The sequence below is a fragment of the Ambystoma mexicanum genome, chromosome 6p (genome assembly GCF_040938575.1).
Source record: "Ambystoma mexicanum isolate Mex_15411 chromosome 6p, UKY_AmexF1_1, whole genome shotgun sequence".
NCBI lineage: Eukaryota > Metazoa > Chordata > Amphibia > Caudata > Ambystomatidae > Ambystoma > Ambystoma mexicanum.
Genome location: NC_090935.1, coordinates 1,415,705,291 through 1,415,849,469, shown reverse-complemented (window position 1 = coordinate 1,415,849,469; position 144,179 = coordinate 1,415,705,291).

Below are 144,179 nucleotides of genomic sequence, written 5' to 3'. Positions count from 1 at the left end.
TGGGGATAAGTCATCTGTGGGTGGGAATAAGAGTAGTGGTCCACCTGCTGCAAAGCAGGCTCCCGGTGGTTCCAGTACCGTACCCCACACTCCCGGCACTTGTTGGGACTGTGGGGCTCTGGATCACAAAAGGGGGGACTCCAATTGTAAAGGTAAGGCACTCGAAGTACAAGCTGTCAGCCTGACCTACCCTTACCCCATGTCTGAGGTGGAGGCCACTGTCCTCCCCTCCTCTACAGGGATCACCTTTGGTGCTCCCGTAGAGATTTCCTTTGTGTCCCTTGGGGCCTGGTACCAGTACGCGGAAGTACTGGCGACTATCCCACAGAACACAAGTAGATTTTTGAGAAGTGTCCTCCTAAATGGCCAGCCTTCTACTGGTTTGAGAGACACTGGGGCAAGCATGACAGTGGTGGACAGGACCCTGCTCAAGCCAGAGGACTATGTAGGTGCTCCTCTGAGAACCACCACGTTAGCTGGTGGGCCTCCCAAATTATCGCCTGTAGCCCGAGTCACACTCGTAATTGGAGACAAGACAGCAAAGCTTCCTGTCCTGGTTCAGGACAATGTCCCTGCTAACATTCTATTAGGTAACGATCTAGTCGAGTTGGGATTGATCGCGGATGGTCTTCCCATGACTGCTGCTGCGGTCACTAGGTCACAGGTGACACCGGGTCTGGCTGTGAGTCAGGTACCCGAGCCAAAGGAGCGGCCTAAGGCACGACGAAGGAAGAGCAAGAAGGCTACCTCTGTAGAGGGAGCCCCTTCTCTTCCTGCTGTTCCTACAGCACCCATTGGGATCCATGCCCCGGACGGGCTGGGTCCGGTGGCAAACCCCGTCTCAACTCCTGTGGGAGAAGAGCCAGAAGACTCTCCTGTAGGAGAGGTTCTCAACCCAGACGATCATCCCAAGCTTCAATGCTTGTTAGCTGAAGGGGGACCCTCCCGGGCAGACTCCTGCAAAGGACTGAGAGAGTGTCCCTCTCTCGAGGGTCTGAGGAAACAGGCCCTGTCCCAGGCACACGGAGAAGTACCTAGGACTTTCCGGATTTATTGGGAGGGTGAGCTCCTTGTTAGTGAGCCCACTAAGCCTGAACCTGGTGCCCTCAAGAGGTTGGTGGTACCCCAGGTTTACAGGCCCTTCCTACTGCAGTTGGTGCATGAGGTGCCCTTGGCTGGTCATCTTGGTACCAAGAAGACTAAGCAGAGGCTCTCTGCCCATTTCTACTGGCCCCGGATGGGAGTAGAAGTGCAGTCCCACTGCAGGACCTGCCCAACTTGTCAGTTGTCTGGCAAGACTGGAGGCAGTGTCCTTGCCCCACTGCAGCCATTGCCAGTGGTTGGCACACCATTTGAGAGGGTGGGCATCGACATCGTCGGTCCCCTTGACCCTCCCATGTCAGGTGGACATCGGTTCATCCTGGTTTTGGTAGATCATGCCACCAGGTACCCTGAGGTTATACCCCTTCGGACTGTTACTGCCAAGGTGGTTGCCCGGGCCCTCATGGGCATTTTTACCCGAGTTGGATTCCCCAAGGAGGTTGTCTCTGACCGAGGATCCAACTTCATGTCTAGTTACATGAAAACCATGTGGAAAGAGTGCGGGGTAACCTATAAGTTCTCCACTTCTTACCATCCCAGACCAATGGTCTGGTTGAGAGGTTTAATAAAACTCTCAAGGGCATGCTAGGTGCTTTGGAAGAGCCCCTAAGGAGGAAATGGGTGTAACGCTCACCTGGTTCCCACGGAGGCGCGGCGTCGAAGGCGCAGAACTCTGAAGATGGACAGGAAGGGCCCCTCTATTCTGGCTTCCCTGGCTCGTTGGATACCCTCCTGTGCGTGAAAAGGGAGTATTACCAACTGTGGAACAATGCTCAAGCCTCCCACTCCCTTCCAACCCTCCACGATACCTCCTCCACGATTCCCCGTGAAGCCTCACCTTAGGGTTTGGAAGGATGAGCTCTCCATCCTGCTTCTGATGCAGGGGCGCGTTGAAACCCAGTTACTTCACTGGATTGAGGATTGATGGGAGTTCAGGTAAGCTTGACTGTTCAGGTGAGGCGCTGTAAAAGTTCTGTTCAAAAGTTCAAGCTTAATAATAATGTTCGTTGTCTAATTGCAGCAAGCGCTAATGCTTATGTCTTTTTCCCCTTAGGGGCCGGGGTTCGGAGTGCCGGAGATATGGCGCCGACCCGAAGTGAAACAGTTCTGGATGAGCGCTCAGGTAATGTCTTTGCATTCGCTCATTCAATGTCTTTGTCTTTTTTCCCCATAGGGGCCGGGGTCCGGAGATGCCAGGAAGCGGCAGGACCCGAAATGCAGTGGGAATAATCCAACAGGTAAGACTTAAAAGGAAACTGAGCTTTCCTTATTCCTTTTCTCCCTCTCACCTTTGTTCTTGTCTTTTTCCTCTAGGCGCCGGGGCGTAGCTGAATCCGGAAGATCGCTGCTGAAGATGGAAGCGCCTTGCAAAGGTGAGTAAAATGCAGCGCTGCAGCGATCGAAACGAAATGCCTTTAAAATGATGTCTTCCTTTTCAGGGCCGTTGGAGAAATGACTCCGGGATGCAGATTTAGCAGGTAAGGGCTTTTCTTCTCCTATTCTCTTCCTTTCTCCCCTTGCAGGTGTTCCAGGGTGCTGGCAGGCGTGGCTGAAGTCAGGATGCAGGAGCTGACACGGTGAGCGTCCAGCTGCTAGGTGCAGAACAACGCGAAGCATGTGTGGCTGTTCGGGTGGGGTTTAAATAGCCTTGGAAGAAGTTCCTGGTATGTATCCTTCCACCAATCAGGTATGTATCCTTCCCCGACCACACCCGGGTGGTGAAGTAGTCCTACAGGTTAAGTAGTCCCATTCAGGCCTCAAGAGGGCCTGGATGAAGCAGCAAGTTCTGCATCAGGTAAGTGTGCACCCAAGCACTTAAACACATATCCTCTTCTATGAGCCTGGCGCCTAAAGCGCCAGGACTGGGGTCCGCTATGAGCCTGGCGCCTAAGGCGCCAGGACTGAGTCCAAAGGGCCCCGACTTGGGCCCGCTGAGACTTCCCTGGGGAAAATGATGTCTGCCTCTGGGGTTGCTGGGCCCGGCCTGGCTCCTTAGAGGTAGGCATCATGACAGTACCCCCCCTCAAGGCCCCTCCCAAGGTCTTTTCCTCCGGGGGTTTTGGTTTGTGCGGGAATCTTCGATGGAATCTTTGAATTAATCGTGGTGCGTGAACATAGTTACTGGGTTCCCAAGATCTTTCCTGAGGTCCATATCCTTTCCAATCAACAAGATAGAAGAGTTACGACTTAACTATCTTGGAATCTAAAATGTCTTTCACTTCGAATTCTAATTCTCCATCAATTTGGACAGGGCCTGGGGGCTCAGACAGTCTGGTTCCAGGTTGTACTGGTTTTAGAAGAGATGCGTGAAAAACGGGATGAATCCGCATGTTGGATGGTAAATCGAGTTTAAAGGCCACTGGGTTGATAATAGCTTTGATGGGGTAAGGCCCAATGAATCTGGGATTAAAAGTTCGCTGACCCTTGAGGGGTAGATGTTTAGTTGCTAGCCATACCTGATCTCCTACTTGGTAAGGAGGAGTTTTACTTCGGTGCAAATCAGCGTTTTCTTTATACTTTTTCTTGGCTTGCTGTAAGTGGGTTGTAGCTTCTTTGAAGGCTTGGGTTATTGTGGAATGTAGGTGATTTACTGCAGGCATCTCCAGGGTCAGAGGTGGATCTAGGTCAGAGGTCCGAGGATGGTGACCATACAGGGTATAAAAAGGAGTCTGTCCGGTTCCAGAATGCACTGAATTGTTGTATGCATATTCTGCAATCCAAAGGATGTCCTTCCAATTCAACTCGGATTGGTGTAACATGCACCGCAGATATTGCTCGAGAGTCTGATTGGTTCTCTCGGTTTGTCCGTCGGTCTGGGGGTGGTGGCTGGTGGATAACCGCACGTCTATTTGTGCTAGTTGGCAACATTTCTTCCAAAAGTGGGAGATAAATTGACTTCCACGGTCTGAGACTAATATGGAAGGGTAACCATGTAACCGCACTATATTTTCCATAAATTCCTTGGCCAAGGTGGAAGCTGACGGCAATCCTTTTAAAGGGATAAAATGGGCCATTTTGGAGAATAGATCCACTATTACGAGAATCGTGTTGTAACCACCACAAGGAGGCAGGTCAGTTATAAAGTCCATTGACAAGGTGTGCCAAGGTGCTGGTGGAATGTCCAAAGGTTGAAGTAGGCCGGCTGGCCTTTTCTTTTCACTCTTATTTTGGGCACAGATTCCGCAAGACAACACAAATGACTTTATGTCTTTTCTCCAAGAAGGCCACCAGAATTGGCGTTTGATCTTTTCTTCTGTTTTCGCGATACCGGGGTGTCCTTCCATTAATGATTCATGATGACGGGTAATGACAAGTTCCTGCAATTCTTTACTTGGCAGAAATAACCGATCTTGGAAGTAGGGTAAATCATCCTTAACAGTGTAGTGAGGACCCTTTTGACTCCATTCCAGTAAGGCAGAAGAGTCAAAAAGCTGTTTTACCTGAGCTTGGATGTCCTCAATGGTTTGCAATGAAGTCAAGCCCAGAATTCTTTGTTCCGGTATGATTGGCACAGGTTCTAAACTCGAATTGGGTTCTTCCATGCCTATCCGGGATAAGGCATCTGCCTTACCATTCTTGCAGCCAGGGCGATAGGTAATTACAAAATCAAATTCCGCAAAGAATAAAGCCCATCGGAGTTGTCGCGAAGATTGAGCTTTGGCCGTCTTTAAATACTGCAAATTTCTGTGGTCCGTAATTACGGTGATGGTGTGTCTTGCACCGAGAAGATAGTGACGCCAAGCCTTGAAAGCTGATTTAATAGCCAGTAGTTCTTTGTCGGTATTTGCGTAATTGAGTTCAGGTGGAGAGAATTTTCTGGACCAAAAGGCTACAGGGTGTAGTTGGTTAGTTTCTGGGTCTCTTTGCGACAGGACAGCTCCCATGGCCGAACTGGATGCATCGGTTTCCACGATGTAAGGGAGATCTGGGCGCGGGTGCTTCAATACAGGTGCAGAGGTGAATTTGGTTTTCAGGTCCTGAAAGGCTTGTTCAGCCTCAAGAGTCCATTCAAAGCGTTTATTTTTCTTTAGGAGAGCTGTGATGGGTTGAACAGTTCGAGAAAATTCCGGGATGAACCTTCGATAGAAATTGGCAAAGCCAAGCATGCTTTGCACTCCCTTCACAGAGCTAGGAGATGGCCATTTGAGAATGGCGTCCACTTTCCGCGAGTCCATTCGGATTCCTTGAGGTGTCAGGATGAATCCGAGAAACTCCACTTCTGTGGTATGAAAAACGCATTTTTCGAGCTTGGCAAATAATTTGTGCTGGCGCAATTTCTCAAGAACTGCCCTAACATGGTTTCTGTGATCAGATTCTGAGGAGGAATACACCAGGATGTCGTCAATATAAACGATGACACAAACATCGATACGTTCCCGAAGAACATCATTCATGAAGTACTGAAAGGCGGCAGGTGCGTTGCACAAACCGAAGGGCATTACTTGATATTCGAAGAGCCCAAATTTGGTGCGGAATGCAGTTTTCCACTCGTCGCCCTCTTTTATACGTACCAGGTGGTAAGCTCCTCGGAGATCTAGCTTGGTGTACACACGAGCATCTTTTACTTGGTCGATAAGCTCAGGTATCAGGGGCAAAGGGTAACGATTCTTAATCGTTATCTGATTTAGGGCGCGGTAGTCAATACAGGCCCTAAGGTCTCCTTCCTTTTTAGGTACGAAGAACAAAGCGGAAGAGACTGGTGACTTTGATGGGCGAATGAAACCATTGGCCAGGTATTGATCCAAATACTGGCGCAAATGCAGGTTCCTCAGGTTCAGTAAGAGCATAAATCCTACTACAAGGTAGTTGTGCATTGGGTACCAAGTCGATTTGGCAATCGTAAGATCGATGGGGAGGTAAGGTGTTAGCCTGCTCTTTCTGAAAAACGTCTTGGAATTCTTGGTATTCAGATGGTAGCTGTACAGGGGTGGAAGTTACAGAGGCTAGACCCATAGCTGGATTCCTTGGGTAACAGGTTGGTTCACAATCAGGAAAAGTTATCTTCTTTGCTCGCCAGTCTATTCTTGGATTATGTGTTTCTAACCAAGGGATTCCAAGAAGTACTTGAAATTGTGGGGCCTTGATCACATCAAACACGATTGCTTCCCGATGTCCGTCCTGACCCACCAGAGTGATTTCAACTGTGGAATGCGTTACAGGCCCTGAGGCTATTTCAGTTCCATCAACTGTAGTAATTACATCTTGGGTTACTTTCGGGCGGAGAGGAAGCTTAATCCTGGAAGCCAATTCACGGTCTATGTAATTTCCAATAGCTCCACTGTCTATGTATGCTTTTATAGCATGCAACTGCTGAGGCTGTTTTGGGTTCACAAGCACCATTGGCATGCCAAAATGCGAGGTCAAAGAGTTTGTTTTCAAGCTCGGCAAGCGGACCCCTACGCTTGTCGGGCTAGGTCGTTTCCCGGACCAGGTGTCAATAACTCGTTATCAGTGGCTCCAACCACCTTCTTGGGTGGTTTAACTGGACAACTTTGAAGAAAGTGACCGGAAGTTCCGCAATACAGACAAAGTTGCATTTGTCGCCTTCTCTCTCGTTCTTTCTGCGTTAATGGTCCTTTAACACTGCCAATTTGCGTAGGTTCGGAAACGTCAGTACTCTTGGAGTTAACGTGGGTCTTGATAGGTACTCTGGTTTCATACTTGAGCCGATCTGCTTTTCTATTTTGAAGTCTGTGATCAAGTTGAACCACTAAGTCTATGTAGTCTGCGCAGGCCTGGGGTGGATCTACTATCTGAGCTATAACATCTTTAAGCTCTCCGCGCAGGCCTCGATGAAACAATGTGATCCTTTTATTTTCAGGCCATCCGGTTTCCACAACTAGTCTATTAAAGGTGGCGATATAGGACAAAAGATCCTGATTACCTTGTCGTAAGGATAGCAGTTCGTTGTCAAGGGCCTGTCCCTGCGAGTGTCGAGCGAACAATCTTTCCATGCTGGCCTGGAAGCCCTGGAAATCCCGGAGAATGGGATCATCCTGATTTACCAATGGAATAGACCAATCGGCAGCACAGCCACTGAGGTAAGATAGTACAAAGGCTACTTTGGTCTGGTCGTTGGGGAAGGCCCCGGGCCTGCATAAAAAGTGTAAACGGCATTGGTTCATAAAAACGGCATATTTCTTGGGATCCCCCGCAAAACGTTCCGGCGGGGCCAAAGGCATGTGTCCAGGTAGATTGATTTGTACCGGGTTATTCGAACCCATTGTTGTAGAAATATCTCCGGAAACAGGTAAAGGAGTGTGCTCTGCCTGGCCCTGCAATAACCTTTTGGCCAGATCATCAGTTCTTTCCTTGGATAGGATTAGTTCCCTTCTGAGAGCATTAGTCTCCTGGCGGGCTGAGTGCACTTCTGCCCGTAATTCCCCTAAAAGATGGGCCATCTGATCTGTCTCGGAAGTCTCCATAGCGCCCAGGTGGGAAATTGTGGTATGGCTTCGCGTTCTGTAACGCTCACCTGGTTCCCACGGAGGCGCGGCGTCGAAGGCGCAGAACTCTGAAGATGGACAGGAAGGGCCCCTCTATTCTGGCTTCCCTGGCTCGTTGGATACCCTCCTGTGCGTGAAAAGGGAGTATTACCAACTGTGGAACAATGCTCAAGCCTCCCACTCCCTTCCAACCCTCCACGATACCTCCTCCACGATTCCCCGTGAAGCCTCACCTTAGGGTTTGGAAGGATGAGCTCTCCATCCTGCTTCTGATGCAGGGGCGCGTTGAAACCCAGTTACTTCACTGGATTGAGGATTGATGGGAGTTCAGGTAAGCTTGACTGTTCAGGTAAGGCGCTGTAAAAGTTCTGTTCAAAAGTTCAAGTTTAATAATAATGTTCGTTGTCTAATTGCAGCAAGCGCTAATGCTTATGTCTTTTTCCCCTTAGGGGCCGGGGTTCGGAGTGCCAGAGATATGGCGCCGACCCGAAGTGAAACAGTTCTGGATGAGCGCTCAGGTAATGTCTTTGCATTCGCTCATTCAATGTCTTTGTCTTTTTTCCCCATAGGGGCCGGGGTCCGGAGATGCCAGGAAGCGGCAGGACCCGAAATGCAGTGGGAATAATCCAACAGGTAAGACTTAAAAGGAAACTGAGCTTTCCTTATTCCTTTTCTCCCTCTCACCTTTGTTCTTGTCTTTTTCCTCTAGGCGCCGGGGCGTAGCTGAATCCGGAAGATCGCTGCTGAAGATGGAAGCGCCTTGCAAAGGTGAGTAAAATGCAGCGCTGCAGCGATCGAAACGAAATGCCTTTAAAATGATGTCTTCCTTTTCAGGGCCGTTGGAGAAATGACTCCGGGATGCAGATTTAGCAGGTAAGGGCTTTTCTTCTCCTATTCTCTTCCTTTCTCCCCTTGCAGGTGTTCCAGGGTGCTGGCAGGCGTGGCTGAAGTCAGGATGCAGGAGCTGACACGGTGAGCGTCCAGCTGCTAGGTGCAGAACAACGCGAAGCATGTGTGGCTGTTCGGGTGGGGTTTAAATAGCCTTTGAAGAAGTTCCTGGTATGTATCCTTCCACCAATCAGGTATGTATCCTTCCCCGACCACACCCGGGTGGTGAAGTAGTCCTACAGGTTAAGTAGTCCCATTCAGGCCTCAAGAGGGCCTGGATGAAGCAGCAAGGTCTGCATCAGGTAAGTGTGCACCCAAGCTCTTAAACACATATCCTCTTCTATGAGCCTGGCGCCTAAGGCGCCAGGACTGGGGTCCGCTATGAGCCTGGCGCCTAAGGTGCCAGGACTGAGTCCAAAGGGCCCCGACTTGGGCCCGCTGAGACTTCCCTGGGGAAAATGATGTCTGCCTCTGGGGTTGCTGGGCCCGGCCTGGCTCCTTAGAGGTAGGCATCATGACAATGGGATCTCCTCCTGCCATGCCTGCTGTTTACTTACATAGAGGTACCTCAAGAGGGTGTTGGTTTCAGCCCCTTTGAGTTGCTCTTTGGACATCCCGTGAGGAGGCCCCTCGCCTTGATCAGAGAAGGCTTGGAAGCCACCCCTCCCGGTCCCGCCAAGCTAGTGGGGGACTATGTGTTAGGCCTCAGCCAGAGGATGACACAGATTATGGGACAAGCAACGGCGAATCTCAAAGCCAGCCAGGAATTGAACAAATACTGGCATGACCTTAAAGCATTTCACGTAGAGTGGACTCCGGGACAGGAGGTCCTTGTGATGGAGCCTACCAAGCCTCTGGCATTGGCAGATAAATGGACTGGACCCTTCCGGATAGTCTCCAAGATGGGCGAGGTCAATTATCTGGTTGACATGGGAATTCCAGGGGTAGCCCCTCAGGTATTCCATGTTAACAGGCTCAAGCCGTTCCACAGGCGAGCAGAAGTCTCATGTCTCTTGCTGGCTTCAGAGCAAGAAGAGGATGAGAGTGAGCCCCTTCCTGATTTGCTGCATAGCAACCCTCAGGATGGCTCAGTGGAGGGGGTGCAGCTCTCTCCAGATTTGACAACCGAGCAGCAGAGGGCCTGCAGGACTTTGCTCCAGCAGTATGCCTCTCTGTTTTTGCTGACGCCAGGCCTTACACCGTGGTCTAAGAACGAGATTGACACTGGTGACAGCGTGCCTGTCAAGAGCAGGAGCTACCGAATGTCAGATACGGTTAAGAACCACATCCAGGCTGAGGTCGCCAAGATGTTGGATCTGGGTGTTATTGAACCCTCAACCAGTCCCTGGTCCAGTCCAGTGATCCTTGTCCCCAAGGCAAGTTCCCAGGACGGTACCAAGGATTGGAGGTTCTGTGTGGACATCGGTTCATCCTGGTTTTGGTAGATCATGCCACCAGGTACCCTGAGGCTATAGGCAAGGCAAGTTCCCAGGACGGTACCAAGGATTGGAGGTTCTGTGTGGACTACCGAGGAGTCAATGCCGTCACCAAAACTGACGCGCACCCATTGCCCAGGGCTGATGAGCTCGTGGACACCATAGGTGCTGCCAAATGTGTGAGCACCTTTGACCTCACCTCAGGCTATTGGCAAATAGCTCTGACGGACCATGCCAAGGAAAAGACGGCGTTCTCAACACCAGAGGGACTCTACCGGTTTAGGGTCATGCCTTTTGGGTTGAAGAATGCCCCTGCCACCTTCCAGAGGTTGGTCAATCATGCTCTCAGTGGGCTGGAAGCCTTTTGTGTGGCTTATTTAGACGACATTGCCGTCTACAGTTCCACTTGGGAAGAGCACTTGACACATCTGGGTAGAGTGTTGCAGGCCTTAAAAAGGGCTAACCTCACTATCAAGGCCACCAAGTGCCAGATAGCTCAGGGGAAAGTCACGTATCTTGGTCATGAGGTAGGAGGGGGTCAAATCCAACCTCACCCCAGTAAGGTACAGGATGTACATGACTGGGAGACTCCCATATTCAAACCCAGGTGAGAGCCTTTTTGGGTGTCACTGGGTACTATCGCAATTTCATGGCGGACTATGGAAGCATAGCTGCACCACTGACAGCTTTGACTTCACCCAAGCAGCCTAGGAAGGTCAATTGGACTGAAGACTGTCAGAGGGCCTTTAAAGGCTTGAAAGAAAGTCTGTGTCGGGCACCTTTGTTGTGTGCGCCTGACTACAGCCGACCCTTTATCTTCCAGACGGATGCCTGCGACACCGGAATTGGAGCTGTCTTGTCCCAGTTAGATGACAAAGGGAGAGAACATCCTATCATATTCATCAGTAGACAACTCAAGGGCAGATAACTTAGGTGGGCTACTATTGAAAAGGAGTGTTTTAGTATAGCTTGGAGCCTTAGGCGTTTTAGGCCCTACCTTACGGGGTCTACCTTCAAGGTCCAAACAGATCATAAGCACCTAAAGTGGCTTATGCAGATGAAGGGTGAGAACCTGAAACTGCTCAGGTGGGCCATTATCCTGCAAGGGCTAGACTTCACCATAGAGCACAGACCAGGGAAGTCACGATAATGCAGATGGCCTTTCCAGAAGGTATGTTGACCGTCTGGATGAGGGTGTCTATCCCGTGGGAGATTAGGCACCCTCCACCTCAGTCTGGGGGGGGGGCGACTGTGATGCTGGAAATGCATTGGAGGGACAGGGCCTCCGTATCCTTGTCCTTTACTGCTATGGATCGTGTGTTCTGTCGTGTTTTCCATGCAGGAGTCCATGTGAGACTCCTGGCGGTGCAGCTCTCTCTCTTTTGGTTTGGTGAACGGACCCGTGGGATACCCTTATGGCACCCATGGGTGGGGGTACAACCCTGTGCCCCAAGTGTATGTTTTTGTCGGTACTTGTCCCAATACACATAACTTGTTGTGAGTGTCTGGAGAGAAGTGAATGGCCTGAATACCTCGTGTGCCTGATTGGCTGCCTGCCTGCATGAATAGCCGTAGTCGTGATTGGATGCTTGAGTGTGACCCAGCGGAATGAATGGGAGATCAACAGTATATCTGGGGACCTCTCACTGCTAGGAATCGTGTTCAGAAGCTGAAGTCCACTACGACGAGTAACTGGATTAAATGACGCTTGACCTTGAAGCCCTGCTGGACGAGAATTGCTGTTGCTCTCCTTCACAATCTGAAAGCTGCTGTGCCTCCAAGGACTGACCCAGAGAGGACCTGGTAAGGCGCCCTCTTCCCAAGCTACGAGGGACCATCGTGCACAGCTGATCTTTGCCAACGCTCCCTGGTAGACAGACCTTTGACAGACTGCCGACCCGATATGGGGACTGCTGCGGAACTCCAAGGAGAAGCACTCGGACTGTTGTCTGCCACTGTCGACGACCGCCGTCGCCGACCGGAGCCGCCATGCTCCCGTTTGCCTAAGAACTTCATAGATCATCGGACGCTCTCGTCTGCATCGTCATCCGCTTGTCTCCCGCTGGAGAAGGCTCGACTGTCGACGCGCCGAGGAGCATCCACCGGTGGGTTTCACGCCACCTACAGACCGCAGAGAAGCCGATGACTCGACGCCCTTGCTGGACCACAGTTCTTCATCATCTCTTTGCGATCCAGAACTATTGTCACGAGGTGCCCTGCACGCCTCTTCCTTGCAGGACGCCAACGCTCTGTCGTCGACGAGCACTGCTAGGAACGAAGCTGCCACTTCCCTGCCATAGTTCACCCTGTTCACCGTCGGACGTTCGACGACCCGTGACTCCTCCCTTAAAGGGAGGGCACTCAAGAAGGGCTGTCGATTCCCCCGACACCGAACGCCAAGTTCCCTGACACCTCTCAACGATCCGTGGCTCCCGCCTGAAAGGGAGGCACTCAAGAAGGATCGGTCGTTGCATCGTCGGAGAACTCTACTCCACCAGGTACATTGGGGGGGTAAAACCTTAATAGGAAGAAGTAAGACTATCGAACAATATATGGACTGGGCGTGTGCTATATATCTTTATCTACAGGTTGCCCAGGTGGGGGGGATCTCCACACAGAACTGTGTCTAGGTAACGGGGCCAGTATTCTGCCCATTGTTTCAACCATCTTACGTTCCTGCCTATCTCTATTGCTGGTCTCCTCGTTATTAATCTGTGTGACATTTTAACCGTACCGTTGATGCACTTTAATGAGATTCGATAACATTAGTGGTACCACTTTAGAACTGTATATATTTATCATTATTGACTTCCAAGTACCAAGTGCGTTATTGTGATCGTGTACATACCCTTGAATATTAATTATATGAAGACTGTGTGTTCAGTAATACAGTGTGTGGACATTCCTTTGTGGGGGTTCGGGGACTACACTGTACTTAAGAACCAGCCTGCATTACCTCCTGAGAAGCTAGGCCTTGATTGCTCGACCACGTACCAATAACAGAGAATCTTGGCTGGGTCCTCTGTGCCTCTCCTCTACCATATAGAGAGCGGAAGTACAGACACCCCCTACCAGTCTTTTCAAAAGCCACCAAGGAAAACAAGGAACTCCATGCATTTCTGAAAATAAGAGACACCTGTGGGAATCCACAGAGATCTGACTTGCGCGAATTGCCCCAGAAAGAATTATCCAAAATCCCAGACAAAGTCCGGAATTTGGTGAAAAAAACCCACAATTTTCAGACATTTCCCTCCACCCACCAACCGAAACACGCCACCAACAACACATGTCCTACCTTCCCGTGTTCCCACAGGTGTCCCAAGGAAAGCACTACTCACATGTGTGGGTGCACCTACCTGGGCGCAAAGGGAAAAGGCTAACCCACTGGTAACCCCAAGACTTTCGGAAGAGCAGATTTTGCTCATGTGGACAACCTACAGATTTGGGCCTAGGGTGTCAAAGCCACGAAGGAAAACAGGGAACCCCATGCATTTCCGAAAATAAGAGACACCTGTGAAGATCCACAGAGGTCTAACTCGCGCGAATCGCCCTGGAATTTATTACCCACAACCCCTGGCAAATTCCAAAATTCGATGAAAAAAACACAATTTTCAGACATTTCCCTCCACCCACCCACCGAAACACGCCACCAACAACACATGTCCTACCATCCCGTGTTCCCACAGGTCTCCCAAGGAAAACACTACTCACATGTGTGGGTGCACCTACCTGGGCGCAAAGGGAAAAGGCTAACCCACTGGTAACCCCAAGGCTTTCGGCAGAGCAGATTTTGCTCATATGGACAACCTACAGATTTGGGCTTAGTGTGTCGAAGCCACCAAGGAAAAGAGGGAACCCCATGCATTTTCGAAAAGAAGACACCCGTGGGAATCTACAGAGGTCTGACTTGAGCGAATTGCCCGCAAATGTATTACCCACAATACCCGGCAATGTCCGAAGTTAGGCGAAAAAAACACAATTTTCAGACATCTCCCTCCACACGCCACAAACAACACATGTCCTACCTTCCCGTGTTCCCACAGGTGTCCCGATGAAAACACTACTCACATGTGTGGGTGCACCAACCTGGGCACAAAGGGAAAAGTCTAACCCACTGGTAACCCCAAGCCTTTCTGCAGAGCAGATTTTGCTCATGTGGACAACCTACAGATTGGGCTTAGTGTGTCGAAGCCAACAAGGAAAACAGGGAACCCGATGCATTTCTGAAAAGAAGACACCAGTGCAAATCTACAGAGGTCTGATTTGCACAAATTGCCCCCGAATGTATTATCCACAATCCCAGACAAAGTCTGAAATTTGGTGAAAAAAACACAATTTTCAGAAATGTTACTCTGGCCAAAAACCGAAACACGCCGCCAACAACACATGTCCCACCTTCGCGTGTTCCCACAGGTGTCCCGATGAAAATGGTACCTTACATGTGTGGGTGCACCCACCTGGGCGCATAGGGAAAAAGGCTACCCCACTGGTAACCCCAAGCCTTTCGGCAGAGCAGATTTTGCTCATGTGGACAACCTACAGATTTGGGCTTAGGGTGTCAAAGCCACCAAGGAAAACAGGGAACTCCATGCATTTCTGAAAATCAGAGACACCTGTGGGAATCCACGGAGATTTGACTTGCGCGAATTGCCCCAGAAAGCATTATCCACAATCCCAGGCAAAGTCCGAAATTTGGTGAAAAAAAACACAATTTTCAGACATTTCCCTCCACCCACCCACCGAAACACGCCACCAACAACACATGTCCTACCTTCCCGTGTTCCCACAGGTGTCCCAAGGAAAACACTACTCACATGTGTGGGTGCACCTACCTGGGCGCAAAGGGAAAAAGGCTAACCCACTGGTAACCCCATGCCTTTCGGCAGAGCAGATTTTCCTCATGTGGACAACTTACAGATTTGGGCCTAGGGTGTCAATGCCACCAAGGAAAACAGGGAACCCCATGCATTTCTGAAAAGAGAAAAGAAGTCACCCATGGAAATTACAGAGGTCAGACTTACACGAATTGCCACCAACTGTATTACCCACAACCCCAGACAAAGTCCGAAATTTGGTGAAAGAAACCAATATTTTGACATTTCACTCTGGCCACCCACCGAAACACGCTGCCAACAACAGATGTCCTACCATTGTGCGTTCCCACAGGTGTCGCGACAAAAACGGTACCTCACATGTGTGGGTGCACTGTGATGCTGGAAATGCATTGGAGGGACAGGGCCTCCGTATCCTTGTCCTTTACTGCTTTTTATCATGTGTTCTGTCGTGTTTTCCGTGCAGGAGTTCATGTGGGACTCCTGGCGGTGCAGCACTCCTTCTTTTGGTTTGGTGAACGGACCCGTGGGATACCCTTATAGCACCCATGGGTGGGGGTACAACCCTGTGCCCCTAGTGTATGTTTGTGGGTGGCCCACAGAGCAGGGTATGGGCTGGTGGCAGCTCCATGCTGAATTTGACAGGTGCGTGGAGTATCCTCCATTTTGGGATACCCCAGCCCTGTCATTGGGATCAGTTGATCCCTGACGGAAAACAAGATGGCCCCGGTGGCCTCATGCTTTCTATTACCCATTACCTTGTTTTCCCAAAGTCCTGGGAAGCCCTGACTCTGTCCCTTCCCCCTGACTGGCTATTGGATGGAAGTGCCATATATGGTGTTGTTGTGAAGGCCCAGTCAGACTAGCTGGAGCCTTCCCGGTGATGTATGTTGTGGGTACCTCTTGTGGGTGGGACCTGGGTGAATAGAGTGTGTGACGAATATGCATTCTGTGTTGTGGGTGTCTAGTATCTGGTGGTTGCCACAATGACTGAGACAACCCTGCCTGAAACCGGTATGAATGCAGCTTGGAGTGTTGAATGGCTCGGTACTTGTCCCAATACACATAACTTGTTGTGAGTGTCTGGAGAGAAGTGAATGGCCTGAATACCTCGTGTGCCTGATTGGCTTCCTGCCTGCATGAATGCCCGTAGTCGTGATTGGATGCTTGAGTGTGACCCAGCGGAATGAATGGGAGATCAACAGTATATCTGGGGACCTCTCACTGCTAGGAATCGTGTTCAGAAGCTGAAGTCCACTACGACGAGTAACTGGATTAACTGACGCTTGACCTGGAAGCCCTGCTGGACGAGAAGAATTGCTGTTGCTCTCCTTCACAATCCGAAAGCTGTTGTGCCTCCAAGGACTGACCCAGAGAGGACCTGGTAAGGCGCCCTCTTCCCGAGCTACGAGGGACCATCGTGCACAGCTGATCTTTGCCAACGCTCCCTGGTAGACAGACTTTCGACAGGCTGCCGACCCGATACGGGGACTGCTGCGGAACTCCAAGGAGAAGCACTCGGACTGTTGTCCGCCACTGTCGATGACCGCCGACGCCGACCGGAGTCGCCGTGCTTCCGTTTGTCTAAGAACTTCATTGATCATCTGACGCTCTCGTCTGCATCGTCATCCGCTTGTCTCCCGCTGGAGAAGGCTCGACCGTCGATGCGCTGAGGATCATCCACCGGTGGGTTTCCCACCACCTACAGACCGCAGAGACGCCGACGACTCGACGCCCTTGCTGGGCCACAGTTCTTCATCATCTCTTTGCGGTCCAGAACTATCGTCACCGAAGTGCCCCGCACGCCTCTTCCTTGCAGGACGCCAACGCTCTGTCGTCGACGAGCACCGCTAAGAACGAAGCTGTCACTTCCCTGCCGTAGTTCACCCTGTTCACCGTCGGACGTTCCACGACCCGTGACTCCCGCCTTAAAGGGAGGCACTCAAGAAGGGCTGTCGATTCCCCGACACCGAACGCCAAGTTCCCCGGCACCTCTCGAGGATCCGTGGCTCCCGCCTGAAAGGGAGGCACTCAAGAAGGATCGGTCGACGTATCGTCGGAGAACTCCACTCCACCAGGTACATTGGGGGGGTAAAACCTTAATAGGAAGAAGTAAGACTATTGAACATTATATGGACTGGGCTTGTGCTACATATCTTTATTTACAGGTTGCCCAGGTGGGGGGATCTCCACACAGAACTGTGCCTAGTGGTAGGGGTCAGCATTCTGCCTATTGTTTCAACCATCTTACGTTCCTGCCTATCTCTATTGCTGGTTTACTCGTTATTGATCTGTATGACATTTTAACCGTACAGTTGATGCACTTTAATGAGATTTGATAACATTAGTGGTACCACTCTAGACGTGTATATATTTATCATTATTGACTTCCAAGTACAAAGTGCGTTATTGTGATCGTGTACATACCTTTGAATATTAATTATATAAAGACTGTGTTTTCAGTAATACAGTGTGTGGACATTCCTTTGTGGGGGTTCGGGGACTACACTGTACTTAAGAACCAGCCTGCATCACCTCCTGAGAAGCTAGGCCTTGATTGCTTGTCCATTGCTACCGTAATAGAGAATCTTGGCTGGGGTCTGCTGTGCCTCTCCTCTAACATATAGAGAGCGGAAGTACAGACACCCCCTACCGGTCTTTACATACACCTACCTGGGTTCAAAGGGAAAAGGCTAACCCACTGGAAACCCCAAGCTTTTCGGAAGAGCATATTTTGCTCATGTGGACAACCTACAGATTTGTGCCTAGGGTGTCAAAGCCATCAAGGAAATCAGGGAACCCCATGCATTTCTGAAAAGAAGACACCCGTGGGAATCCACAGAGATCTGACTTGAGCGAATTGCCCCAGAAAGCATTATCCACAATCCCAGACAAAGTCCGAAATTTGATCAAAAAAACAACATTTTCAGACATTTCCCTCCACCCACCCCCGAAACACGCCACCAACAACACATGTCCTACCTTCCCGTGTTCCCACAGGTGTCCCAAGGAAAACACTACTCACATGTGTGGGTGCACCTACCTGGGCGCAAAGGGAAAAAGGCTAACCCACTGGTAACATCAAGCCTTTCGGCAGAGCAGATTTTGCTCATGTGGACAACTTACAGATTTGGGCCTAGGGTGTCAATGCCACCAAGGAAAAAAGGGAACCCCATGCATTTCTGAAAAGAAGTCACCCATGGAAATTACAGAGGTAAGACTTACACGAATTGCCCCCAACTGTATTACCCACAATCCCAGACAAAGTCCGAAATTTGGTGAAAAAAACCAATATTTTGACATTTCACTCTGGCCACCCACCGAAAAACGCTGCCAACAACAGATGTCCTACCATTGTGCGTTCCCACAGGTGTCGCAACAAAAACGGTACCTCACATGTGTGGGTGCACTGTGATGCTGGAAATGCATCGGATGGACAGGGCCTCCGTATCCTTGTCCTTTACTGCTTTTTATTGTGTGTTCTGTCGTGTTTTCCGCGCAGGAGTTCATGTGGGACTCCTGGCGGTGCAGCACTCCTTCTTTTGGTTTGGTGAACGGACCCGTGGGATACCCTTATAGCACCCATGGGTGGGGGTACAACCCTGTGCCCCTAGTGTATGTTTGTGGGTGGCCCACAGAGCAGGGTATGGGCTGGTGGCAGCTCCATGCTGAATTTGACAGGTGCGCGGAGTATCCTCCATTTTGGGATACCCCGGCCCTGCCATTGGGATCAGTTGATCCCTGATGGAAAACAAGATGGCCCTGGTGGCCTCTTGCTTTCTATTACCCATTACTTTGTTTTCCCAAAGTCCTGGGAAGCCATGACTCTGTCCCTTCACCCTGACTGGCTGTTGGATGGAAGTGCCATATATGGTGTTGTTGTGAAGGCCCAGTCAGACTAGCTGGAGCCTTCCCGGTGATGTATGTTGTGGGTACCTCTTGTGGGTGGGACCTGGGTGAATAGAGTGTGTGACTAATATGCATTCTGTGTTGTGGGTGTCTAGTATCTGGTGGTTGACACAATGACTGGGACAACCCTGCCCGAAAACGGTATGAATGCAGCTTGGAGTGTTGAATGGCTCGGTACTTGTCCCAATACACATAACTTGTTGTGAGTGTCTGGAGAGAAGTGAATGGCCTGAATACCTCGTGTGCCTGATTGGCTGCCTGCCTGCATGAATAGCCGTAGTCGTGATTGGATGCTTGAGTGTGACCCAGCGGAATGAATGGGAGATCAACAGTATATCTGGGGACCTCTCACTGCTAGGAATCGTGTTCAGAAGCTGAAGTCCACTACGAATAGTAACCGGATTAACTGACGCTTGACCTGGAAGCCCTGCTGGACGAGAAGAATTGCTGTTGCTCTCCTTCACAATCCGAAAGCTGCTGTGCCTCCAAGGACTGACCCAGAGAGGACCTGGTAAGGCGCCCTCTTCCCGAGCTACGAGGGACCATCGTGCACAGCTGATCTTTGCCAACGCTCCCTGGTAGACAGACCTTCGACAGGCTGCCGACCCGATACGGGGACTGCTGTGGAACTCCAAGGAGAAGCACTCGGACTGTTGTCTGCCACTGTCGATGACCGCCGACGCCGACGCCGACTGGAGCCGCCGTGCTCCCGTTTGCCTAAGAACTTCATTGATCATCTGACGCTCTCGTCTGCATCGTCATCCGCTTGTCTCCCGCTGGAGAAGGCTCGACCGTCGATGCGCTGAGGAGCATCCACCGGTGGGTTTCCCGCCACCTACAGACCGGAGAGACGCCGACGACTCGACGCCCTTGCTGGGCCACAGTTCTTCATCATCTCTTTGCGGTCCAAAACTATCGTCACCGAGGCGCCCCGCACGCCTCTTCCTTGCACGACGCCAACGCTCTGTCATCGACGAGCACCGCTAGGAACGAAGCTGTCACTTCCCTGCCGTAGTTCACCCTGTTCACCGTCGGACGTTCGACGACCCGTGACTCTCGCCTTAAAGGGAGGCACTCAAGAAGGGCCGTCGATTCCCCGACACCGAACGCCAAGTTCCCCGACACCTCTCGACGATCCGTGGCTCCCACCTGAAAGGGAGGCACTCAAGAAGGATCGGTCGACGTATCGTCGGAGAACTCCACTCCACCAGGTACATTGGGGGGGTAAAACCTTAATAGGAAGAAGTAAGACTATCGAACATTGTATGGACTGGGCTTGTGCTACATATCTTTATTTACAGGTTGCCCAGGTGGGGGGATCTGCACACAGAACTGTGCCTAGTGGTAGGGGTCAGCATTCTGCCTATTGTTTCAACCATCTTACGTTCCTGCCTATCTCTATTGCTGGTTTACTCGTTATTGATCTGTGTGACATTTTAACCGTACAGTTGATGCACTTTAATGAGATTTGATAACATTAGTGGTACCACTCTAGACGTGTATATATTTATCATTATTGACTTCCAAGTACAAAGTGCGTTATTGTGATCGTGTACATACCTTTGAATATTAATTATATAAAGACTGTGTTTTCAGTAATACAGTGTGTGGACATTCCTTTGTGGGGGTTCGGGGACTACACTGTACTTAAGAACCAGCCCGCATCACCTCCTGAGAAGCTAGCCCTTGATTGCTTGTCCATTGCTACCGTAATAGAGAATCTTGGCTGGGGTCTGCTGTGCCTCTCCTCTACCATATAGAGAGCGGAAGTACAGACACCCCCTACCGGTCTTTACATGCACCTACCTGGGTTCAAAGGGAAAAGGCTAACCCACTGGTAACCCCAAGCCTTTCGGCAGAGCAGATTTTGCTCATGTGGACAACCTACAGATTTGTGCCTAGGGTGTCAAAGCCATCAAGGAAATCAGGGAACCCCATGCATTTCTGAAAAGAAGACACCCGTGGGAATCCACAGAGATCTGACTTGAGCGAATTGCCCCAGAAAGCATTATCCACAATCCCAGACAAAGTCCGAAATTTGATGAAAAAAAATCAACATTTTCAGACATTTCAGTCTGGCCACCCACCGAAACACACCGCCAACAGCACATGTCCTACCATCCTGTGTTCCCACAGGTGTCCCTACAAAAACGGTAGCTCACATGTGTGGGTGCACCTACTTGGACGCAAAAGGAAAAGGCTAACCCTTTGGTAACCCCAAGCCTTTCTGCAGAGCAGATTTTGCTCATGTCGACAACCTACAGATTTGGGCATAGGGTGTCAAAGCCACCAAGGAAAACAGGGAACTCCATGCATTTCCGAAAAATAAGAGACACCGGGAATCCACAGAGGTCTGACTTGCGCAAATCGCCCCAGAAATTATTACCCACAATCCCCGGCAATTTCCAAAATTTGGTGAAAAAAACACAATTTTCATACATTTCCCTCCTCACACCCACCGAAACACGCCACCAACAAGACATGTCCTACCTTCCCGTGTTCCCACAGGTGTCCCAAGGAAAACACTACTCGCATGTGTGGGTGCACCTACCTGGGCACAAAGGGAAAAGGCTAGCCCACTGGTAACCCCAAGCCTTTCGGCAGAGCAGATTTTGCTCATGTGGAAAAGCTACAGATTTGGGCCTAGGGTGTCAAAGCCACCAAGGAAAACAGGGAACCCCATGCATTTCTGAAAATAAGAGAAAAGTGTGGGAATACACAGAGGTCTGACTTGCACGAATCCCCGCAGAATTTATTACCCACAATCCCCGGGAAATTCCAAAATTTGGTGAAAAAACAGTTTTCAGAGATTTCCCTCCACCCACCGACCCACTGAAACACGCCACCAACAAAACATGTCCTACCTTCCCGTGTTCCCACAGGTGTCCCAAGGAAAACACTACTCACATGTGTGGGTGCACCTACCTGGGCGCAAATGGAAAAGGCTAACCCACTGGAAACCCCAAGCCTTTCGGCACAGCAGATTTTGCTCATGTGCACAACCTACAGATTTGGGCATAGAGTGTCAAAGCCACCAAGTAAAACAGGGAACTCCATGCATTTCCGAAAATAAGAGACAGCTGTGGGAATCCACAGAGATCTGACTTGCGCGAATTGCCCCAGAAAGCATTATCCACAATCCCAGACAAAGTCCGAAATTTGGTGAAAAAAAACACAATTTTCAGACATTTCCCTCCACCCACCCACCGAAACACCCCCACCAACAACACATGTCCTACCTTCCCGTGTCCCAGAGGTGTCCCAAGGAAAACACTACTCACATGTGTGGGTGCACCTACCTGGGCGCAAAGGGAAAAGGCTAACCCACTGGTAACCCCAAGGCTTTCGCCAGAGCAGATTTTGCTCATGTGGACAACCTACAGATTTGGGCCTAGGGTGTCGAAGCCACCAAGGAAAACAGGAAACCCCATGCATTTTCGAAAAGAAGACACCTGTGGGATTCCACAGAGGTCTGATTTGCGGGAATCACCCTGGAATTTATTAACCACAGTCCCCGGCAAATTCCGAAATTTGGCAAAAGAACCACAATTTTTAGACATTTCACTCTGGCCACCCACCGAACCACGTCGACAACGACACATGTCCTATCATTGTACATTCCCACAGGTGTCCTCACACAAATGGTACTTCACATGTGCGGGTGCACCTACCTAGGCACAAAGGGAAAAGGCTAACCCACTGGTAAACCCAAGCCTTTCGGCAGAGCAGATTTTGCTCATGTGGACAGCCTACAGATTTGGGCCTAGGGTGTCAAAGCCACCAAGGAAAACAGGGAACCCCATGCATTTTCGAAAAGAAGACACCTGTGGGAATCCACAGAGGTCTGATTTGCGGGAATCGCCCCAGAATTTATTAACTACAGTCCCCAGCAAATTCCAAAATTTGGCAAAAGTACCACCATTTCTAGACATTTCACTCTGGCCACCCCCCGAAACATGCCACCAACAAGACATGTCCTATCATTGTGCTTTCCAACAGGTGCCCTGACAGAAACGGTACCTCACATGTGTGGGTGCACCTACCTGGGCACAAAGGGAAAAGGCTAGCCCACTGGTAACCCCAAGCCTTTCGGCAGAGCAGATTTTGTTCATGTGGACAACCTAGAGATTTGGGCCTAGGGTGTCAAAGCCACCAAGGAAAACAGGGAATCCCATGCATTTCTGAAAAGAAGACACTGGTGGGAATCTACAGAGGTCTGGCTTATGTGAATTGCCCCCAAATGTATTACCCACAATCCCAGACAAAGTCCGGAATTTGGTGAAAAAAAACTATATTTTGACATTTCACTCTGGCCACCCAAAGAAACACGCTGCCAACAACACATGTCCTATCATTTTGCATTCCCACAGGTGTCGCGACAAAAACAGTACCTCACATGTGTGAGTGCTCCTACCTCGGCGCAAAGGGAATGGGCTAACCCACTGGTAACCCCAAGCCATTCGGCAGAGCAGATTTTGCTCATGTGGACAACCTACAGATTTGTGCCTAGGGTGTCAAGGCCATCAAGAAAATCAGGGAACCCCATGCATTTCTGAAAAGACGACACCCGTGGGAATTCTTTGAGATCTGACTTGTGTGAATTGCCACAGAAAGCATTATCCACTATCCCAGACAAAGTCCGAAATTTGGGGGGGAAAAAACACACCTGTGGGAATGCACAGAGGTCTTATTTGCACAAATCAACCCAGAATTTATTAGCCACAGTCCTTGTCGAATTCCGCAATTTGGTGAAAAAAACAAAGGTTTCAGACATTTCCCTCCACCAACCCACCGAAACACGCCATGAACACCCCATGTCCTACCTTGTCGTGTTCCCACAGGTGTCCCGACGAAAACAGTACCTAACATGTGTGGGTGCACCTACCTGGGCGCAAAGGGAAAAGGCTAACCCACTGGAAACCCCAAGCTTTTCGGAAGAGCATATTTTGCTCATGTGGACAACCTACAGATTTGTGCCTAGGGTGTCAAAGCCATCAAGGAAATCAGGGAACCCCATGCATTTCCGAAAATAAGAGACATGTGTGGGAATCCACAGAGGTCTGACTCGCGCGAATCGCCCTGGAATTTATTACCCACAATCCACGGCAAATTCCAAAATTTGGTGAAAAAAACACAATTTTCAGACATTTCCCTCCACCCACCCACCCACTGAAACACGCCACCAACAACACATGTCCTACCTTCCCGTGTTCCCACAGGTGTCCCAAGGAAAACACTACTCACATGTGTGGGTGCACCTACCTGGGCGCAAAAGGAAAAGGCTAACCCACTGGTAACCCCAAGCCTTTCGGCAGATTAGATTTTGCTCATGTGGACAACCTACAGATTTGGGCCTAGGGTGTCGAAGCCACCAAGGAAAACAGGAAACCCCATGCATTTTCGAAAAGAAGACACCTGTGGGAATCCACAGAGGTCTGACTTGCGGGAATCACCCTGGAATTTATTAACCACAGTCCCCAGCAAATTCCGAAATTTGGCAAAAGAACCACAATTTTTAGACATTTCACTCTGGCCACCCACTGAAACACACCGCCAACAACACATATCCTATCATTGTGCGTTCCCACAGGTGTCCTAATAAAAACAGTACCTCACATGTGTGGGTGCACCTACCTGGGCAGAAAGGGAAAAGGCTAGCCCACTGGTAACCCCAAGCCTTTCGGCAGAGCAGATTTTGCTCATGTGGACAACCTACAGATTTGGGCCTAGGGTGTCAAAGCCACCAAGGAAAACAGGGAACCCCATGCATTTTTTGAAAAGAAGACACCCGTGGGAATCCACAGAGGTCTAACTTGCGCAAATCGCCCCAGAATTTATTAACCACAACCCTGGCAAATTCCAAAATTTGGCAAAAAACCTACAATTTTTAGACATTTCACTCTGGCCACCCACCGAACCACATCGACAACGACACATGTCCTATCACTGTGCATTCCCACAGGTGTCCTCACACAATGGTACTTCACATGTGCGGGTGCACCTACCTAGGCACAAAGGGAAAAAGCTAACCCACTGGTAAACCCAAGCCTTTCGGCAGAGCAGATTTTGCTCATGTGGACAGCCTACAGATTTGGGCCTAGGGTGTCAAAGCCACCAAGGAAAACAGGGAACCCCATGCATTTTCGAAAAGAAGACACCTCTGGGAATCCACAGAGGTCTGACTTGCGGGAATCGCCCCAGAATTTATTAACCACAGCCCCCAGAAAATTCCAAAATTTGGCAAAAGAACCACCATTTTTAGACATTTCACTCTGGCCACCCCCCGAAACACACCACCAACAAAACATGTCCTATCATTGTGCATTCCCACAGGTGCCCTGACATAAACGGTACCTCACATGTGTGGGTGCACCTACCTGGGCATAAAGGGAAAAGGCTAGCCCACTGGTAACCCCAAGCCTTTCGGCAGAGCAGATTTTGCTCATGTGGACAACCTAGAGATTTGGGCGAAGAGTGTCAAAGCCACCAAGGAAAACAGGGAATCCCATGCATTTCTGAAAAGAAGACACCGGTGGGAATGTACTGAGGTCTGACTTATGCAAATTGCCCCCAAATGTATTACCCACAATCCCAGACAAAGTCTGGAATTTGGTGAAAAAAAAAAACTATATTTTGACATTTCACTCTGGCCACCCACCGAAACACGCTGCCAATAACACATGTCCTACCATTTTGCATTCCCACAGGTGTTGCGACAAAAACGGTACCTCACATGTGTGTGTGTGCACCTACCTGGGCGCAATGGGAAAAGGCTAACCCACTGGTAACCCCAAACCTTGCGGCAGAGCAGATTTTGCTCATGCGAACAACCTACAGGTTTGTGTCTAGGGTGTCAAAGCCATCAAGGAAATCAGGGAACCCCATGCATTTCTGAAAAGAAGACACCCGTGGGAATGCACAGAGATCTGACTTGTGCGAATTGCCCCAGAAAGCATTAACCACAATCCCAGACAACGTCCGAAATTTGGTGAAAAAACATAACATTTTCAGACATTTCAGTCTGGCCACCCACAGAAACACGCCGCCAACAACACATGTCCTACCATCCTGCGTTCCCACAGGTGTCCCTAAAAAAACGGTACCTCACATGTGTGGGTGCACCTACCGGGCGCAATGTGAAAAGGCTAACCCTTTGGTAACCCCAAGCCTTTCTGCAGAACAGATTTTGCTCATGTGGACAACCTACAGATTTGGGCATGCGGTGTCAAAGCCACCAAGTAACACAGGGAACCCCATGAATTTCCAAAAAGAAGACACCTGTGGGAATGCACAGAGGTCTGACTTGCGCGAATCGACCCAGAATTTATTACCCAAAATCCCAGCAAATTTGGAAATTTAGTGAAAAAAACAAAATTTTCAAACATTTGCCTCCACCTACCCACTGAAATACGCCACCAACAACACATTTCCTACCTCCCCGTGTTCCCACAGGTGTCCCGATGAAAACGGTACCTTAAATGTGTGGGTGCACACAGAATTTATTAACCATAGACCCCGGCAAATTCCAAAATTTGGCAAAAAACCTACAATTTTTAGACATTTCACTCTGGCCATCCACCGAACCACGTCGACAACGACACATGTCCTATCATTGTGCATTCCCACAGGTGTCCTCACACAAATGGTACTTCACATGTGCGGGTGCACCTACCTAGGCACAAAGGGAAAAGGCTAACCCACTGGTAAACCCAAGCCTTTCGGCAGAGCAGATTTTGCTCATGTGGACAGCCTACAGATTTGGGCCTAGGGTGTCAAAGCCACCAAGGAAAACAGGGAACCCCATGCATTTTCGAAAAGAAGACACCTGTGGGAATCCACACAGGTCTGACTTGCGGGAATCGCCCCAGAATTTTTTAACCACAGTCCCCAGCAAATTCCAAAATTTGGCAAAAGAACCACCATTTTTAGACATTTCACTCTGGCCACCCCCGAAAACACGCCACCAACAAAACATGTCCTATCATTGTGCATTCCCACAGGTGCCCTGACAGAAACGGTACCTCACATGTGTGGGTGCACCTACCTGGGCACAAAGGGAAAAGGCTAGCCCACTGGTAACCCCAAGTCTTTCGGCAGAGCAGATTTTGCTCATGTGGACAACTTAGAGATTTGGGCCTAGGGTGTCAAAGCCACCAAGGAAAACAGGGAATCCCATGCATTTCTGAAAAGAAGACACCGGTGGGAATCTACAGAGGTCTGACTTATGCGAATTGCCCCCAAATGTATTACCCACAATCCCAGACAAAGTCCGGAATTTGGTGAAAAAAAACTATATTTTGACATTTCACTCTGGCCACCCACCGAAACACGCTGCCAACAACACATGTCCTACCATTTTGCATTCCCACAGGTGTCGCGACAAAAACAGAACCTCACATGAGTGAGTGCACCTACCTCGGCGCAAAGGGAAAAGGCTAACCCACTGGTAACATCAAGCCTTTCGGCAGAGCAGATTTTGCTCATGTGGACAACCTACAGATTTGGGCCTAGGGTGTCAATGTCACCAAGGAAAACAGGGAACCCCATGCATTTCTGAAAAGAAGTCACCCATGGAAATTACAGAGGTCAGACTTACACGAATTGCCCCCAACTGTATTACCCACAATCCCAGACAAAGTCCGAAATTTGGTGAAAAAACCCAATATTTTGACATTTCACTCTGGCCACCCACCGAAAAACGCTGCCAACAACAGATGTCCTACCATTGTGCGTTCCCACAGGTGTCGCAACAAAAACGGTACCTCACATGTGTGGGTGCACTGTGATGCTGGAAATGCATCGGATGGACAGGGCCTCCGTATCCTTGTCCTTTACTGCTTTTTATCGTGTGTTCTGTCGTGATTTCCGCGCAGGAGTTCATGTGGGACTCCTGGCGGTGCAGCACTCCTTCTTTTGGTTTGGTGAACGGACCCGTGGGATACCCTTATAGCACCCATGGGTGGGGGTACAACCCTGTGCCCCTAGTGTATGTTTGTGGGTGGCCCACAGAGCAGGGTATGGGCTGGTGGCAGCTCCATGCTGAATTTGACAGGTGCGCGGAGTATCCTCCATTTTGGGATACCCCGGCCCTGCCATTGGGATCAGTTGATCCCTGATGGAAAACAAGATGGCCCTGGTGGCCTCTTGCTTTCTATTACCCATTACTTTGTTTTCCCAAAGTCCTGGGAAGCCATGACTCTGTCCCTTCACCCTGACTGGCTGTTGGATGGAAGTGCCATATATGGTGTTGTTGTGAAGGCCCAGTCAGACTAGCTGGAGCCTTCCCGGTGATGTATGTTGTGGGTACCTCTTGTGGGTGGGACCTGGGTGAATAGAGTGTGTGACTAATATGCATTCTGTGTTGTGGGTGTCTAGTATCTGGTGGTTGACACAATGACTGGGACAACCCTGCCCGAAAACGGTATGAATGCAGCTTGGAGTGTTGAATGGCTCGGTACTTGTCCCAATACACATAACTTGTTGTGAGTGTCTGGAGAGAAGTGAATGGCCTGAATACCTCGTGTGCCTGATTGGCTGCCTGCCTGCATGAATAGCCGTAGTCGTGATTGGATGCTTGAGTGTGACCCAGCGGAATGAATGGGAGATCAACAGTATATCTGGGGACCTCTCACTGCTAGGAATCGTGTTCAGAAGCTGAAGTCCACTACGAATAGTAACCGGATTAACTGACGCTTGACCTGGAAGCCCTGCTGGACGAGAAGAATTGCTGTTGCTCTCCTTCACAATCCGAAAGCTGCTGTGCCTCCAAGGACTGACCCAGAGAGGACCTGGTAAGGCGCCCTCTTCCCGAGCTACGAGGGACCATCGTGCACAGCTGATCTTTGCCAACGCTCCCTGGTAGACAGACCTTCGACAGGCTGCCGACCCGATACGGGGACTGCTGTGGAACTCCAAGGAGAAGCACTCGGACTGTTGTCTGCCACTGTCGATGACCGCCGACGCCGACGCCGACTGGAGCCGCCGTGCTCCCGTTTGCCTAAGAACTTCATTGATCATCTGACGCTCTCGTCTGCATCGTCATCCGCTTGTCTCCCGCTGGAGAAGGCTCGACCGTCGATGCGCTGAGGAGCATCCACCGGTGGGTTTCCCGCCACCTACAGACCGGAGAGACGCCGACGACTCGACGCCCTTGCTGGGCCACAGTTCTTCATCATCTCTTTGCGGTCCAAAACTATCGTCACCGAGGCGCCCCGCACGCCTCTTCCTTGCACGACGCCAACGCTCTGTCATCGACGAGCACCGCTAGGAACGAAGCTGTCACTTCCCTGCCGTAGTTCACCCTGTTCACCGTCGGACGTTCGACGACCCGTGACTCTCGCCTTAAAGGGAGGCACTCAAGAAGGGCCGTCGATTCCCCGACACCGAACGCCAAGTTCCCCGACACCTCTCGACGATCCGTGGCTCCCACCTGAAAGGGAGGCACTCAAGAAGGATCGGTCGACGTATCGTCGGAGAACTCCACTCCACCAGGTACATTGGGGGGGTAAAACCTTAATAGGAAGAAGTAAGACTATCGAACATTGTATGGACTGGGCTTGTGCTACATATCTTTATTTACAGGTTGCCCAGGTGGGGGGATCTGCACACAGAACTGTGCCTAGTGGTAGGGGTCAGCATTCTGCCTATTGTTTCAACCATCTTACGTTCCTGCCTATCTCTATTGCTGGTTTACTCGTTATTGATCTGTGTGACATTTTAACCGTACAGTTGATGCACTTTAATGAGATTTGATAACATTAGTGGTACCACTCTAGACGTGTATATATTTATCATTATTGACTTCCAAGTACAAAGTGCGTTATTGTGATCGTGTACATACCTTTGAATATTAATTATATAAAGACTGTGTTTTCAGTAATACAGTGTGTGGACATTCCTTTGTGGGGGTTCGGGGACTACACTGTACTTAAGAACCAGCCCGCATCACCTCCTGAGAAGCTAGCCCTTGATTGCTTGTCCATTGCTACCGTAATAGAGAATCTTGGCTGGGGTCTGCTGTGCCTCTCCTCTACCATATAGAGAGCGGAAGTACAGACACCCCCTACCGGTCTTTACATGCACCTACCTGGGTTCAAAGGGAAAAGGCTAACCCACTGGTAACCCCAAGCCTTTCGGCAGAGCAGATTTTGCTCATGTGGACAACCTACAGATTTGTGCCTAGGGTGTCAAAGCCATCAAGGAAATCAGGGAACCCCATGCATTTCTGAAAAGAAGACACCCGTGGGAATCCACAGAGATCTGACTTGAGCGAATTGCCCCAGAAAGCATTATCCACAATCCCAGACAAAGTCCGAAACTTGATGAAAAAAAATCAACATTTTCAGACATTTCAGTCTGGCCACCCATCGAAACACACCGCCAACAGCACATGTCCTACCATCCTGTGTTCCCACAGGTGTCCCTACAAAAACGGTAGCTCACATGTGTGGGTGCACCTACTTGGACGCAAAAGGAAAAGGCTAACCCTTTGGTAACCCCAAGCCTTTCTGCAGAGCAGATTTTGCTCATGTCGACAACCTACAGATTTGGGCATAGGGTGTCAAAGCCACCAAGGAAAACAGGGAACTCCATGCATTTCCGAAAAATAAGAGACACCGGGAATCCACAGAGGTCTGACTTGCGCAAATCGCCCCAGAAATTATTACCCACAATCCCCGGCAATTTCCAAAATTTGGTGAAAAAAACACAATTTTCAGACATTTCCCTCCTCACACCCACCGAAACACGCCACCAACAAGACATGTCCTACCTTCCCGTGTTCCCACAGGTGTCCCAAGGAAAACACTACTCACATGTGTGGGTGCACCTACCTGGGCGCAAATGGAAAAGGCTAACCCACTGGAAACCCCAAGCCTTTCGGCACAGCAGATTTTGCTCATGTGCACAACCTACAGATTTGGGCATAGAGTGTCAAAGCCACCAAGTAAAACAGGGAACTCCATGCATTTCCGAAAATAAGAGACAGCTGTGGGAATCCACAGAGATCTGACTTGCGCGAATTGCCCCAGAAAGCATTATCCACAATCCCAGACAAAGTCCGAAATTTGGTGAAAAAAAACACAATTTTCAGACATTTCCCTCCACCCACCCACCGAAACACCCCCACCAACAACACATGTCCTACCTTCCCGTGTCCCAGAGGTGTCCCAAGGAAAACACTACTCACATGTGTGGGTGCACCTACCTGGGCGCAAAGGGAAAAGGCTAACCCACTGGTAACCCCAAGGCTTTCGCCAGAGCAGATTTTGCTCATGTGGACAACCTACAGATTTGGGCCTAGGGTGTCGAAGCCACCAAGGAAAACAGGAAACCCCATGCATTTTCGAAAAGAAGACACCTGTGGGATTCCACAGAGGTCTGATTTGCGGGAATCACCCTGGAATTTATTAACCACAGTCCCCGGCAAATTCCGAAATTTGGCAAAATACCACAATTTTTAGACATTTCACTCTGGCCACCCACTGAAACACACCGCCAACAACACATGTCCTATCATTGTGCGTTCCCACAGGTGTCCTAATAAAAAAAGTACCTCACATGTGTGGGTGCACCTACCTGGGCAGAAAGGGAAAAGGCTAGCCCACTGGTAACCCCAAGCCTTTCGGCAGAGCAGATTTTGCTCATGTGAACAACCTACAGATTTGGGCCTAGGGTGTCAAAGCCACCAAGGAAAATAGGGAACCCCATGCATTTTTTGAAAAGAAGACACCCGTGGGAATCCACAGAGGTCTAACTTGCGCAAATCGCCCCAGAATCTATTAACCACAACCCCGGCAAATTCCAAAATTTGGCAAAAAACCTACAATTGTTAGACATTTCACTCTGGCCACCCACCGAACCACGTCGACAACGACACATGTCCTATCATTGTACATTCCCACAGGTGTCCTCACACAAATGGTACTTCACATGTGCGGGTGCACCTACCTAGGCATAAAGGGAAAAGGCTAACCCACTGGTAAACCCAAGCCTTTCGGCAGAGCAGATTTTGCTCATGTGGACAGCCTACAGATTTGGGCCTAGGGTGTCAAAGCCACCAAGGAAAACAGGGAACCCCATGCATTTTCGAAAAGAAGACACCTGTGGGAATCCACAGAGGTCTGATTTGCGGGAATCGCCCCAGAATTTATTAACTACAGTCCCCAGCAAATTCCAAAATTTGGCAAAAGTACCACCATTTCTAGACATTTCACTCTGGCCACCCCCCGAAACATGCCACCAACAAGACATGTCCTTTCATTGTGCATTCCAACAGGTGCCCTGACAGAAACGGTACCTCACATGTGTGGGTGCACCTACCTGGGCACAAAGGGAAAAGGCTAGCCCACTGGTAACCCCAAGCCTTTCGGCAGAGCAGATTTTGTTCATGTGGACAACCTAGAGATTTGGGCCTAGGGTGTCAAAGCCACCAAGGAAAACAGGGAATCCCATGCATTTCTGAAAAGAAGACACCGGTGGGAATCTACAGAGGTCTGGCTTATGCGAATTGCCCCCAAATGTATTACCCACAATCCCAGACAAAGTCCGGAATTTGGTGAAAAAAAACTATATTTTGACATTTCACTCTGGCCACCCAACCGAACACTCTGCCAACAACACATGTCCTATCATTTTGCATTCCCACAGGTGTCGCGACAAAAACAGTACCTCACATGTGTGAGTGCTCCTACCTCGGCGCAAAGGGAATGGGCTAACCCACTGGTAACCCCAAGCCATTCGGCAGAGCAGATTTTGCTCATGTGGACAACCTACAGATTTGTGCCTAGGGTGTCAAGGCCATCAAGAAAATCAGGGAACCCCATGCATTTCTGAAAAGACGACACCCGTGGGAATTCTTTGAGATCTGACTTGTGTGAATTGCCACAGAAAGCATTATCCACTATCCCAGACAAAGTCCGAAATTTGGGGGGAAAAAAACCCACCTGTGGGAATGCACAGAGGTCTTATTTGCACAAATCAACCCAGAATTTATTAGCCACAGTCCTCGTCGAATTCCGCAATTTGGTGAAAAAAACAAAGGTTTCAGACATTTCCCTCCACCAACCCACCGAAACACGCCATGAACACCCCATGTCCTACCTTGTCGTGTTCCCACAGGTGTCCCGACGAAAACAGTACCTAACATGTGTGGGTGCACCTACCTGGGCGCAAAGGGAAAAGGCTAACCCACTGGAAACCCCAAGCCTTTCGGAAGAGCATATTTTGCTCATGTGGACAACCTACAGATTTGTGCCTAGGGTGTCAAAGCCATCAAGGAAATCAGGGAACCCCATGCATTTCCGAAAATAAGAGACATGTGTGGGAATCCACAGAGGTCTGACTCGCGCGAATCGCCCTGGAATTTATTACCCACAATCCACTGCAAATTCCAAAATTTGGTGAAAAAAACACAATTTTCAGACATTTCCCGACACCCACCCACCCACTGAAACACGCCACCAACAACACATGTCCTACCTTCCCGTGTTCCCACAGGTGTCCAAAGGAAAACACTACTCACATGTGTGGGTGCACCTACCTGGGCGCAAAAGGAAAAGGCTAACCCACTGGTAACCCCAAGCCTTTCGGCAGATTAGATTTTGCTCATGTGGACAACCTACAGATTTGGGCCTAGGGTGTCGAAGCCACCAAGGAAAACAGGAAACCCCATGCATTTTCGAAAAGAAGACACCTGTGGGAATCCACAGAGGTCTGACTTGCGGGAATCACCCTGGAATTTATTAACCACAGTCCCCAGCAAATTCTGAAATTTGGCAAAAGAACCACAATTTTTAGACATTTCACTCTGGACACCCACTGAAACACACCGCCAACAACACATATCCTATCATTGTGCGTTCCCACAGGTGTCCTAATAAAAACAGTACCTCACATGTGTGGGTGCACCTACCTGGGCAGAAAGGGAAAAGGCTAGCCCACTGGTAACCCCAAGCCTTTCGGCAGAGCAGATTTTGCTCATGTGGACAACCTACAGATTTGGGCCTAGGGTGTCAAAGCCACCAAGGAAAACAGGGAACCCCATGCATTTTTTGAAAAGAAGACACCCGTGGGAATCCACAGAGGTCTAACTTGCGCAAATCGCCCCAGAATTTATTAACCACAACCCTGGCAAATTCCAAAATTTGGCAAAAAACCTACAATTTTTAGACATTTCACTCTGGCCATCCACCGAACCACATCGACAACGACACATGTCCTATCATTGTGCATTCCCACAGGTGTCCTCACACAATGGTACTTCACATGTGCGGGTGCACCTACCTAGGCACAAAGGGAAAAAGCTAACCCACTGGTAAACCCAAGCCTTTCGGCAGAGCAGATTTTGCTCATGTGGACAGCCTACAGATTTGGGCCTAGGGTGTCAAAGCCACCAAGGAAAACAGGGAACCCCATGCATTTTCGAAAAGAAGACACCTGTGGGAATCCACACAGGTCTGACTTGCGGGAATCGCCCCAGAATTTATTAACCACAGCCCCCAGCAAATTCCAAAATTTGGCAAAAGAACCACCATTTTTAGACATTTCACTCTGGCCACCCCCCGAAACACACCACCAACAAAACATGTCCTATCATTGTGCATTCCCACAGGTGCCCTGACATAAACGGTACCTCACATGTGTGGGTGCACCTACCTGGGCATAAAGGGAAAAGGCTAGCCCACTGGTAACCCCAAGCCTTTCGGCAGAGCAGATTTTGCTCATGTGGACAACCTAGAGATTTGGGCGAAGAGTGTCAAAGCCACCAAGGAAAACAGGGAATCCCATGCATTTCTGAAAAGAAGACACCGGTGGGAATGTACTGAGGTCTGACTTATGCAAATTGCCCCCAAATGTATTACCCACAATCCCAGACAAAGTCTGGAATTTGGTGAAAAAAAAAACTATATTTTGACATTTCACTCTGGCCACCCACCGAAACACGCTGCCAATAACACATGTCCTACCATTTTGCATTCCCACAGGTGTTGCGACAAAAACGGTACCTCACATGTGTGTGTGTGTGCACCTACCTGGGCGCAATGGGAAAAGGCTAACCCACTGGTAACCCCAAACCTTGCGGCAGAGCAGATTTTGCTCATGCGAACAACCTACAGGTTTGTGTCTAGGGTGTCAAAGCCATCAAGGAAATCAGGGAACCCCATGCATTTCTGAAAAGAAGACACCCGTGGGAATGCACAGAGATCTGACTTGTGCGAATTGCCCCAGAAAGCATTAACCACAATCCCAGACAACGTCCGAAATTTGGTGAAAAAACATAACATTTTCAGACATTTCAGTCTGGCCACCCACAGAAACACGCCGCCAACAACACATGTCCTACCATCCTGCGTTCCCACAGGTGTCCCTAAAAAAACGGTACCTCACATGTGTGGGTGCACCTACCGGGCGCAATGTGAAAAGGCTAACCCTTTGGTAACCCCAAGCCTTTCTGCAGAACAGATTTTGCTCATGTGGACAACCTACAGATTTGGGCATGCGGTGTCAAAGCCACCAAGTAACACAGGGAACCCCATGAATTTCCAAAAAGAAGACACCTGTGGGAATGCACAGAGGTCTGACTTGCGCGAATCGACCCAGAATTTATTACCCAAAATCCCAGCAAATTTGGAAATTTAGTGAAAAAAACAAAATTTTCAAACATTTGCCTCCACCTACCCACTGAAATACGCCACCAACAACACATTTCCTACCTCCCCGTGTTCCCACAGGTGTCCCGATGAAAACGGTACCTTAAATGTGTGGGTGCACACAGAATTTATTAACCACAGACCCCGGCAAATTCCAAAATTTGGCAAAAAACCTACAATTTTTAGACATTTCACTCTGGCCATCCACCGAACCACGTCGACAACGACACATGTCCTATCATTGTGCATTCCCACAGGTGTCCTCACACAAATGGTACTTCACATGTGCGGGTGCACCTACCTAGGCACAAAGGGAAAAGGCTAACCCACTGGTAAACCCAAGCCTTTCGGCAGAGCAGATTTTGCTCATGTGGACAGCCTACAGATTTGGGCCTAGGGTGTCAAAGCCACCAAGGAAAAAAGGGAACCCCATGCATTTTCGAAAAGAAGACACCTGTGGGAATCCACACAGGTCTGACTTGCGGGAATCGCCCCAGAATTTTTTAACCACAGTCCCCAGCAAATTCCAAAATTTGGCAAAAAACCTACAATTTTTAGACATTTCACTCTGGCCACCCCCGAAAACACGCCACCAACAACACATGTCCTATCATTGTGCATTCCCACAGGTGCCCTGACAGAAACGGTACCTCACATGTGTGGGTGCACCTACCTGGGCACAAAGGGAAAAGGCTAGCCCACTGGTAACCCCAAGCCTTTCGGCAGAGCAGATTTTGCTCATGTGGACAACCTAGAGATTTGGGCCTAGGGTGTCAAAGCCACCAAGGAAAACAGGGAATCCCATGCATTTCTGAAAAGAAGACACCGGTGGGAATCTACAGAGGTCTGACTTATGCGAATTGCCCCCAAATGTATTACCCACAATCCCAGACAAAGTCCGGAATTTGGTGAAAAAAAACTATATTTTGACATTTCACTCTGGCCACCCACCGAAACACGCTGCCAACAACACATGTCCTACCATTTTGCATTCCCGCAGGTGTCGCGACAAAAACAGAACCTCACATGAGTGAGTGCACCTACCTCGGCGCAAAGGGAAAAGGCTAACCCACTGGTAACATCAAGTCTTTCGGCAGAGCAGATTTTGCTCATGTGGACAACCTACAGATTTGGGCCTAGGGTGTCGAAGCCACCAAGGAAAACAGTGAACCCCATGCATTTCTGAAAAGAAGACACCCGTGGGAAGGTACACAGGTCTGACTTACGCGAATTGCCCCCAATTGTATCACCCACAATCCCAGACAAAAACGGTACCTCACATGTGTGGGTGCACTGTGATGCTGGAAATGCATCGGAGGGACAGGGCCTCCGTATCCTTGTCCTTTACTGCTTTTTATCGTGTGTTCTGTCGTGTTTTCCGCACAGGAGTTCATGTGGGACTCCTGGCGGTGCAGCACTCTTTCTTTTGGTTTGGTGAACAGACCCGTGGGATACCCTTATAGCACCCATGGGTGGGGGTACAACCCTGTGCCCCTAGTGTATGTTTGTGGGTGGCCAACAGAGCAGGGTATGGGCTGGTGGCAGCTCCATGCTGAATTTGACAGGTGCGCGGAGTATCCTCCATTTTGGGATACCCCGGCCCTGCCATTGGGATCAGTTGATCCCTGATGGAAAACAAGATGGCCCCGGTGGCCTCTTGCTTTCTATTACCCATTACCTTGTTTTCCCAAAGTCCTGGGAAGCCCTGACTCTGTCCCTTCCCCCTGACTGGCTGTTGGATGGAAGTGCCATAAATGGTGTTGTTGTGAAGGCCCAGTCAGACTAGCTGGAGCCTTCCCGGTGATGTATGTTGTGGGTACCTCCTGTGGGTGGGACCTGGGTGAATAGACTGTGTGACGAATATGCATTCTGTGTTGTGGGTGTCTAGTATCTGGTGGTTGACACAATGACTGAGACAACCTTGCCCGAAACCGGTATGAATGCAGCTTGGAGTGTTGAATGGCTCGGTACTTGTCCCAATACACATAACTTGTTGTGAGTGTCTGGAGAGAAGTGAATGGCCTGAATACCTCGTGTGCCTGATTGGCTGCCTGCCTGCATGAATGCCCGTAGTCGTGATTGGATGCTTGAGTGTGATCCAACGGAATGAATGGGAGATCAACAGTATATCTGGGGACCTCTCACTGCTAGAAATCGTGTTCAGAAGCTGAAGTCCACTACGACGAGTAACTGGATTAACTGACGCTTGACCTTGAAGCCCTGCTGGACGAGAAGAATTGCTGTTGCTCTCCTTCACTATCCGAAAGCTGCTGTGCCTCCAAGGACTGACCCAGAGAGGACCTCGTCAGGCACCCTCTTCCCGAGCTACGAGGGACCATCGTGCACAGCTGATCTTTGCCAACGCTCCCTTGTAGACAGACTTTCGACAGGCTGCCGACCCGATACGGGGACTGCTGCGGAACTCCAAGGAGAAGCACTCGGACTGTTGTTCGCCACTGTCGATGACCGCCGACCGGAGCTGCCGTGCTCCTGTTTGCCTAAGAACTTCATTGATCATCTGACGCTCTTTCTGCATCGTCATCCGCTTGTCTCCCACTGGAGAAGGCTCGACCGTCGACGCGCTGAGGAGCATCCACCGGTGGGTTTCCCGCCACCTACAGACCGCAGAGACGCCGACCACTCGACGCCCTTGCTGGGCCACAGTTCTTCATCATCTCTTTGCGGTCCAGAACTATCGTCACCAAGGTGCCCCGCACGCCTCTTCCTTGCAGGACGCCAACGCTCTGTCGTCGACGAGCACCGCTAGGAACGAAGCTGTCACTTCCCTGCCGTAGTTCACCCTGTTCTACGTCGGACGTTCGACGACCCGTGACTCCTGCCTTAAAAGGAGGGCACTCAAGAAGGGCCGTCGATTCCCAGACACCGAACGCCAAGTTCCCCGACACCTCTCGAAGATCCGTGGCTCCCGCCTGAAAGGGAGGCACTCAAGAAGGATTGGTCGACGCATCGTCGGAGAACTCCACTCCACCAGGTACATTGGGGGGGTAAAACCTTAATAGGAAGAAGTAAGACTATCGAACATTATATGGACTGGGCTTGTGCTGTATATCTTTATTTACAGGTTGCCCAGGTGGGGGGATCTCCACACAGAACTGTGCCTAGTGGTAGGGGTCAGCATTCTGCCTATTGTTTCAACCATCTTACGTTCCTGCCTATCTCTATTGCTGGTTTACTCGTTATTGATCTGTGTGACATTTTAACCGTACAGTTGATGCACTTTAATGAGATTTGATAACATTAGTGGTACCACTCTAGACGTGTATATATTTATCATTATTGACTTCCAAGTACAAAGTGCGTTATTGTGATCGTGTTCATACCTTTGAATATTAATTATATAAAGACTGTGTTTTCAGTAATACAGTGTGTGGACATTCCTTTGTGGGGGTTCGGGGACTACACTGTACTTAAAAACCATCCCGCATCACCTCCTGAGAAGCTAGGCCTTGATTGCTCATCCATTGCTACCGTAATAGAGAATCTTGGCTGGGGTCTGCTGTGCCTCTCCTCTACCATATAGAGAGCGGAAGTACAGACACCCCCTACCGGTCTTTACATGCACCTACCTGGGTTCAAAGGGAAAAGGCTAACCCACTGGTAACACCAAGCCTTTTTCGGCAGAGCAGATTTTGCTCATGTGGACAACCTACAGATTTGTGCCTAGGGTGTCAAAGCCATCAAGGAAATCAGGGAACCCCATGCATTTCTGAAAAGAAGACACCCGTGGGAGTCCACAGAGATCTGACTTGAGCGAATTGCCCCAGAAAGCATTATCCACAATCCCAGACAAAGTCCGAAATTTGATGAAAAAAAAACAACATTTTCAGACATTTCAGTCTGGCCACCCACCGAAACACACCGCCAACAACACATGTCCTACCATCCTGTGTTCCCACAGGTGTCCCTACAAAAAAGGTAGCTCACATGTGTGGGTGCACCTACTTGGGCGCAAAGAGAAAAGGCTAACCCTTTGGTAACCCCAAGCCTTTCTGCAGAGCAGATTTTGCTCATGTGCACAACCTACAGATTTGGGTATAGGGTGTCAAAGCCACCAAGGAAAACAGGGAACTCCATGCATTTCTGAAAATAAGAAACACCTGTGGGAATCCACAGAGGTCTGACCTGCGCAAATCGCCCCAGAAATTATTACCCACAATCCCCGGAAATTTCCAAAATTTGGTGAAAAAAACACAATTTTCAGACATTTCCCTCCACACACCCACCGAAACACGCCACCAACAAGACATGTCCTACCTTCCCGTGCTCCAGAGGTGTCCCAAGGAAAACACTACTCACATGTGTGGGTGCACCTACCTGGGCGCAAATGGAAAAGGCTAACCCACTGGAAACCCCAAGCCTTTCGGCACAGCAGATTTTGCTCATGTGCACAACCTACAGATTTGGGCATAGAGTGTCAAAGCCACCAAGTAATACAGGGAACTCCATGCATTTCCGAAAATAAGAGACAAGTGTGGGAATCCACAGAGGTCTGACTCGCGCGAATCCCCCCGGAATTTATTACCCACAATCCCCGGCAAATTCCAAAATTTGGTGAAAAAAACACAGTTTTCAGAGATTTCCCTCCACCCACCGACCCACTGAAACACGCCACCAACAACACATGGCCTACCTTCCCGTGTTCCCACAGGTGTCCCAAGGAAAACACTACTTACATGTGTGGGTGCACCTACCTGGGCGCAAAGGGAAAAGGCTAACCCACTGGTAACCCCAAGGCTTTCGCCAGAGCAGATTTTGCTCATGTGGACAACCTACAGATTTGGGCCTAGGGTGTCGAAGCCACCAAGGAAAACAGGAAACCCCATGCATTTTCGAAAAGAAGACACCTGTGGGAATCCACAGAGGTCTGACTTGCGGGAATCACCCTAGAATTTATTAACCACAGTCCCCGGCAAATTCCGAAATTTGGCAAAAGAACCACAATTTTTAGACATTTCACTCTGGCCACCCACTGAAACACACTGCCAACAACACATGTCCTATCATTGTGCGTTCCCACAGGTGTCCTGATAAAAACAGTACCTCACATGTGTGGGTGCACCTACCTGGGCAGAAAGGGAAAAGGCTAGCCCACTGGTAACCCCAAGCCTTTCGGCAGAGCAGATTTTGCTCATGTGGACAACCTACAGATTTGGGCCTAGGGTGTCAAAGCCACCAAGGAAAACAGGGAACCCCATGCATTTTTTGAAAAGAAGACACGCGTGGGAATCCACAGAGGTCTAACTTGCGCAAATCGCCCCAGAATTTATTAACCACAGACCCCGGCAAATTCCAAAATTTGGCAAAAAACCTACAATTTTTAGACATTTCACTCTGGCCATCCACCGAACCACGTTGACAACGACACATGTCCTATCATTGTGCATTCCCACAGGTGTCCTCACACAAATGGTACTTCACATGTGCGGGTGCACCTACCTAGGCACAAAGGGAAAAGGCTAACCCACTGGTAAACCCAAGCCTTTCGGCAGAGCAGATTTTGCTCATGTGGACAGCCTACAGATTTGGGCCTAGGGTGTCAAAGCCACCAAGGAAAACAGGGAACCCCATGCATTTTCGAAAAGAAGACACCTGTGGGAATCCACACAGGTCTGACTTGCGGGAATCACCCCAGAATTTTTTAACCACAGTCCCCAGCAAATTCCAAAATTTGGCAAAAGAACCACCATTTTTAGACATTTCACTCTGGCCACCCCCGAAAACACGCCACCAACAACACATGTCCTATCATTGTGCATTCCCACAGGTGCCCTGACAGAAACGGTACCTCACATGTGTGGGTGCACCTACCTGGGCACAAAGGGAAAAGGCTAGCCCACTGGTAACCCCAAGCCTTTCGGCAGAGCAGATTTTGCTCATGTGGACAACCTAGAGATTTGGGCCTAGGGTGTCAAAGCCACCAAGGAAAACAGGGAATCCCATGCATTTCTGAAAAGAAGACACCGGTGGGAATCTACAGAGGTCTGACTTATGCGAATTGCCCCCAAATGTATTACCCACAATCCCAGACAAAGTCCGGAATTTGGTGAAAAAAATATATATTTTGACATTTCACTCTGGCCACCCACCGAAACACGCTGCCAACAACACATGTCCTACCATTTTGCATTCCCACAGGTGTTGCGACAAAAACAGAACCTCACATGAGTGAGTGCACCTACCTCGGCGCAAAGGGAAAAGGCTAACCCACTGGTAACCCCAAGCCTTTCGGCAGAGCAGAATTTGCTCATGTGGACAACCTACAGATTTGTGCCTAGGGTGTCAAAGCCATCAAGATAATCAGGGAACCCCATGCATTTCTGAAAAGAAGACACCTGTGGAAATTCTTTGAGATCTGACTTGTGTGAATTGCCCCAGAAAGCATTATCCACAATCCCAGACAAAGTCCGAAATTTGGGGAAAAAAACCACACCTGTGGGTATGCACAGAGGGCTTACTTGCACAAATCAACCCAGAATTTATTAGCCACAGTCCCCATCGAATTCCACAATTTGGTGAAAAAACAAAGTTTTCAGACATTTCCCTCCACCCACCCACAGAAACACGCCACCAACACCATATGTCCTACCTTCCCGTGTTCCCACAGGTGTCCCGACGAAAACAGTACGTCACATGTGTGGGTGCACCTACCAGGGCGCAAAGGGAAAAGGCTAACCCACTGGTAACCCCAAGCCTTTCGGCAGAGCAGATTTTGCTCATGTGGACAACCTACAGATTTGTGCCTAGGGTGTCAAAGCCATCAAGGAAATCAGGGAACCCCATGCATTTCTGAAAAGAAGATACCTGTGGGAATCCACAGAGATCTGACTTGCGTGAATTGCCCCGGAATTTATTACCCACAATCCCTGGCAAATTCCAAAAGTTGGTGAAAAAAACACAATTTTCAGACATTTCCCTCCACCCACCCACCCACCGAAACACCCCACCAACAACACATGTACTACCTTCCCGTGTCCCAGAGGTGTCCCAAGGAAAACACTACTCACGTGTGTGGGTGCACCTACCTGGGCGCAAAGGGAAAAGGCTAACCCACTGGAATTTTGCTCATGTGGACAACCTACAGGTTTGGGCCTAGGGTGTCGAAGCCACCAAGGAAAACAGGAAACCCCATGCATTTTCGAAAAGAAGACACCTGTGGGAATCCACAGAGGTCTGACTTGCGGGAATCACCCTAGAATTTGTTAACCACAGTCCCCGGCAAATTCCGAAATTTGGCAAAAGAACCACAATTTTTAGACATTTCACTCTGGCCACCCACTGAAACACACCGCCAACAACACATGTCCTATCATTGTGCGTTCCCACAGGTGTCCTGATAAAAACAGTACCTCACATGTGTGGGTGCACCTACCTGGGCAGAAAGGGAACAGGTTAGCCTACAGGTAATCCCAAGCCTTTCGGCAGAGCAGATTTTGCTCATGTGGACAACCTACAGATTTGGGCCTAGGGTGTCAAAGCCACCAAGGAAAACAGGGAACCTCGTGCATTTTTTGAAAAGAAGACACCCGTGGCAATCCACAGAGGTCTAACTTTCGCAAATCGCCCCAGAATTTATTAACCACAGACCCCGGCAAATTCCAAAATTTGGCAAAAGAACCACAATTTTTAGACATTTCACTCTGGCCACCCACCGAACCACGTCGACAACGACACATGTCCTATCATTGTGCATTCCCACAGGTGTCCTCACACAAATGGTACTTCACATGTGCGGGTGCACCTACCTAGGCACAAAGGGAAAAGGCTAAACCACTAGTAAACCCAAGCCTTTCGGCAGAGCAGATTTTGCTCATGTGGACAGCCTACAGATTTGGGCCTAGGGTGTCTAAGCCACCAAGGAAAACAGGGAACCCCATGCATTTTCGAAAAGAAGACACCTGTGGGAATCCACAGAGGTCTGACTTGCGGGAATCGTCTCAGAATTTATTAACCACAGTCCCCAGCAAATTCCAAAATTTGGCAAAAGAACCACCATTTTTAGACATTTCACTCTGGCCACCCCCCGAAATTTGGTGAACCTACCTGGGCGCAAAGGGAAAAGGCTAACCCTTTGGTAACCCCAAGCCTTTCTGCAGAGCAGATTTTGCTCATGTGGACATTCTACAGATTTGGGCATAGGGTGTCAAAGCCACCAAGGAAAACAGGGAACCCCATGCATTTTTGAAAAGAAGATACCTGTGGGAATCCACAGAGATCTGACTTGCGCGAATTGCCCCAGAAAGCATTATCCACAATCCCAGACAAAGTCCGAAATTTGGTGAAAAAAACACAATTTTCAGACATTTCCATCCACCCACCCACCGAAACACGCCACGAACAACACATGTCCTACCTTCCCGCGTTCCCACAGTTGTCCCGATGAAAACGGTACCTTAAATGTGTGGGTGCACCTACCTGGGCACAAAGGGGAAAAGGCTAACCCACTGGTAACCCCAAGCCTTTCGGCAGAGCAGATTTTGCTCATATGGACAACCTACACATTTGGTCATAGGGTTTCGAAGCCACCAAGGAAAACAGGGAACCCCATGCATTTCTGAAAAGAAGACACCATGGGAATCTACAGAGGTCTGATTTACCCGAATTGCCCGTAATTGAATACCCACAATCCCAAAGTCCGAAATTTGGTGAAAAAAAACAATATTTTGACATTTCACTCTGGCCACCCACCGAAACACGCCACCAGCAACACATGTCCTACCATTGTGCGATCCCACAGGTGTCCCTACAAAAACGGTACCTCACATGTGTGGGTGCACCTACCTGGCTGCAAAGGGAAAAGGCTAACCCTTTGGTAACCCCAAGCCTTTCGGCAGAGCAGATTTTGATAATGTGGACAACCTACAGATTTGGGCAGAGGGTGTCAAAGCCACCAAGTAAAACAGGGAACCCCATACATTTCCAAAAAGAAGACACCTGTGGGAATGCACAGAGGTCTGACTTGCGCGAATCAACCCAGAATTTTTCAGCCACAGTTCCCGGCGAATTCCGCAATTTGTTGAAAAAAACACCATTTTCAGACATTTCCCTCCACCCACCCAACGAAACATGCCAGCAACAACACATGTCCTAACTTCCCGTGTTCCCACAGGTGTCCCGAAAAAAACTGTACCTCACATGTGTGGGTGCACCTACCTGGGCACAAAGGGAAAAGGCTAGCCCACTGGTAACCCCAAGCCTTTCTGCAGAGCAGATTTTGATCATGTGGACAACCTAGAGATTTGGGCGTAGGGTGCAAAGCCACCAAGGAAAACAGGGAAACCCATGCATTTCTGAAAAGAAGACACCGGTGGGAATCTACAGAGGTCTGGCTTATGCGAATTGCCCCCAAATGTATTACCCACAATCCCAGACAAAGTCCGGAATTTGGTGAAAAAAAACTATATTTTGACATTTCACTCTGGCCACCCACCGAAACACGCTGCCAATAACACATGTCCTACCATTTTGCATTCCCACAGATGTTGCGACAAAAACAGTACCTCACATGTGTGAGTGCACCTACCTCAGCGCAAAGGGAAAAGGCTAACCCACTGGTAACCCCAAGCCTTTCGGCAGAGCAGATTTTGCTCATGTGGACAACTTACAGATTTCTGCCTAGGGTGTCAAAGCCATCAAGAAAATCAGGGAACCCCATGCATTTCTGAAAGGAAGACACCCGTGGGAATCCTTTGAGATCTGACTTGTGTAAATTGCCCCAGAAAGCATTATCCACTATCCCAGATAAAGTCCCAAATTTGGGGAAATAAAACCACACCTGTGGGAATGCACAGAGGTCTTACTTGCACAAATCAACCCAAAATTTATTAGCCACAGTCCCCGTCGAATTCCGCAATTTGGTGAAAAAAAAAAAAGTTTTCAGACATTTCCCTCCACCCACCCACCGAAACACGCCACCAACAACACATGTCCTACCTTCCCGTGTTCCCACAGGTGTCCCGACGAAAACAGTACCTCACATATGCGGGTGCACCTACCTAGGCGCAAAGCGAAAAGGCTAACCCACTGGTAACCCCAAGGCTTTCGGCAGAGCATATTTTGCTCATGTGGACAACCTACAGATTTGGGCCTAGGGTGTCGAAGCCACCAAGTAAAACAGGGAATCCCATGCATTTTCGAAAAGAAGACACCTGTGGGAATCCACAGAGGTCTGATTTGCGGGAATCGCCCCAGAATGTATTAACCACAGTCCCCGGCAAATTCCGAAATTTGGCAAAAGGACCACAAATTTTTAGACATTTTACTCTGGCCACCCACCGAAAGACACCACCAACAACACATGTCCTCTCATTGTGCGTTCCTACAGGTGTCCTGACAAAAACGGTACCTCAGATGTGTGGGTGCACCTACCTGGGCACAAAGGGAAAAGGCTAACCCACTGGTAATCCCAAGCCTTTCGGCAGAGCAGATTTTGCTCATGTGGACAACCTACAGATTTGGGCCTAGGGTGTCAAAGCCACCAAGGAAAACAGGGAACCCCATGCATTTCTGAAAAGAAGACACCAGTGGGAATCTACAGAGGTCTGACTTACGCGATTTGCCCCCAAATGTATTCACTCTAGCCACCCACCGAAACACACTGCCAACAACACATGTCCTACCATTGTGCATTCCCACAGGTGTCGCGAAAAAACAGTACCTCACATGTGTGAGTGCACCTACCTCAGCGCAAAGGGAAAATGCTAACCCACTGGTAACCCCAAGCCTTTCGGCAGAGCAGATCTTGCTCATGTGGACATTCTACAGATTTGGGCATAGGGTGTCAAAGCCACCAAGGAAAACAGGGAACTCCATGCATTTCCGAAAATAAGAGACAGCTGTGGGAATCCACAGAGATCTGACTTGCGCGAATTGCCCCAGAAAGCATTATCCACAATCCCAGACAAAGTCCGAAATTTGGTGAAAAAAAACACAATTTTCAGACATTTGTCTCCACCCACCCACCGAAACACCCCACCAACAACACATGTCCTACCTTCCCGTATCCCGCAGGTGTCCTAGGGAAAACACTACTCACATATGTGGGTGCACCTACCGCAAAGGGAAAAGGCTAACCCACTGGTAACCCCAAGCCTTTCGGCAGAGCAGATTTTGCTCATGTGGACAACCTACAGATTTGGGCCTAGGGTGTCGAAGCCACCAAGGAAAACAGGGAACCCCATGCATTTTCGAAAAGAAGACACCTGTGGGAATCCACAGAGGTCTGACTTACGGGAATCACCCTAGAATTTATTAACCACAGTCCCCGGCAAATTCCGAAATTTGGCAAAAGAAGCACAATTTTTAGACATTTCACTCTGACCACCCACTGAAACACGCCGCCAACAACACATGTCCTATCATTGTGCGTTCCCACAGATGTCCTGACACACAGGGAACCCCATGCATTTCTGAAAAGAAGACACCAGCGGGAATCTACAGAGGTCTGACTTACGCGATTTTCCCCCAAATGTATTCACTCTGGCCACCCACCGAAACACACTGCCAACAACACATGTCCTACCATTGTGCATTCCCACAGGTGTCGCGAAAAAACAGTACCTCACATGTGTTGGTGCACCTACCTAGGCACAAAGGGAAAATGCTAACCCATTGGTAACCCCAAGCCTTTTGGCAGAGCAGATTTTGCTCATGTGGACAGCCTACAGATTTAGGCCTAGGGTGTCGAAGCCACCAAGTAAAACGGGGAACCCCATGCATTTTCGAAAATAAGACACCTGTGGGAATCCACAGAGGTCTGACTTGCGGGAATCGCCCCAGAATCGCTCCTGAATTGATTCGTAAATTTGGCAAAAGAACCACCATTTTTAGACATTTCACTCTGGCCACCCACCGAAACACGCCACCAACAACACATGACCTACCGTCCTGCGTTCCCACAGGTGTCCCTACAAAAACAGTACCTCACATATGTGGGTGCACCTACCTGGGCGCAAAGGGAAAAGGCTAACCCTTTGGTAACCCCAAGCCTTTCTGCAGAGCAGATTTTGCTCATGTGGACATTCTACAGATTTGGGCATAGGGTGTCAAAGCCACCAAGGAAAACAGGGAACTCCATGCATTTCCGAAAATAAGAGACAGCTCTGGGAATCCACACAGATCTGACTTGCGCGAATTGCCCCAGAAAGCATTATCCAGAATCCCAGACAAAATCCGAAATTTGGTGAAAAAACCACAATTTTCAGACATTTCCCTCCACAGACCCACCGAAACACCCCACCAACAACACATGTCCTACCTTCCCGTGTCCCACTGGTGTCCCAAGGAAAACACTACCCAGATGTGTGGGTGCACCTACCTGGACGCAAAGGGAAAAGGCTAACCCACTGGTAACCCCAAGGCTTTCGGCAGAGCAGATTTTGCTCATGTGGATAACCTACAGATTTGGGCCTAAGGTATCGAAGCCACCAAGTAAAACAGGGAACTCCATGCATTTTCAAAAAGAAGACACCTGTGGGAATCCACAGAGGTCTGATTTGCGGGAATCGCCCCAGAATTTATTAACCACAGTCCCTGGCAAATTCCGAAATTTGGCAAAAGGACCACAATTTTTAGACATTTTCTCTGGCCACCCACCGAACCACACCACCAACAACACATGTCCTCTCATTGTGCGTTCCCACAGGTGTCCTGACAAAAACGGTACCTCACATGTGTGGGTGCACCTACCTGGGCACAAAGGGAAAAGGCTAGCCCACTGGTAACCCCAAGCCTTTCTGCAGATCAGATTTTGCTCATGTGGACAACCTACAGATTTGGGCCTAGGGTGTCAAAGCCACCAAGGAAAACAGGGAACCCCATGCATTTCTGAAAAGAAGACACCAGTGGGAATCTACAGAGGTCTGACTTATGCGAATTGCCCCCAAATGTATTACCCACAATCCCAGACAAAGTCCGGAATTTGGTGAAAAAAAACTATATTTTGACATTTCACTCTGGCCACCCACCGAAACACGCTGCCAACAACACATGCCCTACCATTTTGCATTCCCACAGGTGTCTCGACAAAAACAGTACCTCACATGTGTGAGTGCACCTACCTCTGCGCAAAGGGAAAAGGCTAACCCACTGGTAACCCCAAGCCTTTCGGCATAGCAGATTTTGCTCATGTGGACAACCTACAGATTTGTGCCTAGGGTGTCAAAGCCATCAAGAAAATCAGGGAACCCCATGCATTTCTGAAAAGAAGACACCCGTGGGAATCCTTTGAGATCTGACTTGTGTGAATTTCCCCAGAAAGCATTATCCACTATCCCAGACAAAGTCTGAAATTTGGGGGGAAAAAACAACACCTGTGGGAATGCACAGAGGTCTTACTTTCACAAATCAACCCAGAATTTATTAGCCACAGTCCCCGTCGAATTCCGCAATTTGGTGAAAAAAACAAAGTTTTCAGACATTTCCCTCCACCCACCCACCGAAACACACCACCAACAACACATGTCCTACCATCCTGCGTTCCCAAACGTGTCCCTACAAAAACGGTACCTCACATGTGTGGGTGCACCTACCTGGGCGCAAAGGGAAAAGGCTAACCCATTGGTAACCCCAAGCCTTTCAGCAGAGCAGATTTTGCTCATGTGGAAAACCTACAGATTTGGGCCTAGGGTGTCCAAGCCACCAAGGAAAACAGGGAACCCTATGCATTTCCGAAAATAGAAGACATCTGTGGAAATCCACAGAGGTCTGACTCGCGCGCATCGCCCCGGAATTTATTACCCACAATCCCTGGCAAATCCCAACATCTGGTGAAAAAAACACAATTTTCAGACATTTGTCTCCACCTACCCACCGAAATACGCCACCAACAACACATGTCCTACCTTCCCGTGTTCCCACAGGTGTCGCGACAAAAACAGTACCTCACATGTGTGAGTGCACCTACCTCTGCGCAAAAGGAAAAGGCTAACCCACTGGTAAACCCAAGCCTTTCGGCATAGCAGATTTTGCTCTTGTGGACAACCTACAGATTTGTGCCTAGGGTGTCAAAGCCATCAAGAAAATCAGGGAACCCCATGCATTTCTGAAAAGAAGACACACGTGGGAATCCACAGAGATCTGACTTGCGCGATTTGCCCAGAAAGCATTATCCACAATCCCAAAGTCCGAAATTTGGTGAAAAAACATAACATTTTCAGACATTTCAGTCTGGCCACCCACCGAAGCACGCCGCCAACAACACATGTCCTACCATCCTGTGTTCCCACAGGTGTCCCTACAAAAACGGTACCTCACATGTGTGGATGTACCTACCGGGCGCAACGTGAAAAGGCTAACCCTTTGGTAACCCCAAGCCTTTCTGCAGAGCAGATTTTGCTCATGTGGATAACCTACACATTTGGGCATAGGGTGTCAAAGCCACCAAGAAAAACAGGGAACTCCATGCATTTCCAAAAATAAGAGACACCTGTGGGAATCCACAGAGGTCTGACTCGCGCAAATCGCTCCAGAAATTATTACCCACAATCCCCGGCAAATTCCAAAATTTGGTGAAAAAAACACAATTTTCAGACATTTCCGTCCAGCCACCCACCGAAACACGCCACGAACAACACATGTCCTACCTTCCCGTGTTCCAACAGGTGTCCCAAGGAAAACACTACTCACATGTGTGGGTGCACCTTCCTGGGCGCAAAGGGAAAAGGCTAACCCACTGGTAACCCCAAGGTTTTCGGCAGAGCAGATTTTGCTCATGTGGACAACTAGAGATTTGGGCCTAGGGTGTCAAAGCCACCAAGGAAAACAGGGAACCCCATGCATTTTTGAAAAGAAGATACCTGTGGGAATCCACAGAGGTCTGACTTGCGGGAATCGCCCCAGAATTTATTAACCACAGTCCCCGGTAAATTCCTAAATTTGGCAAAAGAACCGCATTTTTTGGACATTTCACTCTGGCCACCCACCGAAACACGCCGCCAACAACACATGTCCTACCATCCTGCGTTCCCAAAGGTGTCGCTACAAAAATGGTACCTCACATGTGTGGGTGCACCTACCTGGCCGCAAAGGGAAAAGGCTAACCCTTTGGTAACCCCAAGCCTTTCGGCAGAGCAGGTTTTGATAATGTGGACAACCTACAGATTTGGGCATAGGGTGTCAAAGCCACCAAGTAAAACAGGGAACCCCATACATTTCCAAAAAGAAGACACCTGTGGGAATGCACAGAGGTCTGACTTGCGCGAATCAACATTTTTTAGCCACAGTTCCCAGCGAATTCCGCAATTTGTTGAAAAAAACACAATTTTCAGACATTTCCTTCCACCCACCCAACGAAACACGCCAGCAACAACACATGTCCTACCTTCCCGTGTTCCCTCAGGTGTCCCGACGAAAACAGCACCTCACATGTGTGTGTGCACCTACCTGGGCGCAAATGGAAAAAGCTAACCCACTTGTAACCCCAAGCCTTTCGGCAGAGCAGATTTTGCTCATGTGGACAACCTACAGATTTGGGCCTAGGGTGTCGAACACACCAAGGAAAACAGGGAACCCCATGCATTTTCGAAAAGAAGTTACCTGTGGGAATCCACAGAGGTCTGACTTGCGGGAATCTCCCCAGAATTTATTAACCACAGTCCCCGGCAAATTCCTAAACTTGGCAAAAGAACCACAATTTTCAGACATTTCCCTCCACCCACCGAAACACACCAGCAACAAACCATGTCCTACCTTCCCGTGTTCCCACTGGTGTCCCGACAAAAACAGTACCTTACATGTGTGGATGCACCTACCTGGGCGCAAAGGGAAAAGGCTAACCCAATGGTAACCCCAAGGCTTCCAGCAGAGCAGAGTTTGCTCATGTGGACAACCTACAGAGTTGGGCCTAGAATGTTTATTTGACCCGGGGAGGGGAAGAGAAAAAAAGAGGTGACAGACACGTGCCAAGGTAACACAAACGCCACTATGGGAGGGAGCATGCCATTAGCACATATTTGTCAGCACCTCCCTCTATATAGCGAGAAAATACAGAAGTATCATGATCAGTGGATGGCGGAAATAAAAGGGGATAGCGTACAGCCCATATGGCCGGTAGGAGGGTCCTTCGATAAGAGGGTATTGGATCTGGTATCGACACATCTACTAGCAAAATATAAAGGTAAGCAGTTGCAAAGCAGAAGGGAGGTACTAGATTTGTGCCGCATGTTCGAGGAGGTAACACCTAGCAGTGAGGTGAGTAAAGACACGGTAGTAAAAAAGGAAGAAATACAGGAGGGAGGAGACGGGTGTGTCGGGGGAGAGTGTTCAACACCACCAAAAGAGAGCGAGTCGACAAAAATGTACCCGTTGCTGGCAAGGCCTGCAGTGGGGTACAGTGAGCCCCTGTATGTTCCAGCCTGCACCACCGCAACACCAAGAGCAGCAGCATCTCCCACCGCCCCGCCCCCCTATGAGACAGGAGGGCTGTATGGACCAACTATCGTGCCCCCAGTGAGCATAACACGACCAACGGGAGACTTAGATAGACAGCTAGCACATGCACAGATGGAGATAACGAGGTTAAGAGCATTGTGTGACAGGAGCCAATTTTTGCAAGGGGGAGGGGAAGAGCCACCATTGACCACTGGTGAACTCACAACACCAGCGAGTGTTGCAGCATCCAGTATCGCTGGGGAAAGTGTTGTAGGGGGGACACCACCAACACTAGCACCTGTGCAGATACCAAGGGGACAAGAGCAAGAGTGGCAGTCTGGAGAGTTCCTATTTCATCTAAATGGCAAACCGGTTAGGATAATACGACCAGCAACACCAGGCAGCCAACACGGAGGAGGACAAGGGGAAAGGGAGGCAGAAGAAGAGGCAGAGGAAGTGTGGAGTGACTTAGATGAATACGAAGAAGGAGCAGCAGCAGCAGGAACAACATTGACGTTCCACTTTGATCAAGGAAACGTTAGATCACCACCAAGGTGGCAAGGGAGGTTGAGACAAAGAGTAGAAAACATGCTGGTAAGTAAAACAAAGAAGGGAACGGTAAGTAAGAGAGGGGAAAAGACAAAGCTACAGATGCCTCTAATACACAAAGGGGCAGGGAGGCCCAATTATATACCATGGGCACAAATGGACAAGAATAACTTGTTGAAGCTCCTCCTCCCACTCTTGGGTGGGGCAGGGAAGTGGATACAAACATTCGAAAAACATACGGCAGGGGTCCCTCTAGCGATAGGGGATGTAAAGAGTTTGTTGGTATCAGCGGTGGGCGATCAATCAGATGCAGTGTGTGCAAAAGCGGGGTTCCGAGGAGTGACTATGAGTTGTGACAGTCATTACGGATCAGCATTTAATAATGTCAGGGCAATGGTGTGGGATGCATTACGAAGGACGTTTCCTGATACTCCAGATTTACACTTAGTGATGCAATGCACCATGGGAGAGGAGGAGGAGCCTACGCAATTCATCCTCCGAGGCAAGACCTGTGGAGAAGTGAAACTGGTACACCCTGGGACCAATCAACAGCATTATTTTATTTCATAATAAAGAAAGGGCTCCCGAAGGAGGTTCAGAAGGCCTTGGATAAAATAGCTGGGTTAGAAGCCAAAGGTTGGCCAGAGATTCAAAGCATAATTGTACACCAGTGTAGGAGGATCAAAGAAAGAGAAAAAGAGATGCAGCGAAGGTTGGCAGAGGAAGCAAAATTGGTACAGAATAAATTAGTGAAGGTCGCAGCTATGAATGCTACAACATCAACAGCCAGACAGGAGGACGGCGAAGAAGAGGGAGGAAGCGGCCCATTAAAAATGGCAGCAACATGGACAGGAAAAGGGCAGGAACAATGGGATGGAGAGGAGCAATACGGAGGGCAACAGTGGCAAGGAAGGACACCAATAGGACGAGGTGGGTAGAGAGGGCCGAGACGGGGGTTCGGAGGAATGGGAAATAGAGGATTTGGAGGGCCTGGGGCCAGAGGAGGGCCACAAGGATCGTGTTGAAACTGTGGAAGGTGGGGGCATTACTCACAAGAATGCAGGATGAGACATATGGGATACTACCAAGGGCAGCCCCCCATGGGAAATGAGCAGCAACACGGCCACCCTCACCCAGGCAGTCCTTATGGATTACCTATGGGTGGTAATGGGCAACAAGAACAAGGGTATTGCGAACAGCAAATGCAACAGAGACAGCCGCCACAGCAGCATGTGCAGCAGAGAGGTATGCCACAGCAAATGGCATGACAAAACACTATGGCAAATGCAAACAATAACATTTTCGCAAAGTCTGCACACGGTGCACCAGCACCTTTCCAAGGTGTAACAGTAGTAGGGGATAATGTATTCTCCGTTCCAGGAACTGAGACATATGCAGATTAGGACACCCCACAGAAAACACTTCTGTGTCCAGTCCTATCCACCACCCTACGTGCAGAAGAGGAACCACTAGTGGGGGCGGAGATAGGCAACAAACAGTTCATCTTTATGGTGGACTCGGGAGCTGAAAAATCGGGCGTCATGGAAGGCCGGTTTCCGCCCTCGGGCTGAAATCTGGAAAGGCAGGGGTTCTCTGGGGCTATTTTAAATGTTCCTTACACAAAAGACCTTGACATAACAGTGGGGGGAAAAACTGTGGGAGCACCCCTATTGTATCATGAAGACTCGCCAATAAATTTGTTGGGAAGGGACCTTCTAAGCAAATTAAATATGACCATTTCCTTTACTGAGCAGGGAATAGTTTGCTCCACCCCAGGAGTATGCCTGATGTGGGTAATGTTAATGATCAGCACAGTGACAAATGAGGTGGTGGTCAGAGGGGTACCAATAGACATGGACATTTATGGTATCAGAGTGCTGGCACGGGTGGTGCCTGAGATAACAAGAAAAGAATGGAAGGTGTCTTCAGATTTTGTTTTCCGTTCAATTGTAAATACAGACACTGTACCTGGAACAATATTGTCTATTGATTTGGAAGCAGTACACGTATCAAGCAAATGTATTGCGGTGATAGGACTGGACATACATGGGTGTGAATGGCAAACAGTGTTATGCATAGACCCGAGCATTTTGCTGCGCAATCTAAATGATGAGGAGCAATTTACTGACAATGAATGTGATGGAGAAATAATAATGGAAATGAGTGTACACTGTGACACCATGATCCAACACAGATAGGTACACAACCTCCTCATGGTCAGTGTCAATATACCACCCACTGTATTTGAGAAAGACATGGAAAAGTTATCGCCAGAGATTTGGGCCACAGGCCCACACGATGTAGGATTTCTACAAGAACCAGGTGCCCATGGGTGGGGGTACAACCCTGTGTCCCTAGTGTATATTTTTGGGCACCTGTAGGTGGCCCGCAGAGCAGGGTATGGGCTGGTGGCAGCTCCATGCTGAATTTGACAGGTGCGCGGGGTATCCTCCATTTTGGGATACCCCGGCCCTGCCATTGGGATCAGTTGATTCTGGATGGAAAACAAAATGGCCCCTGCGGCCTCTTGCTTTCTATTACCTATTACCTTGTTTTCCCAAAGTCCTGGGAAGCCCTGACTCTGTCCATTCCCCCTGACTGGCTGTTGGGTGGAAGTGCTATATATGGTGTTGTTGTGAAGGCCCGGCCAGACTAGCTGGAGCCTTCCCAGTGACTGTATGTTGTGGGTACCTCCAGTGGGTGGGACCTGGGTGAATAGAGTGTGCGACGAATATTCATTCTGTGTTGTGGATGTCTAGTATCTGGTGGTTGACACAATGACTGAGACAGCCCTGCCCGAAACCGGTATGAATGCAGTTGGGAGTGTTGCATGGCTTGGTACTTGTCCCAATACACATAACTTGTTGTGAGTGTCTGGAGAGAAGTGAATGGCCTGAATACCTCGTGTGCCTGATTGGCTGCCTGCCCGCATGAATGCCCTTAGTCGTGATTGGATGCTTGAGTGTGACCCAGCGGAATGAATGGGAGATCAACAGTATATCTGGGGACCTCTCAACTGCTAGGAATCGTGTTCAGAAGCTGAAGTCCACTACGACAAGTAACTGGAGTAACTGAAGCTTGACCTTGAAGCCCTGCTGGACGAGAAGAATTGCTGTTGCTCTACTTCACAATCTGAAAGCTGCTGTGCCTCCAAGGACTGACCCAGAGAGGACCTGGTAAGGCGCCCTCTTCCCGAGCTACGAGGGACCATCTTGCACAGCTGATCTTTGCCAAAGCTCCCTGGTAGACAGACCTTCGACAGGCTGCCGACCCGAGACGGGGACTGCTGCGGAATCTCAAAGAGAAGCACTCAGACTGTTGTCCGCCACTGTCGACGACCGCCGTCGCGGACCAGAGCCGCCGTGCTCCCGTTTGCCTAAGAACTTCATTTGATCATCGGACGCTCTCGTCTGCATCATCGCCCGCTTTATCCCGCTGGAGAAGGCCCGACCGTCGACGCGCCGAGGAGCATCCGCCGGTGGGTTTCCCACCACCTAAAGACCACAGAGACGCCGACGACTCGACGCCCTTGCTGGGCCACAGCACTTCATCATGTCTTTGCGGTCCAGAACTATCGTCACCGAGGTGCCCCGCACGCCTCTTCCTTGCAGGACTCCAACGCTCTGTCGTCGACGAGCACCGCTAGGAACGAAGCTGCCACTACACTGCCGTAGTTCAACCTGTTCGCCGTCAGACGTTCGACGACCCGTGACTCCTGCCTTAAAGGGAGGGCACTCAAGAAGGGCCGTCGATTCCCCGACACCGAACGCCGAGTTCCTCGACGCCTCTCGACGATCCGTGGCTCCTGCTTTAAAGGGAGTCACTCAAGAAGGATCGGTCGACGCATCTTCGGAGAACTCTACTCCACCAGGTACATTTGGGGGGTAAAACCTTAATAGGAGGAAATAAGACTATTAAACAATATATGGGCTGAGCTTGTGCTATATATCTTTATTTACAGGTTGTCCAGGTGGGGGGATCTCCACCCAGAACTGTGCCTAGTGGTAGGGGTCAGCATTCTGCCTATTGTTTCAACCATCTTACGTTCCTGCCTATCTCTAATGCTGGTTTCCTCGTTATTGATCTGTGTGACATTTTAACCATACAGTTGATGCACTTTAAGGAGATTCGATAACATTGGTGGTACCACTTTAGAATTGTATATATTTATCATTGTTGACTTCCGAGTACAAAGTGCGTTATTGTGATTGTGTACATACCTTTGAATATTAATTATATAAAGACTGTGTTTTCAGTAATACAGTGTGTGGACATTCCTTTGTGGGGGTTCGGGGACTACACTGTACTTAAGAACCAGCCTGCATCACCTCCTGAGAAGCTAGGCCTTGATTGCTTGTCCATTGCTACCGTAATAGAGAATCTTGGCTGGGGTCTTCTGTGCCTCTCCTCTACCATATAGAGAGCAGAATTACAGACACCCCCTACCAGTCTTTACACTGGTGGCAGCGGTGGGATGCTTATGGTTTTAAGAATCAGTGTATAACCGTGCCACTTACAAAATGTTCTGCGCTTTATTAAATTAAGGTTTGGTTGTGTACAAAATAACTGAATTACAAGCAATCGAGACTATTGCAAATGGTATATTGACTCGGATGAGCTTAGAGGCTCTCCAGAGTGCTTGTGAATCCAGGGAGCTAGACTTTGTGGATAAGTCTAGGGCTGGGCTGATAGCTGCCCTGGTGGTCTACCAGACCGATGGTGAAACTCTTGATGAGGGGGGGAATGCAACCGATGAGGACTCTGCCCCTGGGGTTTCTACTGAATCTGTTTCTGGGAATGCCACCAATCCTGCTGCCTCTATTCCGAACCCCAGCATTTCCTTGGAGCTTGAGTTATTAAGGATGAAATTGGCCTTTGAATATCGCAAGTTGGAAATAGATGCTGAGTTTAAGAAGGAGGAGCTGGCTCAACAAGTTGAACTCAAAAATCGGGATCTTGAACTCAAATACAAGGACACTGAATGTCAGAGAATCCAGCTAGAGAAAGCTAGAGTGGAGACTTCAGCGAAATCCAGTGAGAGTGTCAGGTCCCCAGCAACTACATTCATGAAAGATTTGGTTGGTGTGTTTGTGGCGGGTTCTGATATCCTCCAATGGATTGAAGCGTTTGAAATGATTTGTGCAATTCATGATGTTGACAAAAGAGATTGGGCTAAGTGTTTGCTAAGCAGAGTGTCTCAAACTGGGTATGACTGTATTCTGAAGCTGAGTGTGGAAGAAAGGGGTCAGTATGAGTGTATGAAATCTGCTTTGATTGCCAAGTTTGGCAAGACACCTACCCAATACCTTAAAAGGTTCAGGGATTTTAAGAAAAGAGAGAATGTGTGTTGGGTTGACTGGGTAAGTGCTGCGCACATGAATATGATGGGGTGGATTGATGGTTACAAGGTGAAAACTTTTGTTGAATTGTCACACCTGTTGTTTTTTGAGCATTTTTCCAAAGCCTGTTCACCAGAGCTGCGTCAGTATGTTGCTGACAAGAACATTTTGGATCCCTTCAAGCTGGCCAGGCTGGCTGACAAGTGGGTCTCCCACTGAGTGTCCCCTAAGGACTCCAGTGGGAAGGACAAGGACAATGAAAAGGGGGCCTCTCAGAAAGCTGAGGAGTCCCAAAAGCAGTCACAGTCGGGTAAACCTAAACCCTCCTCTCCGAAGACCCAAAAATCTAGTGGGGATAAGTCATCTGTGGGTGGGAATAAATAAGAGTAGTGGTCCACCTGCTGCAAAGCAGGCTCCCGGTGGTTCCAGTACCGTACCCCGCACTCCCGGCACTTGTTGGGACTGTGGGGCTCTGGATCACAGAAAGGGTGACTCCAAGTGTAAAGGTAAGGCACTTGGAATACAGGCTGTCAGCCTGACCTACCCTTACCCCATGTCTGAGGTGGAGGCCACTGTCCTCCCCTCCTCTACAGGGATCACATTTGGTGCTCCTGTAGAGATTTCCTTAGTGTCCCTTGGGGCCTGGGATCAGTACACGGAAGTACTGGCGACTATCCAACAGAACACCCGTAGATTTTTGAGAAGTGTCCTCCTGAATGGCCAACCTTCTACTGGTTTGAGAGACACTGGGGCAAGCATGACAGTGGCGGGCAGGACCCTGCTCAAGCCAGAGGATTATTTAGGGGCTCTTCTGAGAACCACCAGGTTAGCTGGTGGGCCTCCCAAATGATTGACTGTAGCCCGAGTCACACTCGTAATTAGAGACAAGACAGCAAACCTTCCTGTCCTGATTCGGGACAATGTCCCTGCTAACATTCTGTTAGGTAATGATCTAGTGGAGTTGGGATTGATCGCGGATGGTCTTCCCATGACTGCTGCTGCGGTCACTAGGTCACAGGTGACACCGGGTCTGGCTGTGAGTCAGGTACCCGAGCCAAAGGCGCGGCCTAAGGCAAAACGAAGGAAGAGCAAGAAGGCCACCTCTGTGCAGGGAGCTCCTTCTCTTCCTGTTGTTCCTACAGCACCCATTGGGATCCACGCTCTGGATGGGCTGGGTCCAGTGGTAAACCCCGTCTCAACTCCTGTGGGTGAAGAGCCAGAAGACTCTCCTGTGGGAGAGGTTCTCAACCTGGAAGATCATCCCAATCTTCAATGCTTGTTAGCTGAAGGGGGACCCTCCCGGGCAGACTTCTGTTAAGGACAGAGAGAGTGTCACTCTCTCGAGGGTCTGAGGAAACAGGCCCTGTCCCAGGCATAAGGAGAAGTGCCTAGAACATTCCGGATTTATTGGGAGGGTGAGCTCCTTGTTAGTGAGCCCACTAAGCCTGAACCTGGTGCCCTCAAGAGGTTGGTGGTACCCCAGGTTTACAGGCCCTTCCTACTGCAGTTGGTGCATGAGGTTCCCTTGGCTGGCCATCTTGGTACCAAGAAGACTAAGCAGAGGCTCTCTGCCCATTTCTACTGGCCTCGGATGGGAGTAGAAGTGGAGTCCCACTGCAGGACCTGCCCAACTTGTCAGTTGTCTGGTAAGACTGGAGGCAGTGTCATTGCCCCACTGCAGCCATTGCCAGTGGTTGGCACACCATTTGAGAGGGTGGGCATCAACATTGTTGGTCCCCTGGACCCTCCCACGTCAGGTGGACATCGGTTCATCCTGGTTTTGGTAGATCATGCCACCAGGTACCCTGAGGCTATACCCCTTCGGACTGTTACTGCCAAGGTGATTGCCAGGGCTCTCCTGGGCATTTTCACCCGTGTTGGATTCCCCAAGGAGGTTGTCTCTGACAGAGGATCCAACTTCATGTCTAGTTACATGAAAACCATGTGGAAAGAGTGTGGGGTAACCTACAAGTTCTCCACCTCTTACCACCCCCAGACCAATGGTCTGGTTGAGAGATTTAATAAAACTCTCAAGGGCATGCTAGGTGCTTTGGAAGAGCCCCTAAGGAGGAAATGGGATCTCCTCCTGCCATGCCTGCTGTTTGCTTACAGAGAGCTACCTCAAGAGGGTGTTGGTTTCAGCCCCTACTCTTTGGACATCCCGTGAGGGGGCCCCTTGCCTTGATCAGAGAAGGTTTGGAAGCCACCCCTCCCGGTCCCGCCAAGCAAGTGGGGGACTATGTGTTAGGCCTCAGATGGAGGGTGACGGAGGATGACACAGATGATGGGTCAGGTAACAGCGAATCTCAAGGCCAGCCAGGAATTGAACAAATACTGGCATGACCTTAAAGCATCGCAAGTGGATGAGAGTGAGCCCCTTCTTTTTATTTATTTATTTATTTATATGGTTTACAAGAAACCTTTACAAAAAAAAGACTTTAAGAAGAAAGAAGACATTCATTACATTTAAATTTCAAATATACAAACAGGCATTAAAACATAGATCCAATTTCCAGTTAATAATTTCCAGATAATAAGGGACAAATTTAAATTTGAATGGTTCAGTGCAAAATACAATGCAGCATTAAGAAATATACCGACATTAAAATTTAAAATTTTCAGGATTCTAAAGTAGAAAATAAACCTGTAGAAATTGAAAATTCTATAAAGATGAGCATAATCATAATCATAACAGAGGGGCGTATAAATCTAACGCTTTAATGAAACCCGCCACAGCAAGTCCATCCTTAATATTTGAAATAGAGAGACACTGTGACCAGATCAGATTGTCCGCCCCCATATGCCCCATTACATTAAAACTAGCTAAATATTTGTCCCTTAAAGATGTCAAAGCAGTACAATCTAAAAAGAGATGCCGAGAGGTTTCAATCACCCCCCGAGTTTTGCAGAAATGACAGATGGGATCTAACTCTGAAAACTCCTTCATTTTATGTAGAACCTCCCGAGTGGGAAGGAGATTCCATCTGAGTTTGATGAGAAGGGAACGATAATATCTGTTGGGAAATTGATTCAGAATAAAAGACAGCAGGCCTCTTTTCTTAGGGTCAAATTGTAGGTCTCTCAAAGAGAGATACGAATGTAATTTTTCAATAGTGTTACTCCAGTCATGACTGAAAAGACACTCCTTGACCTTGTTGGGATTCCTTAATAGGGTGTCCCCATCAGTCGAAATATCCAACAGGGTCTTGTCACAGAGATCACTAAAAGCGTTAAGGTATAAATTATGGACTAAAGGTCCCTGAGAAGAAATCATGTGGCCCACATCAGCATAGAGAGTATCAGGTTTGGGAGAGAGCAGAGCTGAAAAAAGTGAAAGAACCCACCAGAGAATCCTGGCTCGCAGTGAGACTAACCCTAGTTCGTACCTAATAGCCACTGTTGGAATGGAATTCAGCAGTTTTAAAATTTTCCTCCAATAGATACCCTCAAGAGAGTCCCAAAAAGTCAAAAGTGCCGAGTAGTGGAGTTCCATTCCATACAGAAGCTTTGGAGTAACCTTACCCTTAAAGAAATCTACTACAGGCTTAAGGGAGAACATGCAATATGTATTGTCTAATCTAAGGAATTGGGAAATGAGAGGGAGCAGTTTGTGTCTAAGAAATCATCTGAGTTCGATCGCCGAGGGTTGGGCCAAAATCAAAAAGCCAAGATAGATGATTTTATTTGCTCTAATTATATTTTCACCACCTATTTTCCATACTTTGTTATTCCCCATTCTCCCCTTTGAGAAGACCATAGTACGGGTTTTGCTCGGGTTAATCTTAAGCCCATTAAGAATGGCGTATTCTTCAAATTTGCAAATGAGCCTCTGCAGGCCCACTTTAGTCTGATCAAAAAGAAGAAAATCATCGGCATACGCCAACCATGAGAGCCTCAAATCCCCTAGTTTAGCACTCACCATGCCTGTATTTTTCAGAAAGTCATCAACATCAGCCATATAAAGGATAAAGAGACAGGGAGCTAGCGAGCAACCCTGTCTCACCCCAATACGTGTCCTTATCCTTCTGGAAAGGGTTCCTGCCAAATCAAGCCTGATATGGACCCCTGAGTTTTCATACATAGCCATGATAAGAGTTAAAAGACCGGCCGGAATGCCCCATTTGGTTAATTTTTCCCATAATCTTGACCTGATAACCAGGTCAAATGCATTTGACAGGTCGATAGACGCAACATAAAGAGAACCATCATATTTACCCCAGGTGGAAGTCTGCAGGGCACTAAGAATAAGACCATTAAGATTAGTTGAGAGGCCTGCCCTAAAGCCTGTTTGTTGTTTGGGGAGAATATGATTTTCCCTGATCCAAACGTTGAGGTGGGAAAGCAACATAGAGGCAAAAAGCTTACAGTCCGCATCAATAAGCGAAATAGGTCTATAGTTTTTGACCTCCATACGCAGGCCTCTTTTAAAGATTGGAACAATATGAGCAGTTTGCCAACTAATAGGTACCTTCCCAGAATTAACGACGTCTTGAAAGAGCAAAGAAAGGAGGTTAGCCCAGAGATCTGGCTCACCTTTAAATGTGTTGTTAGTGAGGCCAATAGGCCCCGGAGCCCTAGATTTCTTGGCTTTGGAAATGAGTCCTAGTACTGTCTCAGAATCAATAGCAGGCTTCCACAAGTCCTTAGAGGGGTTGTTCCCCGGAAGACAGGAAACTAATCCCTCACCCCCAGTATCAAATAGTTTAGTATAATGCTCAACCCATTGGACCTCAGGGATGGCGTTCAGCTGGTCAACCACCGCCTAAGCCAGATACCGTAACCCAAAATGCCCTCAGATCTCGTTTTATTAGCACTGCAAGCATATGCTCTGCATCAATTTTTATATTTTTGGCGGATAGTTTTAATTTTTGTTTTTTTATCAACCCATTCAATATCTAGGGCTTGTACATCTCTAATGAGTTTCCTGGTGAGACCCTTTATATTAGCCAATTCTTGGTCAAATCTATGAGGGTGAGATATTTTAGAAACACCTTTCCTAAGATGGCCATGAATACTACACTGGAGAGCATTAAGAAAGCTATCAAAATGAACTGTATTGAAAACTGCTAATTTCCAACAGAAAGAGGTATGGTTAAAGGAAGAAATCAGTTTACGATTAAGTACACTGATATTGAGAGGAGTCCAACGTACCCCTGTCCCTTGTCCCACAGTTTGGAGATGGGTGGGACCCCCCGTGGGCAAAGACTTAATAGGAAAGAGACAGAGAAATGAGACCCGGAGGATACCATGGTCACTCCATGAATTAAAAGAAACCTCGACATTAGACTAAAAAGGAATGAGGGAGTGATCTACAAACACGTAGTTTAAGATAGATATTGATGAAGATCTACGCCATGTGGGACAAGGTACATTATTGGCGTCATAATAACCATTAGGACAAGTTAGACCAACTGAAACCAAGGCGAAATTCCAACGACGACCCCGTGCGAATTTCAGGCCTAGGCGAGAATCATCCTCTATAGCCAATCCCAAGTCATCATATTTGGATTCGGAAGAAATAGAGCAATCCGAATTAAGATCGCCTGCCAGGATCAGTTTACCCCTAGGGTACAAAGATCTCCAAGAAAGAAGCATATCCGTTAACCTTTGCAAAAACGGCTCAAGAGGAGAAATTCCCTTGTGCCAATATACATTAACCAAAAGTAAAATAACTGTTAGATCAGGGGAGAACACCTCCAGGGCCAGTATACCAAATGGCGTATCCGAAAGCACCTTAGTCCTAAAAACAAAAGAAGTTCTTAATCCTATAAAGAGACCCCCCGACGGCCTCCCTCCCAAGCTGGGTTTAGCATTTTGAGAAAAGGTATCAAACCCATCTAAAACAGGAATTGAGAGCATCCAGGTTTCTTGGAGAAAGAAACAATGCGAAGCCCTAATCAGAGTGACAGTATCTAAGTTTGTGCTATTCACGGGAAGAACGTTTGGAGAGAGTTCTGAATTAATCAGAGGGTACTCATTTCCACAGACCTGCGGTAACCTGTGCCCAGTTGCGAAAGTTTCCATTTGATTTGGGCATAAATTGCCTCCGTTGGGGCTGTGGGGTTCTTTCTGGATGATATACCATAGTGAGATTGCCCCTATATCCTGCAGCCCCTACGTTATTACTGGAAAACTGAGTGGATTCCAGTAAATTTGCTTCAAAGCCAAGTTGCTTTAACCCTTCCCTATGCCCCATGATCAAGTCCAGAACCACTCTTGATTTAAGAATAATATTACTCATATCTACCCAATCCTGAATGGGGAAAAAAATGCTATCCATGTCATAACTTAAGAAGAGTGAGAGCGAGGGAAGTTGATGGAAGATCTTTAAAATATTACCACGATTTAGACAGATTGGCATATCTTGGCCCCAAAGGCTGGTAAGCTGTATAATATCACGAGGAACTTTCGATTCTGATAAATCAGGTAAAGAATCAGAGATCTTTTTAGTGAACTGAGTTAAAGAATCAACCGCCAAGTCGGTGCCCCTAGCACCTCTTAATATAGTCCTATTTTGAATAGCATTTGGACCCACAGGAAATCTTTCACATAATTTGAAAGAATTATTGTAATGAACAAAGTCGGGCCCAGAGGGGACAACATCATGGCCCATAATCGGGCCAACAATAGGCAAACTTGAATAGGCTGGGTTAAGAGAGAGAGGGGCAGAAGGACCCCTCTCTAGTCGGGCTCCCATATCACCGTCCCTCATTGTAAGCTCAATATTAGCAGGAAGACCCTCAGTAACAGAAACGGACGATGGCTCCAAAGGTAGAGGCGGGGTAGAAGAAGCCCTATCCTGGGACGGGCTTATTTTTGACTTAGGCACTGCCCCACATGCAGTTTTAGGTACCAGTATCTCCTGGAATAAGTGTTTCATCATATCAATATTAACCAAGTTTGCTGTAATCGTTGGCAGAGTAGTCTCTGAATGGCTCTGGTCTATCCCTGATATGGAGTTAGATGGAATAATTGGGAGTACTGCAGCTGAAGAGGAATCCTTTGCCTTGCCAATAAAATTGGTGGTTAACACAGCGGAGGCATTGATGGAAGTCGGCTCTAGTGAAGTTGGAAATGTTGTCAAAGTACTAGAAGCTGCAGAGTCCACAGCCCCCTCAATATTAGGTCCCACTACTAGAGGGGGAATGTTGTTAGTCGAGAGACCATCAACCAAACCATCCGGTGACGAAGATAAAGCTGCTGTAGTGGGAAGTGAGTCCGCTGTGGCCGCAGTAGCTACCGTAATAGAAATAGGGGTCAGAGAAACCACTGGTTCAGCAGAATTCCCAGTCCCCTTCGGAACGGCAGTAGTAGTTGAGGAAGGTAAAGTATTTGCCAAAAAGAGATTTTTAAAAAATTGGTTCGTATATGAAGTAATATTTTTCTCGTACTTCTGATTTTTAGTTTTCTTCATTTGCTGAATAATTTTCCTTTTCCTTCCTATACAGGGCAAAACTTTTTGATGTAAGATTTCTTTAATGGGATTAATGGGAACAGATGGATTCTCTAAAGTCGGAATAGATATGAGGTCCAAAGAAGAGGCGATATGGACACCCTTAGATGTATCAGCCGGTTCTGGAGTCCTTCCCACAGGGGGAAGACCTTGAACAGTAAGATTAGGAAGCGGACCTACCGATTCCTCTTGGACTTTCTCCTCCGTTAATACCATAGTAAGTTTGGTGTGAGGGATAGGATGTACTGCCTTCGATCCAGTAACCTCTCGCACACCCTCGGAAATAGTTGATGGAATCATAGAAGGTTGGCTACAAAAATCCAAAACTGGGCATTGGGGGACCATAAGACCCAAGCCCTTAACTGAAACTACCTCTTGTATAATTGGTGTGGTCACAGTAAGCCCTTGATGTACGATATGGGCTTCAGCCAGTAGTTGAATAGAAGGGGTTGGGTCAGGACTGTGTGTGGACAAAAGTGGATGTTCTTCCTTAATAATTTTAACTAACTCTTCAAATCTATCAAGGCCCTCTAACCTAGAATAGATTTCAGAGAGGAGGAGAGAATGTGATCTGACCTCAGACCATATGTTATCATACAAACTCACGAAGGAACTCAGAAACATGTTCAGAGCCGAGATAGTAGGTTGAGAAAGTTTAATTCTTTCATCTGCCTCTTTGAGAGTATGATGTAAGATAGACTCGCTGCCCTGATCCTTTTTTGAAGTAGACCCCTTTCTTTCAACCAATTTTGTTTCTCTGTATATTTATCAATAAAGTTGATGAGATCAGAGGGAGAGCCTACAAAGGAATCATCGCAGATTTGCTGGGTGACATTATTTGTATTATTACAATTGAGGCCCAGGTGACTATCAGCGATTGCCTTATCTGCACATTCTATAATGCTGATGTTGTCAATATCCTGAGCTAAAGGATCTTCAATGTCCAATTTCTTAGCTACATCAACTAGATTAGTCTGATACAATGAACACACTGTTGGAAGTGAGTGTAGAGATTTAACAAGGGTACTAGAAGTAGTCCTCTTCCCAAAAAAGTGTGAGATATTTTTCCCTTGAATTGGTTTCCCTTGGGTACCCAGATTGTTTTTTGTTTTTAGGGTGGGATTATGGGTTTTATTGAGTGGAGTTTTGAACAGAATAGATTTCCCTGTAGGAGTGTATGGAGTTCCAGCCACATTGGTAGAAAGATTAACATGGATAGACGAAGTATGGTTTATGCCCCTAGCTGAGGAATTAACCTCTGGCAAAGGTTTAATGGGAGGAGAAACAACGTTCCCATTGACCGTCACCATTGGTAATTCAGGGGCATTAGCTACAGAGTCAGCCGCCATGACAGATAGTTTAGGCATCCTGGGATGAGGTTGAGCAGGTGTTGAAAGAACAATATTGATCATATTGTTGTTAGAGTAGTCCAAATGACCCTTATCCTTTTGAAGAGTAGCACCTTCCGCAAGATTAAAGGCTAAAGTAGCTGCTAGACGTTCTTCCTGTGTATCTATCGAGATATCATGAATTCCATTAAAGATACAGCTATTATTAGCTGTATTGCGTGGAATGATACCCATAGCATTAAATACCTCAGACCTATCGCTGACATGAATTTGAGCCTGGGCCAGGGTTTTAAGAAGTAAAGGGTTATGAGGGGCATCTACTGGAACATGATGTAGATTCCCCAGTATGGCCGGGGGGGGAACATCTAACAGAGTAGTAACTGATGAAACAGAGGGAAAATTACCAATAGCAGAGGGAGTCGAAGCCAGTGAAGCCTCCATAGCTGTCTGACTTCGAAGTCCCTTGCGTGTCATTCAGAGAGAGCCAAAACCCAGGAGAGAAAATACAGGGGACTTTAGGAAATAACAATAATGGGTTAAGCTAGAAGTAAACCTGAACTGCAATGATTAGTATTAACATTAAAATACACAAAAATAACGTACAAAGCAGTCGATAAAAATATGAACACTGAGATCTAAAAATATTGCACTAGAAACCAGAGGCAACCTCAGGCAAAGATGAAACTTGTCCAAATACACTCTTGGATTTAAAAATACAAATACAAATGGATCTATGCAGCCAAAGAAAAATAATAAAAGCAGATGTATTATAAACTAGAGTTGGAAACGTTCTTAGTCAGTACGTTATTAAGTAAATTAATTTTTTAGGTATAGTCACATTCGTCAAAGGAACCAGAAGAAGCGCTCAGTCTCAGGGTAGGGAACGCCCGACGGCTTGTGGAGCTGCCAGAGTCCGACTCTCCACCCCGCACCCTGAGAACTGGAGAAGTACTTGTGAATGAATTTGCAGCGCAAGACCCCAATTCAAGTTACTCACAGGTCAAAGCCAAACAGTACAACAGCGGCTCCAGCCCTTACTGCCTCCAGGGCTTAACGCCGCAAGGGTGGTTAGTCCGTGAATAAAAGGACCTTCCAAGTCACGTGGTCCGTCACGTGACCGCAGTCAGGTCCTCCTCCTCCAGGAAGCAGAAGGAACCTCGGCAAGAGCCTCGCTCGCAGTGCCGAGGAAACGAAGTGTGCTGTAGATGCAGCCGTGGAGCACAAGCGTTTAGGCAGGCAAACGTCCTTCAAAGCAATGTGTAACATCCCGCACGGGCAGTTAGTCCGTGAATAAAAGGACCTTCCAAGTCACGTGGTCCGTAACGTGACCGCAGTCAGGTACGCCTCCTCCAGGAAGCAGAAGGAACCTCGGCAAGAGCCTCGCTCGCAGTGCCGAGGAAACGAAGTGTGCTGTAGATGCAGCCGTGGAGCACAAGCATTTAGGCAGGCAAACGTCCTTCAAAGCAATGTGTAACACCCCGCACGGGCGGTTAGTCCGTGAATAAAAGGACCTTCCAAGTCACGTGGTCCGTCACGTGACCGCAGTCAGATCCGCCTCCTCCAGGAAGCAGAAGGAACCTCGGCAAGAGCCTCGCTCGCAGTGCCGAGGAAACAAAGTGTGCTGTAGATGCAGCCATGGAGCACAAGCGTTTAGGCAGGCAAACGCTCCTTCAAAGCAATGTGTAACTCCTGCTGAGCCCCTTTCTGATTTGCTGCATAGCAACCCTCAGGATGGCTCAGTGGAGGGAGTTCAACTCTCTCCAGATTTGACAACCGAGCAGCAGAGGGCCTGCAGGACTTTGCTCCAGCAGTATGCCTCTCTGTTTTCACTGACGCCAGGCCTTACACCGTGGTGTAAGCACGAGATTGACACTGGTGACAGCGTGCCTGTCAAGAGCAGGAGCTACCGAATGTCAGATACGGTTAAGAACCACATCCAGGCTGAGGTCGCCAAGATGTTGGATCTGGGTGTTATTGAACCCTCAACCAGTCCCTGGTCCAGTCCCGTGGTCCTTGTCCCCAAGGCAAGTTCCCAGGCAGGTGCCAAGGATTGGAGGTTCTGTGTGGACTACCGAGGAGTCAATGCCGTCACCAAAACTGACGCGCACCCATTGCCCACGGCTGATGAGCTCGTGGACACCATAGGTGCTGCCAAATTTGTGAGCACCTTTGACCTCACCTCAGGCTATTGGCAAATAGCTCTGACGGACCATGCCAAGGAAAAGACGGCGTTCTCAACACCAGAGGGACTCCACCAGTTTAGGGTCATGCCTTTTGGGTTGAAGAATGCCCCTTCCACCTTCCAGAGATTGGTCAATCATGCTCTCAGTGGGCTGGAAGCCTTTTGTGTGGCTTATTTAGACGACATTGCCGTCTACAGTTCCACTTGGGAAGAGCACTTGACACATCTGGGTAGAGTGTTGCAGGCCTTGAAAAGGGCTAACCTCACTGTCAAGGCCACCAAGTGCCAGATAGCTCAGGGGAAAGTCACGTATCTTGGTCATGAGGTAGGAGGGGGTCAAATCCAACCTCTCCCCAGTAATGTACAGGATGTACATGACTGGGAGACTCCCACTACTCAAACCCAGGTCAGAGCCTTTTTGGGCCTCACCGGGTATTATCGCAATTTCATGGCGGACTATGGAAAGATAGCTGCACCACTGACAGCTCTGACTTCACCCAAACAGCCTAGGAAGGTTAATTGGACTGAAGACTGTCAGAGGGCCTTTGATGGCTTGAAAGAAAGTCTGTGTAGGGCACCCGTGTTGTGTGCGCCTGACTACAGCCGACCCTGTATCGTCCAGACGGATGCCTGCGACACCGGAATTGGAGCTGTCTTGTCCCAGTTAGATGACAAAGGGAGAGAACATCCTATCATATTCATCAGTAGACAACTCAAGGGTAGAGAACTTAGGTGGGCTACTGTTGAAAAGAGATGTTTTAGTATAGTTTGGAGCCTTAGGCATTTTAGGCCCTACCTTATGGGGTCTCCCTTCAAGGTCCAAACAGATCATAAGCCCTTGAAGTGGCTTATGCAGATGAAGGGTGAGAACCAGAAACTGCTCAGGTGGTCCATTAGCCTGCAAGGGCTAGACTTCACCATAGAGCACAGACCACGGAAGAGTCACGATAAGGCAGATGGCCTTTCCAGAACGTATGTTGACTGTCTGGATGAGGGTGTCTATCCTGTGGGAGATTAGGCACCTTCCACCTCAGTCTGGGGGGGTGACTGTGATGCTGGAAATGCATCGGACGGACAGGGCCTCCGTATCCTTGTCCTTTACTGCTATGGATCGTGTGTTCTGTCGTGTTTTCCATGCAGGAGTCCATGTGAGACTCCTGGCGGTGCAGCTCTCTCTCTTTTGGTTTGGTGAACGGACCCGTGGGATACCCTTATGGCACCCATGGGTGGGGGTACAACCCTGTGCCCCGAGTGTATGTTTTTGGGCACCTGTGGGTGGCCCGCAGAGCAGGGTATGGGCTGGTGGCAGCTCCATGCTGAATTTGACAGGTGGGCAGGGTATCCTCCATTTTGGGATACCCCGGCCCTGCCATTGGGATCAGTTGATTCCGGATGGAAAACGAAATGGTCCCTACGGCCTCTTGCTTTCTATTACCTATTACCTTGTTTTCCCAAAGTCCTGGGAAGCCCTGACTCTGTCCCTTCCCCCTGACTGGCTGTTGGATGGAAGTGCCATATATGGTGGTGTTGTGAAGGCCCGGCCAGACTAGCTGGAGCCTTCCCAGTGACTGTATGTTGTGGGTACCTCCTGTGGGTGGGACCTGGGTGAATAGAATGTGTGACGAATATGCATTCTGTGTTGTGGATGTCTAGTATCTGGTGGTTGACACAATGACTGAGACAGCCCTGCCCGAAACCGGTATGAATGCAGTTAGGAGTGTTGAATGGCTCGGTACTTGTCCCAATACACATAACTTGTTGTGAGTGTCTGCAGAGAAGTGAATGGCCTGAATACCTTGTGTGCCTGATTGGCTGCCTGCCTGCATGAATGCCCTTAGTCGTGATTGGATGCTTGAGTGTAACCCAGCGGAATGAATGGGAGATCAACAGTATATCTGGGGACCTTTCACTGCTAGGAATCGTGTTCAGAAGCTGAAGTCCACTACGACGAGTAACTGGAGTAACTGAAGCTTGACCTTGAAGCCCTGCTGGACGAGAAGAATTGCTGTTGCTCTCCTTCACAATCTGAAAGCTGCTGTGCCTCCAAGGACTGACCCAGAGAGGACCTGATAAGGCGCCCTCTTCCCGAGCTACGAGGCACCATCGTGCACAGCTGATCTTTGCCAAAGCTCCCTGGTAGACAGACCTTCGACAGGCTGCCGACCCGAGACGGGACTGCCGCGGAATCTCAAAGAGAAGCACTCAGACAGTTGTCCGCCACTGTCGACGACCGCCGTCGCCGACCGGAGCTGCTGTGCTCCCGTTTGCCTAAAAATTTCATTTGATCATCAGACGCTCTCGTCTGCATCGTCGCCCGCTTTATCCCGCTGGAGAAGGCCCGACCGTTGACGCGCCAAGGAGCATCCGCCGGTGGGTTTCCCGCCACCTAAAGACCACAGAGACGCCGACGACTCAACGCCCTTGCTGGACCACAGTTCTTCATCATCTCTTTGCGGTCCAGAACTATCGTCACCGAGGTGCCCCGCATGCCTCTTCCTTGCAGGACGCCAACGCTCTGTCGTCGACGAGCACCGCTAGGAACGAAGCTGCCACTTCACTGCCGTAGTTCAACCTGTTCGCTGTCGGACGTTCGACAACCCTTGACTCCCGCCTTAAAGGGAGGGCACTCAAGAAGGGCCGTCGATTACCCGACACCGAACGCCGAGTTCCTCAACGCCTCTCGACGATCCGTGGCTCCTGCTTTAAAGGGAGTCACTAAAGAAGGATTGGTCGACGCATCTTCGGAGAACTCTACTCAACGAGGTACATTGGGGGGTAAAACCTTAATAGGAGGAAATACGACTATTGAACAATATATGGACTGGGCTTGTGCTATATATTTTTATTTACAGGTTGCCCAGGTGGGGGGATCTCCACACAGAACTGTGCCTAGTGGTAGGGGTCAGCATTATGCCTATTGTTTCAACCATCTTACGTTCCTGCCTATATCTATTGCTGGTTTCCTCGTTATTGATCTGTGTGACATTTTAACCGTACAGTTGATGCACTTTAATGAGATTCGATAACATTGGTGATACCACTTTAGAATTGTATATATTTATCATTGTTGACTTCCGAGTACAAAATGCGTTATTGTGATCGTGTACATACCTTTGAATATTAATTATATAAAGACTGTGTTTTCAGTAATACAGTGTGTGGACATTCCTTTGTGGGGGTTCGGGGACTACACTGTACTTAAGAACCAGCCTGCATCACCTCCTGAGAAGCTAGGCCTTGATTGCTCGTCCGTTGCTACCGTAATAGAGAATCTTGGCTGGGGTCTTCTGTGCCTCTCCTCTACCATATAGAGAGCAGAAGTACAGACACCCCCTACCAGTCTTTACACAGTTGATTTCAAAAGATGGCAAAAGAATTTTTACCAGATAGAGCGGCAGCAATACGTCACATGGTCATACCCAAAACTGTAAAAGACATGCAAAAATGTCTCAGCATATGCAATTACTCCCGTGCATGGATTTTGGATTATGCAGCATACACACGCCCACTATTACAGGCCCTGAAAGAGGCACAAGATAATAATGTCCCAATAAAGTGGTCACATGAGATGATGACACCATTTTTTAAATTACAAGAGCTCATCACAAAGGCTCCAGTACAAGCGAACCCTGATTATGATTGTTAATTTTATCTCTTTTCACAAGGCAATGGTATACTCATGACCGCAGTGCTCACGCAAAAAACATAATTGGGCCACAAGCCATTGGCATATTACAGCAGCACACTAGATTCTGTAATGCAGGGTCACTTTGCATGCGAACAAGGTCTCACTGCAGCAGCCTTCGCAATAGAAAAAAGCCCCACAATTCTCATGGGATGCTCAGTAACACTATATGCTGAGCACTCACTGTTTGCAATACTAGAGATATCCAAATCGACACTGACAACTCAAAGAGCAACAGTGTATGAAATCATCATCTCCAGTCCCAATGTCCATGTGGTCAGGTACAAATCCGTAAACCCTGCCACGTTCATCACAGAGCCATGCACAGTGGAAGACATTAAAACACACGACTGTGCCACGTATGAAGGTGAAGGGAATGACATACCGAAGGCCAGTGAAAATGCATTGCAGGAGGGAGAAATATACTTTATTGATGGGTCTGCATCAATAGACAGTGAAACAGGGGGAAAACATGTAGGGGCAGCAGTGGTACGATTGGAAGAGGAAGAATATGAGATAATTGTACAGAAGCGCCTACCGTCACATTACTCAGCACAAGCAGCAGAACTAACAGCACTCATTGAAGCACTGCGCACTGCTAAGGGGTGCGCAGTGACAATATATTCTGATTCAGCATATGCCACAAAAACAGTGCATTCAGGGCTATACCGATGGAGATGCAGTGGTTTCGGAGGGCAGATGGCTCACCTGTGTAACATGCCGCCCTATTGAACGAATTGATAGATGCATTGGCAGAACCGTCAATAATAGCATTGGTAAAATGCCAAGCACATACGGCCAATACAGATTTCATCTCATTGGGAAACGTGGCAGCAGACACAGCAGCAAAAGATGCTGTGTATTTCAATATGCCACAAGCAATAGAGTGCATCATTAAAACACCAACTGCAGAGACACTAGGGGAAGGTATAACAATGCGCCAACCTCCCAAGTAATAGTGCTTCATAGGCGGGCACCAACGGAAGAAAAAGAGTTGTGGGCCAAAAGAGGGTGCAAGCAATCAGCGACTGATTTAATATGGAGGCAAGAGTTAACCGGAAAAGTAGTAATGCCATTAGAGCTACTAGAAATTGCATTCCAGCAGCTGCATTTTCCAACACATGTAGCCAAACAACATATTGCAGCAGCAGACATACAGGAACACTGGTTCATTCCCAAATTGCAAGATCAATTGTCAAAGTTCACAATACAATGTACAACATGCCAAACATACAGCTCAGGCATGACACTAAGAACATTAAGGGGAACACTGCCACGACCAATAGGGCCATTCAGAGAACTGCATATTGATTATGCAGATATGGGAGAGAGATGCAATGGAGCGAGGTACTTAATTGTGATTGTGTGCCCATTTTCAAGGTGGGTTGAGGCTGGACCATGCGCTCACCCCGATGGCAAATGTGCTGCAAAATTTTTGGTGCTGGAGGTCTTTTCAAGGTGGGGCATTTGTGATGTGATAAGGTCAGATTAAGGCACACACTTTGTGAATGACCTCTTCAAAGAAGTGACTACACTGCTTGGGGTCAAGCACAAACTTTGTTCGATTTATCATCCGATGGCCAACGGACTGGTGGAAAAGATAAATGGCCTACTGAAAAGCAAATTATCAAAACTGTGCAACACGTTGGAGAAAAACTGGGTTTACGGCCTGCCCTTAGCACTGTTCCAGCTCAGAACGCAACCAAGCAAGGACCACCACTTAAGCCTGCACGAAATAGTGACGGGCAGACGCATTCATACGCCACTATCCCCCATAAGAGGAGCTTCGGGTGCTCACAGAGCTGCCACCGTGCTCGGGGACGAGTTTAAGGAATATCTCACCAACTTAACTCGTGCGGTACGCAGCATAGCAAGACAAATAGCACCACCATTCACAGATAATGCTGCGACTGATACTGCTATGCCAGCGAATGATAGCCCAAAGGGTCAACTAATGCCTGGGGAAAATGTTTACGTTCAGGGCTTTGTGCAGAGATGGAATTCTCCAAGGTTTCATGGCCCATATGAAGTGAAGTTAAGGGATTGAAATATTGGGTGCATTTGTCAGATGTGAGAAAGGCACACAATAGTACAATCCCTACAAATGAACATGGTACGAGCAATGAAGTTGCAAGCGGGTGATGGAAAGTACATAGCACAACACTATGAGTATGAGAAAATGATGAACTGACCAACAGATGGATTGAAAATATGTATATATATATATTCGCCGACACATCACTGTGTTTCCCTCTTTATCTGTCTCGCCATATATGACTTCCTACTGTATCTGTCTTTACTGCTCTCTCTCTCTCACTGTCTGGGTCTCGCTAACTGCCTACAAATACTTTGATATATAGTTCTATCTAGAATTCTTCAGCTATCTCTTATCTATAGTTACATATCTAGTAGATGTCAATCTCGCCCTCCCTCTTCTCAACAATAGCACCACTAAAGTGAGTATACGCCTAAATTGTGACAGAATATTTGCGAAATATGAACAAACGTCTTGATGAACGTCTTGATGAGAATATGGTACAAGAGTAAAAATATAAAAATAAAAGTAGTGTGTGAAATGATAAGAAAATTGCCAAAGTTGAAAAAGCACTAGAAAATAGTAAGATGTGCACATCATAGAACAGAAAAAGGAGTGCTAGAAGAATAGAATAGGAGAAAATAATATGTGTAAAAATTATCATGTATATATGCATGTTACTTAACAACTTCATATCGCCCCTTCAGGTAACACAATGGCAGAAAGGACTGCGCTCACGGATGACAACACAATCTTAGTTAGAGATAGGGTAGTAAATAGAAATAATAAGTTGTATAATTATGAGTGTGGGGTGAAGTACAGTATCATTTTGTATTCCGTAATGTAATTTTTTATGGCATGGTATTACACAATTTCTTTTATTGTAGAGGACATAAAAGAAGGGGGGAGTGGGGTAAACCTAATATGAGAAGGTTCAGCACTGATATGGGCCGGGGTCAAAACAATGTGGAAACACGGTCCCTCTAATAATGTAAATTTCACCACGTTGCACAAGAATCAAACTGACCCAATGCCTCTTTTCCCACTTCCAAGCACTGTAAATGAGACCAACCAATACGATGGGGACTATGTTTGGGAAAGTGAACATGATTTAATGTATACTAATGCACAAACAACCATAGAACCTACCTCGCAAAGCACTGTAATGCACTTTAATATTGCTGCTACTAGTAAACAAGAAACCCCAGACACACAAGCCTGGGAAGCTGCTAACAACCATACTAACACGGCATGGGCAGGGGTGTTTCCCATACACTATCGAAAAGTGAAAATGTCACAGAATCACAAAGGGGGGAGGAGGAGATGGAAAAAGGGGGCAGGAGGGAAGAGATATGACATTTACCATGGGTTGGGATTAGATGAAATAGAAGACCCCCGCCACCCAGACCAATCCAACAAATGGTACTCAGACATGAGCGCAACCGCAAAACAAGCTACTAATGAGAGTTGCTATGTCTGCTCCCTCATACCGCACGCATCAGGAACTCCTAAAATACTAGTACCCCAGGAAGTACCCTTGCAAGATGCCCAATGTTTGATTCATCTAGTATTATGTAGAATTCGGAGTACCTTCCAGGCACACACAGTTACAATACAAATGCTGGAAAACGACAGAACGTATACAAGCAAGCGCCAGGGAGTGATTTGCATCAAAGAACCATTTTTTTTTCATAAAGGGGACCAGATTCACAGACAATAAGTCGCACGACGAGAAAATAGAGTGCAAGGCTGAAGCACTAAGAGGGCTCACTGAAGAAAACTTCCAATGGGTCAAAGAAACATGTGTTTCCATTTGGTCCCAGAACATTGGAAGACTGACATGGGTTACCGCCCTCGAAAAACCAATTAAAACGCAAAAGGAAATTTCACATGAACTATGCTTCCATGTAGAGGGGAAGGTGCAAATGGGCACCAACAAACAATGCAACAAAGCCATCATCAAAAACAAAAAGTAATTTGTTACTTTAGATGTAACGAAAGGGGGGAATGTGTGGGAGTGGCAGGGCCATTCGGCCCCCCCCTCACCCATTCAGTTTAAGATGGATCGCTTGCTCGACCAACAGTGGAGGACGCTCCCTATTTTTGCCCCTATGTACATAACCAGCCCCCGTGCTGATGACGACGCAGGTGGGGCTGTTGGAGAGACATTTGGCATCCATCTTGGACACCCCTGACTCCATCTTTGGATTAGGCCTCACCGCGATAATACGAGAAGGCTTCTCTCCCCTCTGCAGCGCAGCACACGGCTCTCTCACAGGCCCCCTCCTTTTCTCCCCGTCTCTGAAAGCCCTGCAGCTCCATTCTCACGCCTGAGCCGGAGGTAATTGCAACAATATAAATGTAACGCCTCACCCTTCCTCTGAGATCACTGTCCTGTGCGTGAACCGGCTCGAACCATGCCTTGCAAACACATCCATCTCCACAAAACCTGCCTATACCCCCCTCTCCCCCGGTACTGGAAAATGACTGCCAATGCAACCCCATGGCCCGATAGGTATTCTCTTGATGTGCCAGACATGTAACCCCAGTGCGATGCCCACCCCAGTGTGCCAGGACTAATAAAAGTTAACCTCTGTCACAGTATATTGCACCTCAGAACTAACAAATGTCAGCGTGCCCCCTAGTCTCTTTGATGCGCCTAGACCCACCCCATGATCAATGATCCCACCTGGATCGGGCCCTCCCGAGTTGTGATAAACCCCCTAAAACACCAGTGAATAATGATGTTGTTGTAAACTTAGAAGTTATAGAGGATAATGATTTGCTCAAAGAAGCCTCAGTGACCGTTATTTAGTGCATGCTTGAAGCAATATGTTATGTTAGATTAGCCAGGGCCTGCCCTGCTTCGTCGTGACCTGACCCTCACCCCACCCAGACACAGGCAGCTGGACCTCGTGGTATGAACCCTCCCGCCAACTGCACAACCAATCCAGCGGGAGCAACATCATGTATTACATATGTATCCAACTGTTTTATCCAATTCTGTATCTATGTAGTCCCCTATGCAATGATGTCATGTATGACGCGATATTCTTACTTAACATGCCACCTTTGTAATGTTTGCCAGAGCGCTCTCGGGCAGCAGAGTTCTCTGGATGCCAAATTTCATATAAACAACTAACTCTTGCAGCCTGTTCTCCTGGTCTCATTCCCCATTGGGGTTTGTCTTATTTCTTGATATCTTGGGCGTGCAAGTCGGGGAGTGGGCCTACACCACCCACCGAAACATGCCACCAACAACACATGTCCTACCATCCTGCGTTCCCACAGGTGTCCCGAGAAAAACTGTACCTCACATGTGTGTTTTCACCTACATGGGCGCAAAGGGAAAAGGCTAACCCAATGGTAACCCAAGCCTTTTGGCAGAGAAGATTTTGCTCATGTGGACAACCTACAGATGTGGGTCGAGGGTGTCGAAGCCACAGAGGAAAACAGGGAACCCCATGCATTTCCAAAAAGAAGACACACGTGCGAATACACAGAGGTCGGACATGCGTGAATCTCCCAAGAATGTATTACCCACAATCCCCGGCAAATTCCAAATTTGGTGAGAAAATCACAATTTTTAGATATTTCATTCTGGCCACCCACCGAAACACAGCGCCAACACCACATGTCCTACATTCCCGTCTTCCTACAGGTGTCCCTATGAAAACGGTACCTCACATGTGTGTGTGCAAAGGGAGAAGGCTAAAGCACTGGTAACCTCCAAAGGGTTTGGGGAGGCCACCTAGAAATTTGGGCCTAGGGTGTCGAAGCCACCCAGGAAAACAGGGAACCCCATGCATTTCCAAAAAGAAGACACCTGTGGGAATCTACAGAGATCTGATTGCGCGAATCGCCCTAGAATTTATTACCCACAATCCTTGGCAAAGTCCGACATTTTTCCAAAACCCCACAATTTTTAGACATTTCACTCTGGCCACCCATGGAAACACGCCGCCAACAACACATGTCCTACCATCCTGTGTTCCCACAGGTGTCCCGAGAAAAACTGTACCTCCCATGTGTGTGTGCACCTACCTGGGCGCAAAGGGAAAAGGCTAACCCACTAGTAACCGCAAGCCTTTCGGCAGAGCAGATTTTGCTCATGAGGACAACCTACAGATTTGGGCCTAAGGTGTTGAAGCCACCAAGGAGAACAGGGAGCCCCCATGCATTTCCAAAAAGAGGACACCCCTGGGAATCCACAGAGGTCTAACTTGCACAAATCGCACCTGAATTTATTACCCACAATCTCTGACAAATTCTGAAATTTGGTGGAAAAAACACAAATTTCAGACATTTCCCTCTGCCCACCCACCAAAACACGCCACCAACAACACATGTCCTACCATCCTACGTTCCCACAGGTGTCCCAACGGCAACGGTACCTCACCTGTGTGGGTGCACCTACCTGGGTGCAATGGGAAAAGGCTAACCCACTAGTAACCCAAAGCCTTTTGGCAGAGCAGATTTTGCTCATGTGGACAACCTATAGATTTAGGCCTAGGGTGTCGAAGCCACCTAGGAAAACAGGGAACCCCATGCATTTTCGAAAAAAGAAGACACCCGCGGGAATCCACAGAGGTCTGATTTGCGCAACTCACCCCAGAATGTATTACCCACATTCCCCGGCAAAGTCCAAAACTTGGCAAAAAACCCACAATTTTTAGACATTTCACTCTGCCCACCCACCGAAACACGCTGCCAACAACACATGTCCTACCATCCCATGTTTCCACAGGTGTACCGACGACAATGGTACCTCACATGTGTGGGTGCGCCTACCTGGGCTCAAAGGGAAAAGGCTAACCCACTGGTAACCCAAAGCCTTTCGGGAGAGCAGATTTTGCTCTTGTGGACAACCTACAGATTTGGGCCCAGGGTGTCAAAGCCACTGAGGAAAACTGGGAACCCAATGCATTTCTGAAAATAAGACACACCGTGGGAATCCACAGTGGTCTGACTTGCATGAATTTCCCCGGAATGTATTACCTACAATCCCCAACAAAGTCCGAAATTTGGTGAAACACAATTTTCAGATATTTCACTCTGGCCACCCACCGAAAAACGGTGCCAACAACACATGTCCTACCTTCCCGCGTTCCCACAGGTATCCCGATGAAAATGGTCCCTCACATGTATGGGTGCACCTACTTGGGCGCAATGGGAAAAGGCTAACCCACTGGTAACCCAAAGCCTTTCGGCATCGCAGATTTTGCTCATGTGGACAACCTACAGATTTGGGCCTAGGGTGTCGAAGCCACAAAGCAAAACAGGGAACCCCATGGATTTTCTAAAAGAAGACCCCCGTGGGAATCCACAGAGGTATGACTTGCGCGAATCGCTCCAGAATTTATTACCCAATGTCCGCGGCAAAGTCTGAAATTCAGCAAAAAACCACACCGTTTTTAGACATTTCACTCTGGCCACCCACCGAAACACGATGCCAACACCACATGTCCTACATTCCCACCTTTCTACAAGTGTCCCGATGAAAATGGTACCTCACATGTGTGGGTGCACCTACATGGGCGCAAAGGGAGAAGGCTAAACCACTGGTAACCGCCAAAAGGTTTGGGGAGGCGACCTAGAAATTTGGGCCTAGTGTGTCGAAGCCACTAAGGAAAACAGGGAAACCCATGCATTTCCGAAAAGAAGACACCTGTGGGAATCCACAGAGGTCTGACTTGCGCGAATCTCCCCAGAATGTATTACCCACAATCCCTGGCAAAGTCCGAAATTTGGCAAAAAACACAACATGTTTAAACATTTCACTCTGGCCACCCACCGAAACACGCCGCCAACAACACATGTCCTACCATCCTGCGTTTCCACAGGTGTACCGGCGACAGCGGTATCTCACATGTGTGGGTGCACCTACCTGGGCACAAAGGGAAAAGGCTAACCCACTGGTAACCCCAAGCATTTTGGCAGAGCAGATTTTGCTCATGTGGACAACCTACAGATTTGGGCATAGGAAGTCAAAGCTACCAAGGAAACAGGGAACCCCATACAGTTCTGAAAAGAAGACACCCATGGAATCCACAGAGGTCTGACTTGCGTGAATTGCCCAGGAATGTATTACGCACTATCCCGACAAAGTCCGAAATTTGGTGGAAAAAAACACATATTTCTGACATTTCCTACTGCCCACCTACCGAAACACGCCGCCAATAACACATGCCCTACCTTCCCACATTCCCACAGAGGTACCTCACATGTGTGGGTACACCTACCTGATTGCAAAGGGAAAAGGCTAACCCACTGTTGACCCCAAGCCTTTCGGCAGAGCAGGTTTTGCTCATGTAGACAACCTACAGATTTGGGCCTAGGGTGTCTAAGACACCATGCATTTCTGAAAAGAAGACACCCATGGAAATCCACAGAGGTCTGACTTGCGTAAATTGCCCCGGAATGTATTACGCACAATCCCCGACAAAGTCCGAAATTTGGTGAAAAAAACACAATTTTCAACATTTCACTCTGGCCAGCCACCGAAACACTCCGCCATCATCACATGTCCTACCTTCCTGCATTCCTACAGGTGTCCCGAAGAAAAAGGTACCTCATATGTATGGATGCACCAACCTGGGCGCAAAGGGAAAAGTCTAACCCACTGTTAACCCAAAGCCTTTCGGCAGAGCAGATTTTGCTCATGTTTATAACCTACAGATTTGGGCCTAGGGTGTCTAAGCCACCAAGGAAAACAGGGAACCCCATGCATTTTCTAAAAGAAAACACCCGTGGGAATCCACAGAGGTCTGACTTGCGCGAATCGCCCAAGAATGTATTGCCTACAGTCCGCGTCAAAGTCTGAAATTTGGCCAAACAATCACAATTTTTAGACATTTCACTCTGGCCACCCCCCGCCGAAACACACCGTCAACACCACATGTCCTACATTCCCGTCTTCCTACAGGTGTCCCAACGAAAATGGTACCTCACATGTGTGTGTGCACCTACCTGGGCGCAAAGGGAGAAGGCTAAACCACTCGTAACCCCCAAAGGGTTTTGGGAGGCCACCTAGAAATTTGGGCCTAGGGTGTCGAAGCCACCAAGGAAAACAGGGAACCCCATGCATTTCCGAAAAGAAGACACCTGTGGGAATCCACAGAGTCTGACTTGCGCGAATCACCCCAGAATTTATTACCCACAATCCCTGTCAAAATCCGAAATTTGGCAAAAAACACAAACTTTTAAACATTTCACTCTGGCCCCCCACCGAAACACGCAGCCAACAACACATGTCTTACCATCCTGCGTTCCCACAGATGTCCCGATAAAACGGTACCTCACATGTGTGGGTGCCCCTACCTCGGCGCAAAGGGAAAAGGCTAACCCACTGGTAACCCCAAGCCTTTCGGCAGAGCAGATTTTGCTCATGTGGACAACCTACAGATTTGGGCCTAGGGTGTCAAAGACACCAAAGAAAACAGGGAACCCCATACATTTCTGAAAAGACACCCGTGGGAATCCACAGAGGTCTGTCTTGCACGAATCGCCCCAGAATGTATTATCCACAATCCCTGGCAAATTCCAAAATTTGGTGATAAACCGCAATTTTCAGACATTTCCCTCCGCCCACCCACCGAAACATGCCACCAACAACGCGTGTCCTACCATCCTGCGTTCCCACAGGTGTCCCGACAAAAACTGTACCTCATGTGTGCGTGCATCTACCTGGGCGCAAAGGGAAACGGCTAAACCACTGGTAACCCAAGCCTTTTGGCAGAGCAGATTTTGCTCATGTGGACAACCTACAGATGTGGGCCTAGAGTGTCGAAGCCACCGAGGAGAACAGGGAAGCCATGCATTTCCGAAAAGAGGACACCCGTAAGAATCCACAGAGGTCTGACTTCTACAAATCACCCCTGATTTTATTACCCACAATCCCCGACAAATTCTGAAATTTGGTGTAAAAAACAAAATGTTCATACATTTCCCTCTGCCCACCCACCAAAACACGCCTTCAACAACACAGGTCCTACCTTCCCCCATTCCCACAGGTGTCCCGACGAAAACAGTACCTCACATGTGTGGGTGCACCTAACTGGGCGCAAAGGGAAAAGTCTAACCCATTGGTAACCACAGGCCTTTCGGCAGAACAGATTTTGCTCATGTGGCCAACCTTCAGATTTGGGACTAGGATGTCGAAGCCACCAAGAAAAACAGGGAACCCCATGCATTTCTGAAAAGAAGACACCCGTGGGAATCCAAAGATATCTGACTTGGGCGAAATGCCCCAGAAAGCACTATCCACAATCCCAGACAAAGTCTGAAATTTGGTGAAAATTATTTTTTTTTCAGACATTTCTGTCTGGCCACCCACCGAATCATGCCGCCAACAACACATGTCCTACCATCCTGCTTTCCCACAGGTGTCCCTACAAAAACGGTACCTCACATGTGTGGGTGCACCTACCTGGGCGCAAAGGGAAAAGGCTAACCCACTGGTAACCCCAAGCATTTCGGCACAGCAGATTTTGCTCATGTGGACAACCTACAGATTTGGGCCTAGGGTGTCGAAGACACCAAGGAAAACAGGGAACCCCATGCATTTCCGAAAAGAAGACACCAACGGGAATCCACAGAGGTCTGATTTGCACAAATCTCCCAAGAATGTATTACCCACATTCCCCGGCAAAGTCCAAAAGTTGGAGAAAAAAATCACTATTGTTAGACATTTCATTCTGGCCACCCACCGAAACACGCTGCCAACACCACATGTCCTACATTCCCGCCTTCCTACAGGTGTCCCAATTAAAACAGTACCGCACATGTGTGTGTCCACCTACCTGGGCGCAAAGGGAGAAGGCTAAACCACTGATAACCCCCAAAGGTTTTGGGGAGGCAACCTAGAAATGTGAGCCTAGGGTGTCGAAGCCACCAAGGAAAACAGGGAACCCCATGCATTTCCGAAAAGAAGGCACCTGTGGGAATCCACAGAGGTCTGACTTGTGCAAATCGCCCCATAATTTATTAACCACAATCCCTGGCAAAGTCAAAAATTTTGCAAAAAACACACAATTTTTAAACATTTCCCTATGCCCACCCACCGAAACACGCCTTCAACAACACATGTCCTACCTTCCCCCATTCCCACAGGTGTCCCGACGAAAACAGTACCTCACATGTGTGGGTGCACCTACCTGGGCGCAAAGGGAAAAGTCTAACCCATTGGTAACCCCAAGCCTTTCAGCAGAACAGATTTTGCTCATGTGGTCAACCTTCAGATTTGGGCCCAGGATGTCGAAGCCACCAAGAAAAACAGGGAACCCCATGCATTTTCGAAAAGAAGACACCCGTGGGAATCCACAGACGTCTGATTTACGCAAATCGCCCAAGAATTTTTAGACATTTCACTCTGGCCACCCACCGAAACACACCGCCAACAACACATGTCCTACCATCCTGCGTTCCTACAGGTGTACCGACGACAACGGTACCTCACATGTGTGGGTGCACCAGCCTGGGCGCAAAGGGAAAAGGCTAACCCTCTGGTAGCCCCAAGCATTTTGGCATAGCAGATTTTGCTTATGTGAACAACCTACAGATTTGGGCCAAAGGTGTCAAAGCCACCAAGGAAAACAGGTAACCCCATGCATTTTCTAAAAGAAGACATATGTGGGAATCTACAGAGGTCTGACTTGCGCAAATCGCCCCAGAATTTATTACCCATAGTCCGCGGCAAAGTCTGAAATTTGCCCAAAAAATCACTATTTTTAGACATGTCACTCTGGCCACCCACCGATACACGCGCCAACAGCACATGTCCTACATTCCCGCCTTCCTACAGGTGTCCCAACTAAAACGGTACCTCACGTGTGTGTGTGCACCTACCTGGTGCAAAGGGAGAAGGCTAAACCAGTGGTAACCCCCAAAGGGTTTGGGGAGGCCACCTAGAAATTTGGGCCTAGGGTGTCAAAGCAACCAAGGAAAACAGGGAACCCCATGCATTTCTGAAAAGAAAACACCTGTGGGAATCCATAGAGGTCTGACTTGCGCAAATCGCCCCAGGAAGTATTACCCACATACCCTGACAAAGTCCAAAATGTGGCAAAAAAAACACAATTTTCAGACGTTTCCCTCCACCCAGCCACCGAAACACGCCGCCAACAAAACATGTACTGCCATCCTGCGTTTCCACAGGTGTCCGGATAAAAACGGTACTTCACATGTGTGGGTGCACCTACCTGGGCGCAAAGGGAAAAGGCTAACCCCCATGGAAACCCCAAGCCTTTTGGCACAGCAGATTTTGCTCATGTGGACAACCTACAGATTTGGGCCTAGGGTGTTGAAGCCACCAAGGAAAACCCATGCATTTCCAAAAATAAGGCTCCCGTGGGAATCCACAGAGGTCTGACTTGCGCATATCGCCCCTGAATTTATTACCCACAATCCCCAACGAATTCTGAAATTTGGTGGAAAAAACACAATTTTCAGACATTTGCCTCTGTCCACCCACCGAAATACGACGCCAACAACACATGTCCTACCTTTCCGCGTTGCCACAGGTGTCCTGACAAAACAGTACCTCACATGTGTGGGTGCACCTGCCTGGGCGCAAAAGAAAACGTCCAACCCACTGGTAACCCCAAGCCTTTCGGCTGAGCAGATTTTGCTCATGTGGACAACCTACAGATTTGGGCCTAGGATGTCGAAGCCACCAAGAAAAACAGGGAACCCCATGCATTTTTGAAAAGAAGACACCCGTGGGAATCTACAGATGTCTGACTTGTGTAAATCGCCCCAGAATTTATTACCCACAGTCCCCGGCAAAGTCCGAAATTTGGCAAGAAAACCACATTTTTTAGACATTTCACTCTGGCCACCCACCGAAACACGCCGCCAAATGAAGAGTAGTTGGTGCAGCACTTGGCTTGTTCAGGAGAGGTATGACTGTGGGGGGTTTGTAAAAGACTATGAAGAACCCTAATGAGACGGATGGGTTGCATAGGGTGGACAGGTGAGTGGAGATGACAGGTGGCTGTTCCTTAATAGTTTGTGGTGCAGAGGGGTCAAGTGGTGCATGGGATGAGTTGGCAGAGTAAGGATGGGTAGAAGTTCAGTGAGGAAGGTGAGGAGAAGTGGAATAGAGAGGAGCGTGGGGAAGATGTAAGGAGGGAAGAATGACAGTGCAGATTGGAGATAAAGAAGGGAAAAAGGGTGATTTTATGGAAACGTTAATGGCAAATTCATCAGCAGAGAGAGAGGAGGAAATTGAGTAGTTCTTAGGTGGGGAAAAGACAGCCTGGGGTGTCATGGATAATTTGTTAGGTTGCAAGAGGAGATAGAAAATAAAACTAGTTTGATAGGAAGATTTGTCTGTGTTGAAAGCTGAATTAGGGACAATAGCTAGTCCTTGTGGGCAGTGAAGAGAATGGGGATCGATGTTTGGGTCAGTGATGTATGAAGTGATGCATAATTGTTCTCAGCAGCTCAATGGCTGGGGAGGGGGAGATCCAAGGTTGAAGGCACGAACAGGAGGGATGAATGAGTGGGCAGCGCAGTGATTATTAAAGGGGATGGACAGTGCAGAGTTGAATTTAATGAAGACAAGATTGATGGAGTGAGCAAATGGTGGAGGGAGAGCTTGGAGCAATATTCTGCATGGGTTGGGGTAGGGTACCTTGCAGTTGGGCTTTAATTCAGGTTTTGTGACAGATGAGGGCAGGAGAAGGCAGGGTGGTGGGATATGGAGATAATGAGGTGTATACATCAATGGTCAGAGGGTGAGGGGTCAATCCTGAGAGAAGAGGAAACCAGGGTGAAAGATAAGAATCAGATATCGAGAGAGTTTCCTTAGGCATGGGTTGGAAGATAATGTAGGTTGACTGGTGAGCTGTCAGAGAGAGAGAGTGGAGTCAGGTTGGATCTGATCAGTCTTAGTCGTATTGAAGTGGTTGAGGTCATCCATTATGTTGGTAGGGGCATTAGTTGTAGGTCTTTCAACTACAAGAGACAAGATCAGTGAAGAAGAGATTGAGGGATCCAAGTGGACAGTAAATGAGGAGCATAGCAAGAGGGGTGGGAGCGAGGAGCTGGACAAAGATGTACTTTCAGGAGCATGGTAATGAGTGGGCTTGAGGGATGTGGTGTAGAAGGAGGGGATCTGAGGACCACAAATGCAATATAGGGAAGATTGCAATTCAGCATACTGCCTTGGACAAAAAGAAATGCAAGTTAAAATGTGTATGGCCCTATGTGACTATAAATCTGATGTGAAAGTCATTGGGTCATAGGTGATCAAGAAAGCTATGTAAAATGTACTGGCTCCTAGCAGAACAAAATTGTAATCTAAAATTCACAAGGTCATAGGAGACAACCAATGCAGTTTAGGAATCACAGGGCCAACGATGAATGAAAATGCAATGTAAAATTCATAGGGTCTTAGGCAATCTAGAAAGCTATATAAAGTTCACTTAGTCCTATGGGAGCAAAAATGCAATGTAATTCACAGTGTCATAGGAGACCGAAAATGCAATGTAAAATTGACAGGGTGATAGGGGATCAAAAATATAATGTTAATTCACAGGGTGGTCCTAAGTGATCAATAATGCAATTAAAATGCTCAGGATCCTAGGTGAATGAAAATGCAATGTAATAGTCATAGGATCCTAGCAGTCAAGAACGCAATTTAATATTCACAGGATCCTTCCTAGGTGACACAAAGTGCAATATTATATTCACAGGGTGCTAGGCGAACAAGAATGCAATTTACAAATAACAGGGTTCTAGGCAAAGAAGAATGCAATTTAAAATTCGCAGGGCCCTAGAAGACTAAATATGCTATGTAAAATTCACAGGTGCATAATAGACCAAAAATATAATTTAAACATAAGAGTGCTAGGCGACCATAAATGCAATTTAAAAATCACATGCCCCATGGTGACCAAAAATGCAAGGTAAATTGTACAGGGTCCTACATGATGAAGAATGCAATTAAAATTCCCAGGATCCTATATGAATGAAAATGCAAAGTAATATTCATAGTATCGTAGGCAACAAAGAAAGCAGTGTAATACTCACATGATCCTAGGCAAACAGAATGTTTTAAAAACAAGAATGTATTATAAAATTCACAGGGTCCAAGGTATCTAAAAATCTAATGTCTCACACAGGGTCCCCCCAGACAACCAGAAATGCAAATAAAACCAGAAATGCTAATAAAAAAAACAGGATTGATAGTCTCTGAAAATTCAATGTAGAATTCAAAGATTCTCAACCAAGAATGTAATATAAAATTCACAGAGTCCAATGCATCCAAAAACCGAATAAATCAAAAGGTTATAGACATACAAAAAAATGCAACCAAAAATGCAATTCAAGAAAATCACAGGGTTGTAAGTGACCGAAAGTGCAATGTATCATTCATGTGGTGCTAGGTTAACAAGAATGCAATTTAATATTGACATGGTCCGGGCAACCAGAAATGCAATTTTAAAAAAAACAAGATGGAAGAAGGCCTCTGAAAAGTGAATGTAGAATTCAAAGAATCCTTGTAAACCAAGAATATAACATAAAATTCACAGACAACAAGGCATCCAAAAATGTAATGTCTCACCCCGGGTTACAGGCAACCAGGAATACAATTTAAAAAAAACAGTATTGAAGGTTTTTGAAAATGTAATGTAGAATTCAAATAATCCTTTGCAACCATGAATGGAATATAACATTCAATCAAACAGCAAATAATATCAACAAAAAATGTTTTTATATATGTTTTGCCCTTAGTTGTTGTTTGATTGCATTTCCTGAAACCTGACATGTGTGAAAACATTGAATAGGGTACATCTCAGGTGCCGTACCCGACACGGTCCAACACATATATGTACTTTCCTTTTGGAATATAACATTCCCATAGTCTAAGGCATCCAAAAATCCAATTTCTTTCAAGGTCATGGACAACCAAAAATGCAAAATAAAAGAAAAGAACAGGTTCCTAGGCAACTGCAAGTGCAATATATCATTCACAGGGATCTAGGCGACCGAGAAAGCAATTAAATATTCACAGGCTCCTTTGCGACTAAAATTGCAACTCAAAATTCATAGGGTTCGAAGACAACCAAACGTGCAATTTAAAAAGCAATGTAAAAGTCACAGGGTCCTAAGCAACCAAGAATATAATATAAAATGCACAGATTCCAGGGCAACCAAAAATACTATTTAAAATAAACAGGGTCTTAGGAAAATTGGGTCCTAAGTCATCAAAATGCAATATAAAATTTACAAGTTGTCGGCAACGAAAAACGCAAATTTAAATTCACTGGGTCCAAGGCATACAGAAAGTGCTTTACACAGTGCCATGGTTATATGGATTGTTGGCAGTCACTGCACAAGTGTATGAAATGCAACCCATATATATGGTAGTTCTGTGTGGATGCGAAACTTTATCGAGGAGGGTGGTTAAGGCAGAATGGGTGGCCCTAAAACAGAACTTGCCCTTAAAAATTCTGCCCATTCTCGACATTGCAAGTTTGTATCCATCCATGTCATTTTGGAGGAGCAAGTAGTAGAGACGGTCATTTTAACTGATGTATTGTAACAGGTGTGCTTGACAAACTACTGGATTGCAATATCTGGTGTGTGATGGGCGACCCTGGGAAATTGATGGCAATACCTGGCCCATGATGTGAGTAGACTGCCTTTCAATGACAATACCTGACATCCAATGTGAGTACCACTTGCTGGCAATCTCTGGTACATGATGGAATGCCTGGCATTTGGTGGCAACCCCTAGCCTATGGTGTGAGTACTTGATCATATGTTGGCAATGGCTGGAGCATTATGTGAGTACCTGGCATTTTTAGGCAATACATGGCATTTGATGGACATACCTGGCAAATGATGCCTGTACCTGGGCATTTGATGACAATATCTCACATGTGATGTGTGCACTTATGTATTTGATATGAATAACCAGCATCTGCTGTTGAGTAGCAAAATGACGTCATTATCTGCCAAACCCCGGCAGTACCTGGACATTTGGTGAAGAGGTCAATATTATATTATATGACGTGAGTTCCTGTTGTTGGATGGATGGATGGATGGATGGATGGATGGATGGATGGATGGATGGATGGATGGATGGATGGATGGATGGATGGATGGATGGATGGGTGGGTGGGTGGGTGGGTGGGTGGATGGATGGGTGGATGGATGGATGGATGGATGGGTGGGTGGATGGATGGGTGGATGGATGGATGGATGGCCTATGATGGAAGTACCTGATACATCATTGAAATGCCTGGCATATGAGAGCAAATATGCATTGGATGGGGATAGCAGGCATATGATGCCAGCAGTCAGTGGCACTGCCTGACATGATGTGAGCACCACTCAATTGATGGTTTTACTGGCATCAGATGAGAGACTGCCTGGGCATTTGGTGCCAATACCTTCAATATCAATCGAGAACCTGACTATTTAATTGGACTACATGTCCAATGATGTGAGTATCTTACATGTGATGGTAACAGCTGGCATATGAGGCGCGTATGTGGTATTTGATGAGTATGCATGAAATATGGTGTGAGTACTTGGCCATTTGATGGCAATACCTGGTACATGGTGTGGGTGCCTGACCATTTCATGGAAGTACCTGATGACACAGAAACCCATTTCATCACACAAAAGCATCAAATTGCTAGCACTGCCAATGATTGTGTATTGCATACTACTAACACGTGGTCCCATACACCAGTGTACACGTGTTGCAGCATCTTAGTCATGGGTGCGGAACTACAAAACCTGTTACTGTTTTCTATACCTCATAACCGCTTCAAGGCACTGCACCTTCAAAGGTGTAACACAAAACGATGGTGAAGTCCTGCAAAATATGCTGAGGAGCCCCGCGGCCCCCAACTTCTAAAGACCTTGGCCCGAGCAATTGGCCCCTGAAGAGAAGTGGCCCCAGACACTGCAACAGGGGCAATGAGGAAGATGACAGTCCAACACCTTATAGAACCAACTTCCGGGAACGTAGTTCAAAATTATTATCCCCTTAATCAAGAACAAATTCAAACCGCACGAATTAGACATCAGAAAAAAATACAAATCATTTGCACAACCCCAATAAAATGTGTTTGGCCAGAGAGGTGTGAGGCTGCCCAAGTTCTTGCTTGAGTAATTCAATACAAATCGCAGGTTTTTCCTTTGTTTAAGCTTTAAATAAGGAAGTCAGAGTAATGACATGAGATCCCCAGGACCTATGAAAGGGGAAGGCTCCTGAGTTTAAGCAGTGGGTGTTCAAATGAGAGCACTGAGAATATACAGCACATGAAACATCACCGACGTAGTTTGTATCACCTGATCTAAAATGCATTCCTTTTTTTATGCCCTGTCCCTTCTAGATGCATCCGCCAAGCCCCTCCCCTTTTCAGTTTCTAGGTGTAAATCTACAGGCATGAATATCTGGATTGGGGCACAAGAGCTTTGCTTAATGGCACCCCCAATAGCACAATCAAAGGTCCTACACACAGCACGTAACAGTTCACGGTACAGACAGGGCCCCGTGGTCAGGTTTAGTAAATAACGTTGCCAGAGATGCAAAGTGCAACACATGTCACTGCTCTGGCCACACCCCTGCATATTTAGAAACCAAACACACGTGAGGTGGCGTGCTGTAATTACACTAGATAAACAATCATGGACATTAATAAGGCCTTGGCCTGGTCCTCCCATCGTTTCATGAGAGGACTACACTCACATCTTCGGGCTCCCCAGGCGCATCCTTGGGGACCACATCACGAGCAGGGCAAGGTCTCTCTCCTCTCCTCTCCTCTCCTCCTGCCAATCGCCTTCTCTGCCTCTTTAGACCTCTTTCTGCTCTTTAACAAATGTAGCCTTGATCGCTCTCAGAGTTTTGGAGCTGAAAGATAACCCGACGTGTAAGAGTGGGAATGAGGGGGTTCAGGGTCCACTCACAACACATGCAGAACCTCCCCTGTAAACGGGTCCACACACCTACCTCGTGCAGGAGTCACAAAAGTCACACAAGACGCAAAAGTCACTTCTGCTGAGCACTGCCACTCAAGAACAAGCCAAGAGCTGCCGCAGAAAACAGCAACTGAGCCTGTGTTTTTCAAAGAGTACAGTTATTGTGATGTCACCTGGGACCCACGAGCCACTTGACCTCTGTTCTAGAACCTTCTCGTGCTTAGAATCGGGCTTGGTTCCTACAGATAGATCACAGAGATTGTGACATTGGCTTTGCTGTGTCCATGGAAATAGAAACAGATTTGCAAACATTGTTAGAAAGTTTCAATGTAAACAAGAATTGCAAAACCGACCGTGTTTTAGTTTGGGCTGTGTGGTGTCCAACACCTAAAAACTGAAACTATTACGAGAGAGGAATGGCATATAAGGAGGGACACACAGCCTGTAGGTGTTCTTTGGTTATGTGCCCACCCAATGACTGCCCATGGGCATACTAATCCCTATGGCCATTCCCACCCAGTGCCTGCCCCTCTCAACCAAAACACCTCTTCATGGGAACTCCTTGAGTCCGCTTTAACCAAGCCTTACCATCCAACTTTGCACTAGATGTGCCCGCCAGTGTTTTTCAAAGAATTAATCTCACATTTAATGACTTAATTGTAGCTGTAAACCAGCTATTGGTGTAATAAAAATGTCTTACTAAGTCTGCCTTCAGCCACTCGATTTATAAGCACTCTGCATGAGCTTCACTGAAGTCGTGTTACAAGCAACAATTGGCAAAGCCAACAGTTTTCACTTGTGTGTAAGTATTAGGCATTTGCCAGGCACTGCTATTAGATGCCCAGGTACTTGCACCATTTTGCACCTGCTACCATCAGTGGGCAGTTAGCACCACTACGCCTGTGCCTGACAAGTGCTTTTCCATGCCTACACAAAACTGTTGGCATTGCCAGTGCTTGTTTTTTCATGAACTGGATAGGCATTTTCCAGATGGCACTGCTAAAACGGTACTACCTGACCATAATCTGGCAACAGTGGACACATGGTGTTAGTGCCTGTGCATATTAGGGCAGTAACCCCATTTAAGAGCCAAATGCTTGTCTACAGAGCTCTCAAGTTTCATGTGGCCATGTGTAAGAAGGCCACCCTGTCCTGTTTGTTTCCCCCTTTGGATTATGGGACTTGTATATTTTCTTCCCCATTCAAAATTTAGGAAAACTACAATTCCTGGAATTCAAAGCAAAAATAGGACTGGGAGGTCTTCTCACACATGACCGTGAGAAACCTGAGAACTCTGTGTCTATAACCTGAATTCAGTGGCAGGAACAGATGCAAGGATAGATACACATATGGTTTATACATCAAGTGCCTCAAGGCACACTTGGTTAGGACATTTGTATTACACATGAGCTGATTCTTAGCTGTAATTAAGCCATTACCTTTCCGAAGACTTCTTAGGGCCTGATTTATAAAATAAGCACCTAGACACCGCAAAGTACTCAGCGTGTACAATAACTTTGCATGCAAGGGGGGGCGTGGCTATCTGGCCATGGAATAGGACGTGTTTCGTGAGGAGCTCCTGATGATCCGACTTTACTTTTGCTAGAGTTACCCGCTGAAACTGTAACGAGCGCCTAAACTTTGGGGATCAGGCGTCGGAAGCTGCACGCTAAGTGGAGTTTGTGGGAGAAGTTCATGGTCCCGAGGAATCGTGAGATATACATGTTTTTATTGGTACGGCTGTGTGGTCACTTTGGTGCCAAGATGGCGGCTAACAAAGGAAAGGCCACCGAGGAGAAACGAAACTGATTCCCCGGGACTGGGGGACAAGGCTGCGGACTATTGCCTGAAGGACGAGTACAACAGGAAATATGGAAAAGTGTTCGTGAGAGTGCCCGGCCTGGCGTACGCTTATGGAGCCTTGGCGATCTGACTGCAGGAGGAGATAGCATTGGATACTTGGGCGACAAGACCTACGGAAGTTGAATGAGGAGTGCGAGGCCATAGCCCACCCGTAAGACAATTCGGAGTGCCATCTTGAATGTGTGTTAGGAGACCTGGGAGCCAGACTATTGTCGGACTAAGGACAGTGCAGCAGCTGCACCAACACAGAGCCGTACAGGAGTGGAGGGCAGCGCCATGTCGGCGAAAGGGTTGAGAGTCAAGTCCAAGCATCCCATGATGGAGGTTTTTACGAAAACACAGCGGACCCCCTCGACATCGGTGCAGAGCATGGTCGTGACTCCCGCGGAAGACGCCCCCAAAGGGGATAAGCACCAGATCCTGGAGGCTATAACGGGACTAAGTGCTAAATGGGACTTGGCAATGGCGGACCTACGCACAGCCCTGGAGAATAAGATTGATGCTGTGGGCACGGAACTCACCCTGTTACGTCAAGATGTCAGGGCACTTGCAGAAAGAACCAGTGGTCTGGAAAGTGGGGTGAAGATCAATACCGACGTTAGCACGAACAATGAGAAGGAGATTCATGTCTTAAAACAACAGGTTGCCAACCTGGAAAATCGTGTGGAAGAGGCGGAAGGAAGGGCGATGAGGAACAACATCCGTGTGGTTGGTCTGCCGAAGGGGGAAGAAGGCCAAGACCCCACAAACTATGTTGAAAACTTGATCATACAAGGGATCGGAGCAGGGAATCTTTCGCAAGGATTCACGGTGGAGCGGGCGCATCGCGCCCTTATGAGGAAACCCCGGCCGGGGGCCCCGCCAAGGCCGATCATCGCGAGGATCCTGAATTACAGGGATAGAGAAAAGATCCTCGAATATTTTCGTAAGGGCGGCACGATAGAGAGAGCATCCACCAACATCACAGCATTCCCCCGGACTATACGATACTGGTGCAAAGGCAGAGGCATAGTTACGTCGTCGTCAAAAGAAGGCTGAGGGCGGCGGGAGTCAAATATATGCTGCTGTATCCGGCACGATTGAAGGTGCTACATAAGAACAAAGCGCTATTTTTTGATACCCCGGAGGATGTTGTCGCATGGCTGGACCTGCAGGGTTGCCCGGAACAAGAAGCCGATCGTGACCGGCAGGAGCATACCGAATGAAGATGTTGCAATACGGACATTGTGAGGGTGAGTGGGAGGAGGATCCTGATTGTACAGAGAAATTGTAACTGGCTGAACTTTGAGCACAATCCGAGCCTGGTGCTCGACATGGACTAGAATATAGTGAGTGTAACTGCAATTGGTAACTGTCTTTCATCTGTATGCGTAATATTTCTTAAAAGGAGCAACAGAACGAGGACGACCTACTCCGATAGATTATTAGTTTCAGCGGCCATTAGGGCGTCTTACCCTACTGAGCCCTGAGTAGAAGCTTGTGCTAGGCAGGGCTAGATGTGGGGTGCCTGAGATCCAGGAATGGAGCTGGGCAACAGTTGGGGGGGTGTGGTTGGGGAAGGGATGGGGGGAACAAGGCGGGGGGATGGGAAGTTGAGTGTGTGTGTGGTTATGGGAAGTTTAAGTTTTGTTTCGAGCCTACTTGGAGGAATCAGAATGTTGCACTTGCGGCGCATGAGGGGGCGGGATCGGCGGAAGATCGAGGGGGTGCTTACCAACGATTTATGGGAGACCTCATGATAATAACGTGGAACGTCAGGGGCCTTAACAGTTATTTGAAAAGAAATAAAATCATGATTTATCTGAAAAGGCAGAAAATAGATATTGCACTACTACAGGAGACGTACTTGATGAGAGAGAAGTTGGACCTGGTTAAGAGAAAGTGGAGAGGGACTGTGGTAGGCTCGCCATATTCTGCGTACGCCCGGGGTGTGTTAATCTGGGTGGCACCGCATGTCCCGTTCCAATCGATACAAGAGGTAGTTGAAACTGATGGAAGGATGGCTATATTGCGAGGGCTGGTGGAGAGCAGGGAGGTATGCATAGTAAACACGTATGCCCCCAACCAAAACACAGCAGCATATTTCAGAGCCCTGTGTACCAACCTTAGTATGTGTATAGGGAGCGCAGTGATCTTTGTGTGTTGAATCCTGTGGTGGACAGATCTGATGGCGGGGTGGGTAAGCCTAGCCCGGCGGCGAGAGCGTTGCAGACGCTGCTAATTGATTTTGGCTTTACAGATGCGTGGAGGATGAAACATCCCACTGAGAGGCAATACTCGCACTATTCAGCCCCACATCAACTGCACACTAGGCTTGATTATGTCTTTGCTACAGCAGATGTGATGTCTGAGATTACTCAAGTCGAATATAAGACTAGGGTCCTCTCCGATCACTCGCCCCTGATCCTCAGATGGCAATATTGCCCCCCGAGGGCGAGGATCCCTACATGGCGCCTCCGAGCAGAGGCGCTTAAAGATCCAGTCTTTAGGGAAGATATAAGGGAAGAGATCACCAACTTCTTTGAGTAGAATACTGGGAGTGTTGACTCCGCGGGCACATTATGGGAAGCTTTTAAGGTGGTGATGCGGGGGGCGGCCATTGCTAAGTCAAGAGGGTTACAGGGTGGGGTCTTGGCTGACCTACAGAGGATGGAAACTGAGCTAGAAACAGCATTGAAGAACGGTGACGTAGACACGGAGCTGGTACTCCAACTACAGCAACAATGTGCAGGGCATTGGGAAAGACTCTGCAATCTTAATTATAGGAAATATGTTGAGAGGCAGCACGCGGGGGGAGATAAGACAGTCCGCCTTTTGGCCTGGCTATACAAAAGCGAGACCCCTAGGTCTCCGATTAGGACCATTATTAGGGAGGATGGGGATGAAGTGGCCACGCAAGAAGGGGTTAACAAAGAATTTGCGGATTATTACAGAGCGCTGTACGGGGATGATGAGATGAGTGACCAACGCAAGATAATTGAAACGTTAGAAGACATAGGGCTGCCCAAGATCAGTGAAGAGGAGAGGGAGGAGCTAGATGAGCCAATCACGTTAGAGGAGTTAGAGGCGGTTGTTAAGCAGTTGCCTACCAGTAAGACCCCGGGAGCAGATGTGTTCCCCAGCGAATTCTATAAAGTATACAGAGAGGAAATCCTCCCCCCAACGCTGGACATGCTTAATGAGGCATTTGAGATAGGACGGTTGCCTGAGTCGCTCAGAGAGGCGATCATAATACCGCTGCCTAAGCCCAACAAACCGGAGCATAGATATGGTTCCTACAGACCTTTGTCGATGCTAAATCAGCACAGCAGGATTCTAACGGCTGTCTTGGCAAATCGATTGCAGAAAGTGATTGGTAGACTGATACATCCTGATCAAACAGGTTATGTCCCGAATAGGAATATAACACACAACCATAGGCGTCTTCACCGGGTGGTCGAATGGGGTAGCAGGAATGAAGGTGAGATGGCGATAGTGTCTCTAGATGCAGTTAAAGCTTTTGATTCGGTCAAGTTGTCATGGCTATTGGCTGCCCTGGAAGGGTATGGAATGGGGCCGGGCTATATCAGGTGGGCTAAGATGTTGTATAGTGAGCCGCTTGCCAGGGTCTGAACTGGAGCGGTGATATCCGAGAGATGGCAACTTGGTAGAGGCACCAGACAGGGGTGCCCCTGGTCCCCGATGCTTTACATTTTAGCCCTAGAGCCTCTGGCAATATGCCTTAGGGCACAGTATGATGCGATAGGCATTGAGGTAGGAGGGGAACGACACTTGATATGCTTGTACGCAGATGATTTATTATTGTACCTGCAATACCCAGAAGAAAATCTCCTAAACATACTTGAAGTGATGGAAAGATATGCAAAGTTGTCCGGCATATCGGTGAACCCCCAAAAGTCTGTCATATTCCCGCTGGGTAACTATAAGGGGACCCCTGTGGATAGACTACCGGTGCTACAAGTACCATGGGCAACTAGCTCTTTTCGTTACCTGGGCGTAGATGTATACCACACGGTGGAAGAAGAACATAGACATAATACAGAAGTAGCCGTCGAGAAAATTAGGAACAGCATGCAGTTCTGGGCAAAACTGCCCCTGGCGATGATGGGGCGAGGGGCAATGCTCAAGATGGTAGTCCTGCCCAGGCTCCTGCATTACTTTAGTAATATCCCATAAATGATACCCAAGAGGTTTTTCAGTAAATTGAACAGCATGTGCAGGGACTTCCTGTGGCATGGTACCCGAAATAGAGTGGCGTTTTGGAAATTGCAGAACTTTTATGAAAACAGAGGTATCAGACTGCCTCATTTTGAGTTTTACTATTTGGCGGAACAGCTACAGTATGTGGCTAAGTGGCTCTCCGATGAAGTGACCCCTGAGCACAGGGTGCTTGGACAGGACTGCGCCCCGTGTTACTTGAAAGAAATGATCTGGCTGCCTGAAACCGAAATGAGGGGGCGTCCTGCGATGTTGAGGTTTGGGTGGAAAATTTGGCGTAGGGCTTGTCGCTTGATGGAAGTCCCATGCCCGTGCCTCCCGCAGATACCGCTGGTTGCTTTGACAGGGGGGGATAATCAGTTGAGGGTGTTTATTAGGACCTACTGGGAATCGGTGGGGCTGGTGACGCTAGGCGATGTTTGGCAAGAGGGGTCCATTAAGGAGTTTGTAGAACTCAGCGAAGAGGCGGGGCTACATACGGGCCAACATGTCACGTACATTAGATTGGTGCGGATGATTAGGAACACCTGGCCAGAGACAGTTTTGATAGAAGAACCAGATGCAGTTTTGGGAGCAATATATGATATATCCGAAGGAGGGCATGAGATCTCAAGACTGTATGAGATGGTGATGGCTAAGGTGGGGAAAGAATTAACATATCTGAGACTGGACTGGGAGGCGGAAGTGGGGGCCCCAATGGAGGATGGGGTGTGGGAGCATCACAAAAAAGTGTCTAGAAATGTCAGATTAAAACAAATACAGCTGTATGTAACGCATAGGGCATACATGACCCCCTTGAGGATATCCAAGTTCCGAAACACTGGAAGACAAGCGTGTCCCAAATGTAACTTAGAAAACGCTGACATGACACATATGTTTTGGTCGTGCCTGATCATTGGGTGTTTTTGGGGAGAAGTGGCGCAGAAACTGGCTGATTAGGGGGTTACTCTTGTTACAGACACAGCCTGGGCCTGCTTACTGGGCGGGTTCCCCAGGCCACGGAAACTCAAGCATATTGAGAAACTGAGAAATCTGGCGTATGTGCTTGCAAAACGTAGGATTGCCATGGAGTGGAAGAAATGCCACAAGCCTAAGGTGGATGTATGGTGGAAGGACTTGCAGAAATGGGCGGAGGCTGAAACGGTGGCATGGCAAGAAGCGAGTAGCCTGGCTGGAGAAGGGGAGGCGGGCACCCTGTTGGCTTGGAAATTGCTAATAGCAGAATTGTTTGGAGTAATATCAGATCCGACAGACTCCGAAGAGAACGAAACCCGGCCGCATGTGCCAGACATTGAATGAGATTGACAAATAGGCTCATGGGGGGAGGGAGGGGTTATGGGAGCAGTGATTAAAATAAATTGATGTGTAATGGAATTATTATGATTATGCTGCTTGTTTGGTTTGTGTTGTTTTGTTTGCATAAAATCAATAAAAGAAATTAAAAAAAAAAAAAACTTTGCATGCAACTGCACGCAAAAGTCTTCTTCCGTGGCCCGCGTATTTATGGAATCAAAAGTGCAAAGTAACCCGACTCGCAAAGCAAACTGAGCTGCGCTAGGAATGCCCGCAACACGCCCCCATGCAAACCAAAACCATTGACAGAGACCAACCTATGCGCAAACCTTTGTGTCCACCTCTGGCCTACAATCCAGCACCCCAGCGAATCTGCACAGAGTCCCCTGATGAAACGGCGAGCGAACCCCCATAAATTATGACTTCACCCCTGCAAAACTGCATGCTGTTCTCCGTAAGCAAGACTGCACGCCTGCGAAAGGACGTGCAGCACCCTGAAAGGGAAGGCTGCACCGCGTCGAAACGGTGCAAGGTCCCCCATAAGTAACGGATGCACCACTGAAAAACATAAGCAACTGCTACACCCCAGCGAAAGTATGCACAGCACCCCGTAAGTAACGGTTTGCACCCCTGCAAAACTGCATGCCATCCCATGTAAGTCACGGCTGCACCCCTGCGAAAGCACGCACGGTCCCCTATAAGTAATGGCTGACCCCAGCGAAACTGCCAACCGTCTCCCCTACTCCTAACGCACACAAAATGCTGTCATAAACCCCTAAGTCATAGCAGCCCCTTCAAGTCCTGACACCACCCACAAGCCCTCCTCACCCTGCCAATACATCAGGAAGCCCCCTCAAGTCCTGACACCACCCACCAGCCCCCCTCACCTCTGCTAAAACCCCAGGCAGTCCCCTCAAGTCCTGACACTTGCCTCCCTCACCTCCACCGATACCCCAGGCAGCCCCCTCAAGTCCCAACACCACCCAAAAGCCCCCTCACCTCCACCAATACCCCAGGCAGCCCCCTCAAGTCTTGACACCACCCGCCAGCCTCCCTCACCTCCACCAATACCCCAGGCAGCCCCTTCAAGTCCCAACACCACCCACCAGCCCCCCTCACCTCTGCCAATACCCCAGCCAGCCCCAAGTCCCGACACCACACACCAGCCCCCTCACCTCCACCAATACCCCAAGCAGCCCCCTCAAGTCCTGACACCATGCACCAGCCCCGTCTCCTCCACCAATACGCCAGGCAGCCCCCTCAAGTTCCGACACCACCCACCAGCCCCCTCACCTCCACCAATACCCCAAGCAGCCTCCTCAAGTCCTGACACCACGCATCAGTCCCCCTACCCTCCCCAATACCCCAGGTAGCCCCCTAAAGTCCCAACACCACCCACCAGCCCTCCTCACCTCAGCCAATACCCCAGGCAGTCCCCTCATGTCCTGTCACCACTCACCAGCCCCCTCCCCCCACCTCTGCCAATACCCCAGGCAGCCCTCTCAAGTCCTGACACCACCCACTAGCCCTCTCACCTCTGCCAATACCCCAGGCAGCCCCCTGGCAGTCTGCCACCCTACCAATCCAATGTGTAGCTGCAACTTACCTTAACGGCAGTGGTCTGCCTCCACCATGATGCAAACCTGCCACATGACCACCACCAACACAATCAACTGGTAGCACTGGTGTTGAACCCAAGACCAGAGCATCTCCTGTCTCTCCCTGGCAGACCTGAATCTGCAGCACCACAAACTGGACAGCACACTATTGCACCACCTACACTGTGACCACCCCATTTACGTGTGACGTGTGACATGTGAATACAATGCAAAGTGGCATGTGCATATTGGTCATGTGTCATTGCAAAGGCCTCAAAGCACAGTAAGTGAATCCCTGTTGAGGACAGAAGCACAAGGAATCATAGATTGGGCATATCCATGAAGAATTATTGGGTGCATTACAGCCCGTGCATAAGTATCCTGGGTGGTAAGGGTGGCAAAACCCCTATCAGGGACGAACACATGACAGGCCTGTGCATGAGTGATGGGAAGCCAGTCAGAGAGTTTGTGACTCGGTGAGACAGGAAATGTGTGCTGCCACACAGAAACAGCAAACATGGGGCACAACTGCATTTCAGTGGAAGCGGTGATGCATGACATGAGAGCAAGCAGTGCATGACTGCAGGTGTCGGGGGTGTGTAAGTGTCATGATCCCGGGGAGAACACAAAGCACATGCATTAGGACACAAGGCACACCCTCCTATGTCGGTGTAGGAAGAGGCTGGACATGCAGGGCGGCTGGCTGGCGCAGGCGTTTATTAAGAGCTGCTTTGACCCACACCAACATGGCTGCAAATACAGAACCTGTTGTGGAACTCAAGATGACCCCCGGCAGATCCAAAGATCTGACATCTCTGGTGGTCTAGTGTTAACAGGGCACGGCCTGGAGCAATAAACCACACCCTGGGCCACACCCTGTGCTTAGCGATTCTTCTAATACCTGCCAGAGCAGTGTAATGATTACCGCTCCTGTTTTCACGTGCAGGGAGACTGTAGCTTGCCGGTGCATGCCCGAACTCACTTGCAGCCATACTTACCCGAAGACTTCATTGTTCGAGCCCTGCTTCAGCCTCTGTGTCGATACTCACTTGGAATCGGTGCCGATCGGGATCTGCAGCAACCGCAGCTCCTGAAAAGGAGAAAACTACAGTGATAGGCTGAAGTTTACTGACAATTCCCACCCAAGTTTCCCATTTAGAACAAACTTAACCAAACAAGCGGTCAACCGCTTCACTCTTTCTTTATGCTGCGGCCAATCCAGAACAGCATTTCGCTAGGCCCCGCATCTGTGGAAAGGAAGAGAAAAGAGACTTGTTAAAGTGCACCGCGTCTCAAGATGAGAGCGAACAATACGAAATAAGCTGCACTCTGCGCCGCAAGCTGCTAAAGCCCCAGGAAGACAAAGCAGCGCTATACAAAGACTTACCTTCAGCATCCAGTGTGTCGCAGCTGGCCTGGACCACTACTCATAGTGAAGCATTCAGAGTCGGATGCTTACCTGACATCTCCAGCCCACCTTCTTCATCTAAACACGGTGAGCACAACCGCCTGCGCGCCAGCCAGCATACCTAAGGGAGACATAAAGGGGAGGTGGGGGGAAAGCTGGAAGACACATATTGAATTCCTGCACTTACTTATCCCTAGGTCTTCATCCAGACCCCCTGCACATCCTACCAGAGGCTTCGAGTTTTACCAGGCTCCTCCCAACCTCACTGCTCACTGGGGCTTTAGTTCTTCAGCGAATCAGTGGGGGTAGGAGTGGCATTGGTATCCACCATAGCAAGGTCTTCCAGTGGGGGCAACGCTGCGAAACAGTCAGGACCAGGTACTCCTGCTGGGCGCCAGAGGTAAGCGTTAGAGTAAGCATGACATGGGAGTGACACAGCAATGAAATGTCAAATGCACAAGTGATGTGTCCAGGTCACCCATCCTCAGTGCACCCACTTCCCACCACATCACCAACAATGCTAAATACACACTACTGTGAACAGAGTGTGGGCACATAAACAATCCCAAGCAGGTGCAAAGGGGACACATGAACAACAGTGGACCTGAAATGAAAACAATGCAAAAGAAACACCACCTACAGTAGCAAATGTACAGAGGCACTGCAGATGACACCAGATACTACAAACAACGTAAACATGTGGAATGTGTGGAAATACACATTAACAAGTTGCAATACAGCCCCAATGAGAGTCAACAAAAATAATCATAAGACATTCACACATCGCCACAACCATACCCGTATGTACATCATCACACACACAACTGAAGCCTCCATGCCAACCACACTGACATACTGAGACCAAACATGCAGTGACCCTGCACACGGAATGGAAAATGAAAATGATCCAGCGCACCCTCAAGCCGTCTGATGGCCTCACCCCCACATGTTAAGCACATGGGCACCCCTCCAACCGTAAACATCACAGCATCAACATGACACACAGAGTCTGCCCACATTACATATGACCTGCAATGAACAGATGCACTGGGAGAATTATAAAAAATCAAATGCGTAACCAGACAAATGAACTGCAAAAAGCGCGGAATTAAGTCATGGAAAACCTGTATCGAACATAACTATATACATGAAAAACAGGGAAGGAATGTCTTTGAAGTTCGAGGAAAAAGAAACAAAACCGAAATGAAACCTATCCCTAAATAACTATATACAAAGGCAGCGGGCTAGTCCTCACCAATCTCAGACAAGCGTTCCACCAGGGCTGAGTCACAGGCCACATCCTCCTCCCTCAGACGGGCCTCCGTTGTTGCCTGGAGGGCTTGCAGGGTGTCCACCATCTGTAGTTCTGCCTCCTCTGTTGACCTGCAATTTGCCTCCAGGATTGCAGCCTGCCTCTGTGCCCGATGTCACGGCACCTCAGCCCTGGCCACCATCACTTGTGCCTCCCCTGCCCGCTGCCACTCTGCTATCAGCTGCCTCTGGTATTGCTGGAACACCGAAGACAAAGCCTGCAAGGCCCCCCTATCTTCCTCCTGCCTCATAGGTGCCACCTACCTCCTCTCGGTGGTATGAACTGTCAGCGTCTGCCTCCTCATAGTTGTAATCTGGTGCCGCTGTGCCAAGTGCACGTTGTGTAGGTACTCCCTCCGACATGATGACAGTTGTCGGGGGCGTAGGGGACCTGCACTGCTCTGAGATGCCTGCTGACCCTCCACCTGTGACTATGTCGGTGCCTGGGTAGGCACAGTGACCACCTCATCAGACGTTGATTGGACTCCCACTTCGGGCAGGGACGTTAGCTCCACCAGACGGGGTGTCGGTGGTGGGACTGGTTCACAGGGGGCTGCGCTCGAATGTGGCCCAAAAGGTACCCTGGAGGATGACTGGTGAACAGAGGAAGAAGCAGAGGAGGGGGTCGCAACAGAGAACAGCCCACAGAGCCCTCCCGAGAACATTGCTGTTGCCAGCAAGGCCATGAGGTGGCACAGCTCATTGTGATGATGCACAAGCATACCACGAGTAGCCTGTGCATCATCATGGATGACCGCAGTCCGCCTCGTGAGGCCAGCCAGCAGGGGCAGCACATGATCCCGGATGGACACATCGGCTGGCATGGGGATTCTGGTCTGGGTGGAGGCATCCCGGAAGGTGGGCACTGCTTCATCTGATGGCCCAGGGACAGGATTTTGAGCAGGCACCTCCACAGTGGCCTGCACAGCCTCATGCCCCTGGGATATGGTTGCAACATGAACTCCCTCCTCAACACCCCACCTGACCCCATGGCCTGGGCTGCAATGGCCACTTCCTCCACCTCTGTCAACCGGAATGACTCCAGGTTGTCTTCCCTCGTGGATGGCCCCTGTGTGGCATCACCGTAGCCCACTGCTGCTGAGGAATCCTCTGCTTCCTTCACCTCCTGCCCGATGGTCCTGGCGCTCCCTCAGCCACATCGATCCCAGAAGATCAGCTGTCACAGGGGAGTGGCTGGGGTCTGTGCCTTGGTCTGGTGGCTTGGTCCCCGCTTCCACGCTCCACAGCACCGCTTCCACCCTCTTCTCCAGCTCCAGCAACTCTGGGAAAGAAGACATAGAACATTGACATCAGTCTACAGTGTCAAACACAATATTCACAGTAACATAAAGTCGCCATGGGTCAACCAGCAACAGTAACACACACACACGCCCATGCAATTTCCATGAAAACAGACACACCAATCCAGGGTCAATGATGAGCACAGTCACCACACATTCACATGTAACCACAGCACAAAGACGGTGCTCCACAGACACATAGCAAGCAATATCACATGGCGCAATGCCAAAGCCAAGGTGACCCAACTGCAGCCTGCTGTGTTGCTATGGGAGTTATGGCACAGGGGCACATGGGTGTGCAGGGGGTCAACTTGTAGGTTGGGCAAGCATGGAATGCATGGAAGCACTGATGGGCCTGAGGTACTGCTGGGTACACATTGGTGGCAAGACACACAGTGGAATGTTGGCTCTCACTAGACACTCATGCATGCACTACACACATCATGGCCATGCAAACACCTGCTTGGGCATCTTTCCACACAATTACATCAAACAACATGCATCTCTGACAGCCTGGCCTGTGAGCATGCAACACATACATGCACAAATTGCAGAGGCACACGTGAGTATGCCGTAGCCCCAAGCCCATACACTTGGCATGATCACACATGAACTCAGACTACACATGCAGCAGCATGACAGATCACATCAAAGTCCCCAAAATCTCAATTCCACAACATGACACCACCAAACATCCATACACACGTATCACCTGCAGACGTTGAGAGCGGATTGCCACACATTGCAATGGTCCACAGAGCATTATGTCCATCATGCATGCCCTTCACATGGGCACAACAGCATCATCTGGCACCCTTGCTTTCCAAGCGCGTCTAACCATCAAGCGACATTGTATGTGCACAGTTGGCGCAACTGCACAACCACAAACACTGCAAATACCAGCGCATGTCCAATCAACAGATATCAGACTTCACACATGGTGAGCATTGTCTGGGGCTGCATGCTACTGTGGATCACTGAAACACACATACTGCATACATAAGGGAGTAACTACAAACATGCACTGCAGGCCCATGCACAGCACACATCCACTGTAGAGCAGTTCACCACATGGCTACTCACCAGCAGCATCCAGACGCTGTTTCCACTGGCAGAACTGGGGATAAAGCTCCAGGTAGAACCTCATCAGGACCTGCATATTAGTGGTGGAAAACATGCACCTGCCTGCACGGTGCACCTCCATGGTGGCACTGACCTTCAGGGCTCACAATGTCTTGTTGTCGGTCCTGGACTCGAGGTCCTCCCGTCGCTTGTGCATTGTCTTGGGGCAGTGGACTGCCACCCCATCCACGTTGATGGCAGCCGTGATGTTCAACCAGATCTGCTTGCAGCCTTCAGTCCCCTGTTGCTTTGCTGGATCGAAGAGGGCATCATAATTCTCCAGGACCTGCTCCACCAGGATGCCAGCTTCTCTGGCGGTGAAGTTGCCAGCCCTCTGCCTCACTGCCGTGGAGGTGCCGCTTGGTGAAGAGGATGATGGTGCAGACATGGCGACCCCGAGGCAGGTGTGGGTGGGCACACTGATCCTGGAAATGGGCTGTGCAGCAGTGGTGGTGGAATGGAGTGGTGGGAGTCTGACACGGCAGATGAGGTGGTCACAGGGCAAGACACAGGAGAAAGGCAATGGCAGGTCAGCAGGCACTCCCAAGGCATTGCAAGTGGGCAGCAGGAACTCAATCTGGGCAAGCAGCAGGAGTTGGCCACGTGGGATGCATATAAACACATTGGCGAACTAGGAGTGGGTGTCAGTGCCCTGTACAGAATACCAAACACATTTTCCCAAAACATCTGCAAAGGTTAAGTCAACTGCTAATTTTGCATCATCTCTATTTTATTTAATCTAATTGGCCCTCCAAGCACACTACCTACTAAGCCTTCAAAGTGATTGCTGCCCCTAGGTGCCGGTGGTGTGCCACCTATCTAGGGTGAGGGGACAGAGAGAGGCTGACCTTATTGCTCAACTACGTTGAAAAAGAACAAAAGACACTCTGTGATGTGTCCATGTACCGAGTTATAGCCCGACCCTCAATTACTCAAATCTTACCTGTTTTTTTTTTTAACTACAACTGTTTTAAAAACAAAATTAGTTTATAAAAATGTGGACCAAAATAGTAAACATATTTTTTAACATGGGGGTATGCCATTATTGCTAGGAAATTCCTAAATGGTGTTGGGCGAACGGTTTCAGTGGCTCATGTTGGTATGACCACTTTCTTCAGGACCTCAGATGCTTCTTTTCATATCAAGCATAAGTACATCTACTTCTGGATTGTTTAAATGTAATGGCAAGGGCTGCCCTTTCTGGCTCTGCATCTGTAGGGGAACAGGAGGGGAAACATCAAGTATGTATTTACTAATGGCATCCAGCCTCAGCTGTCTGGTAATTGTAATTCCCAAAATAACTGTGCTTACCCAAATTGCTGGACAATTCAGCGCTCAATCCAGGAGGAGGGTGGCCTATATGTTCAAGGTGCTAATGATTCCTGAACATAATCAAAAGAGTACTAAATCAGCTTTGGTACTGGGAGGGTCATGTATACTTATTTTTTTCATATAGCGTACTTAGTCGCCAAATTCACATTTTGTCCACAGGGCAAGGTCCCACAGCCAAGCAGCGTTGTCTTCTGCATGCTGTGGACCAAGCCCTGCTGGTCTCTCTTAATTCTATGTCAAGACAGGAGGCTTCATATTATGCAAAATAATCTTTACTACTGACACATAGCAGCAAAGATTTTTTTTTTTGTAAAACAAAATAACTTTAACAAGGATTACACGGAAAACCAGAATATTCCATTAGAACCACAGGGGAGAAATTCCAGTCCAAGGTGGGGCTCAGGTCAAGCCCCCAGTAACCAATCAGCAGAGACCCACCCCCATATAAGTCCCTTCCTCTAAAAGCACCTCCTCTTTCCTTGCTGCTGACGCATGAGCTAAGTACATTTGTTGTCACGCTTGTACTTATTTCTAGTCAGTGTTTAGAGTGATACTTTGTTTCATTATACTTGTTTATTGTTGCGACTGCTGAGTTTAGTTTCCTTTCCCTCGTTAGCGCTCACCGGCTCAGCGAAGGCTTTGTTCTTTTTATGCGCCCACTGTTCATTTAGAGCACGCCTGCTCAGCGTTGACTCGGGCACATTCGCTGGTTTCTTTCTATCCCTCAACCTACGAATCTGCTCTCGCCTGGTCAGCAGAGCTAAGCTCTTAGAGCGACATTCCCTGTGCATTAAACAGTCACCTGATCGGCGAGTAAAAAACTTGTCAGTTTGTTGTGTTTTCCTCAGAGCAACAGTCTCTGCACTTGAGAGTGTGTGGGGTGTGGGGAAGTAGCCCTCCCTTCACAATTTCACAGACATGCGTTGTCTTTTGCATTCCTGCTCGGTTTCCAGGCACAGACTGGTATTATTAAATTGTTTTATTGTGAAGTGTTTTGCTGTCTGTTTGGCCTGCAGGCTAAGCCTGCTTGAGTCCACATTTCAGTAATTGGTGGAAAGTTCTGTGCAAACACATTCTTTACCCATTAGTTAATTAATACATTTATTTATTTTGCTTATTCCCTCAGCCTGTTTGACTTCCAGGTGCTCCCTGGCATTGTGGGACACGCATCACTTTGGGGTTTGTTTTTTGCTTTTTCCTTTTACCCTTTATTTTGTAGAATATATGATTATGGTTGCATCCAAAGGGTCAGAGGGGGCCCCTTCGGCTGATGCTAGTACCCACGTTAGGCCTTCGAAGAAAACTGAGATGTCTGGGGAAGATTCTGGGATGAGGGATGCAGGTGAAAGTTCCCTAGCGACCCCCCTGCAGTCACTAGGGCTATTCAGGATTCCATGGACTGTGCCCTATCTAGTTTGAATTCAACACCAGCCTCGGCTTTTGATAGGTTGATTACTAAAATTGCTGGTTTACATCCCAGCTCTGCCCTAGGTCCCTCTTTCGCCCCTAGGAAGTGTACAGTGAAGTCTAAGCGTTTAAGAGGACAACTCAGTCCTGTGTATAGTTCTCCCTCTCCTGCTAATTCCCCTGGTAGGGTCCGGAAACATAAACTCGGGGGGGGGGGGATCTCTCTCAGCCAATTGCTCCGGCTCATGCCACTTCCACTCCTTTATCCTCTCCAGATACTTCAGATGATTCTGATTCCACGCCTGAGCGGCGTAAGAAGAAGGGGGCCCTGTTGGATTTGTCCCAAGGAGTTAAGGGGCCTTTGTTGGATGATAGCGGGTTTTTTGACCCCTCTCTCATCTAACATCCAAGATCTGCGGAATGGCATCCTTCGAAGGCAGTTTCTTCTTTCATACATCATTGGGTCAGGTGACCACTTTCCAAGGAAGACAGGAACAAATTACGTTCCGAATGCCCAAGACCGGTTATTCTGGATAAAAAGTCCTGTGCCCCTGATATCGATCAATCCATGGTGTCCTTTTTGTCTCAAATGGGAAAGGAGCCTAAAAAACGGGTAGACAAGGCCCTTCGTAGTTGTCAGGATAAATTACTAGACATGTTGGGGCCCTTGACTCAAATATTTGAATTGGCGGAAGAGGCCGCACTCATCAATTCCCTAGTGGATGTTCAGGCACTCAGAGGTTGGATACAGAGGATAGTGTGCCTGCTCAGCAACACCAATGCTAGCATTTCCAGGGAAAGGCGCAAATCCCTTCTTATGCGCATTTACTCTAAGCTGCAAGATATGGTAGAGGGTGAGGTAGGACCCAAGGTAACCTGTTTGGCGACAGGTTTATTAAAGATCTCTCTACATATTTGCACACCTTCACAGCCCTTGATAAGGCCCAAACCAACATCAGGAAGGTTTTTGCCCCTAAGATTTTTGATAAGGCCGGATGAAGTAGAGCCCGCTCTCCCGGCCGTTTCTTCTGGGGTTCTACCCGCCCGCAGCAATATGCCGCCAGAGGAGCACATCATTCTTCCTCTGCTAGAGGATCCCAAGCACCAGGTATTACCACATATTTTAAATGTTTCTGCCCACAGAGGTTTGGGGGCAGGCTGGCAAGGTTCTTGAATCGGTGGGAGGAGCTCACCTCAGACCCATCGGTGTTACAAACAGTTCAGGGATTTCAAATATAATTTTACTCCCCTCCCTGTCAACTCTCTCCTCCTCCTCCCCTCTTGTTCGACAAAGTCAAACAGAAGCTAGTGGATGCGGAAGTCCAGGATCTCATCTTCAAAGGTACAGTGGTCCCTGCCACCTTCAGAGCCTCCCAATTCCTCAGCATGATTTTCCTGGTTCCAAAACCCGAGAAGGGTTTTCGTCCTGTCATAAAGAGCCCTCAACTCTTTTGTAGTCTACCAACATTTCAAGATGGAGGGCATTCACCATCTCAAGGATACCCTTCTCCCGGGGGATTGGATGGTCAAGATAGACCTCAAGGATGCATAGCTTGGAGTTCCACTTTTTCCACTTCATCAAGAATTTCTCCAGTTCCACTGGGGGGTCACCTATGGCAGTTTGCCTCTCCTCGTGGTGCTTCACCAAGTTAATGAAGCCAGTGATGGCCTGTCTCAGGGCAAAGGGGATTTGAATTATCATTTATCTGGGCGACATGCTCCTTCTGGCGCAGGATTTCCAGGTTCTCCTAGGACACCTACATTTGACAATTTCCCTATTTCAAGACCTAGGCTTTGTAATAAATGTGAAAAAGTCAATTTTCCAGCCTACTCAATGCATCCAGTTTCTGGGCTTCAATATAGATTCCAGACAATGCATCCTCCTTTTACCGGACAGCAGACTCTCAAGGATTCGGAAGGAAATCCGCCTCCTTCTAAAGAAAGGGATGGTGTCCCTCAGGCAGTTAGCGAGGGTGGTGGGGATGCTATCCGCCTCCATTCAAGCCATCTTCCCAGCTCCCTTACAGTACAGAGCGCTACAGCGCCTGAAGGGGAAACATCTTCACAAGAATCTGTCATTTTCTCAAATGGTGGTGTTGTCCCCAGATGCCAGGTTAGAGCTCCTATGGTGGCTCAAGCATATGACTGGAATGGCAAGGTGATCTTTCGTCCATCTCCAGATGTAGTTCTAGAATCCGATGCCAGCAGGGCAGGTTGGGGAGCCAGGATAGGACAGGTTTCCACTACAGGTAAATGGTCAGCTCAAGAGAAGTTTCTTCATATAAATTGTCTGGAGTTACTGGTGGGTTCCTTTGCAGTCAAGAGTCTCCTCAAGGACCAAGGGAACTGCTGTGTCCTTCTTCAGACAGACAATGTGCCAGCAGTCCGGTATATAAACCACCTGGGGGGAACCCGCTCCAAGGCCCTAGTGGATCTAGCAAGGGAGTGTTGGCCCTTTTGTCTAGACAGGAACATTCTCCTGAAGGCAGAATATCTTCCAGGGACCAGCAATGCTGTGACGGACTGGAAATCCAGTTACCTCCAAGACAGGAGCGATTGGATGCTGGGCAGGGCGGTTTTTGCCAAGATCTGGTCTCCCTCGGGTCCAATTCAAGTAGACCTGTTTGCCTCTCGTCTCAACTATCAAGTTCCTCTCTTTTACAGTTGGAGACCCGACCCCGTAGCTTTGGCGACCAACACCTTTCTCCAAGATTGGACAGGGCCTCTGCCCTATGCCTTTCCTCCGTTCACCATGATTGCCAGAGTCCTGGTGCAAGTGCGCAGGCAGTTGGCGACGTTGATAATAGTGACCCCCTTTTGGCCATCTCAGGTGTGCTTTCACGCTCTCCTGGAGTTAGCAGTAGATATCCTGCGTCTTCTCCCACTCCACCCTCGGACCCTAACTGACCCGACGGGTCTACCTCACAACCTGGTCCTTCGGGTGCATCTCTCCCTTATGGCTTGGAAGATTTCAGCTCTTCATGGTGCTTCCGAGGACTTTCGCAGGATTCTATCAGTGTCATCAAGGATTCCTGGGCAGTCTCCACTAAGTCAGGCTATTCCTCAGCATGGAGCCGCTGGGTGCGCTGGTGTTTGGCTTGACATCTCGATCCCATTTCTGCTCCTCTTGTAGAGGTAGTTAATTTTTTTGTTGAACTGTTCAAGGAGGGCAAGACTTACAGAACTGTTAATGGGTTCAGATCGGCCATTTCAGCTGGCCACGTACTAGTTAAAGGAGAACCAGTGGGCAGGCACTTCTTGGTGAGGAAGGCCCTTAAGTCGATCTGCATTAAAGTTCCCCCTAAAGCCAGGTATTCAGTTCTTTGGGATGGCAATAGGGTCCTGGATTTCTTTCACTCTTGGCCCCTTAATGACGATCTATCCTTGCAGCTGCTTTCTCAAAGTTAGCCATGCTGAAAAGAGTGTTGGATATTAGAGCTTTGGATGTTGACAATAAGGTTTTCTTCCCACAGGGGGTGACTTTCTTTGTGTCTCGAAGAACTAAATGTATGATTTCTTCCATTTCGTACCCAGCATTTCCAGAAAACAGTAAACTGTGTGTCGCACAATGTTTAAAATGTTTCTAATTAAAGACGGAGGGGCTTAGACCCTCAGGTACCTCTCAGCTGTTCAGAACCTATAAGCCAGATTCTCCCGCCACTCTGGCAAGATGGATTTGTTGGGTAATGAAGGAAGCTGGGATTGATACTGCTTCCTTTGGGGCACATTCAGTCAGGGGGGGCATGGCTTCTAAAGCAGCCTTCCTGGGTGGAGGTCTTCAACACATTTTGAAAGCAGCTGACTCGTCAAGAGAGTCCACATTCAAGACATTTTTATCATAGGCGTATTGACCATGTGGCTCTTAATGGAATGCAAGGGCTTTAAAGTTGCATAATATGAAGCCTCCTGTCTTGACATAGAATGATTAATCCCCCTCACTAACGTGAGAGGGGTTTAGATTCTATTAAAGACAAGGAGGTGAGTATTATCCCACCCAGCTACCCTATTCTGTTTTGTTTTATCTACAGCTTTGGATTGAGGAGATCCAATCAAAGAAGTATCTCCAGAGCCCCTGGAGGGTAGGGCATGTAAAGATCCCAAAGCTGGTTATCCATTGAACTGTTCATGTTACTGTTTCTCTTAAGGATGGCATCAGAGTGCAGCTTCAGAAAAGGAGTTGTTTTTAGAGGAAGGGACGTATATGGGTGTGGGTCTCTGTTGATTGGTTACTGGGGGGCTTAACCTGTGCCCTCTTGGACTGGGATTTCTTTCCCGTGGTTATAATGGAATACTCTGGTTTTCCTTGTTAAAGTCATTTTGTTTTACAAAAAAAATGTATTTGCTTCTGTGTGGCAGTACTGGTAAAGACTGTTTTGCATAATACTCCCCTCCTTGTCTTTAATAGAATCTAAACCCCCTCTCACGTTAGTGAGGGACATTCATAATTGTTACATTCTTGATCCGACTAAGTGAGATAACAGGTTTGCACTGAGAGGATGTCAAGACGCACGTGGCGTCCCCTGATCTCTCTAAATGGGTCGACAAAGCCTGGCTCCGTAGTGCGCGCCTCTGTGCTTGTTCCAGTGCTCCCTTGCTCTGATTGGGAAGCCATATTGGATTGCAGTCTGTATCATGGTTTCTATGTGTGCTATCTACCTCTGCTTGTTCTAACCTCATGTTTAGATCTAAGACAGTCCTTATATGCTGAATTGTAATATTGTGGGGTCAGATTACGTGCCGACTGCAACTTGATAAAAAATATGTTCAAAATATACCATTGTATCTACATTATGCCAGTCAAGAGGGATATTTCGTTGACAATGGGCTGTGTGGCATTATAAATGCCTTTATTCGTGTGCTTAAAGGGCTGTGGTGTGCTCGCACGGACAGTGATTGCCGTTCCCATGGCAACCGCTCTCTTTCTGAAGTAAACACTCATGTAAATGGACGACTAGCAGGACGCACGTCCCCAATGTAATTGTGTCTCACTTATGTGATCATCGCCATCGGATGCTGCCCACGGGCAAGTGGCAAATTCAGCCCTGCATTCTCATGTGTGTATTTGTATTTGTATTTATTGTGTTTATGTAGCCTGTGTGAGGTGTCTGTAACTCACAGCAGTGCGCCACAAAAAAACGAGCCCTCAAACATATGCGTGTACTATCCAGCAGTGGTGGTCACTGCTCTCTAGTGCCCACGGATACACGCACAGTTTATGTATATAGTTGCAGTACATAGAAGGTTAGGTGAAGTACTGCCCTAGGTTTATAGATAGTCAAAACAAAAATAGTTTTATAAAATTAGATTTATTCAGCGTCCATCTAGAGTCATTAGTTATTGTAGTTCAGTCCTAAGTAACATTTAGGCCTATTAGAACTCAATATCTGAGCCAACATTAACCTGATGTTTTTCCCTTTATCAGGCTTTATCAAGGCGTTTACACAATAAAAAACTGTTATAAACATAAGAATCTGTTGTCTTAGTTACAGTTTTATTTGTTACAGATGTCCTATCTAAGAATGTTGTAAAATGGTTACGGTACATCGACGATGTGCTTATCATATGAAAATGCAGTGACAAACAATTTGATGAATATTGTAAATATCTAAACAGAAACAACTTTGGTCTCAGCTTCACATTAGAAAGAATGAACTTCTTGGATCTATGTATCTATATTGAAGAAGGCGCAATACAAAAAAAAAAGCAGACCGCAACAAGACGGAGGCCAATGCAACATTGTACACAGTGAGTTCACACCTAAAGTGAAACTGTTGCACTGACTTGGCATACCAAGAGGAATGCGAGACTATCAAAAACAGATTCCTGAACAGAGGTTACTCAAAGCAATGAGTTACAAGAGCAAAAGAAAAGATCACAGCACGTAACAGATTGGAACTCCTGACACCTAAGAACAAAGCGCGTGAACCCAAAAAAGATATTGTTAGATTGATTACTAAATATTCTAATGATAACAACATAATTAGAAGCATTTTCTGAAAAAACTGCACATACTTTTGTTGTACCCTGATCTTAAAGATCACATTACAGAGAAACCTAACATTGTGTATACTAGAGCTCTAACAATCGGAATGAAACTAAGTCCCAGTTATAGGGCAAATAAGAAGCAGGGAATGAAATCTAGCATCACAACAGGCAAGCCTAGGGATTCTACACATCCTCAGGCTGTAGCATGTGCAGACATGCAATCAACAATGTACAATCACACACTATCAAACGCGGGCGAGTGATAGATATCAATGACTTCATAAATTGTAGGACTACTTATGTGATATATATCATTGTATCTATTTGTGACAAACTGCACATGGGGAGCACCATAAGGGAAGTAAGAATAAGGATAAGGGAACACCTGCATAGCCTGGCCTCACCTGAAAAGAAGACAGCACCGGTGGAACATTGGAACTCAGAACACTCTGGTGGAAAGAAGGACAAAATAAATTCTTCAGCATTAGACATGTCAGAATAGAACCAACACTGGGAGACAGTGAAAAAATCCTTCACCAGGAACAAGATAAGATGGTCTGCAATCTGAGGACCACTACCGAAGGACTTAACACAGATAATGAAATGCATAACTTTCTATGGACTATCCAATGTAACATAGGACAAACCTACTGATTTGTATAGCAAGGGAAATATGAATGAGAACCATATGGATACTAACCAAACGCATTCAATATGTAAATTGTCTTTTATGACACTGTAAATACTATACCATGGGAATGTAAATACAAGGAACAGACTAGTTCAGTCAATCTACCACCAAATTATGCACAATTTAGCACCTTCTGATGAGTTCAACCCTTGATTGATGTTTAAACTAAGCTCTTTGTACACTTCATGAACTTCTGCAACCTAACCAGCTGCTCGGATTTTTTCTGGTAACCCAGTTACCCTCTCATCTAATATGATACCTCCAAGGACAACTATCCCGACTTGGAGGGCTGCTTGTACATTATCAGAGGCAGGGCTTGTCAGCACCCAGATTCATCTACTGATCAATTCTTGGCAGCTGATTGCTGGTTTTTTGACTCTGCCCTTATTAGTTCAACAGGAACCATTAAGTACAGTTAATTGGGCAACATTAGCACTGGATCTAACCCACATGCACCAGACTGCATAGCCCATATTCTCAATCAACATCTAACTCCTAACTTCATTGTGTACCTCAATGTTAGACAACTGGGACCTTCTAGCTAATTCCTTTAATTTTTATCACATTTCATATTTTTGAACACTGGACTCATCCAGACCAGGTAATGACGCAGGCACTTAATGATTTGTTATTTATTTAGCACTTTAAGCCAAAGCGCTTTACAGAGAACATAATTACATACATTTATCATCCCAACTGAAGTTCATACTCATTTATCGGCCTCAGTAGGATGAAAGGCTGAGTTGGCCTTGCCAGGATTCGAACCTGCGCCCTGCGCTCAACACGCTGAGCTATCTTACCGGCTTACTGTAAAATCCCCTTTTGGCACACATGAGGGCATTTTAATACTTAACAGTAGTAGCAGGTCAACCTAATGGGAACATCCCGTAACCCCTTTTTCGTACTAGGCAGCATATACCGTCACCTCAGCATCAGGCATTCAATGAGATTTGTGCGTCCGCAACTATACGGTGCTGACATCATCATGTTTCTCTCACGCGATGCTCAGTGACTACTAATAGTCATTTGAAAGATGGAGGTGCTTCAAGACAGACTACTGCTACTTAAAAGGTAAGATTAAAATAGAAGCCTGGACTTGTTACTTAACAAGTTTTGCCCGGTCACTCAGTTTTTCCTCTCATTTATCATTAGGGCTCTTATAATGAACATAAGATGATCTCTAAGAAACACTTAACTACGGAAAACAGATATGTTTTACATCACGTAAATGGAACAACTTACTTATTGAAACACAATGATCTAGCTTGAATGTCCTCTATTAGCCAACCATTGGCAGTAATACTATTAAATTCCTTTCATGCAGATAATTATGGAAAATAATTGAAAAAATTACTTTCGCACTGAATTGTGCTCAGCCTCACGGTATACCTATAAGTAGTAAAAGGGTAAATATCAGTCTGAGCAGTTTTACACTAGGTTTCCGTTACACTTTAATGCGGTAAATTGCCACTTGCGTACCTTAACTACCCAGATACAACTCACTGTGCTATGGTACACTTAGGCACATAGATCTTATGTTAACAACAAAGACTGACATCTTACAACCACAGCATGATCTTTTAAATAAATGTATACCGCAACCCTCAGAAATGCTTATTAGGGGTTATCTCTGAAAGTCTCTAACACGTGACTCCTTTTTCAATTTGGAAGATTCTGCATGCTCACTACCACCCGGTTTAACTAGGTTCTTTGAACTGAACCTTATTCTAAAATATGGCTACCCTCCCTAATTCTCTTCTTTCAACTTTTCTCCTCTTCCTCCTACCCTCCTCTGTTCTTCCTTATATTTACAGATGCATCTTTACTTTAGGCACCTGTCAATACTGTAAAGTGACTATGTCAGGACCCAGGAAATGTATAAATATGTACAAGAATAACAACCAGTAAAAAAAAAAACATTAAATGCTTTGAAGAATGGTTATAAATTGTGAAGTAGCAGTTTATTATGAACACATTAATGGCAAAATAACTGCAACTAATACAAAAGATTCTTAAGTTTATAGCAGTTTTTTGATTGTGTAAATGCCTTGAAAAAGCCTGATAAAGGGAGAAACATTTGCACATGCCACCATCAGGTTAACATTGGCTCGTATGTAGGGTTCTAATAAGGCCTAAATGTTACTTAGGACTGAAATACTATAACAAATGCCTCTGGACGGACACTGAATAAATCTATTGTTATTAAACTATTTTTGTTTTGACCATCTATAACCCTGGCACAGTACTTCATCTAACTTTGTATGCACTGCTCTTATATTCAGACTGGCTAAAGTGAATATCAATCTAAGTTACGCCGCTGCAGTAAGGGTACACATACAACTTACAGACCTAGCTAAATTCACTATAGAGCGGCGCACAGGCACATTATTCACTTCATCTTACTTAAAATCATGTATGTGGTTGTTGGGCATGGCAGGAGGTGATCCTAACCCTCGGTGATATGGCGTGATGGAGGACTACAGTTTGTGAAGGATGCTAATTAGGCACCTCATAATGTACTATGTCTGTGGGAGTACCACTATGTGAGACAGAGGGGGGGGGTTTCCACACAAAGCTACCCTGCTTTTACACACAAAGGTTGTTAGTGTCCAACAAAACAAGTACTATAACACTGCAACACATTATATATACAGTGAGATCCCAGGTCAAATTCAACAAAACACATTTTAATCTGTATACATATATAAAATTAAGGTAAAACTGTATTAAACAGACAAAAAACAGACAAAAACACATACAAAAATTGATTGTATTGAAACGGAATGTGTTGTATACAAAGTTGGCAACACAAGCGGAGAGGACACAGTAATATATTCTGTTGTTACAATTGCTTGAGTGAAATTAGTAACATAAGTGAAATACATTGAAACTCTGTTTCTATCTCTAAATCCTCTCTATTGGGCATCTACACTTATTGGTGTTTCTGAATGTGAAGAGAACACATTTATGTCTTAATCTATATTAGATGTATCTTCAAAACCATCTTCAGGACACTTGTTACAGATGGAACATAGGCTGAATACACGTTACTTCAAGCACACACACTTGTGCATAGAGTGCTACAATACAAAGTGACCACAATTAAAACCTTATATCATAAAACCAGATCTTTGACCTCACATATAGTACAATGGTGGACTCTATTGCGTATGTACTGACCTTTCGAATTTTCATAGTTTGTAAAGTTGTATTCATGTATCTCTTTACTGACTTTTCCAGAAAGTCCATATTATTTGCAACTGTGAGGGACCACAAATGACCCAGGTTATTTTATAATTTTTGTTAGAAAGCAGTTTGATTCTATGCTTAATAATTAAAAAATGTGCACAGTCTATGCATGAAATGCACTTTGCTTGACATGAGGCGTTCCTTGAATAATTACAGAAAAACCTTTTCAGACATTTTATATCACATGATTGATCTCACCATAGCGTGACAGAGCCTATTATGTCAGTATAAGGCACATATTTCTACATGGTTTTAACCATTACCTGAGCATTGTTAGCTCTATTCCATATTCAATCTTGAGCTGAAGTATCTACATTCATTCACTTATATGCTTCATGAAGGAATGACTCCAACTATGTATTAATAGGTGTTCTGTCATTTATACTCTGAAAGAAAAATGAACCCCAGAGTTACAACATGTGGTCCCCCTTGTCAGACTCATTTCCATACGTGTTTTATTCTTAAATATATTTAATTCGAGTTGATAAATGATCGCTCAACGAGCCCACATTATCCGATTTAAAGATATTACAGTATGTGCCAGATATTAATAAGGCCCTTTGTGGCCTACATCTTTGCCTGCACTTGCCAGCTTGTATGTTCATTCAGACCTCTTATGTCTGTATGTAAATGGTAAATCCAGAATTTTCACTCGTCGGGTTGTCATCCCCACGTATCTAAGACTGCATGGGCATGTGATGATGTAGATGGCATTACTGCTGTTACAGTTCTTAAAGTACTTCTGATGCCATGGGTAGTGCCAGCCTATATCAATAGATGTACTTCTCTGTGTCTGTGGATACACTATACATTGACGAGATGGGGCATGTCCAGTTGGGCTGGAGTGATTCCACAGGGTATTGTTTTTTTTCTCTTCTATGCCTTTGTAAATGTGTACAAGAGAGTGTCGAAGATTACGTCTCTGTTTCATTGCAAACCTAGGGGGCCCAAAATTCAGGGGGCCCACGTTGAGTATGGACCATAGTTTTATCACATCCTTTTTGAGATGGTTAACAAGAGGAGAATAATTGAATACTGCTTTGATGTTTTTTTGGCCATTCTCTCTCTCCAATGCTGATCTAGAGTGATATCTCTGGGGATATGTCCGCACCTCCTTTTAGCATGTCAGACTCTTTTTTTGGGATATCCATGGTTCCCCAAAGGGTATGTTCTCTCACAGACTTCTGAGATGATAACTCTGGAACAGTATTAATGAGTGCATATCAGTCACTTTGTGGTATACTGTGCTTTTGATTCCCCTGTCTTGTAAAGTCAAGAAAGTTTACCTCAGAGTGGCTGCTCACCTTGGAAAATTTGAGGAAGCCGTTCTGAGTGTTAAGCCATGTCATGAAGTCGGTAAGATTTTCATCTGTGCCTTCAAAAATCATAAAAATATTATCTGTGTATCTCGTCCATAGGTTGATATTTCTATTGAATGGATTGTCAATATCGGAAATAGTTTTTTATTTTTTCAAAATATGCTACATAGAAGTTAGCTAAATTAGGGGTAAAGATTGCCCCCATCGTGGTCCCTAATGTTTGTTCATAGAAATCTTTTTCGTGGATAAAATAGTTCTTTGCCAAGTCGATTTCCGCTAACTGCATGATGAAAGTTACTGGGATGTCTCTAGGGGGCTGTTTTTCCCTGAGGATTTTTTCAATAACAGTTAGTGTTGCTTCCTGTGAAATCCTCGTATATAGGGACTCTATGTCTAGGGTTACCAGGATTTGGTTGGTAGGCTCAAACGGAAGCTCCTTGGTGAGGCAACATACAGCTGTAGTGTCCTTCATATATTACCTCAACTGGGTTACTTCAGGTTTAAAAAGAATTGTCCACATACTGTGATAGGGGTTCTAGGATAGATCCTATGCCTGAGACTATCGGTCTTGCAGGTGGCGGGTGTTGACCTTTATGCACCTTGAGTAGTGCATAGAATGCAGGGCATCTAGGGTAGCCCGGCATTAGGAACTTACATTCTTTAGTATTTATGTAGCCCTCCAGCAGCACCTTGTTCACAAAAGGTTATATAATTTGCTTTATTCTTGGTGTAGGGTCTCTGCCTAGTCTTCTGTAGCTTGTGTGGTCATCTAATAGGGTCCTGAACATGTTCCAGTAGTCTACCATGTTCATGATCACTGTGGATCTGCCCTTGTCCCCTGGTTTTATGATTTAAGTGCCGCCTTACTTCTTCTGGAGAAGTTAGTAAATTCCTGAGTTTGGCTGTTTTTCAATTCTTCCAGTTTTGTAATGAGTGATTTTTCAAAAGTTATTGATTCAGCGCTGATTCCTCCTGGTGGTGGGTAGAAGGTTGTTTTGTTCTTTAAATCTGTTGCGCTGGTTGATTCTTCAAAGGATTTATCCCAGAAGAATTGTTTCTGTCTGATCTTGCACACAATTTGGGCAACCTCTATTCTTGTCTGCAAGGGATCGTGTTCATCTGTGGGGACGAAGGATAAACTCTTTTCCAAAAGGATCTCTGGTCCTGATTTAATACAATGTTAGAAAGATTCAGGATTAGAGATGATTGAGCAGTCAAGTCAGTGTTTGTCTCTATGGGTGGCAGATCCTGCCTCCTCTGAGTTAGTGGTTCTGCGGTTGATTCCACCCTCGTTTTCTGCTGCCGGTTACCCGTGGTGACAGATTTTCCTCTGGCCCTCCCTCAGCATCACTGTAAAAAAGGAGCTTGATTCCTATTTCCAATTATGATGTTTCTATCTTGAAACTACATTCGTCTCTGGTTGGTTTAAGACTGCTACCGCTGTTAGGGAGAATTCTCATAAATGGCTGATTTCCCTTACCTAATGAGTCCCCCAGCAGCTTTGCTGGATTTCTAGGATTTATTTTTCTCACCTGGTAAGAGTGTGAGCCTATTTCCCACTCATACATGTGTTTTGCCTTGTGTGTTTTTACCACTTTGTGTGTTCTTGGGCTCTGGAGCCTCACCTACTCCATGAGCACCACTTTTTGTGTGTGTTACACAGCACCTTCAGTGCAGTGACATAGGGTTGTCTTTGAGACTTCCCACTGACTCCATTTTTCTGGGGCTGACTACTGTCCCCCAGAAACACGTAAAGTTGCCATTAACTTTATATAGTCACTTCAAACTACAGACCCAGTACACCCCATTTTACATGGAGTACTGGAAAGGTTTATTTCCTATCCCTTTTTGTCTGTGCCTCTTAGAGCCTTGTTTCGCTCCCTTAACATTAAGACTTGGCTGGTGGCAGTGGTAACTACCTTAACTTTTCTACCGTGATTATATTATATAAACGTGGTATTGTTTTAGGCTAAAATATTAGCCTCGAACATAAACCTGCTTGACCAAATACATTTTATTTTGGCCCGGGCTGGGTTTATTGGCCATTTCTTTTTGTTCAAGTCTTTCTCGCGTTTTTCTCTACGTGCCAAACCGGGGATGATTCCTTTGTTCACTGTCTTTTCGCTGGCTTCTGCACAGAAGCCCTCCTTAAGGCGCCTGATAGTCTAGGTAGGCAGGATGTGAGGGAAGGATCTTCGAACCCCTGCCATGGGTTCCCTTGGTAACCCAAGTTGCACTCTTGTCTGATTGGCTAAGGGGACTGGTCTTGCCAGGCCAGCCACTCTGCTGTGTGATTGACAGCCACGCTGTATGAATGGGGGAAAACTGCATAAAAAGCAGGTCTCTGGGACTGAAAGAGCAGAGTCGCCACTGGAACGAAAGAACCAACGAGGAACTGGAAGAACAGGACCCCTACCATGACTGAACTGCCCGGTGAAGCCCTGCTGCAGGTCCGAATCTCCGAATCCGACGACAGAGAAGATCCTCCAGGAAACTTCTTCTCTTGAGCTGGTGGGACCAACCAGCTCACCCAAACTACAAGCCAGGACCCGTCCTCTGGTCGAATTCACTGTACCAAGCTACAGTGGGCCGGATAGCCAGGAAGGTTAGACCCTGCTTGGGTTTTAAGGAGCGCACCTTTTATTTGTTGTTTTGCTCTGCTGCTGGTTTCTTCCCTGGGTGGCGCAGGACCCTCCAGTCTTCCTACTTCGTGTCAGTCCGACAGTCGCTTCAGGAAACGTGAGCCTGCAGGAACCACCAGGAACGTATCCTCAGCTACAGCTCCCTCTCCGTTTTAAGGTACTGTGCAAATCCGGTTGTCCGTTTCGTTCAGCCGTGGTGAAAGTGTTTGAAATCTTTCTCCAATCCAAGGGCTTGTCCTTCTCTTCTCTTTGAACTAACTTTTCTACCAACCAATCTCGTCCGGAATCTGTGCCATGAACCTTACCGTGAACTACCCTGAACTGTGTGATCTTGAGAAAAAGACTTTTGACCCATTGACTTTGGCCCTAAGCCTTTTCTAGCTGATTTCCTCCCTGTAGTTCCTCTTGTTCAATTGCCCTGGGTACTTACCTGTTGGTTTTGCCTAATTTCTAATACCTTTGTCTTTCCCTCCCTTTTAAATTGCTGGAGTGCCATTTTGCTCCTACTTCATTTTGTGAGCTTAACTTGTCTGGAATTTAAGGGAAGTGGTGTGGTGTATTTATGATTGTGATTTTTAACTTGCTTATAATAGTGAAATGTTATACAACTGTTGTTTAAATAAATATATATTCTTTTACTTAGAAACATTGAGTCAGTGTTTGTCTGAACCATAGTAATTGCTGTCCTTTGTGTAACTATTTGTACTGCTCATTTACTCTTGAGATAAGTCTGGCTGCTCCGCTACTGCTACCACTATAACTGTGTAGTACATGCTTATACCAAAGATGAAATTGTACTGTCACTTGTAGTCTTAATTGTGTGTAGTGTTCCCAAAGGGTACTGCATATAATTCTGCCTAACAACCGCAGAGGTGTTAGGTCCACTGTCATCAGAACTTGCACTTGAGAAGTTCCAATTCTCTGGTCTCGGCCGTGGTCTGATACAGACCAATTCCAATATGGCCTTTCCGATTAGAGCAAGCAAGCACTGGAACAAGCACGGTTGCACGCACCACAGAGCCAGGCTTTGCCGGCCCATTTAGAGAGATCTGGGACGTCGCGTGCACTGGCTTGACAGCAGGGCTCTGCAGGCCCATTATCTCACTTACCCGGATAAAGAATGTAACAGGTGGGCTTGGTCCACATCATGGAGAAGAAAACACTGCTTGGTATGCTATATGAAAGAAATCAATATACATAATCCTCCCAGTACCAAACCTGATTTAGTATTCTTTTGATTATGTCCAGGGATCATTAGCACCTTGTACATAGAGGCCCCGGGCTACTGGATTGAGCGCTGAATTTGCCAGCAATTTGGGTATGCACAGCTATTTTGGGAATTACAATTACCAGACAGATGAGGCTGGATGCCATTAGTAAATCCATATTTGATATTTCTCCTCCCGTTCCTCTACAGATGCAGAAGCACAAAGGGCAGCCCTTGCCACTAAATTTAAACATTCTAGAAGTTGAGGTACTGATGCTTGATATGAAAAGAAGCATTTGAGGTCCTGAGGAAAGGGGTCATACCAACATGAGCCACTGAAACCGGTGGGCCAACACCATTTAGGGATTTCCTAACAATAATGGGATACCCCATGTTAAAAAATATGTGTACTATTTTGGTCCACATTTTTATAAACTAATTTTGTTTTTAAAACATTTGTAGTTCAAAAAAGCAGGAAAAATTAAAGTAATTAAGGCTCCTGCTAGAACTCGGTACATGGACACATCACAAAGTGTCTTTTTGTTCCTTTTAAACATAGTTGAGCAGTAGGGTCAGCCTCACTCTGTCCCCCACCCTAGATAGGCGGAACACCGCCGGCTCCTAGGGGCAGCATTCACTTTGAAGGCTCAGGTAGTATGGTTGGAGGGCCATGTCGATTAAATGAAAAATAGATGATAAAAAATGAGCAGTTGACTTAACCTGTACAGCAGAAGGTGGGAGGCAGCACAGGGCAGGAGGAGGCACTAGCATTGACACGGAGACAGGAGAGGAGTGTCTTCCGTGCCTACCATTGGAGTTAGACGAAAACAGAGTAAAGGCCCTTAGTGCGTAAGTTACGTGACATGCGTTGCATGCAGCGCGCCTAGGCAGCTCACAGCAATGACGGTGATATTTAAGGGGTGCGACTCGCTTCATTGGTTGTGCGCGTGAAGGTATGAAGATGGATGAGTATCGCATATACGTATTTAGGGGTGTTACACAAGCCATTTCCTTCAGGTAAGGAGAACCACATTTATATTTTTGGGGGTTGCCTCTGCGCATATGCGCATGTATTTTTATCACTTTTGAGGCCTACGGTTTATCAGGAACGCACATTTTTGTTTTGTGGGGTATCTGCCTATCACATACTGCTTTTTTCACCTTTCAGAAGCTTTCTGGGTGTCGTCTATGCAATTTTTTGTTTCAGGGTGCCTCCGCATATCGCATAATGCATATCTTTGATTTTGGGGAACATTGGAGCCGTGCTGGACTACGCATCCAAGTAGGACATCACGTAGGCTGTTCCCTTCCACATATTGCCCAGAACAATATACTCGTGTGCATTCCACTCATCCATTAAATCTGCAATATGACTGGAAAGGGAATAGACGGACACATGGTGAGGACACATCTGTCCCAGCCCTAGGAGGACGTGGTGTGCCTTAGCCCACAGGTGACCCGGCACATGGACGTGGACGTGGTCAGAGGCAGACAGGTGAAGCAGCACCACCTAGTGCCAGTAGGTCCAAGAGTAGGAAGAGGCTAACATCCCAAGACATGGCAGAGGATAAGGGTCCACAGAGGGAGAGGCTCTACTCCGATGAGGAGCTCCAGATCCTCATTGACTATGTTAGCAATCACCATCAGGAGATGTACCTGCATGCAGGGAGCACCCATATATCTTCACAACGAATGGAGCATTGACAGCATGTCACAGGTTCATCAATGCCTTAGGTTTTGAGAATCACACTGCTGAACAGGTTCAGAATTGGATGAATGATCTCAGGTTAAAGAGCAAGCATAAGCTCAGTGCCAAGAGGAGGAGCAGCTGACTCCAACTGAAGATGCCACAAGTCAATTCATCACTATTGAGCAGGTGCAAGGCGTTGGAGGTGCGGAGACCCATGAGGACACATCTGTTGAGTGACATTTGTGTGCATCATTTGTGCGGACAATCATGGTTGACCTTCCCCTATATGTGTTGAAGTACAGCTGGCTGCAGTTGGCTCCCATTCTTAGGCAATGCATGTTTGCCACCGAGTAGACATCTGTCACATGATCTGCATTCTGGGAGGTTGCTGTGTGGTTCATATGTGTGGCACATGTCAGTAGCACAGAACTTGCATGCAGGGTTTCAATGTCTGAACTATGTGAAAAATGCAAGACCCCATGACATGCAACCTTGACATGCACACATCACCCACAGGGCACACCCATGTGTCACGCCATAAAATGCAACAGCCACATGTTTCGATCTTTGCAACATTCATGTAGCCTGTCTCTTTGCATTGTACATCAAGTACACACGATTCATATCGAACAGAGACACCATTTGCTGCTGAGTTGCATGCTTGTACTGTCACCATGCAACTTGTACTTGTACTTGCATTGCTCTTACAGGATGCCTTCTCAGAATGCATATCCAAGCTGCCTGCCAAGACACACTGTGGTGTGACCACCCTGCTGAAGCATCAGTGCCCACAGATCACTGCCCGTTGTAGCAGGCATTTTGTATATGCAACTTAACTTGTATATTGCAAGGGGTAACACTAGATAAAACATAGTGTAGCCAGGTGATGATGGGTCATCATGACAAGGTGGCCAGACTGGTACTCTCCAACTGAAATGTCTGTACACAGTCCATGTGGAAGGAAACGGACATGAATTATGCCAATGAGTGTGCATGTCTGCATTGCATGTCATGTATGTGCATGGTCAAATTTCAAATATGTAAGTCCAGTTCATATTAGAATCACCAGTCTGACATGAAAGGCCTGTATGTGTTCATCAGTCGATGCATGACAAACACAAGCCTTCTTCCACGCATCATTATGGATGACACTCACACCAACATTGGCCTGTCTGTGTACTTGAGACGTGCATACTTGGCCAGATATGTGTGATCTGTTTGTAATGTAATGACATGGCAGCTACATAGCCCACACAGATGTGGCATGAGGGCTTTGTTGCTCCTTGTGTTATGGGGTCTGTAGATGAGAAGGTGCTGTTTCTCAGTCCAAGCATGACCGGTCATGACTACTGACACATCATCATAGGGTGATTCTCATAGATAGGGACTGATGCCCCAACAAACTCACCTATACAGGATGCATGAATGTAAGGAATGACTGTTGCCCCAATGTACCACTCCCAGACCACAAATGACCTTTAGCAGTATGTATGACAAAGACTCATCACCATATGTTGTATGAGGTCCACATTCACATAGGCGCAGCCTCCTCACCATCAGGCATGCCTCATGGGTGAATCGAACACAAATGAGCAGGGCTATGCTTTGATTGACAGTGCTGGCATTAGCGTCCCTATTCAGTGATGGCCTATAGCCAGTTAATACAATGTTGTGGTGTGGGAAAGGGGGTTTTGCACAGTGGAGTATAGAATTTGAGGAGAATTCTTGGATTGATCCATGTGATTGAGTGTGGGTAGCGTATGGCACACTCGTAGTAGATGCATATGTCAATGTTCTCTGTGCACCGGCATAGGGCTGGCGCAAGGGACTACCAAGTTGTGCGGTTACACAAGGCAAGGATGAATATGGTGCACAGCAGACACACACAATATGCTGTGGCACTTCGCATTGTGCGTGATGACAGCGCCCGTTACATGACAGTGTCATACAAAGAGACAGTCATTGACTGTCAGTCACTCACTCATGGCCTGTCCTCGCCTGACACTCCATATGACTGTGTGATGTGAATGGCCCTCTCATTACACACAATGTGATTTGCCAATGCATATCCCTGCATAGTGATAGGCGTGCAGCAAGGGACAGACAGCCACGTGAATCCACACACAGGGTGCCAGTACACCTGATGTCGTCATTGATGTGACACACCAGACGGTAACAGTCATATGTGTAGTCACATTTTGGCATAGCACTGGGAGGCCTTCACTTAGAGGTTTGTGAATTGGCACGCGCACACATCATTGCTGCACACTTATCATGTAATTGATTGTACATGGACAACGCTCTGCACAATAATGTAATGGGCCGTGCTGTCCTGATCAGGGTGCAGAGCCACATTTTGCCAAAACGTGGCAGTGGTTGACATGTTGGGTGGATGGTGAGTATGCCGATGGTGAGGGAATGCATGTAGGCCATGTTCCAAGGCATCCACGAGAGTACTTTGGCAAGGACATCACTGTTTAGCATCTCAGGCATGCAGCCTATGTAGCAATGGAGAGATATGGTTGAGCAGTCTACATGCATGATTTGCAATGACATAGTTATCAAGTACACATTTTTAACCATGTTTAGTCCATCATATTCCGATGTTGGTAGTATCCATGGATTCTAACTGAGGCCATGTGCTGCCTTCAGCATCACAATGCCCCATGTGCAGTACTTGTCCCTGGGTCCTGTGTTGAGATGCTTGTTGCATGGCCCATCAGTCGTTGTGTACGCCACATTTGTACGTCTTTGTGTCCACTAATGGCATGGACAGTATTGGTGCGGGGGCGTGCCGCTTGTCAGTAAATGGCACATATCTGCGACTTACAGCTCTCAGTGTGCCAAGGCACAATGTCAGATGTACGAGTTTCCAGGCATTTTGTTTCTGTCTGCAATTTGGTGTGCATGTTTGCCAGGAAACACATCACTCAAGCTGTCTTTCTCTATCCACGTGCAGGTGATGATGCAGTGGACACAGAGGAGGAGGAGGAAGACGAGCAACTGGTTTGTCAGTCCACCAGTGGAGGCCGTGGTGTCCCTTGCTGGGAAAATCCACAGGTGTTGTAGGAAATTATCAGTCGTACTCCTGCCTCTTCGGACGCTTCTGACTCTGCTCATTCAGATGCAGAACCAGAAGTGGACGCCTCACAGAGAGAGAAGTTGAGTGCTCCAAAGGCCAGATCAGATGGGGCCGTTGATTCTGTGGCGGTGCAGCAGGCTTCACATAGCCAGTCAGTGGTGATCCCCACGTCTGCAGTGGTTACAGCTGCAAGACCTCCCTCCCATGAATTCTGTCTGGGGCTGATGTCCAATGGAGGGTTGCAGACCTGCAGCCAATGACAGGGGCACCAAAGCAAAAGGCCTGGTCCCTTGCATAACACTGCTGAAGGCCCCGCACACATGGTGGACGTGTGCATGCTGGATAGAGAGTGTGGGAGCAGCAAATGTTGCATGCCACCATCCGGCATGGCGATAGGTTGAGTCGTATTGCAGGGGGCATGGGTCGCCTGCCCGAGAACATGCCCACACCTGCGGCCGAGATACGCAACGGCTGCTGAACATGCAGTCCTCAAGCTGCTCCCACAGACTCAGCATGGAGATCAACATCAAGGGCTGAGAGGCTGATCTAAAGTGTCTGCAGAAGTTCCTGCATGCAGATGCTAGGGCACATAGAGAGGCCCTGAGGCATGAGATGTTGGCATGCCGTAGATCCAATCGCTGTGTGATGGAGAACTTGAAGGCTTCACTGCATGAAGAACTCTCTGCCACAAGGGCACAGCTCCACATGGAGATGATTGCCTTGAGGCAGACATTGTCCCAGCAACTTGATGCATCACGAGTGAGTGCACATACAGACTCTGTGGCCATTCAGGATGAAGCGCATCATGACCTCACCACTTTTGGGGTGCTGGTGCATGCATCTCACAGGTGGCCCTGGCCAATAAAGACACGGCCTTGGTACTGTGTGGACTGGATCCACTGCCACCACCACAACCACATGCAGATTCACCTCAGGATGGTGGGTCTCCTCAACAAGCTCTGCTGTGATGTCCATGAGCCAGCCCATGGTGGTATTTTAGTAATTTGGATTTTTATTTTTTTTTAATTTTTGTGATTTATTTTTCTGGTCCACTCGTGTAGATTTGGACATGCACCCTCCCCTTTTCCCCTCCAGGGTGGAAATTGTTTTACCCCCAGTCCAGGATGGACATGTATTTTTTTTCTGCCTCCTTGGTCGTGATGGACACATTCTTCTTATGTTTTCATTCCCCTTTCTAGGATGGAGGCATGTCTTGTTTTTTCCCCCTGTCCGAGATGTACGTTTAGTTTTTTTGCCGACCTTGAGAAATGTGATGTTGCCTTCTCAAGGAAATAATGAGTGCAGTACTGGAGATACAGCCATGCACAGTAATGTGAACTGCCATGGTTGCCTTGAGAACAACAGGATGACATGTGCAGGTAACAATGGGTTATGGCCTTTTTGCACATATGTGTTGTATGCAGAATTTGCTCCTATGGCTGGTAACATACACTGTCCCATGTTGTTGCAGTGCTCCAGATTCATCCAGTGACTTCACTCCATGGGAGGTCTATCCTGCACCCTTTCACCTCTCTAATCCCCATGCCCTCTGACAGGCACTGGCCCTCCATTCACAAATGTGAAGGTAGAGTTTGTGGTGGAGGTGATGAGAGAATCACATCAGGGCAACTCTGTCAGCATGTAAGGATGAGCACTGTCTATCGTGTAATATCTGTATTATTTGTCACTCCAGTCTTTTCATGCATTCTCACACATTTACTTTCTGCGGGTGTAATCAGTCAGGGTGAATGTCAGTGCAGATATGTGTTTGTCCACATGCTTGTGTGTGTGTATGTACCCTTCCACATCAATGAGTATGCACTTTTTTGAGGTTGCACTTCCACAATTGACAGCCAAATAATGGGAATGTGCAGCACCTACCACACTTGAGCCATTGGCAGTATTTATCACATTCTGCTTCCACATCCTCGTCCTGCATTCTCTGTGCATCTGGACTCTGTGTTTTTGGTGGTTCACTACTTGCCTCACTCGAAGTTATGATGTCTTCTTACTGCTACCCTTCTCCTCCCCCACCCCATGTATGCTAGGGAGCACTGCAGGTGTACACCCTGTCCACACTACTTTTGACTTGTGCCAGAGTCCCCTCCACGCCTTTTTCTGCTCACATGACCTGCCCTGCTACAATTCCCTGTTTTACACACACGTCCATTGTCAGGTCTACATGTTTTTATCTGCTTCCCTTCATGGCCTTGCCTCTGGTAACACAGATCTGGCCATTTGTCTCCACAGGACAGGGTTGGCAAACTTGGAGCATCTAGGCTTGTACTGGTTTATGAATGTGTACCCCTGATTGACTTTACCTGTGTTCCCCAATCGAGTCACTTGTTGCTTATTGTTATTTTCGGTATTTTCTCTCCACCTGGATGTATAGCATGACTTTGTTTATAAAATATGTGTTGTTCAAATCCAGCACTGTGAGTGACTGTACAATGTGTGTGTACATTGTGGGCACATGCGTGTGGTACATTGGCCACTCCCCCAAGCTTGTGTTCATCTGTTGTCCCTGTAGGTGTTGCCAGTGCACCCTATGATCCCTGCACAATTACTGGGACTGTCTCATCCAGGGTGAGAGGTCTGTTGGAGGGTAAAGCAACAGCTGGGTATTGTAAAAAAAAAGTAGGAACACAAGAGAGTGCAAAGGGAGAAGCAGAAGCATAAGAGCGCGAAAAGCAGGAGTTACGTAGAGAGAGAGAGATTGAGGATATGGCGAGAAACAGGGCAGACGAAGAGAGGGAAAAGCAAGTACAAATAAAGAAGGAGAAGGGGGAGGAGGATGAGCACGCTGTGAGGGAAGTCAGAGTGAAGTTGGGTTTAGCATGTTTTTGTGACAGCGAGGAAAGAGAGGAGCAAGGAGAGCGAGACCAAGGCAGAAAATATAATAGGACAGCCATGCTGCCAGACAGAGACAATACCGGGTCCTCCTTGAGGGGGAGCGTGGGAGCGTGGTTGACATAGAAGAGGGACAGCAGGAAGGTGCACTATTAAGTAGACTAAGCTTCCAAGATAATATCGACAGCAATGGTGTAGACACTGGGTCGGACGATGACTTAGGTGGGAGTGAGGACAAGGAAGTGTGGTGACCTGCTCAGCAATCTGCAGGAAGAGCCCAGACCGAGACACGATATGGGGAGCCGACAAGGACATGGATGGACTACGAGGTGACAAAGATGAGAGGGAACATCGCTCTAGGGCTATATTGCGCAGCGCAGATAGCATTACTCCATATACGCACAGGCTCAGGGACCTTCCAGCACAAAGAAGGGGAGAATCGGCGAGGGTGTTCACTGCCACCAAAGACACGGGGAGAAAGGGTGGGAACAGCAGACTGGAGCAATTCCCCTTATATGAAAAGGGAGGGGGGAGACCTCAATACATACCATGGCAACAAATTGACAGACAACTTGAGGTGTAAGTTACCCTCATTGACCATGGGTGCGAGGAAATGGATATACAAAGTAGAAAGGCTAACAGCGGGTACGACACTAGCAGTGGGGGATATGAAATTTTTACATTCAGCGACACTCGGGAAGTTGCTGATGATGTATGGAAAAGGGCTGGCACCTAGGGGTAACCGCTCAGAACACAGCGCACAACAGTTTGCCGTTCAATAACTGCCAAACGGCCATGTGGCACGCTCTACGAGTGCAGTACCCAGATACCTCAGACATCAGCATGATTATGGCACGCAAAATGGGGGAAGACGAGGACCCCTTGCAGTATATTCAAGCTATCGACGAGAAATGGAGACTTGAAACACGAGAACCCTGGGACAAGACAGTAGGATTATTCTATCATATATAGTGTCTAGGTTTGCCGGAGCAGGTGCAAAGGCAACTAAAGAAGTTAGTGCAGATGTAAGCCAAACCATGGTCTGAAATTCAACTCACTATAGTACACTACTGCAGGTTAATACATGAAAATGCGAGAAAGAAGTACGAGGAAAGGAAGGGGGAGGAGGCAAAGTTAGTGCAGAAGAAATTGTTAAAATATACAATGCAAGGGGCGGTGTTAACAAGCACGGAAGGACAAGGTACTAGGCATTCACAGAATAGACCCCCGCCCACGGGGGAGGTTTCATGGGCTGGAGTGACACGCATCATGGGTTCAGAGGAAGAGGGGGGCCTTCTAGGGGTCGAGGATATGGGCACCAGAATCAGAACGGCCAAGAGGGATTTTCAGGAGGATACCCAGAGCCACCCCAGTGCTGGGTGTGTGGACATATAGGACACATTTCTACATATCAGGAAGAAAAGACTTAGTGCTATGCTCAGGACCAAACACAACAACAGGTGCAGATCTCGAACGCATAACCTGCAGGCATACGAACCCATGACACAGAAACCCCAGATGCAGACGCCCACACAGCAATATTCACAAGCACCACCTAACCGCAGATACAGAATAACATGGAGGCACCATACACGGCACAGCAAAATGATGGGATACTGGAATGCACAGACTCCATGGGAATGACTCCCATTCAGAAATTGGGAGGGGGGACTGCGGTGGGAGGCAACCCATTCACAGGAAACAGAATGTCATTGTACCCCCAATAGGACAGCCCACAGACAGACCTGATGTATTCCATCCTATTGATTACACTTAACCCGGCAGAGGAATCACATATAGGGGTGACAATAGGTGACAAGACCTTCTCCTTTCTAGTTAACACAGGGGCAACTAGATCCTGCATTAGGGAGAGAAGGTATCCAATGTCAGGCGATGCCATGAATGTGCAGGAATTTTCTGGGCCGACGGATTTCGTTCCTTCTACAGATGATCTTACACTTTCTATAGGGAAGCATGATTTAGCTCTACCCTTATTAAATTATATTCTCGACAGACACTAGTAAACATAATGATAAAAGACATCATGAGCAAACTCAATATGACCATCTCATTTACTGACCAAGGGATAGTGTGTTCCACATCTGTGATTCACCTCCTAAACGTGAGAGAAGTTATTCAAGCATACTGCAGATCCACGGTACAGCGGGGGGTGCGGGCAGATGAAGTGTTATTCCAGTATGGAGCTGAAGTAATAATAGCATGGCTCCCGAGGATCCAGGGGAAACTATTGTACCTTCCAAATGAGTACATATTCAGAACAGAACTACCATTAGAAGAGAAAGAGGGGACAGTGATCCCACTAGAATTAGAGGTAGTAATAGTGGGGGAGGACAGAATAACAGTACATGAGACAGATGACACCGGGCGTGCATGGAGGTCAGTGATTGAAAGGTACAGGTTGACTACTGTAACTGATGAAGAATTGTTCAAAGACAACCTCTCAGATCATGAGACATTTTGACATTAGCATCACATTTTGGGCGAAAATACACTACAGAGAGGTACCACAGAGAATGGCAATGATGCTGCAAGCACTGCTGTTATTTCTCGAGGAAGATCTGGACAAGGTCCCCAGTCTCTTATGGACCACAAGCCCCTATGACGTAGGCTTTTGAAAAGAATAGAAGCAGTAAAGATTAAACTTAAACCAGGAGCCATTCTACCAAGAGCAAAGCAAAACCCTCTGTCGAGGGAGGCAGATGAGGGCATTTACAAGACCATTGCAGCCCTAGTCAAGCAAAGCATTTTAATACCATCAGAGTCACTGTGCAACACAGCGGTGTACCCAGTGAAAAAGGCAACAGGGGGGTTGTGGCGTTTTATACAGGATTTGCACCCTTTGAAAGATATTGTTGATGCAGAATTTCCTCTAGGTCTGAATCCTGTGACAATTTTGTGTAGCATCCCCACGGAAGCTACTCACTTCACAGTTATAGACTTGAAGAATGCCTTCTTCTCTATACCACTGCATCCAGACTCACAATATTTGACTGCATTTCTATATAGAAATAAGAAGTGGAAACACTTCTTCCACAAGGGTACTGTGAGTCCCCATCCATATTCAACAGGGTCCTCCAGATGGATTTAAGAAATGTACAGTTAGAAAGTGTTGTTATACAATACGTAGATGAAATCTTGATCTGTAGCAAAACAGAAATACAGTGTAGAAATGATTCTGTGTACATGTTGACTGTACTAGCAGAAAAAGGGTACAAGGTAGACAAGGCCATGCTACAATTTTTCCAGTAGGAAGTGCTATACATATTGGGCAACTGATATTGCAAAAGGGGCAGAAAGTGACACCAGAAAGAGCAGCAGCAATTCACAAGTCACCACAACCAATGACCATAAGACAGATGCAACCGTTTCTAGGCCTCTGTAATTACTGCAGAACATGCATATTTGACTACAGCACATACACAAGACCATTGTTAAGCGCACAAAAAAAGCACAAAGAGGGGAAGGTACATTACAGTGGACAGAAGAAATGACAGAGGCATTTGAAGAGCTGAAAATAGCAATATGCACAGCTCCAGTGTTAGGGATCCCAGACTATCAAGACAAATTCTACTTATTCTCACATTCCAATGAAGTAGTAATGACCGCAGCATTGGTACAGAAAAAAAACATGGGTCACAACCCATTCACATATTACAGTGGGAAACTAGACCCAGTAATGGGAGGGCACTACTCTTGCGAGCAGGCACTAGCTGCTGCCTCATTTGCAGTGGAGAAATCAGCAAGTTTTACCATGGGATGGAGTACCAATCTTATTGTGGAGCATACTCTCTTTGCATCCCAAAAGTACATTGACAACATAAAGAGCTTCTGGATATCAGGTGATACTGTCAAACCCAGCTATCACGGTAGTGCGGTGCCAACTTGTAAACCTGGTGACATTCACCACTGAACCCATAGAAGAGGATGACTATGTACATGACTGTGCCACAAACATAGCAAACCATGATGACATCCAAAAGTAAAGGAGAACGCACTTGAGGGGGGAGAAGTGCTTTATATTGACGGGTCATTAACAATAGACCAGGCCATGGGATAAGGACAAACAGGTAAAGCAGTAGTGAAGCTAAAGGAGAACCGGACAAGTGATATGATAGTAAGTGCATGCTTACTGTCACATTTTTCAGCACAAGCAGGGAAGCATCTTCAGTGCTTTCTGGGCTGTCTCGCTGGCTAAGGAGGGGCTTCCGCCATGCTGATGGATCACCGGTTCAGTACGCACTCCTATTGGGTAGACTGCTAGAAGCACTCCAATTCCCAATGAGCATAGCAATTGCGAAATGCCAGGCCCACACGATGGGGGAGGATCCCGTTTCCAGGGGCAATGAGGCAGCAGGCATGGAAGCAAAATGCAATGCATATTTTGATGACATTTTAGAAATGGACACCCCATCCCAGACGCATAACTATGTAAGAACAATGGTGTTGAAGGATGGGTATAACACACTACCAGTGACACAAATTATGGAGCTGCAAGGAGCTACGCCAAAGGAGGAAAAGGAACTATGGTTGAGAAGGGGGTGTTCCATATCTCCAGCAGACACCCCATGGTGTCAAGGAAACACAGGGAAGTAGCAATGCCATTATCATTATTACACATTGCACTAACACAGTTACACCATCCTACCCATATGGGGAAGGATGTGCTTGCTTCTCATATTGAAGAAGATTGGTTATGTCCCAACCTGGTAGAACATGTGGCAGAATTCATGACCAATTGCATTGTTTGTAAATGTTTCACAGCAGGTCACACATTGAAGGTAGTGAGAGCAGTCATACCTCGCCCAGTGGGTCCATTCCAACACCTTCATGTTGACTATGTTGACATGCTCCAAGTATGCCAGGGCTACCACTACATGATAGTGGTTGTGTGCCAATTTTCCAGATGGATCGAAGCTGGTGCCTGTTCCCATCCTGATACCATTAGAGCGTCAAAATGCCTGGTTCAGGAAATGTTCCCACCATGGGGCGTGTGTGATGTCCTGTGGTCTGACAACGGTCCTCAATTCGCCAATGAGATGTTCCATCACATCACCACTTTACTAGGGATACAACACACATTCTCCTGTCTGTATCACCTGCAAGCAAACTGACTGTGCGAGTGGCTCAACGGGCTGCTCAAGGAGAACATAGCCAAAATAAAGAAAACGTTGAATAAAATCTGGCTACACTGTTTACCCTTGGCTTTATTCGCATTGAGCTACAAACCAGGGTCCGACCATCATTGAACCCCACATGAGGTGGTAACCGGGTGGTGCATGCGACATCCCCTGACTCCTCCCACTAGGGCGTTAAACGATGCAGAACCATGTCTGATGTATTGGGACAGGAAATGTATGCGTACACTGCTGCCTTTATGACTAGTACCTCTTTCATTTCTCGTCAAATGCAGGAAAAACGGGCGAGGCCTAAAGGAAAAGAACAAGGTAACAATGCAGAATTAAATGAGGAGTGACTGAAAGCACCATAACGTTATCCCGGAGACACCGTCCATTTGCACGATTTTACCAGGACCTGGTTTAACCCTAGATTCACGGGTCCCCATACTATCGAAGAAATAACAGATTAGCCAGTAAAAATCAAAGGCAAGAAAGCGTGGAATTACTTTGGCGGCGTCAAGCCCTGTCGAACAGTGGTCTCTCCTAGCAACAACAGTGAAAGGGCCATCCTTCCACAAGAAGAAGAGCAAAAGGATCACAGGAGAACATCGCAGCCCAGCAGAGGCCAACCCATGCTTACTCGCTCCTGAGCAAGAGAGATAGGGAAAGGACTTCCTACAGATCCAGAGTGAAGGTACACAGTTATTAGTTTTCGTTTTGCACACTGACAGCATTCATTGTATAAGTTGCAACTGTTATTCCTCCATTTGTAAGGAATAAAGGGCCTTAGCACGAAAGAAAGCAGCTTAATAGAGCTGTTTCAAGGAAAAGGAGGAACAGACTACATTTCCCATGAAACCTGTGGCATTTGGATCAGGTGTGTCAGGTTAGTGGGAGAAATCTTAAGCCATTTCCCAGCCCGTGCTGCTTGTTGGTGATTGCAGTATGCAGGCATGGGTCGGAGGAGGCAGACTACAGTTGTGATGGTGATGGTGCTGGCGATTTGAGAACCTGCACCCTGGCGGTGAACTGCTGCGCCCTTTTCCTCGTTGAGGGGCTGGAGCGGCTTACGCTTCTGTGAGCGGACCAAGCCCGCTGGTGAGAGCACATTTCCTGAGCGCCTGCCATCTGGGCATTGGCACACACGTGTCAGCAGGCCACCAAAGCTGGATTCTACGCTGCCTGGGGCGATGCTAGCGAGTCCCCCAGGCGTCAGTTAAGTGTTCCTATGTTTGTTAACTTCTGAGAAGAATGAATCATTGCATGGGTGCAAACGCAACGGCTTTTCAATTTACATTACGCTCTCTCACATTCTGTTGAAAGGAGCGTTGCAGGTCGGGGTGGTACACGGGGGGCATGCTACGGTTCTGAGCCTATGAACATTTGCATGGGGGCATGCTTCGGCTCACAGAGCGAGAGCGCTCTCGATCTGTGAGTACATAAAGACGCTCTTAGGCCACACAGGGACTTGCTATATGTTGTTTGTGGCTGCTTGCTTCTTGAGTTCATGTTTGTCCTCCGGGAATCATTATGTTCATGTGGAGAAGTACTCTTGCTGACTGACACAGCAAGAGATTCGAGGAGCTATTACCTGGAATATGCCAAACCTTATGTTGAGTCATGTGTTTCATGTTACAACTTGTATTGTTGCTGCATGTTATTCATGGCCATCAATAATGCTCTATCTGCTTGTGTTTGTTGCTCAATGTAGAAGGTATTAGGATTACAGGAGGCAGGTAGGGCCCTAATTAAGAAGGATCCAATAAGTTGAGTTCTGAGTCATACAGGTTGATTTAGGTTATATGTACATGTATGTTTATTCCCCTATGTTCCCTTACCCTATCCACATGCAATATTCCTAAACCTTTTTCAGGTGTCTCTAACACCCCCTACCTATCCACAACCTCTCCATAACCCTCTTCCCCCCTTTGGCTGCCGCGTGGTGCCTGTGTATAACAAGATCAGGACCCCCGTGCCAACCAAGATGGGAGGGGTGAACTGCATTTGGCTTCCATGGCTAGGAATGAGTTGTGTGATACTCCAGGGGTGTGACATAATCACCAACCCCCAATTGAGATAAATTAGCCACCCGAGCCAGATCGAGTACTCTCCACCCTTAACAGAAGTGTTCAAGGCACTGCAGGATATACAGGCCAAGTAAATTCAGTCTCGCCAGGAGACTAATACGCTGAAGATGCAGGTCAGTGGGCTAATTGCTCAAGGAACGCCGCTCCAGGGGGAACCAGCAACAATATCAGTGGCAGGACCGCCTAGTCGAGCCAATACAGTGGTGGTCCAACAGCATTTGGTGTTCCTTTGGCTGCGACTGAAAGATTTGCGGGAGATCCTAGGAAATTTTCCACTTTTCTGACACAATTCAAGTTACATTTTTTATGTAAACCCACAGCATTTGAGTCGGCACAGGCTTCGACTGCGTTTTTTATTTCCTATTTGACTGGGGACACTGCAGCCTGGGCCATTCCCATTGTACAAAATGATTATCCAATACTGTATGACTGGGCAGTGTTTTCACTGGAATTTGCACGGCTATTTCATAGGCGTAACGTATCATTGGCTCAAGAAAAAGAGTTATTGGCCTTGAGACAGGGCACTAAGGATTTGGTAACTTATGTGACACAATTTAATCGTTTGGCAGTTGAGACAGCTTGGCCGGAACCTAAACAAGCGGCATTGTTTTATCAAGGGTTGAAGGATGAGTTGAAGGATGCTATCGCGAATGTGGAACCCCAACCAGAGTCTTATAGTGCACTTATTGATTTGGCTCTGCGGTTGGCTCATCGGCTGAGTGAACGTAGGGGTTAAAAGAAAAAGGACAGATGGTACCCCTTTTGTGCATTTAGATAGGAGCAGAGAGGGAGGAGGTCGTGTTGGTGAGGATCAATGGGAACCCATGCAGATTGGTAGTATTCGGTGTCCCCTGACTGCTAAGAAAAGGAAAAGAGGAAGTCGGGTAATTTGTGTTTGTATTGTGGGAAGGCAGGGCATTACATCAGGAATTGTCCGAATATGCCCGCTCGCATGGGAGAAAGGAAAAAGGGGGAGGTGGGAAAAGAAGGGGCTCGGTAAGTGGGGGAACGACTTTACTGAGCCAGCAGGAAACAGAGTTCCCGGCAATAGTGGCCAATACAATGAAGGTGAAGGCTCCCCATATCTATCGCTTGGTGACCTTGATTTTTGCCATTAGTATGGAAATGGTGTCCAAAATGGTGGATTCAGGTGCCACACGAAATTTCATGGTTATTGCTTTGGCTACCAAGTTAGGAATTCCCACTAGAATTAAGAAGGAGAGTGAGTTGGTGCAGGCATTGTATGGTCATGTTTGACCTCAGGGCCAATTACCACGCAGACTCAAGAGCTGAGGATGTGGTGTGATGAGGGTCATATGGAGATGATCATCTTTGATTTGATCATGGCAACCCAATTTGGGGTGATTGTGGGTATGCCTTGGTTGGTTACACACAATCCCTGCATAGATTGGCAAGGAAGAATTTTGACTTCTGAGAATGATCTGTGTGCATCACATTTGACGGGTGTGGGAGGATCTACTAAGTATTTGGTGGAAGGAGTTTCTCAGTCGGTTCAGGTAGGGGCAGTGGCTACTACCCTGCCAGAAAGATATCAGGAATTTGCTAAGGTGTTTGACAAGGGTGGTGCATCACAGTTACCACCTCATAGGTCATTCGATTGTGTAATTGAGCCGGAACCTCAGGCTAGGTTGCCATGTAGTCGGGTGTATGCCTTGTCTGCAAAGGAGACGCAGCATTTGTGGGAATATCTAGCCGAGATGTTGGCCTGTGGATTCATAAGACCCTCTACATCCTCAGTCTCATCCCCTTTGTTCTTCGTGCCAAAGAAGCAGGGCACCTTAAGGACATGCATCGACTACAGCGCCTTGAATAGGGTAACCATAAAGAATCGGTTCCCCTTACCATTAATTTCTGTCCTACTAGATTGGGTCAAGATGGCTAAAATGTATACCAAATTGGATTTAAGGGGAGCGTACCATCTCATCAGGGTGAAGGAGGGGGATGAATGGAAAACAGCTTTCTATACCAAGTTTGGTTTATTTGATTATTTGGTAATACCATTTGGTTTGTGCAACGCCCCAGCAGCTTTTCAACATTTCATGCAGGCGGTGTTGCAGGAATATCTAGATTTGTTTATAATTGTGTACATAGACGATATTTTGATTCTTTCTGAATCTTTGGAGCAACACGAACATCATTACAAGGCAGTGTTAGCAAGATTGCACGAGTATCATTTATTTGCTAAATTCGAAAAAGTGTGAGTTTCATGTCACGAGAGTGGAATTGCTGGGTTTCAGGTTGACACCAGCATGAGTGGTTATGGATGACAAGAAGGTACAGGCAGTTACCAAAAGGCTGGCTCCTCAATGTGTGAAATATGTTCAAATGTTTTTGGAGTTTTCTAATTTTTACAGGAGGTTTATAAATAACTTTTCTGATATAATTACTCTCATTACTAGATTATTGAAGAAAGCTACCAAGTTCTTCTGGGATCAGGAGGCGGGGGAGCATTTAACAGATTAAAGACAGCATTCACGGAGGCTCCAATTCTATGTCATCCAGATTTGGAGAAACAGTTTCAAGTAGAGACTGATGCCTCCAATTTGGCTGTCGGGGCAATTTTGTCTCAGGCAAATGGGGAGGACATTCTTCACCTGGTAGCCTATTTCTCTCATAAATTGACAAGCTGTGAACAAAATTACGCCATCATGGATAAGGAACTTTTGGCTATCAGGGAAGCATTTTTGGAATGGCGTCACTATTTAATGGGGGCTCATCTTCCGGTAATAGTTATCACCGATCACAAGAATCTACAGTATCTTAGGTCTCCAAGAAACCTGAATTCTAAGCAATTAAGATGGGCCCAATTCTTTGAGGAGTTTGATTTCATGGTCACATATAGGGTGGGGTGGAACAATGGTAAAGCTGATGCTGTCTCCAGGCAGGAAAATCTGGAAGGGCAGTATCAGTTGGAACGCAGTGTCATTCCTGTGGAAAAGATTGTGGGGGCAGTAACAAAGATGGTGCTTGGAGAGATATGGCAGAACTTCCCAAAGGAGAGGTGGTGAGAATCGGTGAGGCAAAATAAGGACAGAGTCATTCGGGAAGGGTTGACTTATCATGAAGGGAAGTTGTTTCTTCCTACTGATTACTTGAGGAAGAAGGCCTTGTTTTGGTGCCATAACTCTAAGGATATTGCCAATGGCAATGAGTAGTTCAAAAAAGTCTAAATCATGTTCTCTGGGATCTATTTCAATGTTCAATTTATAAATTGCTTGCAACGCAATGGGAAGATAAGAGTACAACTAGATAAATACATATGTAGCTGGCTAGTTCATCACTGAAAAGTGGTATACTGAAAAGATCATGGTCACTTAAATTATTGTTTAATGTACTTGGTTAGTAATCCTCAAATCGCTTGATTGTTGATTTAAAAAAAAAGAACATTTTATTAATGCATGCCAGTCTATATTCAACAATATTATCAGTTGTTGGTCATCATATAGTGCCATGTATTTAATCAAAAAGTATATACATTTTAAATACAGTAGAGGCCTAACTACTGTCTCGCTAGCTCAACGCGTTTCGGGAAATAATATCCCTTCTTCAGGAGCTGAATATTCTCTATTATCATAAAACAGGGTTCCTTTTTCATAATTTCCTAGTTTCTCAATTGAAGTTCTTCCGGACACAATGTTTCCCTTGAAGCAGAAAAGATAGGGATTTTTTTTAGAACAATGTATCTCAAATTTTCATAGCAAAAGTTGCATATTTAAAGCAAAGGTGACTCTACCTCTCATTGGTGCCCCTTTAGTGTATTTCTGGAAGGAGTATTCAGTGTTGCAAAAATGGGGAATCACCGGAATCCGGCAAACAGATTTTCAACCAAATTTGGGGAATGCTAAAAAAACACAAAGGTATATATACTAAATTAGTATGGTGTCATTAAAAAAAACACACTCTAGATGAGTCATTAGGGACTAGCAATAATCAATTATTTATCTAATTAATTTAGGCTCACAATTACCAGAGCTGTAAATAACATAGCATAATGTGGGAGTGTTATTCTACTCACCACTTACCAATTGAATGGTATAAGGGTCCAATGTGCAGTAAGTAACTCCCGTGATGGTGAGTGGTCCGTTCTTCACAGGTAAGTGCAGGGCATGCAAGGCTTGGGTCATCCCCTGAAAGGACAGAGGGAGGTTCTGTCAGAGGGTAGTAGTGTCAGGCCTATAAGGTACTGAAGTACAGCTGGACAAATGGAGTATGCTGAATCAAAAAATGGTCCTGCGGGACTCCTTACCTCTCAGTAACAAGTTGATTCTCCTGGCCGGCATCCGCTGGTGATGCCGGACGCGGGAGACCCGTTTTACAAATACGCGAGCGGCGGCGACGACGCGCGTCAGTGCGGTGACGTCAGATGTAAACATCCGACGTCATCACGCGGCGCGCATCCCGCATCGCGTCACAGACACCAAAAAGTGCCTGCCGGTGCGAGTATGAACGCACTAATTCTGCAATGTTTGGGGACTAGGTTTTCTAAATGGGGTAAGAACTTACATAGTGCTGAGTACCATGTCACAATAGCTTGTACAAACTTGCATTATGCATCATTTGGAATTGCTCCATTATGACCTCTTTACCACATCCATTATTATTTACACTAAATGACACTCCCTAATCACTATTGTGACATGGTACTCAGCATTATGTAAGTTCTTACCCCATTCGTCCAGGCATGAAAGTGGGAACAGCAGTATTAATGGACCATTATTGGGCCTGCTGACCCAAGGCTTACGAGAGGTTGCGACCCAACTGGGGAGGAGTATGCTCGCTGGCACACATTAATACGCCAGCAAAAAGACATCAAAACTGATGAATTTCCCAAAATGGATGATACTAAAAGAAAGAAGAGGTCAGTAGAATTAAATAGGGTGAAGAAGCTAAACTACATATCATCAGCAATGGAAGACTCTCTGGATGACATACCACCTGAGCACTGGTTGCTAGGCAGAACAGAAATGTTCTTCGCATCAGTGGTTCCTGCAGTACAGACATACACAAACACAAAATGGCTCCAGATTACGAGGTGGGAGCAGATGCAAACAATAAACTCAACTGTCAGCGGCTTTAACGCCATAAAAGAAGAGCGCCAAGCAGGAAGGTTGATGGCCCTGTCTGGATCTTTTCACAGCAATGGAAGGAGGAGTTTACGCCAAGATCAGATCTTCTTACTGCAAGTTCATTCCAGCAAACAATAAGGATAATGGGACACTAACTGAAGCAGTTACCAGATTATTGCAAATGCATGCCACAATGGAGAAAGAAGCAGAAGGGTCTGATAAAGATTAAGGTTGGCTGTCATACATCTTCTCATGAATACCTAAATTGATGGCCAATGGACTGAAATTGTTGCTAGCAGCATTATTTTTAGTTTTACTGACACTGTGTGTGATCAAGGTATGCATCACACAATGCCGGAAAATGACAGAGAAAACTGTAGGCATGAAAGTATTAGTAGAAACAACTTCTGAGGAAAACTAGATAATAGCAGCTCAAGATACCCTGAGGACGCAAATAACAGGTTGCCCACTGTTACCGACTGGAGTAGTGTTCGAGGATCTCAACGACTACAAAGAATATTGAGGAAAGTGGGTGTGGTGCAACCCGGAAGGACATTGCTGTTATGTGACATGAAGTTTAGATGACCATGCAATATTCTAATGACATCTAGGAGGAGTAACAAAGATTTGGCTCCCGCGGTCACAGGTGAATAGGTTTGGAGACGTTGTTGACAAGTCGACCCAAAGGGGGACTGAAGAGAGGTTTCCTGGGATGGCCCATGTGTCTCCTATACGCATGACCGCCCGAAGGATGAGAAACGAGAGATGCCAGTTGCTGTTTGGCCAACCCCCAGGCGGGGCAGTGTATCCCACGTATGGCAACAGATATTCTTTTAGACAACCGTTAAAACCCTATCCAGCTGATGTCTTCGCCGATACAGGTGCCTCATCACTGGACCAGGTTGACTAATGATAAATGTCCAGCCGTGCTGACGTCATTAGTGACGGAATAGCATAGCAGTGTTAGTCCCGAAATAAACGTGCATCTCTGCATGAAGTTACGCAGACACACACGTGTACACACGAAGAACATGCACACACCGTTCTGTAGATAAATATACATACTGTTAGAATCCTTTCCTTTTTCCATTAGCCAAATGCAGAAACAAAAGAAAG